This window comes from Mesocricetus auratus, unplaced genomic scaffold, assembly GCF_017639785.1.
Source record: "Mesocricetus auratus isolate SY011 unplaced genomic scaffold, BCM_Maur_2.0 Super-Scaffold_6731, whole genome shotgun sequence".
NCBI classification, from domain to species: Eukaryota; Metazoa; Chordata; class Mammalia; order Rodentia; family Cricetidae; genus Mesocricetus; species Mesocricetus auratus.
In genome coordinates, this window is record NW_024429185.1 from 2,846,136 (window position 1) to 2,984,357 (window position 138,222).

At 52.5% G+C, this 138,222-nt stretch overlaps 8 protein-coding genes across 13 annotated transcripts in view; 5 read left to right on the forward strand and 3 right to left on the reverse strand.

The window, feature by feature from the left end:
• Positions 1–20,079, reverse strand: part of Nwd1 (NACHT and WD repeat domain containing 1) — a 68,699-nt gene extending 48,620 nt beyond the window's left edge. The window contains 3 exon segments of the mRNA XM_040742155.1: positions 863–979; positions 13,539–13,624; positions 19,549–20,079. Of these exon segments, the coding sequence (XP_040598089.1) occupies positions 863–979; positions 13,539–13,622 (201 nt within the window). The 5' untranslated portion in view covers positions 13,623–13,624; positions 19,549–20,079.
• A 9,102-nt stretch (positions 20,080–29,181) lies between these two features.
• On the reverse strand, positions 29,182–48,165 carry Tmem38a (transmembrane protein 38A). The gene is made up of 6 exons (XM_005087092.4): positions 47,969–48,165; positions 35,966–36,122; positions 35,610–35,794; positions 34,399–34,486; positions 32,279–32,396; positions 29,182–30,464 (listed from the first exon to the last, which is right to left on the reverse strand). The coding sequence occupies exons 1-6, from the start codon at positions 48,090–48,092 to the stop codon at positions 30,240–30,242; spliced, it is 897 nt and encodes a 298-aa protein (XP_005087149.1). The 5' UTR covers positions 48,093–48,165; the 3' UTR covers positions 29,182–30,239.
• On the forward strand, positions 48,091–48,987 carry LOC121139156 (proline-rich protein 2-like). Its single transcript, XM_040742277.1, has 2 exons — positions 48,091–48,422; positions 48,651–48,987. Exons 1-2 carry the CDS (start codon positions 48,091–48,093, stop codon positions 48,985–48,987), a joined length of 669 nt encoding a protein of 222 aa, XP_040598211.1.
• On the forward strand, positions 48,906–55,206 carry Smim7 (small integral membrane protein 7). 2 transcript variants are annotated; one of them, XR_002381562.2, is made up of 5 exons: positions 48,906–49,096; positions 49,182–49,223; positions 49,820–49,872; positions 53,053–53,212; positions 54,542–55,206. XR_002381562.2 is itself a non-coding variant. In XM_005087103.4 (5 exons), the coding sequence occupies exons 1-5, from the start codon at positions 49,071–49,073 to the stop codon at positions 54,555–54,557; spliced, it is 228 nt and encodes a 75-aa protein (XP_005087160.2). In that variant the 5' UTR covers positions 48,959–49,070; the 3' UTR covers positions 54,558–55,206. The 2 variants fall into 2 exon arrangements, 1 of the variants encoding a protein (XP_005087160.2); XM_005087103.4 differs by having other exon boundaries at positions 48,959–49,096; positions 53,053–53,143.
• Positions 55,207–64,921: 9,715 nt separating this feature from the next.
• On the forward strand, positions 64,922–104,498 carry Med26 (mediator complex subunit 26). Its single transcript, XM_005087088.4, has 3 exons — positions 64,922–65,238; positions 101,324–101,398; positions 101,960–104,498. Exons 1-3 carry the CDS (start codon positions 65,167–65,169, stop codon positions 103,568–103,570), a joined length of 1,758 nt encoding a protein of 585 aa, XP_005087145.1. The 5' UTR covers positions 64,922–65,166; the 3' UTR covers positions 103,571–104,498.
• A 1,769-nt stretch (positions 104,499–106,267) lies between these two features.
• Slc35e1 (solute carrier family 35 member E1) lies at positions 106,268–118,578 on the forward strand. The gene is given in 7 exon segments (XM_040742157.1): positions 106,268–106,501; positions 106,503–106,710; positions 106,965–107,035; positions 108,983–109,120; positions 110,366–110,491; positions 114,343–114,588; positions 115,372–118,578. Coding segments are annotated over 7 exon segments (1,236 nt in total). The 5' UTR covers positions 106,268–106,282; the 3' UTR covers positions 115,600–118,578.
• A 4,287-nt stretch (positions 118,579–122,865) lies between these two features.
• LOC101833388 (calcium homeostasis endoplasmic reticulum protein) lies at positions 122,866–136,375 on the forward strand. 2 transcript variants are annotated; one of them, XM_005087089.3, is made up of 18 exons: positions 122,866–122,994; positions 123,268–123,441; positions 126,395–126,579; positions 127,323–127,460; positions 127,534–127,685; positions 129,004–129,148; positions 129,232–129,321; positions 129,440–129,698; positions 131,016–131,188; positions 132,459–132,894; positions 133,545–133,783; positions 133,915–134,048; positions 134,354–134,440; positions 134,519–134,662; positions 134,736–134,852; positions 135,018–135,112; positions 135,213–135,398; positions 135,474–136,375. In XM_005087089.3, exons 1-18 carry the CDS (start codon positions 122,970–122,972, stop codon positions 135,512–135,514), a joined length of 2,820 nt encoding a protein of 939 aa, XP_005087146.2. In that variant the 5' UTR covers positions 122,866–122,969; the 3' UTR covers positions 135,515–136,375. The 2 variants fall into 2 exon arrangements, with proteins under 2 accessions (XP_005087146.2, XP_005087147.1); XM_005087090.3 differs by having other exon boundaries at positions 129,037–129,148.
• CUNH19orf44 (chromosome unknown C19orf44 homolog) overlaps positions 136,316–138,222 on the reverse strand; it is a 12,850-nt gene continuing 10,943 nt past the window's right edge. For 3 of the 4 annotated variants that reach the window (XM_005087101.4, XM_013126012.3, XM_040742156.1), the window contains exons 7-9: positions 137,582–137,748; positions 136,742–136,823; positions 136,316–136,636 (exon numbers count right to left, since the gene is read on the reverse strand). In XM_005087101.4, coding sequence (XP_005087158.2) covers positions 136,587–136,636; positions 136,742–136,823; positions 137,582–137,748 — 299 coding nt within the window. In that variant the 3' untranslated portion in view covers positions 136,316–136,586. The remainder of the gene's footprint in view (positions 136,637–136,741; positions 136,824–137,581; positions 137,749–138,222) is intronic. The other variant, XM_021223611.2, reaches the window with a different exon arrangement.

Consider the following 138,222-nt stretch of genomic DNA (forward strand, 5'->3'; position numbering starts at 1 on the left):
GCACTTGAACGCAGTGCCCTCAGATGCCAGAGAGGACACCAGACCCCCACAGTTGTGAGCCGCCTGACGTGGGTGCTGGGATCTGAACTGGGGTTCTCTGCAAGAGCAGCACAGGCTCGTAACTGCTGCGTCTGAGGGCTGTTGGTTTGTTTGTTCCAAAACAGGGTCTCTTTATGTGTTTCTGGCCGTCCAGGACTCCCTCTGCAGACCAGGCTGGCCTCAGACTCACAGAGATCCACCTGCCTCTGCCTCCCGAGTGCTGGGTACTCCCAGCTTAGGTTTTTTGTTTTGTTTTTTTAATTTTCACTTTTTGTGACAGGGTCTGGAACTTGGTAGCCAAGGGTGACCTTGAGTTCCTGATCTTCCTGCCCCCACCTCCTGGAATACTGGCCTGCTCCGCCAACCAGAGAGTGGATTATTTTGGTGGCAGAGGAGGTAGAGGTGTATATTGCAGAGCAACAGAAACATGGGTATGGAGGCAGAAAAAGGATGTGAGTTTCTACTTTCTCTCTTGTTTTCCAGAATCCCAAACTTTCCACCTATAAAGTGGACCAGGTGGGAAGGGTGAAGGGAATTTCAGAACGGCCTGGAAGATTCCCTCCAAGTCAGCATTATGCCCTCCGGCTCACTTACTGCTGCCTTCGATTACCAATGCCTGACTCCCAGCTTCTTCTGAGGAGCTCTCCAGTACAGTTAGAGATTAGTCATGTCTGTCCTGACTGGTTCATGGGGACTGGATGCTAGCTAAAATGCCACCCACTTCTCTCTCTCTCTCTCTTCTGTTTGGGTAGCTGCCAGGGACCACACATTCCTGTGACAGAAGACAAAATAAGGGCAACGCCACCTACCCTGACACACTCACCACAAAAGCTGGTCCTATGGACGTTTTCTGGCAGCGCTCAAGTTCTTCTAAGCAGAGGTCTATGGTCAAGTGTTCAGTGGCTTGTGTGTTCGGGACACCCCACCTCAGATCAACCACCTGGGAACAAAAGGCTTCTGATGACTGGTTTGTTCTGCAGTTTCATTCGACTGAAGAAGTTTCTCTTGTAGGGGGTTCTAGATTACACAAACTGGAGGCTAGGGGTGTAGCTAAGTGGTGCCCAGAATCCCCCAGTGAGGGGCTGGGGGCGTGGTGTGGCAGATTGATGGGGGAAGTCCTATGTATATGTCAATAAAGCACTGTTGGGCCAATAGGGAACCAAGATAGGTGGGACTAGGAGTCCAGGAGAACTCTGGGAAGGAGAAACACAGAGAGTCAAGATGTAACGCCACGGGGTAGGAAGCTCGGAACTATTCTCCGGTAACAATTATGGAGTAATTACTTAACTCAGAGCTAGCCAGTAAGAAACAAGCAAGGCCAACAGCTTCATAATTAATATAGCCTCCTGTGTGTTTATTTGGGACTGATGTGGCACTAGAACCAGGCTGGCGGGAAGGTTTCTCTCAAGGAAAAGATTTCTCTTTACAGCAGATGGCTTACATAATGCACATGATTGATCCCTGGGTTCCATTCTGCACCAGAATAAAAGACAAAAGTGTCACTCCCACCAGTGTTTATCCCTAGTGCACAAATGGACTTTGGGAGCCCATTCCCCATGGAGGGATGCTCTCTCAGCCCAGATACACAGAGGAGGGCCTAGGCCCTTCCCCAAAGGATGTGACAGACTTTGTTGATCCCCTGTGGAAGGCCTCACTATCCTTGGGGAGTGGGTGGGGCTGGGTTGCAGGGGTTGGTGGGGGGCATGGGAGGATGGGGGCGAGGGAATGGGGGGATTGATATGTAATATAAGGTTGCTTCTAAAATAAAATTTTAAAAAAAAGTGTCACTCCTGCCGGACGGTGGTGGCGAGTGCCTTTAATCCCAGCACTCAGGAGGCAGAGGCAGGCGGATCTCTGTGAGTTCGAGGCCAGGCTGGACCGACAGCCTCCAAAACAATACAGAGAAACCCTGTCTCGTAAAAACCAAAAAAAAAAAAAAAGTGTCACTCCTTTAGTACCAGAACTCTGGAGGCAGAGGCAGGCAGATCTCTGTGAGTTCAAGGCCAGCCTGGTCTTCAGAGTGAGTTCCAGGATACCCAGAACTACACAGAGAAACCCTGTCTTTCCGGAGAGATGGCTCAGAGGTTAAAAACACTAGCTGCTCTTCCAGGGGACCCCAGTTCAATTCACAGCACCCACACGGCAGCTCACACGTGTCTATAACTCAAATTCCAGTGGACCTGACACCTTCAGACTGACATATGCACAGGTAAAACACCAATGCACATGTTTTTTACATTTTAAAGAGGAAAAAATGGTTCATCGGTGTAATTATGAGAAAAGAAACGGGTAGATCCCCACTAAGGGGATGTCTTTGTCCCTCTCTCAGGTCACGGTCATGAACTGCAAAGAAAGTCCCTTGGGCTCCTGATGCTTGAGTGGGGGGAGGATTTTGAGGTCAAGGTGCAACACACAAAAAATAAAAGGTCCAGAGACAGATATTGGGGTTCAAGCTGAAGATCAGAGAAGCAAAGCAGCCAAGCCAGTAGATGTTACCTCTACCCAGCTGGAATGGCACTCCTGTCCTCACGAATCCTCAGAGGCAAAAGCTCTCAGTTCCTGTGTCCTCCTTTTATTCCTTTCTCCCCCCAGCCATGTCCTCTGTCTCCACCTCCCTACTGCTGGGATTAAAGGCCAGTGAGTGCTGAGATCACCTTTGTGTGAGCAGTTTCTTTTAGGATTGGATCAGTTTTGTGTAGTCAGTGTGACCGTCTGCCTCTTAATCCTAAATCCTGGGATTACAGGTGTATATCACTACTGCCTGACAGTTTGAGGCTGGCTTTGCTGTCTGAATCATCAGGCAAGCTTTAAAAAATTGTAAATACTATATCACCACATCAAGGCCTGTTTGAGCTACATAGAGACCCCGTCTCGAGGGAGAAGGAAAGAGAAAAGAAAAGAAAGGTTTATTAAAAGCAAGTTTGTGGGGCTGGAGGGCCGCCCTGGTTTCAAGTACTTGCTGTTCCCCCAGAGATCTGAGTTCGATTCCCAGAACTGTACTGGGTATGGCACAACAGCCTGGAACTCCAGCTCTGGGAATCCAAAGTCCTCTCTGGCCCCCGGACACCTGCACACACACACACACACACACACACACACACACACACACACACACACACATTAATAAAATAATGCAGAGGCAGGCGGATCTCTGTGAGTTCGAGGCCAGCCTGGTCTACAGAGTGAGTTCTAGGACAGCCTCTAAAGCAATACAGAGAAACCCTGTCTTGAAATACAAAACAAAACACAAAAAGGGGCTTGGTAGGGCAGAGGCCAAGCCTGGGTTGGCAGAGTGCTTGCCTGGCTGCGCTAAGCCCTGGGCTGTCTAGCAGATGGGGCTGGGACGTGCCTTTCATCCCTGAACTTGGAAGCAGGGGTATCCAGAGTTTAAGACCATCCGTATTGAAGTCAGTGTCAGCCTGGATTTCACCAGACCCTGTCTGAGCAATTGAAAAATTCTGTAGGAAGCTGGGTGTTTCTGAAGGAGAGCATGTCCAAGCTCACTGGGAACAGGCTTTTGGAGGGAGGGCATTGAGACCAGAAGGACATGACCCAGTCAGTTCTCCTTAGCAACCACACGCAGGCCAGTTCCACCTTTGCCACTGGCTGGCAGGGGGCTGGGAGAGGTGGAGGAGGGGCTGGGAGGCTGCAGGGCTGTTCCAGTGAGGCTGGGATGACAGACAGAAGACAGGGTTCAGGGAGGGGCTCCACCTTTGTCGGTTCTGTAGCCAGAGAGAAAGAAATGCAAACCCTGAGCGACTGCAGCAACAGGAACAGAGGCTGAGAGGAGCGGGCAGGGGAGAGGCGGTGAGGGTGCAGCCTCCAGGGGTGCAGCCTGGTGCTTGTGCCACCTGACTGGGGCACCGGCAAGGGTGTTAAAGCGACAGGCACAGGGCTTTCATGAGCCCTCATTGTGTAAGATTCCCTTTCTGTCACTGTTTTGTTCTGGTGACCCGTGCGCATGGGAGCGTGTGTGCATGTGTGCGTGCGTGTGTGTTTGTGTGTGTGTGTGTGTGTACATGCAGAGCCTCGAGGTCGGCCATGTCTGGTGTCTTCCATTACTCCTCGACATCTTGGTTTTTGAGACAGGGTCTCTCAGGTTGGACTGCATGACCATGGAGCTCCGGGGCTGTTGGGCTCCTGACCCCCATGTCACATGCCACTGCACACAGTTTCTATGTGGGTGCTGGGGATCAGAACTCAGAGCTTCATTTATACTTGCAAGGTAATCCCTGTCCTTTCTCAGGAGTCTATCAAGAATGGAGTTGGGCTTTCTGCCTCCTCTGCCGCCATGGCTCCACCGGAAAGCCTGTGGAGAAGGGAGCTCAAAACAAGGCTGGCTTTGAAGTTCACCCTGACTGCACCCTGGAGAAGAAGGAGCCACGGGTGCTGCCAATTCCAAGCAGTTCCTCCTGTAGAGACTCAAAGAGACCTGGGAAGCTGGTGAAGGGGTGTGGCAGTCGAAGGGCAGGCCCCAGAGCAAGATCATTGTGGCTTCTCAGGTGTCTGTCCCCAAACCACAGTCTCTGAGACCACTGCTGAGAGCTGGGCGGTGGCGGCACAGCCTTTAATCCCTGAGGTAGACAGGGCTTGAGGCCAGCCTGGGCTACAGAGTGAGTTCCAGGCTACCCAGGGCTACACAGAGAAACCCTGTCTCAAAAAAAAAAAGAAAGAAAGAAAAGAAAAAGGAAGGAAGGAAGGAACAAGGAAAAAGAGAGCTCTGAGCTGCTTTACTGTAGGCTCAAGACACATTGGTCTAGAATGTTTTATGTGACTTCATTCACAAAATTTAGGCAAACAACAAGAATGGGGTGGCCTGTAGAAACCCCGACTTGCTTGGTGGTGGCTGGGTAATGGCAGATCTCTAAGATGATTTGAGGCTCTGCCTGCAAAAGCCAGGCCCGGTGATACATTCTGCACTCCTAGAGCTGAGGACCCCAGGGCTGGGTATGAGGCAGCCAGGTTGGCAAGCTCCAGGCAGTGAAAAATGCTGTCTCCAAAACCAAATGATGGCACCTGGGGAATGATACCCAACTGTGACACCTGGTCTACACACACACACACACACACACACACACACACACACACACACACACACGCGCGCGCGCGCGCGCGCGCACACACACTCACATGCACACACGCACACACACGGGAACGCTGATAAAGAGATGAGGAGAGCAATACAGAGCAAGAAGGTGGCCTCTTGTTAAAATATTATAAGGGCGCCGGGCGTTGGTGGCGCACGCCTTTAATCCCAGCACTCTTGAGGCAGAGGCAGGTGGATCTCTGTGAGTTCGAGGCCAGCCTGGTCTACAGAGCGAGTTCCAGGGCAGCCTCCAAAACAATACAGAGAAACCCTGTCTCGAAAAACCAAAAAAAAAAAAAATATATATATATATGTATACATATATATATATATATATATATATATATTACGAAGGGCTGGAGACGGCTCAGAGGTTGCGAGCACTGGCTGCTTCCACAGAGGACTCAGGTTCAGGCTCAATTCCCGGCTCCCACAGGCAGCTCACAACTGTCCGTAACTCCAGTTCCAGGGAATCTGACGGCCTCTCCTGGCCTCCAGAGTTACTACACACATAAGGTGCATAGACTTACATGCAGACAAGCACCCAATGGCATAAAATCATTAAGCAAACCTTGCTTAAAAACGACTAGGATGGCTGGCATGGTGTCACATAGGGGGCATGAGTATACACATATGTTGGGGACTGCTAGAACCTTGAACAAAATGGAGTCTGTCAACCGTTTCTTGGCCTTCCGCCTACGTGACTGTGAGCACACATGCCCTTGAGACAAAGGAAAAGGCTAACCATTAAAGTTAAATTTACACAGGGCAGCCCACCCGCCTAGCCAGAGGGAAGTACCCTTACAGAGTAATTGTCTTTGTTAACAAAAGATTAAAGTGTTCCATTGAATACTTCCTACCCCTCCCTAATTCCTGCACCTGACTTACGCTGACAAGCATTTGTGGAATGCAACTAATGACTGATGGAAAATTACAGCTTTGTCTTTACCGTATTTGGTGTATATTTGAATTGAGACTTGATTGACATGCTTGTACCACCCCCTGAGGTCCTTCCTCTATAAATTCCAGCGCCCCAAAAAATAAAGGCTCTTGATCAGCGAACGTTGTCTTGAGCCTGATTTCATTAACCTCTTGAAGTTCACTTTCCAGATCGGATCTGCTCGTGAAGGCCCACTAAATTAGTAGCGACCCTCATCACCTCACCCCCGCGGGTCGGGGGTCCCTTCCTGGGGGTCGCAACTGGCGCCCACGTGGGACACGAGTTACAGACCACCGATCGGACGGCAGAGGCGCGACGAGTCCGGAGCCCACTCATAAGGCGTCAGGTAAGCCCCATCCGGGTGGCGCAGAGTAGGGTTAGTCTAATGACCTAGGTTAACACCGCCGTCCCATCCGTCCCGCGAAAATGGGGACTAGTATCAGCACAGAAGCTAGATTTATTAAAGGAATTCAGAAAGAATTAAGAGATAGATACACTGAGGTTAAAAAAAAATAAGGAAGCCATATTTATTAAAGGAATTCAGGAAGAATTAAGAGATAGAAACATTGAGGTTAAGAAAAAAGATTTACTTAAGTTTTTGCTTTTTGTACATGAAGTTTGTCCCTGATTTGTCATTACCTGTCCAAAAATAGTTTGCAGTACTTGGGAACAAGTCGGGGCCGAATTAACTAATTATTTCGAAACCAAAGGCTCTGAAAGCGATAAAAAGATTATGCAGCAGTATTGGGATCTCTTAAAAAGTATCATTGTTAACTCGGAGGAAAGCCCCCAAAATGAACAAATTCTTAAAGATGCCCAACAACATCTAGAGGTCACTTCCCAAGGGTGTTCTAGTTCCAGCTCCAGGGCAAGTTCTGTTGCTGATCTTTCTAAAGATTGTTCCTCTTCTTCTGCTAACTCTGGCTTTGATAAACTTCCTACTTCTCCTTCTGATCAACCTACTTCATTTGCCCCTAAAGTTCGCTCTCTAGCCACCGGTATCTACCCCTCCCTACGGGCTCTCACCTCTGCTCCTCCTGAGGAACCTCTGGATCCTGGGGACGCCCAGGAGCTAGAGGAAGGGGCTGCCGCCTACCTTCGGGCACAAGGTCTCTCTGGCCACGAGACCTCCTGCCTACGATCCTTCCTAGCTCCCTGATCTTCCTCAACCTTTTGCTCCCAAATACTCCTCCACTGTTGATTCTCTTGTTTCCTCTCTCTCGTTCAAGCTCTCAGCGACAAGTTTTCACAGCTCCTCTCCTCGGCATCACGTAAACTCCAGTTCCCTCTTTTTGACCCTGAAGGGTAGGGAGCTGAACCGCCTCTCCCTGCTAGACCTCTTCCTGCGGCACAGGGGCAACCACGCACTAGACAGGCGGCTTGAGCTGAAGAAGCGGCTCGCCTGATCCCGATGATAGAGCGGGCCTTGGCTATAGCCCCCCTGCTCAAAATTTTCAGTAGTGGTTACTACCTCCCCTGTACCCCACCCCACCCCACCCCCGCCCCGGCAGATAAAATCACCTGGATAAATGATGATCCTGTCTGGGTAGGGCAATAGCCTCTGGTCAAAGAAAAATTAGAAGCAGCCCAGCAGCTTGTGCAGGAGCAATTCAATGCTGGCCATATAGAACTCTCCACATCTCCTTGGAATACCCCTATTTTCGTTATCAAAAAGAAATCAGGTTTGTGGATGCTTTATTTTTGGAAGCCACAGATGTAGTTTTTCTGGATGAATTGTTTTTCTTATAGATGTATCGGTGTGGTATGCTTTTGCATTGATCTACAGGGTGATTTAAATTTTATTTTTACAAGCAGTTTTTCAATCAAATTCTATATTTGATACAATGTGTTAAAGGTAGATCAGCCTAGAGTCATGCAGCTAACAGCTGGGACCCCTGAGTGTCTAGGAGTCCTTAGAGGCTAGGTGGCCTCTCTTGGTAGTCCCTGTGGTGGTAGCGCTGGCTGGTCACAGGAACGAACCTTCAGGGCCCTCAGCATGGCCCTGAACTCTTGGATTGTTACAAGGATTTTTCATGGGCATTTTGCTACACGGGCAGTGGACAATCCCAGTAGTCCCAGGCATGCCATAAGCAACCTTTCTGTGATCTCTCCCTAACTCATTTTTCACACCTATAAAAAAAGAAATGTGCCCTGAGTAGATGTTACACTCCCTTGGTGTTCATATGCCTCATTTGCAAATGCAAACATTTTGTTTATGTTTTAAACCCTTCCCCAAAGTAACTGTGCTGGCTGGCTCACCATAGACAGTACACATGTAGCTCTGTCGTGGGCATCCTGTGGCAGGCATGTTGATCCTGTAAATTGCACTGATCTTGTGCTGGGACATTGCCTTGCTTTTACGATCCCAACACATTTCAGTATTATATGCTAGAGTGTGCGGACTAGACTCTGCTCTCTCGAGCACTGTGGAATGGCCTCGTCTGGCTTTCCAACAAAAAGTTTTCCACCTCTGAACAGCATGCTCTTTAAGACCTAAAGAGAAGGCTTGAATGTAAACGTATTAGTTAGTAGTCTTTGTGACACTTTTGGTCTGTTTAGTTTTCTTATGATTGGCCAGACCCCCAAAAGTATGTCATTCTAGTTCCATGTGGCCTTTGTCAGGTTGGACAGCATCTAAATGGCCCAGCTAGTGTTACCAGGCCATTGCTGCATTTCTTTAGCCAGTCCTAAACTTAAAGCTGTGAGGTCACTGCTGTGTCACAGTGTCGTTTATGATACATCCATGGGTGGCAGGGGCACCTGAAGCCTTGTGACCCTGCTGGGTTCTAAGTCCATGCTCTATTCAGCCCCACACAAACTGTCTGTGGTCAGGGTACCCAGTGTCTGAAACTAAAGGAGCTTTTACACTCAAACCGCTGTGTATGTGTGTATGTATATGTGTGTGTATGTGCGTGTGTGTGTGGTCAGTGCCATTACAGAGCCTTCACTTTGTGTCTTTGGATTTGTTCTGCCATTTTATTGTCTCTCAAGTTGAATGTATCAGCTTAGCCAAATCACTACAGAAGGTGGTTTCTAAAAACCTTTCAGACAGATGCATAAAAGCTACCTCTGACTTCTCTTTGGTTTGTGTTTGATCAGTCTAACTCTTTACAGTTAGCACAACAGGCTCATAGATTACATCACCTTAATGCACAAACACTTAGGCTACAATATTCCATCACTCGTGAACAGGCTCGAGAGATAGTTAAATCGTGCAAAGCTTGCCTTTCCCTTTTGCCTGAGCCTCATACAGGAGTCAACCCCGTGGTCTTGTGCCTGGTGAGCTTTGACAATTGGATGTTACTCATTATTCTGCCTTTGGTAATCTTAAATATATTCATGTTACGGTGGATACCTTTAGTGGCTTTGTTTGTGCCTCTCTCCAAACAGGAGAGGCCACCAAAGACGTTATTGCCCATATTTTACATTGTTTTACTATTATTCCCGTCCCTATCGCCATTAAAACTGACAATGGCCCAGGGTACATTAGTTCTAAATTTAAGGATTTTTGTAAAAAATTTGGCATTACCCACAAAACAGGAATTCCCTTTAACCCTCAAGGACAGGGAGTTGTAGAGCGAGCTAATCAGACCTTAAAAAATATGCTCTTTAAGCTTTCTTCCGAAAGCGAAACCCTGTACGCTCGCAAAGGCATCGCCTACTTTTAAATCATGTACTTTTTGTGCTCAATTTTCTCTCTCTGGACAACAATGGCCGATCAGCTGCTGATTGGCTCTGGCACCCTTCCACCCGTGAAAACTTTCGACAGGTACTCTAGAAGGATGTGCACATGGGCCAATGGCTCGGTCCTCACCCAGTCCTTATCTGGGGAAAAGGACATGCTTGCGTTCATAACACCAGCAATGGAGAAACGCGCTGGCTTCCAGACAAACTGGTCAAGCTTTATAACCCTCCCAGGGAAAGAGCCCCTGAGGAATCTCCTGTTTTCTCTTTCAGATGCCGGTCCAGTCTCCACCGCGGACCTCATCCTTCAGATGGTCAACGCCTCAGCCCAGGCACTCGCCAACACCACCTATGAGCGCTGCTGGATTTGCTATTCGCCCATCCCTCCATTCTACGAAGGAATTGCAGCCTTCGGCTCACCCATCTACACCAACGACACCAATCTGCTTCGCTGGGGCACGCAGCCACAACCACGTGGCATGACCTTAGGACAGGTCGTTGGATCTGGACTCTGCCTTTTGGGACCACGTATGCTTCCCCCCACCCCGCTGTTAGAAGCATGTACTCAAACCATGCAAGTTGCTGCTCATGCTTCCTTTCTTATTGCCCCCAACCTCACCTTTTTTGCTTGCTCCACAGGGTTATCCCCGCATATTATTGTAGATGTTTTTCTTGCGCACAAGGACTACTGCGTCCTTGTTGTACTTGTGCCCAAATTGACTGTTCGCCCTGAATCTGATTTATTGCCCCAAAGTGATCCAACTGTAACTCTCTCTCGCCAAAAAAGAGAGCCGGTCACCGCCCTCACACTAGCCATATTGGTTGGTCTGGGTGCAACAGGTGCTGGCACAGGAATTTACTCCCTAATCCACACAAAGGACTCTATTAATGCTCTAACCCGCACTGTTATTAGAGACGTAGATGAGCTAAAAAGAGGTTTAGATTACTTGGAACAAACTGTTGGTTCCTTAGCTGAAGTGGTACAACAAAACCGCCGAGGTCTCGACCTCGCCTTTTTGCGGGAGGGAGGAGTTTGTGCCGCCCTTAAAGAGGAATGTTGCTTTTTCAAAGACAAATCAGGATTAGTTAGAGATAGTATCAGAAGAGTTGAACAGAGTCTGGAAGAAACAAAAAGAAATTTGGATCAAAGTGAATCTTGGTACAAAAATTGGTTTTCTACCTCTCCCTGGCTATCGACTTTGCTGCCTAGTTTGTTAGGACCTTTTATTGGCCTTATGTTACTTATTTCCTTTGGTCCTTGGGCATTTCGACGCCTTACTGGTTTTGTTAAAAATCAGGTTGATGAGGCTACCAAAAATTCAGTTCAGGTTCACTATCAGCAGCTCTCTCAACAAGACCCCGAAGAACCTGAGGCTGTAGACAAACCTACATTCCAGCCTTTGAGCTTTCAGGAGTTTGAGTACCTGGCCAACCGCCCGCGTTCACTCTGCTCCAGGCTGTGGAGATGCTTAAGACGGGGATAGCTTGGTGCCAGAATCTGGGAGCAAACATGGCTCTCTAAACATTGCCGGCAAAAACTTAATTCGTATCCTCTCTCGCCATGTCCAGAACTGGAAGCCCACCAGGTAACCTAAGACAGGCACTCCACCCAATTGCTCTCTTCTTTTACTATATAGAAAAGGGGGAGATGTTGGGGACTGCTAGAACCTTGAACAAAATGGAGTCTGTCAACCGTTTCTTGGCCTTCCGCCTACGTGACTGCGAGCACACATGCCCTTGAGACAAAGGAAAAGGCTAACCATTAAAGTTAAATTTACACAGGGCAGCCCACCCGCCTAGCCAGAGGGAAGTACCCTTACAGAGTAATTGTCTTTGTTAACAAAAGATTAAAGTGTTCCATTGAATACTTCCTACCCCTCCCTAATTCCTGCACCTGACTTACGCTGACAAGCATTTGTGGAATGCAACCAATGACTGATGGAAAATTACAGCTTTGTCTTTACCGTATTTGGTGTATATTTGAATTGAGACTTGATTGACATGCTTGTACCACCCCCTGAGGTCCTTCCTCTATAAATTCCAGCGCGCCCCAAAAAATAAAGGCTCTTGATCAGCGAACGTTGTCTTGAGCCTGATTTCATTAACCTCTTGAAGTTCACTTTCCAGATCGGATCTGCTCGTGAAGGCCCACTAAATTAGTAGCGACCCTCATCACCTCACCCCCGCGGGTCGGGGGTCCCTTCCCGGGGGTCGCACACATACGCACTGGAGAAAGCAGGAATGTCGATCGTACGGGCTGTCTCCTCAAAGGGGAATGACACCCGCTTCCCACTGAGAAGGCAGCGGGAGAGCTGCTACTCACCTGGGGACCAGATCCCAAAATGCTTGCCCCAGACTCTGCCTCTCTAGACCCTCATCCTTGTTTCTCAGTCACTAGTGCCTACCCTGAGGGAGACGCCACCAGTGCCCACCCTGAGAGAGACGTCACTAGTGCCCACCCTGAGGGAGACGTCACCAGTGCCCACCCTGAGGGAGACGTCACCAGTGCCCACCCTGAGGGAGACGCCACCAGTGCCCACCCTGAGGTAGATGTCACCAGTGCCCACCCTGAGGGAGACGTCACCAGTGCCCACCCTGAGGGAGACGCCACCAGTGCCCACCCTGAGGGAGACGTCACTAGTGCCCACCCTGAGGGAGACGCCACCAGTGCCCACCCTGAGGGAGACGTCACTAGTGCTGACCCTGAGGGAGATGTCACCAGTGCCCACCCTGAGGGAGATGTCACCAGTGCCCACCCTGAGGGAGATGTCACTAGTGCCCACCCTGAGGGAGACGTCACTAGTGCCCACCCTGAGGGAGATGTCACTAGTGCCCACCCTGAGGGAGATGTCACTAGTGCCCACCCTGAGGGAGATGTCACTAGTGCTGACCCTGAGGGAGACGCCGCATGGCCTTCACAGCCTGCTTGACTACACTGTGTTGGGCGGGCAGAGATCACAGCAGACTCTGGGCCCTTAGGCTGTGGGCCCCATCCTCACGGTGGAGGTCACATGTACTTCGCAAAGAGTTTCAATGTAGTCACACCTTCAGCTTTATTGTACCCATGGTTGGGACTATTGTCACCAGGAACTTTTTTCAAAGCTGTACTATACTTAAATATGCCTAAAGTAAGCAGCGCAGGACCGGACTCCAGAAGCCTGATCCAGCCCAGCCAAGTCTTGCTGAACTGGGCTTCCTAGTTGCCTCTCACAGGTTGTTTCTCTGCTGACTGTGGTGTTTGTAGGGACCCCACTGTGGCGCACGCCTTTAATCGCAGCGCCCGGGAGGCAGAGGAAGATGAAGCTCTTGGAGAGGTAGCTCAGTTGGTAGTGTTTGCAGGTCAGCTGGCAGAGTGCCTAACTAGCACACATGAACCCCAGGGGTCCATCTGCGTCACTGCAGAAATGGCTTGGTGGCACACTTCTGTCACCTGTCACCTGGGAGGAGGTGAAGGTAGGAGAATTATGAACTCAGGGTCATCCTCAGCTACACAGTTTGAGTCCAGCCTGGACTAAATGAGACCTCATCTCAAAAGACAAAACAGCCGGGCGGTGGTGGCACACACCTGTAATCCCAGCACTGGGGAGGCAGAGGCAGGCGGATCTCTGTGAGTTCGAGGCCGGGCTGGACCGACAGCCTCCAAAACAATATAGAGAAACCCTGTCTCGTAAAAACCAAAAAAAAAAAAAAAAGACAAAACAAAAAACATTTTGAGTTTTGAGACCCAAAGCTAAAGCGTCCAACAGATGACAAGGGGTGGTGTGACTCCCCAGTGACCACAGCGCTTACCTCAAATGTCAAGCCGTGCTTCTGGCAGAAGCTCTGCACCTCGGGGTAGGCGGTACACTGCAGAACTTCCCGCTCTGTGTCCATATCTGCAAGGCACAACCAGGAGCATGTTAGAGAGAAGATTCCAGAAGTCTGCCCCGCCCCTACTGAGCTCTGTGTCTCATCAGACCCCTGCAAGGTTGGAGTCGTCCTAAATATCAAAAAATATGGAAGAAGGCTGGGTGTTGGTGGCACATGCCTTTAATCCCAGCACTCGGGAGGCAGAGGCAGGTGGATCTCTGTGAGTTCGAGTCCAGCCTGGTCTACAGAGTAAGTGCCAGGACAGCCTCCAAAACAATACAGAGAAACCCTGTCTCGAAAACCCCCCAAAAAATATGGAAGAAGAGGAGGGGGGAGGAGGAAGAGGAGGAGGGAGGAAGAGGAGGGGAGGAGGGAGGAGGAAGAGGAGGGGGAGGAGGGAGGAGGAAGAGGAGGAGGAGAGGAGGAAGAGGGGGAGGAGGAAGGAGGAAGAGGAGAGGATGAGGGGGAGGAAGAGGAGGAAGAGGGAGGAGGGAAAGGAGGAGGAAGAGAAGGGGAGGAGGAGGCAGGAAGAGGAGGAAGGGAGGAGGGAAGAGGAAGAAGAAGAGGGGGAGGGAGGAGGGAGAGGAGGAGGGAGGAGGAAGCAGAAATATGGGGCCAGCAAGATGGCTCAGCAGTAAAGGCGCTTGCTGCCAAGCCTGCCCCACAGGACAGAAGGAAGGAGCTGACCTCTGACCTCTGACCTCCATGCACCTGTGCTGTCCTGGTGCACACATAACGCTCTCCCCAGGAAGACCACACACACAAAATTATTGAAACCTAAAAGTTACATGGAATCAAACCAAATAAACCAACCACCCTGGGTCACCTGGAGTCCCCTGTGTGAGCTCCATCAAAACCACAGCCCCAGACACTCTCAGGCCCAGCCCAGCAGGTTGAGCCCAGGCTAAGTTAGGGCGGCCAGATAAAATGTAAGCATGGCTGGGAACATCTGGCTCAGATGCTGTCGGACCCAGCACGATGGAGGCCCTGGACTTCACCCCTTGGACTGCAACAAAACAAGAGACCTTCCAAATGCAGACAGTACTCTCAACAAGCCAGGCAAGCAAGATCACGCGCAAGTGCAAGCTCTGCTTGTAACACACTGAAGGCTTGTTCCCAGTTCCCCCCTGAAATGCCGCCTGAGCCAGGTGGGTTTGCTGTGTTGACAGAGAACCCAGAGCTTCACTCCCCCAGACCCTCATGGGGCATTCTTGGCAGGGGCTCCACCCCCTGAGCCACACCCCCAGACACTCACTGAGGAATTCTAGGCAGGGGCTCTACCACAACCAAAAAATAAATGATTCAAAAATACCTATTCGGATTCTGACTTGGGAGCAGTGCAGAATGGGATGAGTCTGGGATCTGTCCCCCACACACTTGTTCCTTTCCCAATCTGTCTTATCAACTTTATAGACTATTTGAATGTGCTCATATAACCCTTATCATACAATAAATTCAGGCCCAGAGCCTTGCTGAGCAGGAGGGATACATCGAGAGGCAGTGAAGTCTGAAGTCAGGAGCTTGCACATAAGTTCACCATCTGAACTTTTCAGGCACGTGCAGAGCTCGGGAAAGCTGTCTAGCATGCATGTGTGGATCTGAACTTTTCAGAGCTCGGGAAAGCTGTCTAGCATGCATGTGTGGATCTGAACTTTTCAGAGCTCGGGAAAGCTGTCTAGCATGCATGTGTGGATCTGAACTTTTCAGAGCTCGGGAAAGCTGTCTAGCATGCATGTGTGGATCTGAACTTTTCAGAGCTCGGGAAAGCTGTCTAGCATGCATGTGTGGATCTGAACTTTTCAGAGCTCGGGAAAGCTGTCTAGCATGCATGTGTGGATCTGAACTTTTCAGAGGTCGGGAAAGCTGTCTAGCATGGAGACCCGAAGTTCAGTCCCCAGCACTAAGACACCAAAATATCAAAAGAAATGTGCAATCCATGTGGCAGACAATAATGGATTTTCAACAGTGTCCTCAGTCACTTGTCACACAGCCGGTACTGAAAAGATAAACAGGGCTGGTCACACTTTTAATCCCAGCACTCGGGAGGCAGAGGCAGGCGGATCTCAGTGAGTTTGAGGCCAGCCTGGTCTACAGCGTGGGTTCTAGGACAGTTAGGACTCACAGAAAAATCCTGCCTTGAAAAAATATATTTTAAAAAAAGTGAATAGATAAAATAAGGATTGACTGGTAAAATACACTGTACTTTGGAAGGGAAAATGGTAACACTCAGAGCGTGTGTCTTCCAGCAACTGGAGCAGATTTAAGGTAAGCTTTGCACTTGAAGACGCTCGTCTGGATCAAGCTGAGAAAATGGACCATTATTCATTGGTGTCCTATGGTGCACCATGCCTGGTGACTGGGTTGTGTGCTCGCTGACAGGGCTGTGTGCTCAGCGAATTCAGCCCGTATCATGGACATAACTGCTAAAGTAATTACATCACGGGAATAGGGAGCTACTGCAGATCAGGCATTTTCATGTGCAGTTTTATTTAATGTGAAGAACACACAGCTCTATGCAGCTGTGTGCAGCTGGCACTGGATCAGAGCGAGAACCAACATAAGCATGGGGCCATCAGGATGGCTCACTGGGACGGCTCATTGTGTGACGGGAGTTGCCACCAAGCCTGAAGACCCAAGTTCAATTCCTGGGACCCACCTGGTGGGAGGAGAGAGCCAGCCCCTGAAAGCTGTCCTCTGTGTGTGACTCCTGCACACGTCCCCCACATATAAATAAAGGTGTAAAGACCAGGGCGGACCCAGGAATGCAGCTCACTAGCAGAGTGCTTGCCTAACACAACTGGGTTTAATCCCCAAAACAGCATAAACAATGAATAAACAAAAAAGAAATCTTTTCTAAAAGAAATGCTTGGGCAGGGGGTTAGGGTGTGGCTCCAAGGGAGGACTTTTGTGGGTCACCAGCCTATGTCTATTCACACACGTCTCTTGGAGGACCCCATGAGGTAGAGCCACCATGGAGAGTGTCTGTCTGTCCCAAGCCCCCAGCGGCCCTTACCTGAGACGGCAGAGCTGATGAAGACGGCCACACTGCTGCTGGTAGAGGGTGCCGGGAGCGAGACCGCCTGACCCCGGAGAAGCCGCTGGCGAGTGCCAGGGCTGAGGGGGCCCACACTCATGCTTCCCACCCACCTGGATGATTCTTCCCCAGGACCTGAGACCCAAGGACCTCACACCAGCAGCTGAGGATGCCCCCTGGGAGGCCGGCCAGGCACGGCCACCGCAAGCAGGGGCATATCTCAGGCTCTGTGGCTGCGTTGGTCACTGCAGCGTTCCCTCGGGGATGCCAGGATGTGGGACCGCGGCTTTCCCAGTGTTGCTGGATGTTGTTGCCTTCTTCTGGCACCAGAGTCTTCTTCCAGTTTCTCATGGAAGCTTCAGTGGTCGCCATAGTAACCACAGTTCTGAGCACTGGGCATTGGAGCCCGGGGACCAGACAGTCTTTCCAACACCTGGCTCCCCTGGGGCCTCTGTGTAAGTTGAGCCTGAGCCCAGGTGTGCAGAGGGAGGCCAGGGGTTTCTGGGAGCCACGGGAAGCCCTGGCATTGGATAGACACTCCACTGCATGCCACCCTGTCTGTGCCTCTCATAAGCCAGTGTTCATGCACCGTGGAAGTTATGCAAGAAGGTTATCCCACCTGGAGCAGTACGCCATCCCAGAACGCGTCAATGTCTGCAGAATTTATGGTTGTCAGGAATAGATGTGCCAAGAACATCAAGTGAGCAGAAGGCTGGAGGCGTGGCTCGGGGGTAGACCCCCTCCCCTGAAGAATCCCCCAGTGAGGGGCTGGTGGTGTGGCTCAGTGATGGAGCCCTGCCTAGAATCCTCCAGTGACCATTGTGGGTGAGACTCAGACATAGTCTGTTTTTCTAGCCTGGATAAGATCCTAGACCAACTGTTCTCTATCTGTGGGTCATGACCCTCTTGAAAAACCCATCTCCAAAAATATTTACAGTGATGAAGCAGCAATGAAAGTAGTTGTGCAGTTGGGGTCACCACAGCACGAGGAGCTGGGAAGGGTGAGGACTATTAGGGGACTGGGAAGGGTGAGGACCACTGGGCCAGGCTGACTCTCAGCGGATGGGCGATGGGGAGGAGAACGGAGACAGGGCAGGCAAGGAAGGAAATCTCCCTGTCTGACTCTCGCTCCCATCTCCCAGCCTTACGGTCCCAGTGGCAGAGACTGAACCTGTGTGTTGTCTTCTTAGGGTGTGGAAGCATCAAGCCTCCTGGCCCGGGCAACCGCCCCATCTTCTGTGAATTGGGAGTAAACCCCTCATAAGCACTCTGTGGTCTGTGGGAGAGTGAATGTCAAGGCAGCCATCGTGACAGGCGTATGTGCTAGGCACTGAGAACACATGGATTCGCAAGGACCAAACAGAGTGAGCGCTTGATGGACAGATAGAGAGAGAGAGACAGAGACAGAGAGAGATAGAGACAGAGACCGAGATAGAGATAGAGATAGAGAGAGATAGAGATAGAGACAGAGACAGAGATAGAGAGAGATAGAGACAGAGAGAGATAGAGACAGAGACCGAGATAGAGAGAGAGAGAGAGACACAGAGATAGAGATAGAGAGAGAGACAGAGAGAGATAGGGATAGAGATAGAGACAGAGACCGAGATAGAGATAGAGAGAGATAGAGACAGAGACCGAGATAGAGAGAGATAGATAGAGACAGAGACCGAGATAGAGACAGAGACAGAGATAGAGATAGATAGAGATAGAGATAGGGATGTGCACTGTATTACTCTGTATGCTATTTACATGAGATACTAATATGTACTAAAGGAATGGCTTGGTGGTCACATGTATGATCCCAGCACTCTGGAGAGTGAGGCAGGAACGTCATAAGTCTCAGGCCAGCCTGGGTATATAGTGACATCAGTTCCCAGCACCCACGTAGTGCCTTCCACGTGGCACTGGTAACTGGTAATTCCAGTTCCAGGGGCTCTGACGCCCCTTCTGGCCGCTGAGGCCATCGCACACATACACAGGCAGGCAAAACATCCATACACATAAAATGAAATAAATAACTCTTCTTTTAAAAAGCAGAACTAAACAAAAACTACAGGGCTGGCAAGGGGGATCAGAGGTTAAAGGTGCTTACGTCTAAGTCTGGTGGCTTGAGTCTGGTCCCCGGGACCAATAGGACAAGGAGTCCACACACAGGCCATGAAAGGAGCCTACTCACACACACAAGACCAGATCACTCCAGCATGTGGCCGAGCGCCTTGGCTACCCCTGCATGTGTTTCCAGGAGGCTCTGAACTCTTTAGCCTTGGTCTTCACAGGAAGACCTGGGGTGTCCTCGTGTGCCCTCTCCCTGGCTGGCTCATTTCTTACGGCACTAAACCACTTCACGGGGGACCTGCCCCATCCGTCCCCACTGCCACCAAAGCACACAAGCAAAAGTGCGCCCAGACACGGTGCCTCCTTGGGGGCAGGGCTCCACTTGGTTCAGATGCCCTGGCCTGAGCAGAACATGGTGGTCCACGCCCGTGACCACAGCACACGGGGTGCTTGCCTGACCCTGCCTCTGTCTGTTATCCTGTGAGTCAGAAGGTAGAGGCAGGAGGATGAGGAGTTCAAAGCCATCCGCACAAACGTGGTGAATTCAAGGACAGTCCGGGCTACAGGAGACTCCATCTCAGAAACTCCAAGGGGTTGGGGGGTGGGGCAGTGCTCAGGGTGTGGATGCTGGAGAAGCAATAGCCCAGCACCAGCCTGGATAACAGGAGATCCTGCCTCAGAAAGGCGGGAGGGAGGGAGGGAGGGAGGGAGGGAGGGAGGGAGGGAGGGAGGGAGGGAGGGAGGGAGGGAGGGAGGGAGGGAGGGAGGGGGAGGAGAAGGGGGGCAAGGAAGAGGAGGAGGAGGATCCACTCCTAGTTTAACCTCAGAGCCTTTGCTCTAAACCAAATCTGTGCAACTCACATTCTTTCCCGTTTTCAAAGCAGAACTCCCATTCTCCTCTGAGATGGTCTCCTCCGGTCGGTCCTGGACTTGATGGGCCCTTTCAGCCATCCCCTGCGGAGTCCTCCCTGTATCAGTGCGGTCTCACCCTCGGCTCAACTCTCCATTTCCAGTGTCTGTTGCCCGGGGAATGCAGCTCTCACTGAGGCACTCCGTGAAGAATCTGCACCTCAGTGGGTCCTTGGGCAATCGTTCTGGCTCCCTGCCTTCCTGCAGACGCCTCAGCAAGAGTAGGGGGTGGGGTGGGGGTGGGGGGAGTCTTCCACAAGCTCAGTGCCCTTCGCAGCACCAGCTCTCCCGGGGATGCCAGCTTCCCTCTTACTGGCAGGCAGGGCGCCCACTCCAAAGACCCTGGGAGACAGAAGTTGCTCGGGCCCAGAGCCCCTGTGTAAACAAGGCTCTGCCTTTCCTGGTAACTTTTGTCTTAGGTTCTTTCTGGTCACCACACCAAGTTCTCCCAGCAACTGGGATAAAGGAAAGGAACCCGCTGAGAAGCGGCCTGGGCTGGGCACCTAGCCAGGCCGGGTGGTTAACTGTTGTGTGCCAGGCTTCACGGCTCTCAGCAGCATGTGCCCTCAATGGGGGCGGGGCGGGGCAGGCTGCTGCCTGGTTTGTACCAGTACCCCGAGGGGAGGTTTCGATCCTATCCCAGGGCCACAAGAAATATGCTCCACGGGCAGAGGGAGGGTCAAAGTTTAAGAGTGATTGCTGCTCACCCTGAGGACCCGAGTTTGGTATGATGCACCCACATCGGGTGTGGCTCATAGCCACCGTTACCTCCATCACCTTCTTCTGGTCTCTGGGCACCGCAGGAACCTGTGCAATGCAGGTCCTGGAGGCCTCAAACTCAAGCCATCCGGTCTGACTAGGCAGCCCCAATGGGGAAGGGTGACGTTTGGGGTTGGGATAGTCTTGGCTGAGTGATGCAGAACACGGAATAGTCACGGTTTCCATTGCCGTGATGCAGAACACGGAATAGTCACGGTTTCCATTGCTGTGATGCAGAACACGGAATAGTCACGGTTTCCATTGCCATGATGAAACACTGCGACCAAAAGCCACTCGGCAAGGCCAGCGTTTGTTTGAGCTTGTGTCCCAGTGACCTGATGCGGAGGCCATGGGGGGAGCTGCCTCTGGCTTGCTCCCCACGGCCTGCTTCCTTACCCATCCCAGGACCACACGCCCAGGGCTGGAGGCAGCCACAGTGAGCTGGGCCCTCCCCCATCCACCACTAACTAAGAAATCACAGTTGTGTGATTATACTTAAGGCCCACTCCCAGGAGGGAAATTGTCCTGCTACTGGAACCTAGCCAGTTTCTCAAGGCCAGTGAGGTCGGGAACGATTAGGGTCTGAATAGGAATGGCTGCCACAGACTGGTGCGTTTGAGTGCTTGGCCTGTAGAGGGTGGCACTGTCAGGAGGTGTGGCCTTGTTGGAGAAAGTGTGTCACTGTGGGGGTGGGCTTTGAGGTCACATATGTTCAAGCTCTGCCCAGGGTGACACACATGCTCCTGCTGCTGTCTGGAGACCAAGATGCAGGACTCTCAGCTACAGCACCAGGTCTGCCTGGACGCTGCCACGCCCCACCGTGATAACAGACTGGACCTCTGAACGGTGAGCCGCCCAATTGAATGTTTTCCTTGCTGTGGTCGTGGCGTCTCCTGACAGCAATAGAGACCTTAACTAAGACGGGCGTTAGAGAACAGTCTGTAGTGCCGCTGAGTAGATGAGCACCTTCCCTACTGAGCTCCACACCTCACCCTCAACACACGCGGGTGCAGCTCCCCCGTGACAGAGGCCTCTTCACGCCCAGTGGAGCCCGGCACAGCAAGCCACCGTGGGGAGACGGCACCTGTGGGAGCACAGCCCAGTGGGCACATTCTCATGACAGCTCCTGCACCTATGGCTCAAGGACATCTGCCTAGAGGGGACGGGAAGATTGCAGGAGCCAGAGCACCAGGAAGTCCACTGCAAAGCGTTGTCCCTAGGAACGACTGCACAATCAGGACAGGGACAGTGTCATGGACATGCCAGTCTGGAAGGAGGAAATCTCACGGGGCTCACCCCCAGACAAAGAACTACGGGCAACTAATGACTGCTGGGAGAGGCGTGAGGACCCTCACTGGTTGTGCAGCACAGAGTGGTCAGCTCGGAAACCAGAGGTACAGCCCACAAAACAGGCTCGGCAGGCGGTATTCATGTGTGCTTACACGTGCACATATGTAACAATAGTAATCAAGGGAAGGAGGCTGTCAACTGAGAGTTGGGGGACATCACAGGGACTCAGAAAGGGGACCGGGGAGTCTGGAGGGAGGAAAGGGAAGGGAAAATGATACAACTATATTTCAGTTTAAAATGTTTTTAAGCCAGGCATTGGTGGCAAACGACTTTAATCCCAGCACTCGAGAGACAGAGGCAGGCAGATCTCTGTGAGTTTGAGGCCAGCCTGGTCTGCAGAGTGAGCTCCAAAACAATACAGAGAAACCCTGTCTTGAAAAACCAAAATAAATAAATAAAAATAAAATAAATAAATAAATGTTTTTAAGAGAGAAATCGATCCTGCGAGCTTGCCCAGTGCAATCTTTTTTTTTTTTTTTTTTTCTTTTTGGTTTTTCGAGACAGGGTTTCTCTGTATTGTTTTGGAGGCTGTCCTGGAACTCACTCTGTAGACCAGGCTGGCCTCGAACTCACAGAAATCCGCCTGCCTCTGCCTCCCGAGTGCTGGGATTAAATGCGTGTGCCACCAACGCCCGGCTATGCCCAGTGCAATCTTACAGCGATGTCTTCTCTACTGGGATTTCTCTTCCCGCATAACAGTAGCTTGTGTCAATTTGACAAAGTAAATAAACAAAAACAGCAGAACCAACCAGGACAAGCAGTGTGCCTGGCATCTGCCTGGCAGACACCAGCGGCCCCTCCTGCCCTATGAGACAGCCACAACGAATTCTGACACTGCCATGGGGCCCTGCGGAGCACACTCCCTCCTCCCCCTCCGTTTCCCATCAGTTACGGTACAGCACAGCGTGTGCATGTGATTTTTAGTTGTGATTTTATTTTTCTTGGAAAGTGCTGGGGAGTAGAACACAGACACCATGAGGGCTCGGTAGGTGCTGACAAATGGACATCCCCTTATCCTAAGTGAGAATCATACGCAGACATATTCACATAGAATATATGACAGACGAGCACATGTAACACATGTAATATACACCATGTTCTGTATTGCATAGGTATGATGTAATATATTGTATACATATGGCTTCTAATGTATCCCACATACCTAATATATAATCTATGTTAAATACATATAACAGAAAATAATATATGATGTGTAAAGTAAGTTACACACATACAATGTATATGCATTGCACATGTGACATGTTATAGAAGCATTGTAGGCATATAACATAATATCTATGTTATGTGTATGCTATATGATAGACATATAATAAATACATACTACTTTGTGCAAATAGCTATATAATATATAGTATATTATATACATATAATAATGTGTTGTGTGTTATTTAGTACATGTATGTAATTTGCACTATGTATCATATGTGTGTAATGTAGGTTTTGCATATATAGTATTTATTACTCACTAGTTGTGTATATTATGTACATCATACATACAATACATAATACATAATATGCATGTAAAGACTTATGATGATACATATTATAGCCATGAAATATAACGTCAGTGTAATACAGTATATAACATATTTTATTTATTTGTTGTGAGACTTTTTTGGTGGTTTTTTTTTTTGACACAGGGTTTATGTAGCTCTGGCTATCCTGGAAATCATTTTGTAGACCAGGCTGGCCCTCGAATTCACAGAGATCTGTCTTCCTCTGCCTCCGGAGTGCTTGGATTGAAGGCATGTGTACATTTTAGTTGCATACACTGGAAACAGGGTCCCGAAGCAGGGCTGACCTTGAATTCCTCATCCCCCTGCCTCTGCCCGGCTGCTGGATGGCAGTGAGCCTGTGGGGAGCCATCAGTTTTTTGGTCTCACAGTGGCTTACCCCTACCTGGTCGGAGGGTGGGGGAAGGATCCCGGCTGAGTGACTTCAGGGCAGAGAAGGAAGCGTGCAGAGCAGGGCAGCAGCGCCCTCTAGGGGTCGGTCCGGGAAATGTGAGTGAATGGGTCCAACTCCCTGTCTCAGAGCCCACTGAAGAAATAGGCTACTGCAATGCTTGACGAGTTTCTGCTGCCCTCAGAAAACCCAAGGCAGAGCGTGCTAGTGCATGCCTTTAATCCCAGCACTCGGGAGGCAGAGGCAGGCGGATCTCTGTGAGTTCGAGGCCAGTCTGGTCTACGAGCGAGTTCCAGGACAGCCTCCAACGCCACAGAGAAACCCTGTCTCGAAAATCAAAAAAAAAAAAAAAAAAAAGACCAATAGCTTTCTTTCTTACTTTCTCTTCTTTTTTTCTGAGACAGGGTTTCTCTGTGTAACAGCCCTGGGTGTCCTAGAACTCACTCTGTAGACCAGGCTGGGCTCAAACTCAGACTCCCCTACCTCTGCCTTCTGAGTGCTGGGATTAAAGATGTGCGCCACCATGACCGAGGAGGATATGGTATTTTTTTTTCTTTCTTTCTTTTTTTTTTTTTCGAGACAGGGTTTCTCTGTGGCTTTGGAGGCTGTCCTGGAACTCGCTTGGTAGTCCAGGCTGGTCTCGAACTCACAGAGATTCGCCTGCCTCTGCCTCCTGAGTGCTGGGATTAAAGGCGTGCACCACCAACGCCCGGCTGGTATTTTTTTCTTATATTTTATTTTATCCCTTGAAGCCTGTTTGCTTTCTAAGGAAAAACGGAAAGGAAGTAAACCCAGACTGGAGAGGATGAAGATGGGGCCTGGGAGGAGAAGTGGAGGGAACCATATCAGGGTATACTGAGTAAGGGAAAATCCATTTTCAATAAAAGGGAAAAAGTAGGAGATTCTTCAAAATAGCGTGACCTCCTTGTCACACTGAGGGCATGTGGCAGTTCTCAAATGCCATCTCCTATTCAGTCCACATCAGTTCCCATCCTCCGCACTAGGGCAGCACGTGGAAGGAAGGGTTCCCTGGGCTCCCAGCCCCGTGTGCAGCTCCTCACGGTGGGGCCGCCGGTCGCTGTGCTCCAGTCAGGAAGTGAGTGGGAAGGACGCCCGGGACTTCAGTCTACTGACGCTGACAGACTCCCTTACGGGTGTGACCAGATGTTTGTTTCCATGGTGACTAAGTCCCATCAAGTAAACAGTCAAGACGGACTATCACACAGTCAGTATGAAGCTTCCTTAGAAAACTGCCTAGAATAATTCTACGGGCATTGTCTTGTCCCCTTTCACACACAGGACAGAATAAAGTAGGGTAAACTAACGGGAAAGCCGGCCGCGGTGCCGTTCGCCTCTAGCCCAGTGCTGTGTGGGGCAGACGGGAGGGTGCCTGAGGCGAGCCTGCTGGCAGCCCAGCTTCAGGCTCCGTGTTGTGGGGATACAACAGGAAGTGATAAAGGATGCTCACATCCTCCTCTGACCCCGCACACACAAGCGCACATACATGTGCTGTGCACTCCACAAACACAACTTTTTAAAGTAAAAAACAATTTTTAAAACAATTCAAAGCCAGCCTGGGCTAGTTAGCACGACCCTTCACCCAGACTAAAGGAAGAAGGTGGCATGTGGGTACAGGGTGCACCCACTCATCCTGTCTGGATTCCTAGGATCTATCCCCAAGAGTCCAAGAAGAGAGGGAGGGGGAGGAGGGAGGGAGGGAGGAAGGGTCTGGAGAGACGGCTCAGTGATTTTCTTTTCAGACAGGGTCTCACTGTTCTGGAGTTTGCTCTGTAGACCAGGCCAGCCTCTAACTCAAAGAGATCCTCCTGCCTCAGCCTCCTGAGTGTGCTGGGATTAAAGCTGCTGCCTTGCCTGGTATCTCAGTGACTAAGAACACAGTGGCTGCTCTTGTAGAGGACCTGGGTTCGATTCCCAGCATCTACATGGAGGTTCCCAACTGTCTGTAATTCCAGTTCCAGGGTATCCAATGCCTTCTTCTGGCCTCTGAGGCCACTTTATGCATGAGGTACACAGACACACATGTGGGCAAAATACCCATATACATATAAGATACCCATGTACATATAAGATACCCATATTCATATAAGATACCCATGTACATATAAGATACCCATATACATATAAGATACCCATGTACATATAAAATACCCATGTACATATAAAAATACTTTTTTTGGAAGCCGGGCGTTGGTGGCGCACGCCTTTAATCCCAGCACTCGGGAGGCAGAGGCAGGTGGATCTCTGTGAGTTCGAGGCCAGCCTGGTCTACAGAGCGAGTTCCAGGACAGCCTCCAAAGCTACAGAGAAACCCTGTCTTGAAAAACCAAAAAAAAAAAAAAATATATATATATATATATATATATATACTTTTTTTGGTGTTGTTTGTTTGGTTTTTTGTTTTTGTGTTTTTGTTTTGTTTGTTTTTGTTTTGTTTTTTAGACAGGGCTTCTCTGTGTAGCCCTGGCTATCCTGGAACTCACTTTGTAAACCAGGTTGACCTCAAACTTACAGAGATCTGCCTGCCTCTGCCTCCCAAGTGCTGGGATTAAAGGTGTGTGCACCACCACCACTTGGCAAATTTATTTATTTTTTTAAGAAAGAAAAAGGCACCACCCTCCACACACTTTCTGGGCAGGCCTTAGTAACCACAGGACAAAGTGTCTTTTAAAAAGACATCTGGTTGGGTGGTGGCAGTGCCACACACCTTCAATCCCAGCACTTGGGGACAGGCTATAGAGGCAAGTGGATCTCTAAATTCAAGGTAAGATTGGTATACAAAGCAAGTTCCAGAACAGCCAGGACTGTTATGCAGAGAAACCCTGCCTTGAAAAAAATGATAACCAGGATTTTATTTATTTTTATTTTATGTGTTGTTGCCTGCATCTGTGCTCCATATGCATGCAGTGCCTGAGACAGCCAGAAGAGGGCGTCGGATTCCTTAGAACCCGAGTTGTTATGGATGGATCTCTCCCTCTCTCCCTCTCTCTCTCTCTCTCTCTCCCTCTCCCTCTCCCTCTCCCTCTCCCTCCCTCTCCCTCTCCCTCTCCCTCTCCCTCTCCCTCTCTCTCTCTCTCTCTCTCTCTCTCTCTCTCTCTCTCTCTCTCTCTCTCTCTCTCTCTCTCTCACACACACACACACATACACACACACATCCGGTCCTCAGAGTTAGCAACTCTTTTCTAGAAAGGACCTCCCCCCAAAAAATTATATTTTCGACTGTTCATAAGATTGAAACGTCTTAACCCCGACATGACAATGAAGAGCAGCTAGAGATGTGGTTCAAACAGTCAGGGGCCACACACCAATAAAACTTTATTTAAAGACACAGTGAGAAGCCATGTTTGTTCGTTGCGGAGGTGAGGACAGAACCTGGGCTCTGCTGTGTTTGGATGGTGTTGGGCTGTCAGTGCTCAGCGGCCCTGATACAGGCGTGGGAGCCAGGCTGGGGCTGTGCTTTATGGCACCCTTCCCTGTTTCTGCAGTTCACCCAGTTCTGAGCAAAACTGATGCCTGTCAGGACCCACCTGGTTTCTGCCACCTCGATTAGAAGTTACTCTCCTTCGCTGACTGAGCTGGGTCTTTTCCCAGCTGCCCTAGGCGGACACCAGCAGAGAAACCCCACTGTAAACGCGGCCTGCCCGCGGTCTGCCCCCTGCGGTGGCTCTGCTCCCTGCGGTGGCTACTGGACGGAAGCCTGGGGAGCGGCCGGTGAGCCGCCAGTGTGGCCGGGCTGGCGCCCAACCCAGTCCTCCTGTGTCCCCTGCCGCTTAGAGAGAATCACAGTGCACACCTGTAGCTCCCACCCTTGGGGCTACAATGAGACCCACCTTAACAACAACAACAACATCAGATGAACTTGGAGGACATTCTGTGAGGTGAAACAGGACGGAGGAAAATTTATAGGCTCCTAGGACGTCCCTAGAGCCACCAAACACGGAAAGTAGAAAGTCGGTAAAGTCACGGAGCATGGGAGGGCGGGGCTCTGAAGCAGGACCCTAGCTGAGCATGCAGCATCCAGGGTTCCAACCCACACTGTAAAGGGAAGAGAGTTCTGGAAATCGAGATGGTGGAGACTGGACACGAGTGAGCTTAGTGAGTGGTCCTACCCATGCGACCAGCCTGTTCTACACAGAGTTCCAGACTAGCCAGGGCTTCACAGAGAGGTTCAGTCTTTAAAAAATAAAAATCGGAGGCTGGGCATGGTAGTGCACTCCTTTAACTCCAGCACTTGGAAGGCAGAGGCAGGGGGATCTCTGTGAGTTCAAGGCCAGCCTGGTCTACAGATCGAGTTCCAGGACAGCCCAGGTTACACAGAAAAACCACCAAAAAACAACAACAAATCAAATCAGTTTGTGCCTGTGCTTCACAGCATGAACTTAACATCTTTCGGCTTGTGTAAGATCATAGAGATGGAGCCCAGGGCCTTGGGCATGCTAGGCAAGTGATCTACCCTGAGTCACGCCCCCAGCCCCTCCCTGGGGGACCCTAGGCAGGGGCTCCACCATTAAGTTATTCCCCCAGTGCTATTAAACAGAGTCTTTTAAAAAGTGATATAAAGAACCCTGCTCTCAATATTAGACAACAGAAACTACCAAGCTTGAATCCTTCTGCTAAAATTAACTTGAACTTAAGACTCGGTGTCAGAGTTCTGGTGCCTATTCGTGGACACCGCAGCAGCTGGTGCTGGCAACGGTCCCTGACCACAGGCCAGCCAGTGGCTGTCACGCCTCCTTCCCAAAATAGGCTGGGAGGCTCTTTATTTCCATGCTATCCGTCCCGTCAGAATATGAGATCCCCATGCCTCGGGCTGGAGGGCAGGAAGGCCAATCCCCTGTAATCTCCAGCTCCTCTAGCCCAGCCAAGCCAGAGCCGCTGTGGTTTATACACAGGTTCTGCAATCCTGTTGGCAAGGGCTAAGTCCCTGCCCCCCCTCTGCATTTCAGCTGTGAAAAGCTGTGATGAACACAGGGCAACCAGGGTCACCAGGGTCACCAGGGTCACCAGGGCCCTTTGGGGCACACTCCTGGAAGCGGCAGTGCTGCTTGGCGATGCTAGCTCCCCTCCCCTCCCTCCCTTTCCCCCTCCCCTCCCTCCACTCCTTCCCCTCCCCTCCCCTCTCTGTTCCTCCCCTCCCTCCTCTTCCCCCTCCCCTCCCTCCCCTTCCCCCTTCCGTCCCTCCCCTCCACTCTCTGTCCCTCCCCTCCCTCCCCTTCCCCCTTCCCTTCCTCCCCTCCTTCCTCTCCCCTCTCTGTCCCTCCCCTCCCCTCCACTCTCTGTCCCTCCCTCCCCTCCCTCCGTTCCTCATTTCTTTTTTGGTGTTACTCTGGTAGTTCAGGCTGACTTGGAACTGGTGATCCTCCTGCCTCTGCTTCCTGCGTGCTGGGGTGACAGGTGTTGAGAAGTTGACATGCTTGACCCTCATGCCAAGCTTCAGCTACGACCCCCCCCCCCCCCGTCCCTGGAGGCGCAGCACCTCTAAGAGCAGACCCCACTGCCCCTACATTCTGAGGCTCAATAAAGCGAAAGGGCTTGGTTCACTTTTACATTTATTGGCTGATCACTCACTGAGCTTTGATTGACACCGGAGGATGGAACCCAGCAGCTTCCAGTCTCAGGTCCTCCCCTGCCTCCCAGCAGACGGGCATCGGGGGCATTCACAGAGGCCTGAGCCCAGCCGTGCCCCACGCGCACCCCTCAGAAGTCCTGGTGACTTTGGCTACCACGGCCCTGCCCCTCCCCAGCAGCAGCGCAGTGCTCCACGGAGCAGCTGTGGATCTGTGTTTGCTGGATGGCTGAATGAATGATGCTGGCCCAGCATGAAGGACACCCGATGTGCCCAGTGTCCCAGAGGCTGCACTCTCAGACACTCCGCACTGCATGCAGCTGGCTACACTTCTTTTGTCTGTGGGCAGCTGGAAACTCAAGCTCCGCTTCCTAGCCATCAGCCCTGGCTGGGTCTGCTTGGCTGAGAAACTGGTGAGACCTTCTGGGCCCAAACTCAAACGGCCTCACGTACAAAGCCGCCATCCTTTATCCGGCTCCCAGCTCCCCGGCCATAGCAAGCTGCTTAGGAAACTTCTGACATTATCTATCCTCTGTACACAGGAGGACCTGGCGTCTCCACACTACTGACAGGAAGCACGAGGCTCAGAGAATGAAGCCATTTGCTCCAAGATGCCCAGAAGGACAGGAACGGCGGGAAAGGATGTGGGAACCCCAGCACCTGGCTCTTGGGAGGAATTGGGTAACTGAGTCTCCATGTGGCCTTAAATTCTTTTGGTTACAAGATACAATTTGAAAGAACAAAGACAGAAAACCAAGAGTCTACTGGCCAGGGCTTCTGCTGAGGACTGGGTGACCCTGAAGGCTGTGATGTCATGAGGGGTCCTGCAGAAAGCAGGGCTTCTTACTCCTACAGAACTCCTCCCTCGAATCGCAGCCCCATCGCCCTGGGGGTGGCTGATGGCTCCAAACTGCAGATGGGGAAGTTGAGACCACAGAGGGGATTCTGAGCTCTGTGCGCCCCCAAGTTCTGAGGTTCCCAGTCCACATCCTTCTCCCCAGCACCCCCATGGGGAGTGCCTTCTCTAATCCGCCTTCTTGGTCTTCTTCTTCCTGGAGCCTTCGCTCAGCTCCTCCCTGGCCTTGGCAGGCAGGCCAGAGTGCTGGGTGCCCAGCCCGCTGCCATGTGGTGCTCCATGGTTGTCATGGTGATGATCACCTCCCCAAGCTGCCCCAAACAGCACTGGGCAGATGTAACCCTCCAGGACATCAAATGGAGAACTGTGCGAGTGTGTGGCCGTCAGGAACACCTGAAGGGGGCCCAGGAAACACACGTGGGTGAGAGGGCAGAGGGGCAGTGAGAAGGGGCGTGGGCCAGCCTCAGCTCTCTGGCTTCCCACACCTCCGAGTTCATGAGCCCCCATCCTGGAGAGACCCGACTTCTGGTGTCCAAGCCTGGATAGTTCAGGGATGCCATGACCGTGGACACCCACACAAACGGGACCTCCAACACCTTCACTTGGGTGCTATGTTTTGTTGCTGTTGTTGAGTCAGGGTACCATGTAGCCCAGGCTAACCCCCTACTCACTATATAGCCAAGTCTGACCACGAGAGATAGCTATCCCCTTCCATCATGTGGGAAGACAGAAGGTGTCAATCATCTCAAGCTGGGAAGAGCTGCTCGCCGTACAGCACCCCACAGCCACCATACCCCACCTGGACTGTCTTGGACGTCACACTCAGAGCTCTGAACAAACTTCCTCCCTCCCCTCCTCACCCCTCCCTGCTTTCTCTCCCATCCTCCCTCCCCTCCTCACCCCTCCCTGCTTTCTCTCCCATCCTCCCTCCCCTCCTCACCCCTCCCTGCTTTCTCCCCCCTCCTCTCCCCTCCCCTCTCCTCACTCCTCCCTGCTTTCTCTTCCATCCCCTCCCTCCCCTCCTCATCCCTCCCTGCTTTCTCTCCCCTCCTCTCCCCTCCTCACCCATCCCTGCTTTCTCTCCCATCCTCCCTCCCCTCCTCACCCCTCCCTGCTTTCTCTCCCCTCCTCTCCCCTCCCCTCCTCACCCCTCCCTGCTTTCTCTTCCATCCCCTCCCTCCCCTCCTCATCCCTCCCTGCTTTCTCTCCCCTCCTCTCCCCTCCCCTCCTCTCCCTGCTTTCTCTTCCATCCCCTCTCTCCCTCCCCTCCTCACCCCTCCCTGCTTTCTCTCCCATCCTCTCCCTCCCCTCCTCACCCCTCCCTGCTTTCTCTTCCATCCCCTCCCTCCCTCCCCTACTCACCTCTCCCTGCTTTCTCCCCCTCCTCTCCCCTCCCCTCCTCACCCCTCCCTGCTTTCTCTCCCATCCTCTCCCTCCCCTCCTCACCCCTCCCTGCTTTCTCTTCCATCCCCTCCTCACCCTCCCTGCTTTCTCTTCCATCCCCTCCTCACCCTCCCTGCTTTCTCTCCCCTCCTCTCCCCTCCCCTCCTCACCCCTCCTTGCTTTCTCTCCCATCTTCTACCTCCCTCATTTGCTTGTTTGCTTTTAGTTTGTGTTGTATTTTAAGGCGGGGTCTTATGTAGCCCAGACTGCCCCAAACTTGCTACGTAGTTGAAGATGACCTTGAACTCCTGACTCAGGGTCCACTTCCCTGCCACAGGGCCCAGGGGTGTTTGCTTTGTTTTTTTGAGACAGAATGTCATTATGTAATCCTAGCTGGCCTGAACTCACTATGTAGTCCAGGATGGCCTCAAACTCATGTTGATCCTCCTGCCTCAGCCTCAACAGCAGGGCTCACTCACTTTCCAAGGTTAGGGTCCTCTCTAGGGATGACCATCCCTAGACATGGCCTTCTATGCTCAGGAAGCTAGGGGCAGCATTCTCCAGTCCTGCGGCAGGACAGGGAAGACCCAAGCCCCTTCTGGGTGGTTTGATCAGTCACGCTGGAACCCACTGGTTACACTCACAGTAGCTTCCAGCTTCCCGTCTCCATGGTCTCCATACAGGGCACCGGCACCCCCAGCCTACACGCGCAAGGCCAATTCTCTTCATCCCCATCTCCCAATGGATTCCTCCTATCGTCTCTCGTGGACCATGTACCCCAGGTTTCTGCACCCGCCCCAGGGAACAGAAGGTCGCAGGCTTACCTTACACGACACCATGAACATGGTGAAAATGAAGATGAGGCTGGCCTTGGACACGGGCAGCCAGCGGGTCTGCTGCAGCGTGAACAGGATGGCTCCGTACAGGCTGGCCTTGGTGGGGCTGCGGGTGTAAGACAGGGGTCACCGTGGTCCACTGCCAGCCCAGGCTTCGCTAGCTCACCAGAATGGCAGAGGCCAGGAGGCACTGGACCGTCTTCCCTGTCTGGTGGCTGGTGCCTGCCTGATGGGGGGCATTTTAGTTTATGTTGGGTTGGGAAGTTACGGTCTGAGCTCATGTAGGAAAACAGCTGGGGGGTCTCAAGCCCATGGAAGATGGAGGAAGAGGCTATGCCGGGGTGAAGAACTAAACTGGTGAGGAATTCGCAAGGTGATGACACAGTCAGGGAAATAAAAAAATCTGTGACCAAATCAGGGTGCCAGCTACTAGCCTTTCCTCTATGCTGACCCCTGACTTCCCACGGTTGTAAAATAAAAGGATTCTCTCTCCTGAGTCTCCAGGGCTCTTATTATGAAGTGAGGGCCACTGCTTCTGATGGAGAGATCCGTATTGTCACCTACCACTGAGTTATGGTCCCTGGTCCCTCCTCGACATCACCCTTTGCCTGCTCCCACCACACTGTCTCTACCTGTGTCTCTCTATCTCTCACCCAGGTAAGTGACTTTAGAGAGTTGGTTTCTCCCTCCACCATGTAGGGCCTGGGGATTGAACTCGGGTCATCAGGCTTGGCAGCAAGCTCCTTTACCCACTGAGCCATCTCGTGGACCCTGCACCTTATATCTGAGGCAAAGTCAGGTTTGAATGAAAATGCCCCCATTCTGGTCCCAGGTGGTGGCGCTGTTTGGGGAGGTTGAGGAAGAGTGCCCTTGCTGGAGGCAGTGCTGGGGCAGACTGGGAACTAAGGGACTTGGGAGCCCTCAAGATGCGAGCCCTGAGCCCCTGCTCCTGCCACCATGCCACACCTGCTGCTGACTGCCAGGTCTCCCACCACGACAGACTCAGCCCCCTGGAGCCGAAGCGCAAATGAACAGCTTGGCATGGCGTTCTGTGCTGGCAACTGTAGGAGAGCTAAGACAGCAGCACCGGGGTGACAGGTGTGCTGCCTCCCCTGGCTTCTTCACCAGCACCAAGGTGACAGGTGGCCCCGAGTAAGTCTCCTGCCCTTGAATTGCTTCTGTCTGTCAGCTATGGGGTCTCAGCAATATGAAAAGCCGTCTTGGTGGCTCAGCAGGTACGGGAAGCTAAGGTCACCATGCAGATGGCTAAGGAGGCACACGTGACAATAAAACTCCTGGACAGCTGGGCGTTGGTGGTGCACGCCTTTAATCCCAGCACTCGGGAGGCAGAGGCAGGCGGATCTCTGTGAGTTCGAGGCCAGCCTGATCTACAGAGCGAGTTCCAGGACAGCCTCCAAAGCCACAGAGAAACCTTGTCTCGAAAAAAACCAAAAACAAAAACAAAAGCAAAAAAAAAAAAAAAAAAAACTCCTGGACGGTCAGTACAGGTGCTTGCATGGTGGGGACTCCTGCAGGCTTCCCTCCCAGCACGGATGGCTCCGGGTTAAAGCACTTGCCCAGAGCTGGCTGGGTCTCGAGCCTGGGCATATCGGGGACTTGGGGTTTGACAGAGAGACCCTGACTCAAAGAATGTGGTGGGAAAGAAATTGAGGACGCTCCCAGTATAACCCCAGGTCTCCACACGGACGCGCACACGCATTCACAACACACAGATACACAGGAAAATGGAGAAAAGAACAAAGGAATGAGAGAGAAAAGGGATGTGTCAGGCCCAATGCAGCGGTCCTGAAGGGTCATATGTTTTACGAGGCTCCACCCACCATTCCCTCGCCCCTCCCACTGCGCTGTCTGCCCGCGGCCCCACCCTCCCCACCCTGCGCTGTCTCCTTGCTCCCACGCCCACTCTGGTCCTGCCCTGTGAAGCGTGTCAACGGTGGTGATTCTAGGCTCTGCGGGGAGAGTCTATTGCCGTCCTACTCACTCTTTAAATCCCAGGCAAGTATCACCTTTTGCAGAAGTTCCTCCTGTCCTTACCCCAGCAGTATCTCCAGGCAAGGAGGACCAGTGGTCAGAGGTGGGGTACTCACAAGGACATGTGCAGGATCTCATTGGTCTCGGGCTTCCAGACTCCTCGAAGCAGCTGCTCCAAGTTGGACAGGAGGGCAACACCAGAGCCTGTGGGGCAGGGCACCGCTGAGCTGACTGGTCACCCCACACCCGGTTTCCTTCTCCAGCTTCGGTTCCCAAGGAAACAAAGGGCTGTCTCTGTGCCTGGGGAAGACCATCCACTACAGGTAGGGGAATGAGGCTCTCCACCTTCTTCCCCAGGTTCGCACAGCAGTCGGGGCAAACCGACAAGAAGCAGTTGGATGTGTTCCCACCTACGGGGGACTGACTAGAGTCTTACTGTGTTGCCATGCTGGCCCGGGATTCCTGATCCCTTCCCTGGCTCAGCGTGAAGAATGCTGGGATGACAGAAGCCCACCCCACCCCCCACCCCACCCCACCCCCAGCTAACTGCTAGGATTGTATTTATTGAAAAAAATCTAAGAATTCTTTTTTTGTAATTTTATTGTTTATTTTGTGTATGGGGGTGTTGGCACACCACAGCATTAATGCAGAGCTCAGAAGACAACGGTGGAGTGAGCTCTCTCTTTCCACACTGTGGGATCCAAGGATTGAATCCAACTCCTTGGGTGGCAATCACTTTTACCTACTGAGCCATCCTGTCAGCCCCTATAGATTTTTAAAAGTTACATTTGTCTAGGTATGGTGGCGCACACCTTTAATTCCAGATCTTGGGAGGCAGAGGCAGGGGGATCTCTGCCAGTTTGAGGCCAGCCTGGTCTACATAATGAGCTCTAAGCCAGCCAGGGCTACATAGAGAGACTCTGTCTGGAAAAAATATTGCTACATTTCATTTATACTTTTGGTAGCGGGAAGTATGTCCATGTGCATGCATCACCGTGACAATGTGTAGAGGTCCAAGGACAACTTGCAAGAGTTGGTTCTATCCTTGCACTATGTGGGTTCCGGGGACCAAACTCAGGACACCGGGTTTGGCCTCGAGGGCTCTTCCTCACTAGGCCACCTTGCTTGCCCCTCTCATTATTAGCTTCGTTGTTATTGTGTTTGGTGTGTGTGGGCACGTGGGCCATGGCGCTCATGTGGTGGCCAGGGAACAACTTGTGGTAGTGTCACAGGGATCAAACATAGGACACCGTCACCAGGCTTTTGCTGCAAGCTCCTTCACCCACTGAGCCATCTCACCGGACCTCCTCGTCGTCATTCCATTTACCTTTGACCCAGCCGGTGGCGATCATGACGAACCAGCCGTGGTGGTAGTGGTGGTGTGCGTGATGGATGCCCACGGCAATCTTTCGGACCCGCACCACCTCCTTCATAGCCACAAAGATGAGCTTCACGGGCAAGAAGCAGACGCACGTGTAGAAGAGGTCCAAGGGACAGAAGAAAATCAAGTACCTTTGAGGACAGGAGGCCTGGGGTCAGGGGGACCGCAGCGGAGCAGGAGATCCAGAGGAGGGCGCTGGTGCCCTGCAGATTGCGACTGGGGTCCTTCAACCTCCCTCCTCCCTGGTGCTGGGGCCACCCCTGGCCCCAGGCTCGGTCTTTCTGGGGCCTCCAGATGCTTACCACACTGCAGAGGCCAGCAGGATACTGGAGCTGTTGCTGAAGTAGTCAATGATGGGCTCCCCGAGGAGCAAGTCCGCCAGGATGTAACTCCCGAAGCAGTGCAACATGGCGCACAGCCAGGACGCCACCGGGTGGCGTCGGGCCAGCTCCACAGATCCTGCGAGGCACGTGAATTCCGGTGGTCATTGAAGAGGCAACCAGAGGGGCACGCCACACCTGCAGCATGCTGCCCTTTTAACCCTGGGTGCTGAAGGTTAAACCCAAGGCTTCCCATGTGGCCCTCGGGAGCTGGGATGGAAGCCAGCCGCACGCGGGGCCTGAGCTCTACCACCAAGGTCAGGAAGAGACAGCTGGATTCACCTGTGCCCACCGAGGAAGCCACCTTAGGCCTCAGGTGGGGTGAGGCATTTATAGGAAAAACTCACTAAATCTCATCAGGGGCCACTGAGCTGGTAAAGGTGCTCGCCACCAAGCCTATGTTCTGTCCCGGGACCTGCGCAGTGGAGGGAGACCTGACTCACTGTGCACGCATCCATGCACACACACACACACACACACACACACACACACACACACACACACACACACACGAAACAAAAGCAGCCCAGCATGGTGGCCCACAACTTAGGCAGATCTAAGTTCAAGGCCAGCCCAGTCTACACAGTGAGTTCCAGGGTTACACAGAGAAACCCTGTCTCAAGTAAATAAATGAATGAATGAATGAACGAATGAATAGTGACAGTATTTGTAAATCTCCACAGTCGCTGTTAATGGTTAGGCTCTATCTATGTTTACATTGTCCCCATCTCATAAAGACACACCCCGGATGATTGCTTATCCTGAGGAGTTCCTTCCTTTCTGGTCAGTTCTGAACAACCTTAGGACAAAGCTGCCACTCAGTATAACGATACTCTCACTCCTACAACTCAGGAGCTTGATGCTCCTCAAAGAGCAACCAGGGGGGAGATGCTGTGGAAGCGGGAGGGCTGGAATTCAGACCCTGAGACCCCGTGAGACCCAGAATCTGGTGCGGTGTCTCAACAGCAACAGGCCTACCCCTGCCACCCTCGGGACACAGAGGGAAGAATGAGCCGACTCCTGCACCTTGTTCTCTGGGCCATGTACGCAGCAAGTGTGCACATGCACACACACACGTGTCCTCTAAAGAGCACACGGAAGAATGGCCGGCTCATTGAGTGTGCATGCACACACACACACACACACACACACACACACGTGTCCTCTAAAGAGCACGCAGAAGAATGGCCGGCTCGTCAAGTGTCCTGGTAGGTACTTACAACTGCAGTACTTGGGACACACATCGAGGAGGAAGAGGGCAGGGAAGGGGAGGCGAGGGAGGCGGGGGAGGGGAGGGAAGGGAAAGAACGCCCCCTCCTGAATCTATTTAAGGCACTGCTTCCCCTGAGAAGTAATCCCTGGAGCAGCTGTTGAACGCACCCCCTGCCCTTCGGAAAAAGACACTCACATGTGCTTCTAAAAATAGCTGCCAGGGGCGGTCTTATTCCAGGGTGTTTCTTGTGCCCTTTGGGACCATCCTAGAGCCAGAGCTGAGATTTCAGTGACTGACACTGTGGCAAACAGACCACAGGCTTTGCTTCATGAGCACCTCCTATATAAAGTCCTATGTCCCCTTCTGACTCTGCCATTCGGGCCTAGGTAGCCCCGAGCAAGTGTCTGCCACCAGCATCCAGCTGGCCGTTTTCTTTGGTTGTCAAAAGGCAGAGGGATGAGTTTACACAGCTCTCAAGGTATAATGGTTCAACTCACTGTCTTTACTTTTGAAAGGCTTCTTTGTTTTATGTGTATGAGTGTTTGCCTACATGTGTGTCTGTGTATCATGACAGTGCAGTGCCTGCTGAGGCCTGAAGAGGGTGTCCTATCCCTTAGAGCTGAAGACACAGATGGTTGTGAGGGACCCTGGATCCTTTGCCAGAGCAGCCAGTACTCCTAGCTGCTGAGTTATTGCTCCAGCACAGTTTGTTGCATTTATCTATTTTGGCATGGCATCTGGCTCCAATCCAGGCTAGCCTTTAATCTGCCATTCTCCTGCCTCAGCCTTCCCACTGCTGAGATGACAGGCTGCAGTTACTCAGAGCCTGAAGAAGCCCAGGCTCCCTGGCTCTATCAAAGATTGCCTACCAGGACAAAAAAAAATTGCTTAACCCTTAGCAATTATGCCAGAGATACCCCAGGACCTAGAGTGAGATTGAAATAACGGGGGGGGGGCCCCCCGGGGTGGAGGGGGCGGGGTGGAAATTTGACACACTAGAGTGGTGATATTTTGTCTATGCTTTAATAAATAAAGCTGGCCTGAATTTCAGAGTGCAGAGCTAGACACACAAGCTAGCCATAGAGGCCAGGCAGTGATGGCACACACCTTTAATCCCAGCATTTGAGTGACAGAGACAGATGGATCTCTGTGAGTTCAAGGCCACCTTAGGCTACACGAAATTGGTCCACTCTAAAAGAGAAACAGAGCTCATGCAAAGGCGATCCCAGAACTTGGGATCCCAGCACTAGAGAGGTGGAGACAGAAGTGATATTGCTGGGCAGAGAGGCGGGAGGTGCCTGGAGCTCAAGGCAGTCTGAGGATTCACAGAGACGTCGAGACAGATGCGGTCTGGGCAGTCAGTCTGAGGACAGGACCGCTCCTTTCGTCTGAGCACTGGCAGAGGTAAGATCTCTAGTGGCTGCTCTGCTTCTCTGATCCTTCTTCAGCTTTCACCCCTGATAGCCGACTCCGAATTTTTATTATTAAGACCAATTAGAATTTGTGCTACCTCTGCTTTGGGTACAAATTCACAAAAAAAAGCCATTTGTCTGTGACTTTGCAGCCACCGGTGGAGGCCAGAGCTACACGCAGCTGGAGTCACTGCCCTACTGACTAGGGTTTCCTTTCCCTGGACCCCCTTCTTTGGGCCTCTGCCCAGCTGGGTCAGGCTTCTACTGTTCTACGCAGCAGCAGTCAGCCTTGTATCTTCATTCATCGGTATTTGATGAGAAAATCAGGAATTCCTTTTTTTTTTTTTTTTTGGTTTTTCGAGACAGGGTGTCTCTGTGGCTTTGATGGCTGTCCTGGAACTAGCTCTTGTAGACCAGGCTGGTCTTCAACTCACAGAGATCCGCCTGCCTCTTGCCTCCCAAGTGCTGGGATTAAAGGCAAGCGCCACCACGGCCTTTAATTCTTGGTTTATCTCTAAAAAAGTTTTTGATGAGTGCCAAGACACAGGCCTTAGAAAACCTTAATAAAACAGATCACAGAGATATTCAAACCCAGACAGGATTTAAAGGAGAACCAACTTCAGCTTTGCATTATAAGGTTAGAGATGAACAACCCAAGGTTTTCAAACAACCAACCTTAATATATCCAGTAACTTTACAGGAACTGCCAAATGACAGAGGCTCTGTAAGAGCTGACTGGACTCCTGTGCCAATGTTAGATTTAAGGAGATTCAAGGGAGCAATAGTCTCATATGGCATGCATTCGCCAGTTGTGAAGTAGATGTTAAACTTGTGGTCAACTTGTAATAAAATCATCCCTCAAGACTGAAGAGACTTGGCTAAAGGTGTTTCAGAGCCTGGTCCATGATTACAACAGAGGACCTGATAGATAGAAGAGGGTAAGACCATTGAAAACCAGAGTAGGGCTAGAGGCATGGAAATCTCCCAAGATCAACTTCTTTTTTTTTTCTTTTTTTTTTTTTTTTTTTTTCTTTTTGGTTTTTCGAGACAGGGTTTCTCTGTGGCTTTGGAGGCTGTCCTGGAACTCGCTCTGTAGACCAGGCTGGCCTCGAACTCACAGAGATCCGCCTGCCTCTGCCTCCCGAGTGCTGGGATTAAAGGCGTGCGCCACCAACGCCCGGCCAAGATCAACTTCTTGGAAGGGGATGATGCTACTATAGAAAGTCAACACCCATATGATGGCCACACCCTGGCTTTATGCCATGCAACAGCCTTGGATGCTTGGGACAGAATTAAAGAAATCAGAAAGATTAAGTCATTTGCTAAAGTCATACAGGGCCTGAAAGAAACTTTCAATGATTTCTTACAAAGATTGACATTAGCAGTAAATGATACTAAATTCAGAAGCTAGACAAATAATAATTGAATCTCTGGCTTTTGAAAAAGCTAATTTTCAATGCAAAAAGATAATTAGGCCTTTAAAGGCAAGATCAGCACCCTTGGAGGAATGGATTGGAGATACAACCAATATTGAATCTCATGACCATGAGGATGCTGAGATAGGAGAGGTGATTTCCAGAGGTTTGCAGAAAAATCGAAATGTCAAGTGAGGTGTGACAAAGGCAGACACTGGACAAATAAATGTAGATCAGTGAGGGACAATCAAAGTAACCATTTGCCATCGGGAAACTCCTTGAGGGGCCTCTCACAGGCCCCCATGCCAAATCTGGTTCATTCGTTTCCTGTAACTAAGGAAAAAACTCCTTCCCAAAGCAATTAAAGAACCTAATGTCTATTATAAGAACCCATACTGCCCTTGGTGATAGAAAAGCTATAAAAGAGAGAACAAAAAATTCAGAAACCATAAATCAAAACTGATAAAGATTAGATTTGAACAAGAGAGACCTCTTAATTAGAAGAGGTGATAGTTGGTCAAACAGCATGACCACTCAATCTAAACTAATTTTTTTTGGGTTTTTTGAGACAGGGTTTCTCTGTGGCTTTGGAGACTGTCCTGGAACTCTTGTAGACCAGGCTGGTCTCGAACTCACTGCCTCCCGAGTTCTGGGATTAAAGGCATGCACCACCACTGCCCGGCTAAACTAATTTATAAGACTAACAAATACTTTTCATTTGATCAGATAAAATTTGCCAAAAGAGAAACTCCCCAAAATTAGGACTGGAGGAGGGTTTGGGTTTTGTCTTTTCAGGAAAATAAAAACAACCATCTTGTCCTCAATACCTTTGGACAAATAAGCATCCAAAGAAGATGGGAGAGCTACTTGAAAAATCTGACCTAATGAGATCTAAAGTCTTCAAAAAGTTGATGAGGCCCCACAATGATGATTCCACCTGGACTATGATAACACCATGAAGCTGACAAACACTACCTAAAGATCAGTTTTGGACCAGAAACTGCTCAGAACAATTTTGAGGTAGCTAGCTGAGATGATCCAGCCTCACAGACTACTCTGGCCAGGACTTGAGACAAGCCCTGAATTTCCCATTACATAGAGACTGGACAGCAAATGCTACAGCTATCGCTCCAAAGACTTGACGATTAACCCAAAATGTTCTTTACAGAATCCCCTAAAGATACTGTCGCACCCAGACAGCAGGAAGTAAATTTAAGGACACCCACATTCCCAAGAGGTGAGGTGGGTGGTTTTTGGTCTTTCAATGGATTATGGGTAGTAGTAATTGTTTAGGAGGGTTGGTTACAAGTTGTTATTAGTAACAGTCAGGAAAAAAGCTAAACAAAGGAGATTAGATCAGGATTCTTGTTTTGAAAAAAAGGAGGGATACAGATATGATAAGATAAGAAGGTAGATTAATGAATCTACTTTTAAAAAGCAACTACTAGTTTCAAATATTTTACATTGGATTGTACTTCCATATATTGTATACAAATTTTGTATATTGATACAAATTTGAGATTAATTTTGCTAGAATATACTACACATACGTGTCTACTCTTGTTCTAGGTATTGTACCTATACAGCTCATTTAACAATGTAATGCAAATTTCTAGTCCTTGAAAGTTATTATTACCAACTATATAGGATAATAAGGATATGCAGGTTAGTAATTAGTCACCTATTACAATCGAACTTATACTCAAATTTTCAAGGTCAAACAGAGATATATTTTAGACAGGCCCTCTTCGAATACTTCACAGATCTACAGAATATTGCATTTAAGATGTTTCAATAACATAAGTATATTTTTATGACAATGAGACATGTCTGCTCCTGTCAGCACCAATCTACTTCAGAGAAGATAATGGACATTGAAGAAACTCCACATGGAGTTTACTTTCTTTGTGGTAAATTTAGCCACTGGGCAAGAAAATGCCCTTGCCTTGGCTGCTGACAATATGCTGTCCTAATTGGACAAGTAGGACACAAAAAGAGAGTGACTGCCACACCTTGCCAAGACAAGGTGTTACAGTCCTTCAAAAATCCTGCTTCATAGAAAAGTTTGTCAAGCCGGGCGTTGGTGGCACATGCCTTTAGTCCCAGCACTCGGGAGGCAGAGGCAGGCGGATCTCTGTGAGTTCAAGGCCAGGCTGATCTACAGAGCGAGTTCCAGGACAGCCTCCAAAGCTACAGAGAAACCCTGTCTCAAACAAACAAACAAACAAACAAACAAACAAAAAAGAAAGGAAGGAAGGAAGTAAATTGGGTACAACTTTTTGGACTTGTCAAGATAGGATAACATTGGAGTATTTTCTCTAAATTTGCCAAATGCAAATGGAAAATGGACTAGACATAATTGATGCATTTACTGCCTGTATAGATTATATATAGTTATTGTACTATTACATATCGCTTTTTCCTATATTAGTTATAATTGTTTTTTATTTTAGACAAAATAGGGAAACGTGGTGATATTTTATGATCTAACAAATAAAGCTTGCCTGAAGATCAGAGTGCAGAGCTAAACACACTAGCTAGCCATAGAGGCCAGGCAATGGTGGCACACACCTTTAATACAGCACTTGAGAGACAGAGACATATGGATCTCTGTGAGTTCAAAGCCACCCTGAGCTACACAAAATTGACCCATTCTAAAGGAGAAACAGAGCTCACACAAGGGTGATCCCACCACTAGAAAGGTGGTGACTGGGCAGAGAGAGGAATATAAGGGAGGAGGAGACAGGAGCTCAAGGCAGTCTGAGGATTTATAGGAACAGGATTACCCCTTTCATCTGAGCATTGTAAGAACTCTCTAGTGGCTGGCTGCTCTGCTTCTCTGACCCTTCAGCTCTTACCAGCTGCTAGCTGACTCCGGGTTTTATTATTAAGACGAGTTAGAATTCGTGTGACACACTAGTCTTAAACCCACCCACCGTGAGCTTGAGGAATAGCCCAGCAGTAGCACCCCTGCCTAGAATTCTCCAGTGAGGGGCTGGGGGTGTGGCTGAGGGGTGGATCCCTGCCTAGAATCCCTCAATAGGGGCTGAAGGTGTGGCTTGGCTGAAGAACCCTGTCCAGAATCCCCCGGGGTCTCCTTCTAGTGCTCCAGAGTATGAAGGGAGAGGTCAGTGGGAGTAAACAGAAATTTGCCCTTTTTTTTCCTTTGGTGCTATGCCTTGTACACACTTAGCACAGCATATCTTAGGAGCTACAACCAAGGTCCCAAAGTTCTGTGCTTTTCATCTTAATTTTCTTCTGAACCTAAAGCTGGTCTAAAAAAAACTCTGCCTGTTAATTGGTGCCATAGCTCAGGGGGCAGAGGACTGGTCTGGCATGCCTGAAGCCCTGGGTCCCATCACTGGCACAAGAACCATGCATGCTGCCATAGGCCTGGAATACAGCACTCAGGACTCAAGAGGATCGTGAGTTTGAGGCCAGCCTGGTCTACATGAGACCTAAAACTCCTGGAGTTGGGTATGTCTGTAGTCCCAGCACTTGAGATATGGAGACAGAAGAATAAGGAGTTCAAGGTAATCTTTAGCTGCATAGAAAGTTTGAGTTCAGCCTAAGCGACATAAGATCAGCCTGGAGAAAATAAGTGAAGATTGGCATCAAGGGCATAGCTCAGTTGGTAAAGTGCTTTCCTAACATGCCCACAGCCTTGGGTGCCACCCGGGGCGCAGTGGGTGTGGTGGGGGGCACCTGTCATTCCACCATGGCGGTGGGAATGAGTTCTCAGTTTAGCAAGCAGCCCTGACCTATCTTAGTTCCTCCCTCCTAGAAGCCGTTGCCTTGAGTGGTGTTTGGATCAAACTCTTCTGGGCAGTTCTGGTTTGGCCCAGTGTCCTGCATCTCTCTGAGCTTTCTTGCAAAAGAACTCCCTGGAAAGCCTAACCTAGAAAACACCAGTACCCCATACTCTTCTAGAGCCTTCTGAATGAGTGGAGCCACTTCTTATAGATGGCTCAGATGCTCCAACTCCACATTTCCACATCATCTGACTCCATGCCAGTAGCCAGCAGAGGGCCTAAGTCACAGACCAGCGTGGGGAAATGCGTGGGAACGAGGCCATGATGATCGACTTAGTGCCAGCAGACTGTCCCACCGCAGATGCCCTCAGCTGTCCCTTTTGTTTCATATGTATGTATGTGTATTGAGCAGGTGTGTTTGGATGGGGGAGACCACACGGGGCATAATGCAAGGGCTTTGTGCACGTGTGTGTCTGCCCACATGGAGCCAGCCTGCCCTAAGGATCTAGTCTCTGCCTCCAGAATACTTTACCATCTTTTTAAATTTATTGTTTCTTGGTGGGGTGGGGATTGTCAAGACAGGATCTCACTACATAGCTCTGGCTGTCCTGGAACTCACTATGTAGACTAGGATGGTCTCAAACTTAGAGATCTGCTTGCTTCTGTCTCCTGAGTGCTGGGATTAAAGGCATCTTTAGCTGAGAAAGAGGCTTGATATGTAGTCCAGGCTGGCCTACACTAAGGCTCTTTGGGTTAGTCTTGTTTGCTGAAATAAAAGTATGTGTTGCCTGGCAGCTCCCAGACACCTGGATTCCTCAAGAGAAGGGTGAAGAGAATAGTTCTTTCAGCCTAGTTCACTATTCTGGGAGTCACAGGAACTTGGGTATGAGAATCTAAGTCCCATGGGACTTTCAGGCTCATTGCATATTAATTTACTTCCTGTTCCCCAAATTTTGAAGGAGTCATCCCAGGCAGATGTCATGCAGCAAACACCAGGGGATGATGGATAGGAGGGAGGGTTCTGACTAAATTGGTCTGGGTTTGTTTTTGGAGTGTGGCGCTGGAATCCAGGGTCTCCTGTATGTTAACTAATCAAGAGCTCTACCAACAAGCCATCCTGAGTTCCACATTGGGGAAGTCCAGGCAGGGGCTCCACCCACACTGCTATTCCTTTAGAAATGCTTATTTTGGGCTGGGGTGATATCTCAGCAGGCAAGATGTCTATTGCCAATTCTGACACCTTGAGTTCAATTCCTGGGACCCACATGGTAGGAGAGAAACAGCTCCCTCAAGTTGACAGCTGTCCCCTCACCTCCACATATATGCTGGGTACGCACAAAATAAATAAAGGAAAATGAATTGTGCTGAGCAGTGGTGCCACACGCCTTTAATCTCAGCACTCAAGAGGCAGAGACAGGTGGATCTCTGAATTTGAGGTCAGCCTGGTCTACAGAGTGAGTGCCCAGATATCCAGGCTACATAGAGAAACCCTGACTCAAAACAAAACACCACACACACACACACACACACACACACACACACACACACACACACACACACACTTTTTTTCCCCTGAGGGCCAGAAAGATGGCTTATGGTGTAGCAGGTAACAATACTTGCAAGTTCAATCCCTGGGACCCACGTGGTCAAAGGAAAGATCTGAAACCTGAATTGTCCTCTGACCACCACATATGTGCAAGTAGCACTTCATACACACAATAAATAAACAAGACGTAATAGTGAAAACTTTAATACCATTTCATTTTGAGACAGGATCTGGCTAAGCTGTTCAAGCTGGCCTTGAACTTGCAATCCTTCTGCCTCTGCTTCTTGAGGAGGTGGGATAACAGGTGGGTACCACTGCACCAGGTTGAGGTTGAGATTTATAGTGGCTGGCTTCAAACTGAGAGCTTCACCTGCCCCTGCCTCCCAAGTGCTGGCATTAATTTTGTTTTTGTTTTTCGAGACAGGGTTTCTCTGTATTGTCTAGGGTTTCTCTGTATTGTTTTGGAGGCTGTCCACCTGCATCTGCCTCCTGAGTGCTGGGACTAAAGGCATGCGCCACCAATGCCCGGCTAATTTTTTTTAAGGTTTTTTTTTCGAGACAGGGTTTCTCTGTGGCTTTGGAGGCTGTCCTAGAACTAGCTCTTGTAGACCAGGCTGGTCTTGAACTCACAGAGATCCACCTGCCTCTGCCTTCCGAGTGCTGGGACTAAAGGTTGCGCCACCACCACCTGGCTGGAAATGAACTTTAAAAATGTAAGGCAAGGGCTGACTGCACAAAGTGGTCCTGTCTTGCACATGCTCTCTGTGGTATGTCTGTAGACATGCACTGATGATGATGATGACTGAAAATATTGTAAAACACAATAACATGAAGGGGGAAGTGAGTGACTTTGGGTAAAGATACTTGCTGTGCTGCCTTGAGTACAATCCCTACGACCCACACACTAGGAGGAGGATAGCTCTGTGAAGTTGTCCTCTGCACACACGGTGACACACACACAATGGAAAGTTAAACATTATAATACTGAATCCCCCCCCCATTTCAGCACACTTCTTACTAAGTCCATCCCAGGGGCTTCTGCCTCCTCTAGTAGATCTTGGGATCTGCTGGGTTCCACAGAAGCCACCAGGAATTCTTCCCCAGAGAAACCCCGTTTCTCCAAACAAAAGCACAAATGAGGACTTTGACTTGCAAAATCAAGGCTCTCCCGAGCAGCGTTTAGAGACAGATTCATTCTGTGCACAGGGAAGAAAACACAGCTCAGATGCCTGACAAGTCATGCCAGTCCCTTTGCATAAGAGCATGTATTTATGCTTGTAAAGACACGTGTACAAGCTCATTGAGAAAGCGCTGGAAATGGGTCTATGTGAAGCAAACAGGAACACTTTTTTTAAGCTTGATTTTTTTCCCCCTTCCACTTTGTGGGCCATCTTGAAGGCCTCCCATTTTTAAGTAAACATACCAGGCTATTTTTGTCACCTTAAAAAGAATTAATTCACATATCTACCCACGAAGGGTCCTACACTTTCTTGGAAGGAAAATCTCCTGTCCCTCAAACTCGCAGTTTCTGTAGGATAACTAAAACTACACGACACAATTGCTTATGCTGAACTTGTGTAAAAATAGAACACTCCAGGGAGACATTGTTTATTTATTTATTTTTGAGATAGTCTGTAGTCAAAGTGGCCAGGAACTCACCATGTATACAGCCCTGGCTGTCCTGGAATTAGTTTTGCTGTCCACCTGCCTCTATGTTCTGAGGTTATCGATGTGAGCTACATTTGTCCTCATTAAAACAGAACGGTTGGAGGAAGGGCGGGGGAGCATCGAGATGGCTCAGCTGCTAAAGGAGCTTGTCTACACCACAACTCTTGACTACCAGACTTCCATCGTGGATCCAGAGGAAGAACGCAGAAAAACGTCTCCTACAAATTCTCCTCTGACCTCCGCACATGGCCACAACACACAAATAAATAAAAGTAACTGGTTTTTTTTTTAATCAAAGAAGTCGGGTCTATCCTCCCGTGATTCTTGAGAGCAGGCTGACCCAAAGTTGCCCTGTCCTGGAACCGCTTCGTTCCCTAAGTGGAAAGGATCCCAGGCCATCTGACCGAGCCGACAAACGGGAAGGGGAGGGGAGAAGAGGATGCCAAAAGATGCCCTGCAGAGGGGACACCGGTGTCACTTTCCCCGAACCTGATCGCAGCCCCCAGCTCGGCCAGTCCTTATATAGTCACCGGGCAGTCACTCCAAGGGCGTGAAGGGAGGTCACGGCAGCCGACGTCCAGAATATCTGACCTCGCCCCGGCAGGGCCGACCCTTGCTTGCGACCTTCGCCACCATCAATGCCCCTTGCCGGAGTTCAAGTTCTAACGTGTCTCCTGGCCTTTCCCCACCTCCACGGCACCTGCCCTCCCTACAGTAAGCAAGCGCCCTCCTCTCCTTCCCTCCCACCCACGTGCAGCCCCCTTGCCACAGCTCCTCCGTCCCCGAGGTCCCTCCTCCACCTGCGCGCCGGGAGCACTCTGCCTCCTCCGCTCTCCAGACCCGGGATCAGACCTGCCTCCTCCTCTGCGTCTCCGTCGTCAAGGCTCCGGCGACCGCCGTGCTGGGAGCCCGTACTCACCTGGCTCATACTTCAGGTAGATGATGGAGACGATGAAGTAGCTGAGGTCGAAGACTGGGAAGAGCGGCACCCGCGAGAAGCTGAGCGCTAGCTCTCCCAGGCTCAAGGCAGACAGCAGGTCCATGGCGTCGGCGGGTGCGTCCCCAGCCCCTGGCCCCGAGCGTCCCGCCGCCCGCCACCGGGCGACTGCGCCCCGGCCCCTGAGCCCGCCCCGCTGCCAGGCACCGCCCCGGCCCGGCCCCGAGAGAGGAGGGGCGATGAGGCCGCCCACCCCACCGAGCGCGACGCACCGGGCACCGAGAACGTCCGAACCCGGCTACGCCGGCCCTACCCCACCGCCGGCCCACTCACGCGGGACTCGGGTCGTCTCCTCTGCGTGGGGCGAATCAGGGCTCCCCTTCCCCCGCACCCTCCCACCTGTCAATCAGGAGGATCCCCGCCCTAGCAGACCGCGGTCAGGAATTTCGTGTTTGTGTTTTGAGACAGGGTTTCCCCGTGCAGCCCTGGCTGTCCTGGAACCCGCCGTGTAGACCAGGCTGGCCCTGCCTCCCGAGTGCGGGGATTGAGGCGTGCGCCGCCACCGCCCGGCTTCGCGTTTTATTCCTGAGCTCGTGTCAGAACCCCGCCTCCCACAAGGCGGCTTCAACCCAAACCCTCATGTCCTCGGTGCCGTCTCTCCTAGAGGTCAGAGCCAGCCCCGACCCCGGCGCCCCGTGAGGCCCCCAGGTCAGGGCGTGCAACCCCGGCAGGGGGACCCCGGCCCCCGCGGCGCGCACTCGCAGCTGCCCGCAGCCCCATGCGGCCCGAGGAGCCGGGGCACCCGCATCCCGTCTCGGGGCGGCTCAGCGGCCAAGGGCGGGCAAACTTCCGCAGACGCGGGACCCGACGCCCGGCCAGCGGTACAGCAGACTCCGCAGCACGGAAAAGCCCCAGCACGCAGCACCGCGCAAGCGCGCACCCAAGCCCCGCCCCGTGGGGGCCACCACGCCACACCCTCCCTCCAGCCCTGTCAAGGTTGATTCAGTATTGGTCGCCTCGCGTGATTCTTCCCGCCCCCTCGCTGCTTCCGTTTCCGGTTCTGGCGCCCGCCACGGCTGTAAGGATGATCGGAGACATCCTGCTGTTTGGGTAATAAGTGAGGGGTGTCAGAGGCTGGAGAGTGGCAGCCAGGCGGGGGTGGGTGGCCTTAGTGACCGTACCCATCCCTCCACAGGACGCTGCTGATGAACGCCGGGGCTGTGCTCAACTTTAAACTGTGAGTAGGCCGCGCAGGGCGGCGTCCCCACGGCCAGGCCCCGCCCTGCCCCGAGCGTGGCCACGCCCCTCTAGCCCCCCAGCCCCGCCCCCGTGCCGCTTTCCCAGGCTTTGACAGTCTGCACCACTCCTGGACGGTAGTTAGGTCTGTGCGCTCTAGGCCCGGAGGTGGCTCATCGGGGAAGGGCGCTTGCCGCCAAGCCCGAGTTCGATTCCCGGAGCCCGCACCGTAGAAGATGAGAACCGAGTCCTGTGGGTTGTCCTTTGACCTCCGCACAAATGCTGTAGCATGGCACACTCCTCTCACGCACGAATTGTTATTATTAAACAAAAATCGGCACCCTCTGTTCCTGGGGTGTCCTGCTTGCATCTCCAAAGAGCCCCTGGCGTATCCCTCAAGAATGGTTTTTTGGTGTTTGGAGCCACCCTGATTACGCTGTCTGTGGCTGCACACCCCCCTGTGATGGGCTAGGCTGGCAGTGCCCCTGAGAGGGCTGTATTGCTGCCCGGGTCATGACCTCCAAGCTGGGTGTCAGGGTCAGGAGCCCCAGGGTGTTTATGTTCCACGGAGTGGGTGTCATGTGCTGTTGTTTATAGGAAAAAGAAGGACACGCAAGGCTTCGGGGAGGAGTCGCGGGAGCCCAGCACAGGTAAGCCCGGCTTCCTGCCGCCTGCACTTGCGGAGTCTGTCCCGCAGCCGTGCTTTCCCATCTCCTTCCGTTCACTGTTGAGACGTGCTCTCCTGAGCCCGGAACGACAGGAGTGCCATGCCCTGGGCATCGCGATATGTGTGCCCACCATGTGCGCTCTGACGGCGTGGGTGGAAGAGGGAGGCGCTACCCTGTGGGACTCACCACGGGGACTCCGAGGGTGCTGCCGGAAGCACGGGTGATGGGGCAGAGGCTCTTTTGGTGACCAGCGATAGAGCATTGCCTGAGGTTGGTAGGAGCAAGAGTCAGGACTGGAAACTGGGTTTTCTTTTGTCTTTTCTCTGATTTGGAGGCAGGGACTCATGGATCCTGGGCTGGTCTCAGTTTTACTTGTAGCCTAGAATAGCCTCAAGCCCCTGGGCCTGCTGCCTCTGTCCCTGAACGCTGGCTGGGGTTCCTGGTCCCTGTCACCGCTCCTGGTTTATCAGGTAGGTGCTGGCGATGGAACCCGGGGTTTATGCATTCTGGGCTCCCTTCCTTTCATCCATCCATCCATCCATGCACCCGTCCTCGTAGCTGTCCCTAAGGCTACAGTACCCTTTCCTCCGTGGGTGCACTGTCTCAGGCCCCGGGCGGTGCTCCGCTGATGTGACCTGTGGTGACTGGGAGTTGGGAGCTAGAGCTCACTGCTGTGGGTGACAGCCATGGGGCAAAGGGCACCTCTGCCCTCTCCCAGCATGCTTTGCTCCCAGTGGCCTCCTCCAGCTGTGCTCCTCCTGCTCTTCCCTGTCTGGCACCCATGCCCTGATGGCAGGATTTTAATTTTATGTATGTGTCAGGGAGTGCTTGTGGTGTCACGCAAAGGACATCTGCAGAAGTCCATTGTCTCTTTCTGTCTTGTGGGTCCTGGGCATCAAACTCAGGTCATCAGGCTTGGTGACAAGTACTCTTTCCCGCAAAGCCATCTTGCAGGCCCCCCGTGGTTGCGTGTTTGCTTGTCTGTCTGTGTGGCGAGTTCACGGTAGAGGTCAGGAGACACCGTGTGTGGGTCGTCTTTCTTCCATGGGGTGCTAGGGCTTGAACTCAGGTCCCAGGTTTGGTAGCACGTGCCTTCGCCCAAGGCGTCTCACCTTGGTGCTGCATTTCACAAACACACAAGCCAGGCCCTGGCCCATCGTTGCAGCCATCCATGCACACAGGAGGGTGTGTGCCCGCTGACAGTTCAGGGGCTAGCCCGAGCACCCTTGCAGAAGGGCGGGGCTGAGTTCATGCTGCAGTCAACCTTTGCAGCTCCTTGGTTCCCCAACACCTGAGGCTTCCTACCAGCCGCCCCGGGGGCTTGGTAGACATTGTCCCGGCTGCCCTGAAGCATCTCTGGGTGTGTGAGCATGTCTTGTTCTCCCTGTGTGTCTGAACAGAGGAACCATGGCCTGGTCCACTGTGAGCATCCTGTTTGGGAGGATTCTAAGTTTTTCTTTTTTATTAGAGAGTATGAGCATATGGGGCGGGGGGGGGGGGGACACACGGACGGAAGGACGGACGGACGGACGGTGCTGTGGCCCTGGGTGGAGCTCAGATGAAAACTGGAATCTCTCTCCTCTCTACCTTTATGTGAGTCCCAGGTTGACCTCTGGTCACCAGACTGGCACGTAAGTGTCTTGACCTACTGAGCCACCTGGCAGCCTGGCACAAGGGTTGGGCTCTGCTCATTGGCGCTTTCCAAACACTAGAGGTAGACCTCTCCTCGAATCCCTGTCCCTGTCGCCTTGGTGCAGCGCAAAGACTGCTGTTGACAGACGGGGCTGCTGGCTGCGAGGGGGGGCCATGGTGACGTCACACTTAGAGGAGCAGGTGAGGTCATGGTGACATCACACTTAGAGAGAGGAGCAGGTGGAGTCATGGTGATGTCACACTTAGAGAGAGAGGAACGGGCGAGGTCATGGTGACATCACACTTAGAGAGAGGAGCGGGTGAGGTCACCGTGACCTCACACTTAGAGGGAGGAGCGGGTGAGGTCACGGTGACATCACACTTAGAGAGAGGAGCGGGTGAGGTCACGGTGACGTCACACTTAGAGAGAGGAGCAGGTGGAGTCATGGTGATGTCACACTTAGAGAGGAGCAGGTGAGGTCATGGTGACCTCACAATTAGAGGAGCAGGTGAGGTCATGGTGACATCACACTTAGAGAGAGGAGCGGGTGAGGGGGGCCAAGTGGCTGCGGATGGTTCCAACCTTGGATGGCTTACCAGGTGCTCATGGGCAGCCCCCCACCCCACCCCCCTCACCCCCGCAGGTGCTGTGTGGTGATGTTTCGTTTATGAGCTAACAAATAAAGCTTGTCTGAAGATCAGAGAAGCAAAGTGGCCAGCCACTAGAGAGCTCTCACCTCTCGCAATGCCCAGAGAAAGGGGTGATCCACTGAACCTCAGACAGCTTCTGACTGCAGTCTCCTCACACTGCCCTGAGCTCCTGTCTCCTCCCTCCTTATACTCCTCTCTGGTGCTGGGATTAAAGGCATGGGACCCCAAGTGCTCAGATCACATTTGTGTGAGCTCTGTTTCTCTTTTAGACTGGATCAGTTTTATGTCACTCAGGGTGGCCTTGAACTCACAGAGATCCGCCTACCTCTGTCTCCTGAGTGCTGGGATTAAAGGTGTACGCCACCACTGCCTGTCCTTTATGAGTAACTAGTGTGGCTGCTGGGATTAAAGGTGTGAAGCACGCCTTTAATCCCAGCACTCGGGAGGCAGAGGCAGGCGGATCTCTATGAGTTTGAGACCAGTCTAGTGTACAGAGAGAGCTCCAGGACCACTTCTATTATACTGAGAAACCCTGTCTTGAAAACCATAAATAAACTTTTAAAAAGTCAACATTTTAAAAAGCAACAAAACAATCAGCTAACCAAACCAGAGTGATGCTGGGTTCTGGGGCTCATGCTGCTCTCTGGGCCCCGTCCCACAGTCCAGAGATTGCAAGTTCTTGGTTAGGAAGCCTGGGCTTGATAACTAGAGCCCATGTCCCAGGACAGACCCTTATTGCACAGATTTAAGTCACATGCCCTTTTCTGGCACCAGAGGCTCTGGGGATTGGTGGTCCCCAGTGATTGTTCAGGAACTGCCACAGTTGGGGTGGCAGTGGGCAGTGTGACAGCTTTCTGAACCAAGCTTTCTGCTTTACAGGAGACAACATCCGGGAGTTCTTACTGAGCCTGAGGTACTTCCGGATCTTCATCGCCCTGTGGAATGTGTTCATGATGCTCTGCATGATTGTGTGAGTCCCGCACCGCCCGTGCGCACATACCTCCACAGTGCTCCTGACCGTTTCACAGTGCGCTTGCCCGTATGTAGGTCAGAGGACAGCTTCGAGTCGGTTGGTTCTCTCTTTCCCTGATGTGGGTCTGGGGATCTGGCTCAGGTTGCCAAGCTTGGCGGCAGGCACCCACTGATGCCTCTTGCCAGCCCCTAGTTGACTCTCAAGGGCTACCTCTGCTTCCAAAATAAGAACTTTGGAGGTGAGGACATTGGCCTCTTCCAGGCTGGTTGTAACTACGGTTGGAGTGTGGTCCCAGGTCCCAGCTGGCCATGTTTCTCCTACCCCTGCTATTGGTGTTAGCCTATAGCGGTTGGTGGCTCCCAGCCGGCAGGCTTGTCAACACCTTTTTTGAAGGCCTTGGTAGAAGCCAGCAGGAACAATTCACAATTGGCTTCTGTTTTATGACCACTCTCTTTGATTTGATTCATGTTTTTGGTTTTTTGAGACAGCATCTCATGGTGTAGCCCTGGCTGTCCTGGAACTCTCTCTGTAGACCAGGCTGGTCTTGAACTCAGAGATCCAGTTCTGGCATGATTTTATTTTATTTTGGGGGACAGAATCTGACTGTGTAGACCAGACTGCCCTCAAACTCATAATACCTCTGCCTCAGACTTGTCGGTCCTGGGACACAGGTGAGTGTGGCCACTGGGATGGCTTTTATGGATAGTGAGGTAGGGATCTGAATTCATTGCCTAGCAGGCTGACCTTAGTGTCAGCAGGCTCCTGGGACTAAAGTCCTGTGCCTCAATGTGCAACCAACAGGTTGTGGGTTTTTTTTTGTAATATTATTATTATTTTAAGATTTATTTATTTATTATGTATATAGCATTCTGTCTGCATGTATGCCTACAGGCCAGAAGAGGGCACCAGATTTCATTACTGATGGTTGTGAGCCACCATGTGGTTGCTGGGAATTGAACTCAGGACCTCTGGAAGAACAGCCAGTGCTCTTAACCTCTGAGCCATCTCTCCAGCCCTGTAGTATTATATGTGTGTGGAATGGGGGGTGCCCACATGTTACACAGAGCGCTGTGGAGGTCAGAGGACAGCCTGCAGGAGTTGGTTCTCTCCCTCTGCCGTGTCGATCCTGTGGCTGGAACTCGGGCCATCAGGTTGGGCAGCAAGCACCCTTACCTTCTGAGTCCTCCTGAGGACTCTAGGTGATGCTCCTGGACTACAACCCAACAGTGTGTTGAGGTAGTGCCTTGCTGTGGAGCCCAGGCTGGTCTTGAGTGTGTAGTCCTGCTTGGCCCTCAGCGCGCGGGAGTGGCCAGCATCACCGCACCTGGCGGTGGGCTAGGGTTTTTACAGCAGCCGCTTCCCATCCTCATGGCATTTCCTCCCTGACTTTTCCAGACTGTTTGGCTCTTGAGAACCCAGAGCTCGCCTGCTGGATGTCGAGGCTCCGTTTCTGTTTTGATGACTTCACGAATGTTTCTCACCGGAAAACCAGGGACTTTCCCAGGGGGCTTGAGTTCATCTGGATGAAGAATATCCACTTCCAGCCAGCTGGCCCTCCTCAGCCACTGTCCTCCTATGCTCTGGGCTTTCAGGACAAGTCCTGATCCTGTAGGAGAAAGACACACCTAGTCTTTCACTTGTCCTGGCATCCCAACTCCCCCAGTGTCACAGGAGGCCTGTGGGCTGTTCAGTTGACTTGTTAGTGATTGCTGTGGTCTGACTTGACGGATTGTTCTTAGTCAGTGTGATCAGGCACCAGACACAGGGCTGGCTGTGACCGTGAGCGCCCTCTTCTGCACAGCGAGGTCTGGCTTCCCAAATGCTTCCCCTACCTTATGACAGGGACCACCTGGGGCAGCTGAACTCACATCAGGACTTGGAAGGAACAGGTCCCCACCCCCAGGACACCAGCCTCCTCTTTAGACCCTGAGCTGTTAGCCACAGAGGGCCTGGGTGCCATGTTTGGCTTCTCCGGAAGAGGCAGTAACAAGTCAGCAGACATCTTGTGCTTTCCTGCCTGGTATTAATAAAGTGGCTTTGGGGCCACCCCTCCTTCACTACAAGTGACCATGACTTTATTGCTTGTGATGTTGGCACTGTATTCCGAAGGCTCACGTTCCGGGTCTCTGTTTAAGGAGAGCTCAGTGCTGAGATGCATGAGGTCCAGAGGCAGCCTTGCTGTTGGATGACAAGATAAGGGATCTTTGTCAGCATTTGAAGACAGCAGCAGCTGGTTTGCTATGGGGTTTTTCATTTTGCTTTGGTTTTTCAAGACAGGGCTTCTTATGTAGCCCTGGCTGTCCTGGAACTCTCTCTGTAGACCAGGCTGGCCTTGAACTCACAGAGATCCACCTGCCTCTGCCTCCCAAGTGCTGGGATTAAAGGCTTGTGCCACCACAGCCCTGCTGTTCTAATTCATGTGTGTGGTATTCTGCCCGTGTGTGTCTGTGTATGTTCTAATTCATGTGTGTGGTGTTCTGCCCGTGTGTGTCTGCGTATGTTCTAATTCATGTGTGTGGTGTTCTGCCTGTGTGTGTCTGCGTATGTTCTAATTCATGTGTGTGGTATTCTGCCAGTGTACCATGTACATGCTGTGCCTTCAGAAGCCAGAAGGCATCCGATCTGCAACTGGAGTTACAGCCAGTTGTGAGCTGCCATGTGGGTGCTGGGCCTTTTGAGGGTGACCAGTGCCCTTAACCACTGAGCCCTCTCTCTAGCCCTTTTTTCTGTTTCTAGACAGGGTCTTGGGTACTCCAGACTGGCTCAGACTCATGTGTGGCTGAGGATGACCTTGAACTCCTTATCCTGGTGCTGAGATCCCAATTGTGTACCACCACATAAGGTTTTTGTTTTTTATCTTTGACATCATCTTGATGCAGTCTGATAGTTTAGAACCTGTCATCCCCCTGCCTTAACCTCGTTAGGGCTAGGATCACAAGTGTGTACCACCAAACGGAGCCAGAGTAGTAGTGCACCCCTGGCTGCTCCTGGTGCATGGAGAGGTGCTAGCCATTGTCATTGAACCAGGACACACTGAAGTTCAGGTGCACAGCTGCTGCAAGCTTCCACATTGCGTCTTTTATGCCCTTAGCGCGCTCTCATTAGAAGACGAAGGTACGTGTCACTGTTGACTGACTCCCAGCCTTGGGTAGTCTGGACACCTTGCCTTCCTCAGTTTAGGACTGTAGTTTCAGGGAAACAGACTTCTGTCCATTCTGGAGGGAAACTGCATTCAGAAAAGTGCTGCCATAGGGTTTCCTCAGAGAACTACTGCCTCATTGTTAACTTCTGGAAAGTGTTTCTGGACCCTGTTTGAAACACGTGGATCTGTCTCGTTTTTGTTCTGAGCCAGGGGCTCTTCTGACGCCATTGAGCCTTGTCCTCAGCCCCACAGATGTGTCTTTGGAAAGTTGTCTAGGAACGTCTTGTGCTAGAGGTGTGGTTCAGATAGTGACAGCCTCAGTGAAGGGCTTGGGGGCATGACTCAGGGATAGAGCCCCCTTCCTAGGAATCCCCCAGTGAGGAAGGAGCTAGAGGTGTCGGCTTTTGGTGGCTTATCTGGTGGTATGCATAGTGAGGGAGAGGTTCTGGGGTGCTTGGTCCTGCCCCAGCATTGAGCCTTCTGTTTGCTTTGTTAAGTGTCTTTCCACCTGGACATACTGATCCCCCGAATGGTTACAATATGGACTTGTTAGCGGCCAGCACCCCCACCCCTGCCTCAGTCACCCTGGGCAGAGGCTCCCTGGAGCAGAACTGTTAACATGTGGTACATGGAGTTTCTATATGCAGGATTACCTTAGTGTCTTACAGCTAATTTTTAAAAGATTAATATTTTTATGTGTCTAAGTGGTGTGCCTGGATGTGTCTCTGTACCATACCCATGCAGTACCCATAGCAGCCAGAAGGGGGTGCTGGATCCCCTGGAGCTGAAGTAAGGGATGTGAGCCACCATGTGGGTGCTGGGAATGGAATCCGGGTCCTGTGCTAGAGCAGCCAGTGCTGGGGAGGTGAGTGCCCTACCCACGGCTGCAGCCTCGGCTCAGGCCATCTTCAGATTTGCTAAGAGTCTGTCTCGCTGACCGGGGTCAGTAATGTGGGGAGCAGGCTGAAGGCCAGCTTCATTTTCTGGTGAGGGGTCTGTAGGGCCCCTGTCCAGGGTATGGGGACTCACTGGTCACAGCCAGGCTCTCCTCTGGAATGGCTGGACCTGAGCAAGGACCCAGCAGTGACAACCAGGCGTTTTCCTTCCTTCCAACCACTTCATTGTCTTCTCTTTTTTTTTGGTTTTTTGAGACAGGGTTTCTCTGTGGCTTTGGAGGCTGTCCTGGAACTCGCTCTGTAGACCAGGCTGGCCTCGAACTCACAGAGATCCGCCTGCCTCTGCCTCCCGAGTGCTGGGATTAAAGGCCTTCATTGTCTTCTTAATCCAATTCGCTTGAAGTATTAGGTACCTCACACTGTCCTAGCTGATGAGAGATGTGTGCGGAGTGTCTGAAGCAGAGCCATGCTTTAAAAAAACAAGACAAACCCAGGCTGTGGTGGTCCAGCACTCGGGAGGCAGAGGCAGGCAGAGCTCTGAGTTCGAGGCCAGCCTGGTCTACAGAGCAAGTTCCAGGACAGCCAGGGCTGCACAGAGAAACCCTGTCTGGAAAATAAAACACAAACAACAAAATAATTGCAGCAGGGCAGTGGTGGCTCACGCTTTAATCCCAGCACTTGTGAGGTAGAGGCAGGCGGATCTCTGTGTGTTTGAGGCCGGCCTGGTCTAAAAAATAAAAAATAAAAAATTGCAAAAAGAAAAAAAAAAAAAAAAGACAAAGTCAGGCCCAGTGATGCAAGTACACAGAACACAGGAAAGTGGACCTGAGGTGTAGGCCAGTCAGGGTGACAGTGACAACCTGTTTCAAACTGAACCTACATAAATAAACTGGATACAAAGGTGACATGGGCAGGTTTTCACACCCAGGGTTTTTCATTATGATGGAGAGGGTAAGCATCAACTGATGTACTCCCCAACTGATGTGCTCCCCAACTGAGGAGCTCCCCAACTGAGACACTCCCCAACTGAGGTGTTCCCCAGCACCAGCATCCTCCTGGGGAGGCCGAGGCTGCTGGCCACTGTGCTGAGCAGCCCAGGTCCTGGCTCCTCTTCAGGGTCCCTGCTATCTGTCTGGCCATAGTGTTAAATAAATCTGTAGCCTCAAGAACAGCCCGTCTGTCTCTGTCCCCCAAATATGTGAGGCAATTGGTGGGTTGCTTTTTTGAGTAAAGGACTATTGGTGGCGCACGCCTTTAATCCTAGCACTTGGGAGGCAGAGGCAGGCGGATCTCTGTGAGTTTGAGGCCAGCCTGGTCTACAGAGTGAGTTCCAGGATAGCCTCCAAAGCCACAGAGAAACCCTGTCTCGAAAAACCAAAAAAAAAAAAAAAAAAAAAAAAAAAGACTGCCTGAAACTGGGTGACATTAAACAATGACATTTCTTACAGTTTTGGAGCTGCAGAGAGGTCGCTTTGAGAGCTGTTAATATAGCAGTGGCCTCAAAAAGAACCCTAGCTGAGGAACAGAAAGTTTCCCACCTCTGGTGACAAAGACCTGGGCACCTGGTTTTGAGCTCCAGATGACTTTGGGCAGACCCAGGGATCCTCCCCTCTGCGCTAAGGTGGTAGCTTCTCCCTGGGGCTCCTATTTTTCACTTTCTCTGCATCTCACACCCTGGCCAGGCTCAGCTGGCACCCTGAGGACTATGGATTCCAGGGTTGCTGCCTGCAGAAGGGGGAGGTGCGGACGATGGCTTCAGGGTCTGGACCCACATACTGTCCACAAGACTCCTTACCTGCAGCTCACTGGGGACAGGCTTGGAGGCTCTGTCCAGGCAGAGAGCTCACGGAATCCAGCTTTCACTGCTAGACCAGAAGCTGCAGGCCTGGCGCTTGTCCCCACCTCACCCACCAAGTCTCCCCTGCAGCTGGGCTGTGGATGGCCATCTACTCCCAGCTGCCCCAAAGGCCTGTGGGGGCCTGTCCCTGCTGCTTCCATCGGTGGCCTCAGGTTAGCCTCACAAGGGACTCTGTGCAACCCAGAGCACTTCCTGGAGCTCGAAGGGCGGTCAGCCAGCATCCCGCTGCCACCAAAGGCACCAGTCATTCAATCCCAAGTGCAGTCCTTGTAAATGGTTTCACCCCACTTCAAGGTTGATAATCCCTAACTGATGATGAGGCACCCCCTGCTCCCACCCATTCCAGTTTAGGGAGGGCAAGCAGGGGCCCGGCTGGAGACAGGAAAGGATACCCACTCACTGTTTCACTAGGAAGTAGAAGTCGGGAGGAGTGAGCAGGTGTGGAAGGTGAGGAAAAAGAGGACCTTCCATGAGGAGCCCACCTCTGAAATCACCCAGGAGGCAAATGCCCTGCATTAGTCTGGGTTCTCTAGAATCCCAGAACTTACGGAACAAATCTCCATATACATATGAAGCATGTAAAGGGATTTGTTGGAATAACTTACAGGCTATTGTCCAACTAGTCCAACAATGGCAGGCTGTGAACAGAAAGTTTAAGAATCCAGTCGTTGCTCAGTCCATGACATCTCAACTGGTCTTCTGTATGTGCTGGAACCCATGCCAGTAGGCTGCAGTGCCAGATGTGCCAGCGAGGTGAGGCCAAGCAGGCCGAGCAAGAGCTCCCAGCAGCAGGTGCAGCCCTTGGGTGTCTCCCCTCCTGAAAGCTCTGGACTGAAAGTGGATTCCAGCCAGGCAGTGGTAGCGCACGCCTTTAGTTCCAGCACTCGGGAGGCAGAGGCAGGTGGATCTCTGTGAGTTCGAGGCCAGCCTGGTCTACAGAGCAAGTTCCAGGACAGCCTCCAAAACAATATAGAGAAACCCTGTCTCGAAAACAAAACAAAACAAATAAATTGGTAGTTGGGTGGTTATGCTTCATGAATTTAATCCCAGCACTTTGGGAGGCAGAGGCAGGTGGATCTCTGACTTCGAGACCAGTTTGGTCTGTAAGAGCTAGTTCTAGGACAGACTCCAAAGCTACACAGATACCCTGTCTCGAAAAACTAGAAGACAAAAGAGGCCTGGTAGGCCCTGCAACAGAGAACAGTGCCCTCAGAGCAAACCCTCCTCCAGTTAAGCTTCCTTTCACCAAGTCAAGGTAGCAAGTGTCAGGGGAATTCCTGCTTCAAGGTCTCAAGAGGCCACCTTGTCAAGCTGTGAAAGTGAAGCCTGGTTGCCCTGGAAACCCCAATGTACTGGAGATGCCAGATTTGTGGGGTGTCTGCCAAGGAGAGAGAGCTGCATACAGAAAGGGGAGCCTGCAGCCCTGTGACACCAGACGTGGCCCACGCCAGAGTTTGCTCTGCTGGGTTTCAGTCTTTTGATCCAGTATTTCTCACCATGCCCTATTCCTTTTTGAAATGGTAATGTGTATTCTGTGCCACTGGATGTAAAAGTCTGCAACTTGATTTTACAGAGGGCTACGATTAAGAGACTGCCTTAAGTCTCAGAAGATCATTTGGACTTCTTAAAAAATTTTATTATTTTATGTGCATTGGTGTTTTGCCTGCATGTATGTCTGTGTGAGGATGTCAAATACAGTTGTGAGCTGCCGTGTGGATGCTCTGGAACCCAGGTTCTCTGGAAGAGCAGCCAGTGGTCTTTAACCACTGAGCCATCTCTCCAGCCCGGAGTCTTTAGACTTTTAAGCAGTGTTGAAACTGAGAGAGACCATGAGGTTCACTGCATGCCCAGGGGGTCCTGTGTCAACACCCTGGTTCACTGCATGCCCAGGGGGTCCTGTTAACACCCTGGTTCACTGCATGCCCAGGGGGTCCTGTGTCAACACCCTGGTTCACTGCATGCACAGGCGGTCCTGTGTCAACACCCTGGTTCACTGCATGCACAGGTGGTCCTGTGTCAACACCCTGGTTCACTGCATGCACAGGCGGTCCTGTGTCAACACCCTGGTTCACTGCATGCCCAGGGGGTCCTGTGTCAACACCCTGGTTCACTGCATGCACAGGCGGTCCTGTGTCAACACCCTGGTTCACTGCATGCACAGGTGGTCCTGTGTCAACACCCTGGTTCACTGCATGCACAGGCGGTCCTGTGTCAACACCCTGGTTCACTGCATGCACAGGCGGTCCTGTCAACACTCTGGTCTTCCATCCACTGGCTGCTGCTCCCGCTGCACTCTGCTTTGGAAGCTATGTTGGTGTTCTTTGGAGATGTCCTTGATTTCTGAGACAGAGTCTCCCTGCTGCCGCCCTCCAGTGCTGGGATGGCATGTGTGTAACACACCTGGCTTACAGCCCTGAGTCAGGCAGTCTGAGTGCTTCCTTTCAAACCTGGATGCCGAAGCGTGTGGACACGAACACACGGAACTGTCTTACATGTCTGTGCTGCCTTCAAAGCTAATCAAGCTTTCGCTGCTCACTGAGCCACCTCTCCAGCCATGCCACCCCACCCTTGGAGGCAGTTTCCTGTACTCATAGTCCCGGCAGGTCAACTTCAACCTGCCGTCATGTTTGCATGAATCCCCGACCCTCTCCTGTCCACTTTCTGACCAATGGGACAATGGGATTACAGAACTGGGCCCCAGGCCCTGCTAGCGTCACTTTAAACATGGCTACACTTGAGTCTCAAGCAGGAGGGTTACAAGTTCATACCTAGGCTGGGGTACAGAGGGAGAGTCTGTCTCAAAAAGCAAACACAAGGCTGGCCAGGTGCTCATTAGGTACAGCCACTTGCCACTGAGCCTGAGATAATCCCCAGAATGGTAGGACAGAACTGACTCTTGTCACTCGATAACCCCCACGCGTGTAGTGACATGCATGTAACACACAAACACACATGTATATTAGATACAAACAACACGAAAACGAACAAGTAGAATAAAGTTGTGTGCACAGGACTTCCACAACATTTTAGTTTATTTTATCTGACTATTTGGGAGGCAGAGGCAGGTGGATCTCTGTTCCAGGGCAGCCAGTGCTACACAGAGAAATGGTCTCAAAAAACCAAATACACAAACAAAGTCAGAAAATGGCCTGGAGATGGCTCAGTGGCTAAGAACCTGAGTTCCGTTTCCATAACCACACGATGGCCCCCTTCTGGCTGCCTCAAGCATCTGAGCACACATGGCACGGCAGGGCACTGCGTACAAGCTAGCACACAGATGTACAAATAAAAATTAACCATTAAGAAAATAAATAAGAGCTGGCGTTGGTGGCGCACGCCTTTAATCCCAGCACTCTGTGAGTTCGAGGCCAGTCTGGTCTACAGAGTGAGTTCCAAGACAACCTCCAAAGCAATAAATACAGAGAAACCCTGTCTCGAAAAAGACCAAAAAGAAAATAAAACAAGAGCCAGGTATGGTGGTGTTTCTGGTGCTTTGGGAGTAGAGGCAGCATGTAGAGTTTAAGCCCAGGGTTGGAGATGGTGTAGAGAAGACCATGATTCAATTTCCAGCACCCATGGCAGCTCACAACTGTAGTTCCTAGAGTCTGACACCCTCTTCTGGCCTGTGGACACCAGGCATGCACATGGGTGCAATTAATTAAAAGAAAAACACTAACATCAAATGAAAAATATTTACTCACAGACAAGGTCTCCCAACATATTCCTGTCTGTCCTGAAACTCACTATGTAACATAGACTAGGTTGGATTTTGAGATCCTCCTTCCTCCTCAAGTGCTGGGATTAAAGGCATAAACCACCATGCCAGGCAAATTAAAAAAAAAAAAAAGGTTCAAGGCCAGGTTAGGCTACAAATGGTCTTAAAAACCTGGAGACCTGGAGAGAAGTCTCAAATAATCTTGCCAGCAGATAAATTGAATACTTTCCAATATTTTTGCTAACTTAACCCATGCAAAATCAACTGCCTGTGCTGTCTATAATACTTGTTTTGAACAAAGACATAGTATACCACTGAATGAACAATTTTTTTTTTTTTGGTTTTTATGAGACAGGGTTTCTCTGTATTGTTTTGGAGGCTGTCGGATCAGCCCGGCCTCGAACTCACAGAGATCCGCCTGCCTCTGCCTCCCGAGTGCTGGGATTAAAGGCTGTGCGCCACCACCGCCCGGCCTGAATGAACAATTAAGATAGCAGGTCTGCAGGGCATGGGGGTGCACTTTTAATAATCCTAGCTCTTGGATTTCTTCGGGTTTCAGGCCAGCCTGATCTACACAATGAGTTTCAGAACAGCCAGAACTGCATATTGAGACTCTGTGTAAGAGGGAGAAAAACCAATCAATTATTAATAAAAAGCAGCAGGTTGGCCGGGTGTTGGTGGCGCACGCCTTTAATCCCAGCACTCGGGGTATGAGGCCGGGCTGGACCAACAGCCTCCAAAACAACAGAGAAACCCTGTCTCGTAAAACCACAAAAAAAAAAAAAAAACCTAGGATCGGATGTTGGAGTAATTTGTTTATTTTGCTTATCTAGTGAGATAAACTGTACCTTCAAAATGGGCTGCTTTCCAGCTTGGACCCTGAGCTCCAAACGCGTGCCCGCGAGAGTATGTAAGAAATAGTTTTCGTTCTACTAGGGCAACGCAGGCTTCTGCCAGGTGCAGAATCAAACTACAAGTCATGATAAAGCTTTTGTTTTTTGTGGGGAGAAGGACAGGTTCTTACCACCTAGTCCTGGCCTCCGGAGCACTGGGATTAAAGGCCTGGCTCGCCCTAAAGCCCCGCCCCCATCCCGGCTAATCATTAGAAATGTAACAAATTCAAAATTAGCAGGTGTCGCCCAGCTCTCAGGAGCACATGTGGTTTCCATTACCTGTTTTCCTTCCGTTTCCAGTCTGGATCTTTAAGATAACGACATAAAGGGGAAGTTATTTCCCCCGAGGCCACTACAGCACAGCACGCTACACTGGGAGCCCGCCCTCCACCCCGTCGTCTGCAGCCGAGCTCCGCGTCACCGAGAGACACGGAAGCGGAGCCCTACACCTGACGTCTCCCGTTTCGCGGTTTGGCCTGAAACTCCAGGAGATGTCGACGCGTCCTCTCCTCCTCGGTGAGGCGTTCCCGTTTTCCTGCAGCCCCCGAGATGCAAAGCGAACGCGAAGGGGAGGACGCAGCTCCGCATCAGCCACCTCGGGCACGGCCGTGCCTCGGGCCGTCGGCGAGGGCGGCGCTTCCCAGCGCGCCCTTAGGTCCCCTCTGCGCGCGGGTCACATGGGGACACGGACTGCCCCGCAGACCCGCGCCTCCGGTTTCCGCGGCGGCGGCGGCTGCGCACAACTCTCCCGAGGGCGTCGCTCGCGGCTCGGCGCGGGTCTCCCTGCAGAAAACGGCTGCCCTCCTTAGCGTCGCTCCTCCGGCCGCCGCAGGCCCCTCGCTGCTGAACCGGGGGCCCTCACCCGAGGGCACGGTCCTCCGACCCGCGACCCCGAGGCAGCCCGGAGGAGTCGCCCAACTTCCAGGACCCAGCGGGTGCGCTTCCGTTAGGAAGCTCCGCCCACCGGTGTTCGGAGTGGGCGTGGCCCTTCGACTGCGTCCGTTGCCCCGCCCAACCGCCTCCCAACGGCTCTCTGGATCCGGCCACGGGGCGGGGCGACGCGACCTGATGAACGCGCGTGCGCGCGCACGCGCAGAATCAATAGGAGGGGCCCACGAGCCGGCCCCTCCCAAAGCCAGCGTCTCCGCCCGCCCCCATCTCCCAACCTCCTCAGCGTGGCGCCGACGCTGCGTGCGGCGCGGGTTACCCAGAGTGCTCAGCGCGGGGGCAGCTCACTGGAGTTTGGTTCTCGAGGCGGCGGCGGTGGCGGCGGCGGCTTCTCCGTCGGCTCCTCCTCCTCCTCGCTCGGCGGCGGCGGCGGCGGTCCGGGGCCCGAGCTCCGGTCCCCTCCGCTTCCCTCCGTCCTCCGCCATCTCCCCGAGCGCCCCGACCTCCTCCGGCGCCGCGGGGAACATGCGGCTCCGTTCCCGGAGGCTGGCGAGTGACTGACCCGCGTCCCCCCGCCCCAGCCCGCCCGCCCGCCGGCCCGGCCGCTCCCCCCCGCTTCGCCCAGGCAATGACAGCGGCTCCGGCGTCTCCGCAGCAGATGAGGGACCGGCTGCTGCAGGCCATCGATTCCCAGAGCAACGTAAGTGACTGCTTCGAGATCGGGGACCGAGGCCGCATGTGCCGGGACCCTCCCCCTCCGACGCGCCCCCAGCCTGGGGGCCTCTCCCGGCGGCGCCCTGCCCGCCACAGCCGTTGCCATCTCGGCCTCTCGTCCTCCCTGGTCCGGGGGCCGCCCTCAAGGCGGGCAGCCGGGCGGCTCAGGGTACCTGAGGCCGAGGCTTCACGCGGCCTGGACTGAGAGATCGCTCGGGGCTTTAATCAGAGCCGGTTCCCTAAGGTTGCCTCGGCCAGATTGTTCTTGGTGCTTTCCACCGTGCCCCTCTGCCTCTCCTCGACCCCGGGACTTGAGATCCCCCGGAAGGGTCTCCCTGCGGGGGGCAAGGTGGAAAGCAACTAGTGTCCCCTCGATGATTCGGGGAGCCCGCGTCTCCGGAGTCTTGCCCTTTACTCCCCTTCGGTCTTCTGCCTGAGATCGCCTTCTTGGACTCGGAAAGAACCCTAGGCCCTCCTTGTCCCCAGTCTTGCTAGTTGGGATCCCTGGAGAGTTTCCTCTATTCTGATACTGGACATACCCCAGTTAAAACCCTCCTAGGGTCGCTACCTAGGAAAGACGACGCTGCAGAAGGTGGGATCCTTCCTGTCACCTTTCTTGGTCTAAATGCCCCATTGTGTGTCTGATGAGTAGCCAGAGCCTGGGATTTAGGTACTGAATCACTGCCCATCACAGTCGGTTGTTCCTCCCTTCTGGTCCTCTTTCTGTCTCTTGCCCCACCTGAGGGACTCAGCCTGGTGTTTGGTCTCTAGGCTGTCAAGAGTTAACTGTAAGGGGTCACTTCGTGTCAGATTTCCCTCTGTTAAGCGTCCTGCGAGCAGAGGGACATCCTGTGTGAGCATAGACTAATCTCACCTGTTCTTGTGTTTTTTTCAAAGGTTGGTTGGCAATGTAGGCAGGGAGTGGGGGTCGTTGTTCCTGGCAACAGCAGGGCCATGGGAAGAAGCATAAGCATCCAGGTATGAAGTGTTTGCTGGGAGACCAGGAAGTGGCCTTTGAGATCACTTTTTAATATGCTCAGGATAGAAAAGAAATCATCTTGGGCTTGGCCAGGTAACTAAGGTTTGAGCAGGGAGCTTTTTTGGTTCCCTTATTTATGCTTGGCTTGTTGCTCTTAGCAATATGCTGTATTCTGGTGTGTTCAGAGGGATTCACACTAGTTTGTGCAGTCCTGGTAGAAATGGAGATGGCCTGATCTCTGTAAGAGTCTTCTTGCCAGATCCAGAGTAATTCTCTTCTTCCTGATCTTGAGGCCCAGTTAAAGATCATCTTCATACTGATTTAGCAGATATTTTAGACATTTTTGGGTGGTGTAGTAAGGACAGGCTAGATAAAATCTTCTAAAACAAAGTCTTTTTTAATTTTTTTTAACCAGTGACTTATTTTACTGCAATTACGTGATTGGGACATTAAAGATACAAACAAGTGATATACAAATGTAGCCTCAGTGGCTCTCCGAATGTTTTCTGAAGCCACAATGTACACAGTATATTTGTTTTTGTTTTTTGAGACATGGTTTCTCCACTCTGTAGACCAGGCTGGCCTCAAACTCACAGATATCTGCCTGCCTCTGTCTCCCAGTTACTGGAATTAAAGTTGTGAGCCACCACTGTCCAGCATCCACAGTGTAATTATTAAGTGCTGTATGTTCACTCCTGAGAAATTACCAGGAATCCTGATGCTGCCTGTGAGAGTGTTGGGATCAGCTAGTGCTTTTATAGGCAGTATGTTGCTGTAGATTGGGTGGGGCAGGGACGTTGGGGGTAAGGTTCTGAATATGCGGGTTCTTTTGGGGTAAAAGGAGGACATTAAAGGGCTCACATTTTAGCTTCTTTTTTTTGGCATGTGTGTGGATTAAGACAGAGTCTCTGGAACATATTATGTATGTAGACCAGGCTGGCTTCACAGAGGATATGTCTGCCTCTGCCTCCTGAGTGTTGGGGTTAAGGGCATGAGCCACAATGCCTGGTCTCAAACCTTAGTTTTTCAAATCTTACCTTGGGCCTAAGTGTTAATGTAATCCTTAGCCTGTGGGTAAGTTACTTAGAGTGGGGTGTATCTCTCAAAGGCTGTGGTGATGAGTGACCTCATTGTGATGGCTGCAGTTGAGAACTTGTCTCTTAGTGAGGAGAGAAGTAACCATCCATATGAACACTGTTAGGTGTATGTGACAGATGCTGGCCTTGCAGGACCCTTTTGTAGAACTCAGCCTGGAGGACTGCCCTTGATTTCTTTCTGAGGCATTGAAGGGTATGTTCTCCAGATTGTTCAGGGCCCCAGGAAGAGCTGTGAGCTGGCACAGGGCTCTGCTCTGCCCTGCTCAGCCATGAACTCCACCACTTGGTAACTGACATATATTTAAGATGTCCATGGGAAAAAATACAAAATGGGGACAGAGTTGAAGAGCTTACACTACAGTTAACCCTCGAGAGAAAGTGACAGAGATTGGTGTCATGTAGTGCTTACCTTTATGAGTGTGCAATCATGGCTAACAAATTTAGGTGTTGCTTGGAAAGTCAGTGCCAGGCAGCTGACCTACTGTCCACAGTCTCTGAAATTGGGAATGACATCTGACTGAGCAGCCCCTGACCAAAGAGCTCTCTAGAGGAAAGCCATGTCTGCTCTGTGTTCTAGTCTCTAAGCAGCATGCACTGTCCTTTGTGCCAGGCCTGTACTTCAGGAGGTCCCCTCTCCCTTCCAAAAGGCCACTAATAGACTTGCAGAGCTGTGGAAGCTTCAGTCACCTCCGTGTGTTAGTTCAGGGTGTTGATAGTCTCTAACAAAGTGCACTGTGCATCTGCTTGTAGTCTTGTGTTATGGATAAAGGTGAGGGCCAGTGACAGGGTTCTTAGCCAGTGGTGCCCTCCGTGTCTGAGGAGAGCCTGGGCTGTGGCTTCCTGGGACACTGGCTCCTCACGGATGTTGTATGTCTTGCCTCCTTTCCTGTGGAAGAGTCTTGCTCCCTTTCTCCATGCTGGTTCAAGTCTTGAACCTGTGACTGAGAATTTGCCTTAAAGCTCCCATTTTCTCAAGAAGCCCCGAGACGAGGGCCGACTGTGGAATGGCCTAACTGGAGCCTTTTGACAGAGAAAATCATCCGTGGCTTTAGATGTGTCTGTGGGGAATGTGGGTGTGACCTTGTGGCTCACAGATTTCACTTTTCACGACAGTGGAAGGACGGTGCAGCCTCAGGGAAAGAAAGTTAAATGGTCCGGGATGGGGCTTTCCAAAGCAGGTCTGTGGCCCTGGGTGCAGAGCAGAAGGAGCCTGAGAATGCTTGTGAAGGAGGGCTGGATCCAACCACTGCCAGGAGTCACTGCCTTCCTCTTATTCCTGAAGAAGCAAGCACCATGGCTGTCAGGTGGAGTCACTTGCCTCTGTCAGCCTGCAAATTCCTTGTAGCAAGGTGGGCAGTTCTGGAAGAGCTCTTCCACATCTAGGTTCAGATCTGGAAGGGTTGCAGTGGTCTACATGAGTTGTTCTGCAAGGCCTTCTTCTGTGTTCTTGCTTCAGGAATTCATGCAAGGTGGATTGTGTGAACCTTTTCAGCTGTTTAAGGAGGTAATGTGTATCCCTAGTTAATTTGTATGGTAAGCTGGTGGTGTGCTCTGTTCTTCCCAACAGCCCCATAAAGAAAGGGAGGTGGAATGAAGCCATTGCCTTTCTGACAGCATAGTGCTGTGGCCAGAAGACAAGATGCTTCTGTTTCTTACCAACTTCATGTAAGGCGACTGGCTCAGAGTTAGGGACTTACCCAGCTTTAAGTGACAGTGCTTTTGACACTGATAGTACTATGTGTGGTTGAGAAATGGAGACAAGACGTGAAGCAGGCAGGGGTGAGCTGGTGTGAAGAGCAGGGAGGCAGTGTGCTTTCATGATGGCCTCGCTCCTGTCATTGTCATTGCCAGGGTGTTGTTAGCTTGGTGGAAGGGTGTCCTGAGCTGATGCATTTCCTGACTAGGGAAGGCTGGCCTGCCAGCCCTATGTGATTGGAGCTCTGTGTGAGGAACCTGTTAGCATCACAGGGGCTCTTTCCCAATGCCAACAAGCATGAAACTTTTGCCTTGTCTGTGCTCCATCCAGCTTTGCTTTCTGCTGCAAAGTGACAACTCTTTTACACCAACTTAAAATGTCAGTGATCCTGCTGGAAAGAGGATACAGGAGCTGAGTGTGTTGACTCTGCCTGGTCCTGTATGGTGGTGGTGGTGTTAGGATTTAGGAGAAGAGCGGTGTGACACTTCCAGTGTCACTTTGAAATTGGGTTTTGTCTGACATTTTGTCTCTGAAGAAAGTAGACTTTGTCCTCAGATTTCTAGGTGGTCCTCACAGCTGGGGTCCTAGAGGCCTGGAAAACTACCCCAACACTAGCCTGGAGGAAGAGACTTTTGTCCTGGACACAGATCTAAAAGTTGTATTGTCTCTTGACTTAGGGTATTGCCATGTGTGTCAGGATCAGGGTTGGGTGAAGGGGCATCTGCTCCAGCAGTTTTCAGCACGACTTGACCCCAGACTGGCCCAAGCCTGAGTGCTGGGAGGCTGTCCTCTCGTAGCAGACTTCTGGAGCTGGGGCTGCTCCTTTTCATTTTCTGTGAGCCAGCGGTCCTGAAGCTGCCCGGTCCCATAGTAGCTGCTTGTGAGAGTAGGCAGTGAGTTTGGGGTTCAGAAGGTAGCAAGCAGGCCATGTGTTGTCTGGTGGCCTTACCTGTGTCTAAGCTCAGTCTCACCAAGGGGCCTGTGGTTTATAGAGAATTGTGGTACATCTAGTACTTGGGGTAGTTGGCAGACTTTAGTGCACCCCCTGCCTTTGGGGACCTGGAGCCTGGCAAGGAGGAGGAAGCCAAAACGGTGTCTGAGGTGCAGTGTCTGGCCTTAGGGCTGTGACTCTTGAGCCCAAACAGAAGTTTCCCTGTGTCTTACTTGCAAGTAGGATTCTTTTTGGTTTTGTTTGTTTGTTGTAGAGTGTGTGTACATGGTTGTGGGTGTGCTTGTGTGCCTGATGGGGGAGAATTTCAAGTCCATCTATGAAGGTCAGAGAACAATTTTGTGGAGAACAATTTTTTTTCTCCCTCCATGTTTATGTGGGTTACAGAGGGCTGAACTCTGGTTGCTAGACTCGTGCCACACTGCCTCTACTGAGACAGGTCTCTCTGTGTAGTCACCCTAGATGGCCTGGAATTCGCTCTGTAGACCAGGCTGGCCTCTGCCTCCTGAGTGCTGGGGCTAAAGGTGTGCACTACCACCGTCCAGCCAAAGGTAGAATTCTTAAAAAAAAAAAAAAGTGTGTGTAGGTGTCTGGGGAACCAGAAGAGGGCATTAGGTCCCCTGGAATGGTTGTGAGTATCCTGATGTGTTTGCTGGTCTTCTTGGATCCTTTGTTAACTGTTGAGCCATCTACCCAGCCTCCAAAAGAATTTTTTTGCGACAGGGTCTGTCTGCCTCCTGAGTGCTGGGATTAAAAACATGTACCACCACCATCCAATTAGATGTTTAAAAAAAAAGGCTTAATTTGTGTGGATGTTTTGTCTGCAAATGTGTATGTGCACCATAAATGTGCTTATGGAGAGTTGTGAGACACCATGTGGGCACCAAGAACTGAACCCAGGTCCTGTGCAGCAAGGGCTCTTAAGCTCTATACCATCTGTACAAGTTCCTGTGTAGCTTTGGCTATCCTGTAACTCTGTAGACCAGACTGGCCTCGAACTCACAGAGATCCACCTGCCTCTGCCTCCCGAGCACCACCACTGCCTGGCCCAAGATAGAGTTCTTAAGAGCGTGAACTTGGCTCTCTGGGACACACTGTCATCTGGGAGTTGAGAATTAGATGCTTTATAGCAGGTGAAGGCAGTTAGCTTTTGGTTTTCTCTGGTGTGCAGGGAACAGACTTGAGAGGAGTAGTCCAGTTGGCCAATCACTGAGCAGTTTGTTCTGTGGATGCCAAGAGGGGCTGTGTACATTTCAAGATGTCTTAGAGAACTCCTGGAGGACTTGGACATGGGCTGAAGCTAAAATTTCATTTTCTTTTTCATTTTGGTTGGCATTTTGCTCTTCTGCCTCAGGCTAGTCTTGCCTCAGCCTTCCAGGTAACTGGTACTGTAGGTGAGCACCGTATCTCTAGTGGTGTGGTGCTGTGTGAGTGTAGACCAAGGACTAAAGGCAGGAATCTTGGGAGACAGCCCGCTGCCCTAAGGGCTCTCTTGGATTGTCTGCCTGCTACAAAGTCTAGGACCACAGGACCCTTGGGCTGTGTGGTGGCCATCTAATCCCCAAGCTTCTGTGGTACTAGTCTATGGATTGTTGAAGAGAGAGGGTCACTTCAGATGATGTGATGTGATGTGCCCTGCCCACTGAATCCAGCACGATCCTGGATTCAGCCAGGGAGCCGGGGAAGCCCGGAGCCATCAGAATAGAAGGTTCTGGCAGGCAGTGGTGGTGTGCTCCTTTAATCCCAGCACTTGGGAGGCAGAGGCAGGAGGATCTCTGAGTTCCAGGCCAGCCTTGTCTATATAGTGAATTCCAGGCCAGCCAGGGTTATACCCAAACCTTGTCTCAAGATAAATACATTGTTTTAGCAAGGTTTCCCCTATCTATGCTCAGAGGTAGGCATAGTTGGTGGCTTGTGTTGGTAGGAGTTGTAATAACCAGTGTCGCTAGATAAGCACGCTGGTTTCCAGGCATGGAGGAGAGCATTTTTATCCTGAAGGCAGGGCTTGTCTTCAGCTAGGAGAGACTAAGCAAACTGTGTCTCTGTCTAGTGCTGAGACCCTGCCTGTGTCCCTGTGGCAGTGCTCTTGAGTTGAGCTCCAGCTCAGAGGCTCCCTATAGTGGTGTGTAGTGATTTGTTTGCATGTTTATTCACTTCTGAGTCCTGCAACTTTCACCTTTTACTTAAAAAAAAAGAAACAAAAGAAAAAAACCTTTAAAAAGAAAATTGATTTTTATTTGTGTCTGAATGTTGTGTATGCCATATTGCTGCAGGTGCCTGAAGAGGCCAGAAGAGGGCATCCTATCCCCTGGAGCTATCAGAGAGGTGTGAGCTGTACTGGAGCCTACTTGGGACCTGGGAATTGCTGACTGACTCTCTAGCACATCCCTTTCACTTAATTTTAAACTTTGGGCTCCAGATGGTTTTAAAGGCAAGAACCCCTTTTCCTTTCAGCTTTCTGGTCTTCTATCCTCTCTTGGTGTGCTTTGTGTAGCTGTTTTTTTAACTTCTCAAATTTGGGTGTGACTCTGAAGTGGCTTTTTTAGCTGGGAATCATCTTAGATGAGAATGATCATCTCACTTGTATTTGATGCCTGGGAATCAACTTTTGTACTCCCTCTGGTGGGGGTCCCCTTTACCCCCATAGTTCCCTTTTTTTGGAAATCATTCTTTTTGCAATCCACATTTCTTCCTGTGTAACATTCATTGTTTAAAATCCTACCAAGCTCATGGCATGGGTTCCCTCCCCCCCCTTATTTTAGAGGCACAGTCTCACTGTGTAGCTCTGGATGTCCTGGAGCTCATGTAGACCAGGTTGGCCTCTGCATCCATAATGCTGGGACTAAAGACGTGCACCACTGTGATGGGCTGCTGTGTGTCTGTGTGTAAGAGAACCAGATTTTTTTGGATCTGGAGTTTAGGTAGTTGTGAGTCATCTAACATAGGTGCTGGTCCCTGCTCAGAACCATTGTGAGATCAGCGAGTGCTCCTAACTAGTGACTACTGAGCTGTCTTCCTTGCTCCCCTGGTTGTGTCTGGGTTGGCTTTGAATGTCTGAGCTCAAGGGATCCTCCCCAGCCTTACGGTTCTCTAACTAGTGGCCTGCCTCACACCCACCTTTGATTAAGGCTCTTGTCTTCTGCCCTTTCTAGGGCTCACAAGCTCCTCCCAGTGCCGGCTGGCTTGTCTCTCGGCTCTCATTTGAGCAAGTGGATGTCAGGTGCTGACGGCTTCATGTGCACTCAAAGCGCATGCACGGGGGCCCTGTGAGGCATACGTCTGCTGTGGGGACTGAGGCTAGGCGGCCACGTGGTTAGATGGAGTCAGGCTGATGCTGGAGCGGGTGGGCTATGGGCATACAGAGTGCCTGTCTGTCTCCTGTTGGTGTCCCGGCTTTTTCGGTTGTTTTTTGAGACAGGTCTTGCTGTAGCTTTGGCTGGTCAGAAATTTGCTATGTAGACCACACTGGCCTCGAATCCATAGAGATTCTCCCCCCCCCCCCCCAGCTCCTGAGTGCAAGGACTAAAGGCATGTGCCACCATGCCTAGCTTCAGGTTCCAGTCTTTAGGCCAGGCCCCAGTCACTTCTGAGGTAAGCTGAGAAGAGAGTCAAACGGACCAAGTGTCCCTTACCTAAAATGCTTGGGCATAGAAGTGCTTTAGCCCCAGAGGGGAGTTTTTGGATTTTACCACGTTTCCACAGACTTCCCCTAGTGTCTCTTCTTAGGGAAGGCAGAAAGAGAGGTCTAGCTGCTGCAGTGACCTGTGGCCTTCTGCCTTGTGCGGTGTGATTTGTTGGTGGTTGACTGGTCTGTCTTGACTCTGGTCAGGAACTCTGGTGCACACGCATCAGTGGCTGGTGACTTGCTGAGAGAGGACTGGCTGGTGACGGTGGCTCCACTGCCCCTTTCCTGTGTCAGCCACTGTACTCTGTGGGTAGCCATGTGCTGAGTTCTGTGTGGGGGACAAAGTAGTAGCCACTCCAGCCTGAGCTAGGTGGACCCAATATTTGGGGTATGTGTGACAACAAAACAAGCCATTGAAGAACTGTGTATATATATCAGTAAGACACAGCCTCTTTGGCTGGGTGGAGTTTGTCTCCTGGATGGCTTATTATGCCTCATTTCCTTCATTAAGTCCTGGCCTGACTCCGGTGGGGTGGTGTGAACTCTAGTTACCATGGTGATGGGTGACCTGTCTTGTTTTGCATGCTTTTCTTTTTTTCTTTTTTTGGTTCTTCGAGACAGGGTTTCTCTGTATAGCCCTGACTGTCTGGCACGCACTCTGTAGACCAGGCTGGCCTCAAACTCAAAAGATCCGCCTGCCTCTGCCTCCTGAGTGCTGGGATTAAAGGTGCACACCACCTTACCTGGCATTTTCTTTTTAATTAAATTTTTTTTTATTGGGTGTAGAGGTATACTGTGGCACCTGTGTGGAGGTCTCCTATCTTTTTTTTTTTTTTTTTTTTTTACAGACAGAGTTTCTCTGTGGCTTTTGGAGGCTATCCTGGAACTAGCTCTTGTAGACCAGGCTGGTCTCAAACTCATAGAGATCCGACTGCCTTTGCCTCCTGAGTTCTGGGATTAAAGGCGTGCGCCACCACCGCCCGGCAAGAGGTCTCCTATCTTTGTGTAGGTTTGGAGGCTCAAACTCAAGTTGTCAGGCTTGGATGGGGCAGGCAGCAAGCACCTCTACTGGCTAAGCCGCCTCCCCCTGGCCTGCCTGTTTTCAGGACGAGCCATCCTGGAGTCCACTTAGGGTAAGTGCTGCCTGGCCTTCCATGCAGTGTCTGTCGTGGGGCCTGCTGTTAGGTGGGAAAGTGGCCTTTGCCGTCTCCTCCAGCATTCACTTAGCTGGCTGGTAGCTGACACCCATCCTTACATCCCTGGCTAACTCAGCCGTGCCGTCTGTTGCTTTAACTTTAGGGGCTCCCTTAGCATAGCACTTGGATTGCTTTAACCTGAATGAAATCTGAGGTGATAGCAGATTAGCTGGGCCCATGGCTGAGGCTGGAGAGCTGCCCCTGGAGGCTAGTGAGACCAGCTAAGATGGGAAGTCCAGAGTGAGTGGAGGCTGGTTTGAAAGGAGAGAGGTCTAAGTACCTGTTAGGGTTTTACTGTAAGCTCTGACTTTCTGTGATCACTCCCAGGTGCCGAGCTGTTAGCTTGTCCTGATGCAGGTGTGGTGGATTGCCACTTTGGCTCTCACTGTGGATGAGTGTCCTTTGGTGCTGAAGTCATCTCCCCTGGTGCTTGAGGAACTGCAGAGCTCAGACCTACCACCCACACAAGGGGCCCAGACCAGAGCCTACAGCCTGGGTGGATTGAGTGACCCCAGGCTTGGGTACAGGAGGTCTGTTTTGGTCTGATTGCCCTGCCTGTCCTCTTGTCTGTCCCATTCCCATGAGTTGACCAGTCAGGCCCAAGGGATGCTTGTTGCATGGCCTATGATGCCTTTTCCTTTGCTCTGGGTGCTCTAGGTAGCTTGAGAGGCACCACTATTGTTAACTGCTGGGAGCTGGAGCTAACTGGTACCACTGCTGTCACTGGTTTTAAAAAGGAGATGAGTTCCCACTGACAACTGGTGGCCGCCTGGGAAGAACCTAGAGCTGACTTGTCAGGAATGGGGTGTTGAGTATCCCGTCCAGGTGGCAAAGCCTGGGTCAAACTTTCCCTCCTTCCAAGGCTGAGTCATCATTGTAGTTTGCATTAAAGTTAAGGCAGGAGGAGGGGAGGGAATTGCATTTTATGTTGCCCTCAGGGTCGCTCTCTCTCTCTCTCTCTCTCTCTCTCTCTCTCTCTCTCTCTCTCTCTCTCTCTCTCTCTCTCTGTCTCTCTCTGTCTCTCTGTCTCTCTCTCTGTCTCTCTCTCTCTCTCTCTCGTGTGTGTGTGTGTGTGTGTGTGTGTGTGTGTGTGTGTGTGTGTGTGAGTGTGTGTGTGTTGCCCAAGCATGGTCAGATACCATTCATGTGGTAGCAAGAACAGCAGCTTCTCCTGGACCAGGCCAGGCAGTTGTGTGGACTGTTTTGTCTCCAGTGTGGGGGAGCTTCTGAAGGAGCATCTGCCCTGGCATGGGGGGGGTGTGTAAGAAAGTGCCAGTGCCCACAAGAAGTTTCCAGAAGAAACAGGGCAGTAGGTGCCCCAGGGGAATCATGAAGGTGGAGAGTGCAGGACCAACAGGTTGGCCACCCTACCCTGGTCGGGGCTGGGATTAGGAAACCACACCCTGGTGCATTTGGCTGGTTATGCTTACATGGGTTGTTGCTGTGGAGGGTGGGGGCTCACATTGTACTAGTCCTTCCAGGAATTAGGGACATGGCCTGGTGCCTGTCTCAGATGTGGTTTCTATCCCACCAGACAGGGAATGTCAAGTGGCGTTGTCTGCTTTGTAGAATGAGCCATCCGTGGGCACTGGAGTTCCTGCTGCATTTGTCACTTGGTAATGCCTTCCCGGATTGCTGCATTGTGTCTGTCTGTCCATCATGGTGCATGCATGCAGCCTTCTTACTACGCTGGCATCCCCTCTGTGTGCATTCCCTTCTGGGGTACCCACTGTCCCTTACCCACTATTTTGGCTTTACCAGCACCATTTGAGCCCTCACCTGACTTCAGAGTTCTCCTCTTGTGCTGTTGGTGTTCTTCCTGGACACCCCATATCCAAGCAGTCAAGTAGGTGCTCCTTCACCTCAGCCATGGGTGTGCTGAGCTGCGTTCTTTGGTGCTGTGATTTACCATTCTAGGCCACCTGAAATGATCCTGGACTCCTGTATTCCAGAAGGCTGGATCTTGGGACTTCTAGAATAGCCAGTCACAAGACCCTGTATCTCTCCTTTTGGTTAGTCTCAGAGCCAGTTACTACAAACCCGGATTGGGACGTTTACTTGGGAACCCTCTGCTGACTGCAGAGGCTGCTTAGCTCCTTGGGTGGCATATGATGAAAACAGTCTATCTCTGGTGACTTGACCACACTGTTTGCCTTCCACCTGGGAAGCTTAGGTCCTCAGCCTTGTCTTCTCAGGGATGTAGGCACCACTGCCTATGGAGGCCGTTACACTGGAATGCAGTGTCCTTTGCCTTGGGTGCTAACATGCTAATAGATCACAGGTGACAAGGCAGTGGCCATCCAGCTCCACTGCCATCCAGTCCAGCATCTTGATCTAGCCAGTCCTAGGACTCCATCTTCCTGGCATAAGGCCCTGTGCAAAATGCAGCTCTCTGTTGGTGGCGTTGGCGTACGTAGGTAGGGGGGGCATAAGATGCTTGCTGCTGGGTCAGGCTGCTCAGTGAGCTGTCTGCTCCCCCTTGGAGCTGGCTTTTCAGACCCTCAACAATGGAGTCAGGGCAGAATTGGTGAGTGCTCTGGGTCCTTGGCTCTGACTCAGGCCTCAGCTGGTAGATCAGCTCCTGCGCACTGTGACTGAAGCTGACGGGAGTGGGCTAGGTTTGGGGTGGGAATTAAGATTTCATGCGGCCTGGGCACGGCACGTACTTGGCAGTGTGGGGGTTGCAGTGGCATGACTTGGCAGGCCCTTTGAAGGATCCACCACCTTGGTTCCTCCTACAGCTGGTTCATCTGACCTGTGTGTGTCACCCACTCTCACTCAGTGTTGAGGTTGTGCACGCTGCTGGGCAGAGCCTGATATGTTAAACTCTTCGGAAGTACATGAGTACAGGTTCTCGGTCATCTCAGTTGCTTTCTAGAGATCTTGGGGTGAGTGTCTTAATGCTTCCAACCTGTGTGCTATGGGACTAGTGTCACCCTGTGGGGTCTGAGGTGTGATGGTGTGACAGTGCCTGGCTTCTGTTTAGTCATCCTGCTAGTGACAGATGTACTGTCTCCCCCCGTCCCATGAGGGAAGGGGGTCAGAGACTTGTTTGCAGAGGTCAGGCAGCTAGAAGGAGTCAAGGCAGGACCCTGACCGTGTCTGTGCCAGTAGACTTGCAGAATGGACTTCTATTCCCAAGTCTCCCACATCCATCCTGTAACTGCTCTCATTTTCTTAGGCAGGCCTGCAGGATGTAGACCATGCTGGCCTGGAGGTGGTGTCACTGCTGTCTCAGCCTTCTGAGTGCCGGGAGGGAGAGTGGGAAGTGTTAGCAGACACCACACTCTGCTTTGTGCTGAGAAGCTGCTTAAGGGTGGGCTCCCTCCATGTGCTCACTTGTGCTAGGCAGGCCACCTTCAGATAAGACTAAGGCTGCTGAGACTCTGCAGCTGACTGCCTTGGGGCTGGGAGCCTGCTCTCGTCAGGAGGCACAGCTGCCCACACAGAGAGGCACCCAGGACATCAGTGCCCCAGCTGCATAGATACTTCTGCGGCCTTGAGCACTTAGGCTTCTGTGGTGCAGAGAGAGAGTCTGCTGTCCCCTTTAGCCAAATGTGGTTTCTTTGGTGTCACAGGAGCTCCTGAGTTGGTCACCTGCAGCCTGTGGGGTCTTGTGAAGAGAATCTTAGTCTTTAAATATGTGATGATGATGGAGTTTGATGAAATCCTCCGAGACTGTCCCTGTACCCCACCCTGATAAAGGAAGATGCATAGGAAGAAAGAACATTTAGTATGCAAGAAATAGTTGGTTCAGCCTGGGTTGGATCTCTCCAACCCTTAGAGCTGTGCCCTTTGGCCAAATTACGTCAGATGTGTGTGCATCACCAGGTCTATGTAAAAGGAAGGGCAGGCTTGTCCTGTCAGTAGTTCCCTAGATAGGAGCTGAAGCAGGGACAGGATCACTCCCCAGGAAGAAGAGAGTAGGCAGCTGGCTAGTTCCCACAGGTGCTCTGCTGGCTTGCTTAAAGACAGTCTTTAGGAGTGCCAATGACCATGCCCAGCTCCACACACTGAAGACACCAGGGAGGAGGGAAGACACTGACTTCCAGAAGGAAGAGGTGACTCTTCATCACTGTCTTTTTTTGTTTTCACACAGAGTAGCCCGTGATGGCCTAAAACCCATGATCCTCCTGCCTGAGCCTCCTGCTTGTGCTACTGCACCAGGCAAGGCACGTTGCTTTGGAAAATGGGCACATTCAGGTTGCAGACAGCAGATCAAAACAGAAATGTGGGGCGGAAGGTTTTAGGAAGTAGTACCCTCCCTGTGTGGAGAAGGTATTAAGAGTCAGCAATTGAAGAAGCCAAGGACAGAGAAACGTTGGCATCATTGATACCCAGAAAGCATACTCTTCAGACACATGGGAAGAATGGGGTTGGCAGGCAGGCTAAGACTGGACTGTCCATGCTGTTTAGCATTTCCTAGACACCCTGCCTGTGGCAGAGCCACTGTCATTCTTTTGAAAATGTAGGCAACAAGAGCCATCCCTATGCTTTGGCCCTTTGATCCCATAGTTTTACTTGTGGAAATGTATTCACTGTAGTAGCAGTGTTAGTAGGGCAGCAGGATAATGATGCTGTGGCTGTGTTCATTGGTGTGTGGGAGAAGCTGGAGCAGTGAGGCCTAGCGTAGGGCTTCCAATCCCAGCGCACATGTTTGAGTGACAGAGCAAGGACAGTCAGTGCTTAGCCTCCACAGCAGTGCTTCTCAGCCGCCACGGACTCAAGGTGACCTCTCACAGGAGCTGCATAGCGATATTTACATTATGATTCCTAACAGTAGCAACAGAATACCTTTGTGGTTGGTGGTCACCACAGCATGAGGAACCACCCAGATTAAAGGATTGCAGCATTAGAAAGGTCCTCAAACTGCTGTATTGGGGACTGACCAGAGAGTGCAGTGAGCAGTATTGACAATTTTTTTGGTTATTGTTTTGTATTTTTAGACACAGTTTTGCTAGTTTTATATCAGTTTGACACAAATTGAAGTCATCTGAAAGGAGGAAACTTCACTTAAGAAAATGTTTGCATGGGTGGTGGCGGCAGTGGCGTACGCCTTTAGTCCCAGCACTCGGGAGGCAGAGGCGGGCGATCTCTTGAGTTCGAAGACAGCTTAGGCTACACAGAGGAGTGGAGGAGTGGGGAGCTTCCACAAGATATGTCTGTAGGCAAGCATTTAAAGCATTTCTTTTTTTTTTATTTTTTTTTAAAGATTTTATTTATTTATTACATACACAGTGCTCCGCCCACATCCCCACAGAGGGCACCAGATTGAATTATAGATGGTTGTGAGCCACCATGTGGTTGCCGGGAATTGAACTCAGGACCTCTGGAAGAGCAGCCAGTGCTCTCAACCTCTGAGCCATCTCCCCCGCCCTTAAAGCATTTCTTAATTAGTGATTGATGGGGGAGGCCCAGCCCATTGTGGTCCTGGGTCCTGTAAGAAAGCAGGCTGAGCCAGCCAGTAGGCAACACTGCTCCGTGGACTCTGCATCAGCTTCTGCCTACAGGTTCTGCTCTGTGTGAGCTCCTGTCCCGACTGCCTTCCATGATGGACGACAATGGAAGTGCAAAACAGTAAACCCTTTCATCTTCTACTTGCTTTTGGTAACTGTGTTTCCTCATCACAACAGAAACCCTAACTAGGACATGGTCTCTGTGGCTCAGGCTGTCCTGGAACTTACTGTATAGACCAGTGGGCCTCTCTCTCCTGAGTGCTGGGATTGAAGGCATGCCCCATCACCCTGGCTGAGGTTTTGTTTTCTGTTTTAAAGAAGATTGTGTCCATAAAGAGTACTTTTTTGTGTGTATTAAGATGTGGCTTTGGGAGGCAGAGGCAGGTGGATCTTTGTGCGTTCAAGGCCAACCTGGTCTACAGAGCTAATACCGGGACAGCTAGAGCTGTTTACACAGAGAAACTGTGTCTCGAAAACCCAAAAGAGAAAAAAATAAAGAAAAAGAAAATGTGGCTTTGATGATGCTGTAGAAAATATTACTCAAACAAGAATAAGATTTAGAAACTTCTTAGTTAACATTGGAAATTTTGTTGGAGCTGGGCATGGTAGTGCACACCTTAATCCCAGAGGTGGGCTGGATCTGAGCTCCAGGTCAGCCTAGTCTATGTAGTGAGACCCTGTTCCTCAGAGTGAGTGAGTGAGTGAGTGAGTGAGTGAGTGAGTGAGTGAGTGAGTGAGAGAGAGAGAGAGAGAGACAGAGAGACAGAGAGAGACAGAGACAGAGAGAGACAGAGAGAGACAGAGAGAGACAGAGAGAGTTGGCATGTAGATCTAGATCCTTCTGTCTTCATTTGTATGAATTTGAAATATAATTGTGCAAATGGATTTTAATTTCATTCTGACTTATTTGAAGTATTTCAAAACAAGCACTCATTCATGCATTGTGGTGTCAGCATAGCAGTAGTAAATTCTTCAGAGAAACCCACTGGACAAAGTGTGTCATGTCTGTGCCTGGTCATCTCCTGTTGATTCCAGAGCTGTGGGTACCAAATAGAGGGACACTGAAGTTTCTTACATAAAATTCCTAGTCTGCACATAACTACAAATACCCACATTTAATTGATTTATTTAAGTATGTATTTGGAGCTTTGAAACAGGCTGGCCTTGAACTTCTGATACTCCTTCCTTAGCCCCCAAGTGCTGTGGTAACTTAGGTATTTGTCACTGTGGCTAGCCATATATGTTCTGAATCATCTCAGAGTGACTTGTATGTAGTACAGGCTCAACAATATGTGCTTGGTTGCTGTGCTGTTTTGTGGGGAAATGGTTGGCAAGGTGCCCATCTAACTTCTCCCTAGACACACAGTGCAAGAGAGAACTGATCTGCAAGTTGTTCTCTGACTGACACACATGCATACATGCACATAGAGTATACACATACACGCTCAGACATGTACATACATGTGAAGGAACAGGCACCCAGCTTCATTCACAAGTACAGTGTTAGGGCTTTTACAGACTCCAGAGCTCATAGGTGTAGCCCCTGTTAACCCTGTGTCCGCTTGTGTCCTGGATTCCCACCAGTGCCTGGCTTCAAGTCCTAAGTGAGTCTAGGAAGAGCTGCCTGCTCCACACGATTTGCTCCAAATGTATGCGTAAGAGCCCACAGAAACCACGATGGGATAAATGAAACTGACAAGAAGTGGTGTTTAGAGTTTCATTTTAAGTTTGTGCAAGTTAGTTGATAGAAATTCCCAAGGTTCTTGAGCAGCGAGCATCCTTCCTGGCTTGGGTGTCTGAGGGTCCTCACCATGCTGAAGAGCACGAGCTTAGTGTGTGCAGGTGGAGAGCTGGCTGCCCTGCTGCTGCCCTGGCTCTCTAGCTGGGTGCAGGGTGCAGGACAGTGCCTGCTCTCGCAGCTGGCTTCTGGAATGTTTCTCTCCTTGGTCCTTCACTGCATTCATTGTAGACTGAGTTGGGGCACAGGGTTGTTCTCAACCTCAACACGAATGGTATGTTTTGGTTTTCATCATTGTCGCTGAACACTCAGGTCTGTGCCCACCTGTTAGCACTGTGCCGGGTAAAACCCGGGTGGCTTTGGACTTGTACCTACAGATGGCTTTCCTCCATGTTGAGCAGGTACCTCCCGTTGGGAAGCCAGTAGCTTATCTCCTGGCCACTTCACCAGGTGACTGACCTCACCACTGGGCTACTCAGGGTTAACTGGGCCTCAGAATGCCATGTGTTCCCTTGCTCTCCGAGTGAGGAAACCCTGCATCGCTAGGTTGCTTTGTGCCAACAACATGGGTTTCTTTTTCTGGTTAGTCAAGTGCCCGGCAACCATGCTCCTTCCTGACCTTGCCCATCTGAAGGTGGCCCAGACCAGTGGCTCTGAATCCACCTGCCTCTGCCTCAGAGTGCTGGGATTAAAGGCGTGCACCATTGCCTGGGCCAGTCTGGTGTATGGAGTCTCAGGACTTTGTCTCAAAAACAAACAAACAAACTACAGAACTAATTCCAAGCTAGGGTTGTGTTTTAGTTTGATTTTCTTTGTTGTAATGAAGACAGTGACCAAAAGCAGTTTGGGGAGGAGGTGATTATTTGTCACCAGGAGAAGCCAAGATAGAACCTGCTGCTTACTGGCATATGTGTTCCTCCTGGCCTGCTCAGTTTGCTTTCTTACATAGCCCATCCATCTGTCCAGGGGTGTTGCTGCCCACAGTGGGCTAGACCCACCCACATCAATCACCAATCAAGGAAATAACCTGTAGACTTGCCCACAGGTCAGTCTGATGGGGGCTTTTTTTTTTTTTGAGGTTCCCTCTAGCTTGTTATGTCAAGTTTATTAAAAAACTTAACATAGACTGGGTCAGGCAGTGGTGGTGCACACCTTAAATCCCAGCGCTAGGGAGGCAGAGGCAGAGGGATCTCTGTGAGTTCCAGACCAGCCTGGTTTACAGAGTGAATTCCAGCACAGCCAAGGCTACACAGACAAGCCCTGTCTCAAAACCATACCAAACAAAAAACTATCATACTCAGCCTGTATCCAACACTGAAGCTGCTAGGGCTAGAAGGTTACTTGAACCCAGGAGTTTAGTGCCAGCCTGGCCAACACCGTGAGTCCCTGCCCAGAGCATACATTCTGGCATTCAGGACAGTCATTCTCCAGCTAGCTCACGTCCCATGGCGTGTCAAACTCATGGGTCTTGTGGCTTCCTCCTATAGATACTCTGATAGGCACAAGGGCCACTCTCCTGGAATAGTTTCGTGGGGCTTACTGACAGCTGGGTCTCCTGTGTACTAAAAATGCCTGGGAGAGGATTCCACAGTAACAGATTTGCAGGGGAAGCTATTGTGAGTGTCCCTTGCAGGCAGGGTGGGTGGCCTTCACAGCTCTACTTAGAGCTGTGCCTGCAGGATGTGCACTGGGAACTTTGGGTTCTCAATATCACTGGGTCAGAGATCCTCTGTGCCTTAGTCAGGCAGCCACTCTCAGGTATGGGAAGGAACTCAGAGGCTGAGCTGTTGTGGCTCCAGGCCTGCCAGACCAAGACTGGGGACCTGGAGAGAATGCCTGCCCAAGTCCCCAGACATCAAGGCAACTGCCATTAGGTGATTGTTGTATATGTGTGTGGAGAATTGTGACTAGGTCACAATAGGCTGAGGTCTACTGCCTAGGAACTTGTACAGCTCCTCCTGGGTTCTGGAGTGCTTACACGCCACTGTTAGACTGGCCCTGAGCTGATGTTTCCATGACTTTCCAGGTCAATGGATGGGGCAACCCACACGCTCTCAGGAAAGTGACTTGCTCAGGAGGTAGTGCTTTGTGTCAGGGTTCAGGGCCTAGCACCCTTTTCTTTTGATTGCCTCCTGTTTGTGGGCCATGTGAACCCATCACATGTAGTTCCCTGTGCAAAAGAGCAAAGAGCCTAGAAATGACTTGGGGGACCACTCAAGGTATAAAGGTTAGGACCCTTTACAAGCTCAGGCACTGATGCTTAAGTAGGATCTCATACCTGGCTAACTTTGTGTGTCTAACTTGGGATAAAATATACATGCCACGTATGAAACCATTGCAGGTGTGTTTACTTATTGAGTTGATTCCACTGTCTGGGCTGACCATGTTCTGTCCATCAGTGTATATAGATGCTGGCCACATCTGTATGTTGGCAATTGTGGATAGTCCACTGTGAGTGGAGATGTGATTGTGTTGTTTGATCCAGGTTCTTACTTCCAGTTCTGTAGGCAGCATGTTAGTTACTTCTCTATTGCTAAGATAAAAACAAGGCTAAGGCAACTTCTCCAAACCAGATGGTTAAGAGTCTGACCCCCAATGATCTGGGTGTGGTGGCGTACACCTTTATACCCAGTACTTGGGGATGCAGAGGCAGGTGGATCTCTGTGAGTTTGAGGAGGCTAGCCTGGTCTACAGTTCCAAGTTTTAGGACAGCCAGGGCTACACAGAAGAAACCCTGCATCAGAAAACCAGGGGGAAGGGACTGGAGAGACAGCTCAGCAGTTAAGAGCACTGGCTGGCTGGTCTTCCAGGGGACCTGGATTCAAGTCCCAGCACCCACTTGGTGGCTCACAACTGTCTGTAACTCCAGTTCAAGGGGATCCCATAGCTTTACACAGACATACTTTCAGGCACAGAATGATCAGACCTGTCACAATAGCCTGCTTGTCACTTTTCTGTTGCTGTGATTAAACACGGTGACCAAGGCAACTTACAAAAGGAAGCTTATTCAGGCTTATGGTTTCAGAGGATTAGCGTCCATGATAGTAGAGCAGAGGGAGCAGCTGTGGCTGGAGAGGTTGAAGGCTCACATTTTAAACTATACGCAAGGCCAAGCGGGGTGTCCTGGCTGCCCTGGAACTCCTACGATAGACCAGGCTAGCTAGCATCGAACTCACAGATCTGCTAGACTCAGCAAAGTCACTTTTAAACTTACCCAAAAAGTGCCACCAATTGGGGGCCAAGTATTCAAATGCCGGAAACTGTAGGGAACAACTCATTCAGATCGGTATAGACTGTGTGCCCAGAAATGGCTTGTTGCTTTTGACTTGCATCTTGGAAAGATCTTAGGGAGATGGAGGATGTTGGACAGGGGGAGTGTGGCATCTCAGGGAGAGGGCACACTAGAGAGTGCCCACCTGAGGCCCTGTTCAGTGGTGGCCAATGGGGGAAGTTCCAAGCAGCATACTTTATTACTGGAAGCGGCCTGAACACAGGCAAGTAGGAGGGCTCTGCCCGTTTGGTGGCATTTCTGTGCCTTGTAAAGACTGTGCAGTCTTTGTTGGTCAATAATACTCTGGTGTCCCTCATTCTCTGAGCAGCTTGGATTCAGCCTCATTTAGTGAGAGACCAAATACACCATCAGAAACAGCTGGCATGTACTGACATGGGGTCCCTCAGTTGGGGGTGGCGGTGACCAAGTCACCCTGCTCCATTCGTATATTTGCAGCCTCTTAGCAGCCTGTGTGGTATGTGTTCTGTGACCTGTGCTTGAACCTCCCTCCTGCTTACCCCCTGGCCCCTTCCTGCCCCTATCATCCTTCCCCAAAGCTAGCTGTGCTGTCTGTCTGGCATTCTCTGCTAGGCAGCCAGAGTGAGCTATTTAAAACTGCAGACTTAACCTGTCACTTCTCAGGCACAGCATAGCCCTGGGTTTCTCCCTAGACCCTGAATCCCACCTACCATGGTGCTCTTGCCTGCCCTGCCACCCTCGCTGAGCGCGACTCCCCTTCCTGATCAGCCTGTAAACTCCTACTTTGGCTTCAGCTCTCAGACTCCCTTTGTTGCCCCTCATGGGAGGCCCCCAAACACCCCACGCCTCCCATCCCTGCCTCCCATCCCTGCCTCCCATCCCTGCCTCCCATCCCTGCCTCCCATCCCTGCCTCCCATCCCTGCCTCCCATCCCTGCCTCCCATCCCTGCCTCCCATCCCTGCCGTGCCTGTCTGTAATGTTTGAAGTGCTTTTAATCAGGCGTCTCACCCTTTGAGGTCAGCAGTGAGCTGTGCTTCAAGACCATAGGCTGTGTTGCTGAGAACGGGAGCTGAGCAGTCAAACAAGAGTCAGTGCCTGGCCACCAGACCGCCTGTGCCCCAACCCCAGCTGTGTGTGCCCAGCCAGATAGGTCAGGTGACCTCTCAGTCCCTGGTTGGCTATTTGTAAGTTCATGGAGGAAATACTTAATAGTAAAGTAGTGCCTGCTTCCACAGGACCCCAGAGGCCTCTCAGCGCATGCTTGGACAGTGTAGAGGTGTTAGACAAGGTAGTGTTGGAGCCATTGGCAAGAGGCAGGGACCTGGGGAGTTAGGTTAGAAAGAAGTTTCTGGGGTTGGTGATGTGGCTTGAACAGAAGGTGTGGGGCCACTGTGCGTTTTAAGGAACCTGGAGGATAGCTGTTAACTCTGAGAGAGAGGCCAGGCTTCTTTGCACCAGCTGTGTGTCGTCTGGGTAGAGGTGCATCTGACCAGACGCAGGGTCATGGCTGGAGGCAGGATGGGTTGCTACTGAAGACGCACGGGAGCGAGGTCCCAAGGTGCCAGGGAGGGGAAGGCTCTTGTTGTCTTGGGCTGGCTGCTCTAAGGGCTGCTGTGCTCGCTGCTGTAAGTGTCAGCATACAGAGTGCGCTTCTCTGTATTGGGCAGCTGAGGGCAGGAAGAAGTTAGTTGCTGTGTTGGGTGATTTAGTCTTGTGCTTTGATGGGGGAATGTGTGCTCCAGGGCAGAGTGACACTATCTCTGTGGTCCTCAGATTCCTCCAGCTAGGGAAGAGAATAGTCCAGTAGGGCTTTGTTTAACCAGCCTGGTGATGCGGTAAAGAGCCTTTGAGGGGCATTGCTGGGTTCGACTGGGGGAGCCAGGGAAATTGCATGTTCTTGGACTGCTTCTCAGAGAGGACGGGAGTTGCAGCCTGGCTCACCACATCTGCCCTACTGTGAATTCTTGAGGGACCCAGCTTCCTCAGGATCAGATGAATTCTGGTCCTCTGTCACATGCACTGGCACACCACAGGCTCTGTGTCCCTCTTATTCTTTACTTCAGCTCTGTCTTCTACCTTCCTCCTTACTTATGTCTCTGTGTGCCCTGGAGCACTCTGCTTGTCCCCACCAGCAAGCAGCAAGGGACACTGTGAGGCAGGGCTGTTCCTCTCTGTGGGAAGTCCCCAAGAAACCATGGAGCAGTTAAATGAGAACTCAGAGGACAGGAAGGCAGCAGGACCTCAGGGTGCCAGCCTGGGCTACTTATACTTGCAAGACACTGACAGTGTCATGAAGCAGGGGTTGTGTGGGTGTCTAACCAGAGGGAGGCAAGGCCTGCACTGCCACCCTCCTGTACTCGAGGTTAGTTAGATTCAGAACCTGGTTTCTGGTCTCCTAGTGAATTATTACATTATTTCCCTTTTTACATTATGGAGGGGGGGAGAACGAGAGAGCGTGTGCGTGTGTGTATTGGCAACTTTTGGGAGTTCGTTTGTTTACCGTCTGGGTGTGGAATTCAGATCCTCAGGCATGCGTGGTAAATGCTGTATCTGCTGGCTTTTAGTGACTGAGTTTCTCTGTGTAGTCCTGGCAGTCCTAGAACTTGCTTTCTAGACCAGGCTGGTCTCCAACTCAGAGATCTGTCTGCCTCTCCCTCTTGAGTGCTGGGATTAAAAGTGTGCACCTTGTTGGTTGAGTCTTATCTTCAGTATTACCTGTTGTGGAGGACAGTGGTGGTGTCTGCTCCCTTCCAGGAGGAGGTGCCAAACAGCTGACTTTGTTGGACATGTGCCACATGGCTCATGCTAGGCAGAGTGGGAAGTGGGGGACCCAGCCATGCTTTCCAGTGGCAATCACAGTTCTCAGTCATCAGGCCGCGGTTTCCATACAGATTCCTGAAATCACCCACCTGTCCTGGAGAAGGGTCCAGGCCCTTCCATCATCTTAGTTGTTTGGCAGACTCACCTGGTCTTGCTGTTAGCTCTGCTGCCTTGACTTTGTGATGAGGAAGGCCAGGCTCTCCAGAGCAAGGTGTAGGGCAGGTCTGAACAACCTTTGGGTTAGTCTGCCTCATGACTTGTTTGCAGATTTGGGGCTGTAGCATAGAGTGCCACGGATGAGGGCCACAGGCAAAGGAGGGTAAGCAGATGGGAAGGGACAGCGAGCTATGGAGTCCCATTCCAGGCCTCCTTTAACAAGCACAAAGGAGACTCATTTAGGCCTTGTTATCCCCTTTCCTTTAAGAGAGAGCCTGCTAGTCTGCCCCAGACTCTGGGACATCTCCACACTGCGCCATCATGTCCCTGAAGGACATAGCAATGGCACACAAGGCCCCAAGTTTGGGCAGGTGGCAAAGCCTCACTTTCCTTTCTGACTCTGTAGAGGAAGGGCCCCTGGGTCTGTCCTAAGGGAAAACTGAGGGAAAGAAGGAAGCGTGAAGGCTCGCTTTTCAGTACTGGCTGAGGGCTGTGGTGAAACAGTACTGGCTGAGGGCTGTGGTGAAACGGGCCAAACGCTGGAGCAGGAGACACACTGAGGGTTGGTTATCTCCCTGCAGGGGAGGGGGAGGGAGAGTCAGTGTGTACGGTGAAAGTGAGATGCTTAGGACACATGGTGAGAAATGATTACAGCGCCTGTACCAGAACACAGGTGACTTGGTTCCCTACCCAGCATGGCCTTTGAAGTTAGGCCTGATACTGGTCTCTGCATAGACGATACTTTATACTAACACACCCAAGTTATTGCAGGGTATCTTGTCTTGGGCATTTGATGACAAGGACCCCATCACCACAGGGCTTTTTGGCCGTGGCGGGTTCTTGGGTTAGTTGTGCAGCCCTAACCATGCTGGGCATGTAATTGGCTCTGCAGAACAGAGCGCTAGTGTGACCCCTTAGTCCAGCAGGGGCTGGAGCACCCAGCCCGGTCCTCGTTCACCAAAGGCTGCTCAGTGCCATTGGACTCACAGTGCCACGTGGCCTGCTGGTGTGTCCTCACTCTAACCCCTGGGTGGCACAGGTTTCTCTGTTCATTGCCTTGAGCCCTTTCTGTCACCAAGTTCCCACAGTGACTGTGATGTTCAGTCTGCCCATGCTCCAATGCCCGGCTTTGTGCTTCCCTCCTTATATAATGCTTTGGAATCAGCTCACGGTTTCCAAGAAGGTAGACTGAAGAGCACTTTTGTGGTTCTAGCACCTTCCAGGACCACTGCTTTGAAAATGAAGACTCCCAAAAGCCAGTCGGTCTTGCTGAGAAAGTGTGGCTTGAAAGAGTAATAACCATACACCACTAGCCAGGGTCGTCCCTGCCACCCCTCATGAGCAGCATTGTACAAGACAAAGTGTGCTGTTAGACACGGACTTGATGTATGCAGGGTTCAGCCTGTCCTAGAAAGAGAGACCCCAAACATTTGTAGTCTTGGAGTAAACATGACACCCAGTAGAATCTCTACCGCTGGGACCCTGCTGTGTGTCATTGTGACTGGCACATTTTGAAGTGGAAGTAAGAAAACCTAGGTCCCTGCACTCCATGGGTGTGTGTGTGTGTGTGTGTGTGTGTGTGTGTGTGTGTGTGTGTGTGTGTGTGTGTGTGTGTGTGTTCATCCCTGAAGGCTCTGTGTGTCCTCTTCCTGGAATGAGGAGGTAGTGTGCTGGCTTTGCCATGGGCCCAACCTGGGGGATCTGCTACTGTTAAAACGACCATGACTTCATCCTGTTGGCATCTGACAGAGGTCACTGGGGGGCCAGTGTTGGGGAATTTGTTTTCTTCTTGATGCTTATGAGCAGTGGCTCTGTACCATGCCTCATGCTGGTTTGTGATGGACATCACAGGTCAGTGACCCACCCTGAGACTTGACAGAAGTGCAGCAGGCTGCGTGTGGCATGTCTGTGCCATTGTTTGAGCCTGTGTCATCTTAAAGTTGGGGTATGTAGTGATGTTGCAAGGCAGTGGTTGGTGAGGCCATTGGCTGGATGTTAGGAAATGCCCTCATCTTGTGTTACGGCCTATGGTGCCACCCACAGGAACTACCGGCATCCCTGCTGGAACCTAGGCAAATGCTCTTAGAAGTGCTGGGAGGAGGGCAGGGGGCTAGGTAGGAGAAGGGGGGCACCCTTTTGGCCTAGGGCTTTGGAACTGAGTTGATGAGGCTGTGGGTGTGCTACAGTTGTGAGCAATACTAGGAGATAAGCAGCTCCCTGCCACATGGGAGTGAGTGAGTTTGGCTGCCAAGTATGCAGGCTTGAGTGAGGGCCTGTGTTTGCAAGGAGCCATAGTTTCTGACTGGGCACTACTAGCTGGTGATGGCCCCTCTCCTGTCACACCCTGCCTCCTCTGGTGGACTCAGACTGACTTGACCAGAGCAGTCTCTTGTGGAGGGCTTGTGAACTTGAGCTCTGTACCCTCCCTGTGAGTTTAGGGTTGTCATGGAGATACTGTGAGGTTGAAACAGGAGCCCTCAACCTACTGTTGAGCACAGGCTGGTGCTGGGTCTGGGACCTTTCTCAGAGCTCGTGTTCCTGCCCTTGGGGGCATGTGAACCCCTAGAGGGCCCTATTAAACAAGTCTCCAAATGACGCTTGGAGATGCAGACTGCACCCAGGGTGGGGCAGTGTGCCAGGCTCTCCCGCTTCTCTGTCTCGGTGCTGCAACACTTGCTGCAGGTGCTGTGAGGGGAGTCACTGATGTTTGTCTGGAGTTAGAGCTGCTCTGCCTTTTCTGGAATGTGGAGACACCACAGACAGGCTAGAAAGTAGGTCTCCTGGCTGTGACACTCCTGCCCTCCTGAGGACCAAGCCCTACCTGACCCAGGGTCGTCCTTTCCCATTCTGCTGTGGACATATGTCTGTGGATGTGCTAGGTTCCAGAGAGAGGAGTTGGTGCTGATCTGTGCCTGATGGGCTCTGATGTGAAAGTGGGTGTTATTCTGTGTCTTTGTGTCAATCCTTAGGAGTCACCTGGGGTTCTAGGCTCAGCTGTTGTCCTCATTTCACTGGAGAGACAGAGCAGAGCCAGGGGACCATTTCTTCTGGCATCAGGTATGCTTCCTCCTGCTTTGGCCTCACTGCTCCTAGTTTTTATGCACTTTGCGATACCTTACCCCCAGTTTTTCACTCTATTAAACTATAATTAATATACAATAAGCTATGCATTTGAAGTCTATAACGTTTAATAAATTTGACCGTATTGCGTGCGTGCGTGTTTGGTGGCCCCTGGGTTGATCTTCCAAGGTGATTTTTACCACTATATTCTGACCAGGAGTGTAGGAAAGGCCCTAACCCCCGGGGTGTGGTGGCGCCTGTCAGTGCTCCCAGGTGTGGAGCAAACAAGATCAGGAGTTTGAGGTCATCTAGATGAGTGAAAGAAAAGAAAGGGCGGTGGTGGCGCACACCTTTAATCCCAGGACTCAGGAGGCACCTGAGGCAGAGGCAGGGGGATCTCTGTGAGGCCAGCCTGGTCTGCAGAGTCAGTTCTTGGACAGGTTCCAGAGCCACAGAGAAACCCTATCTTAAAAAAACAAACAAACAAAAGAAAGGTTGGACCTTTTAATTTTAGTTGTTCAAGGAATATGTAGTGATTTCTCATGGGAAATTTCCTTTGCATTTCCTAATGACTGAAGTTGCTCTCCTCTGCGTCTGCTCTTTGTGTCTTCCGGGGTGAAAGTCTGAAGGGGCTTATCATCTGTCAGCTGGCCACCCACCTCATTTAATTGTCTGATTATTGAATTAGAGGGTTCTTGGTACTGTTTTCGTTGGTTTCTGTGGTATGTACATGTGTGCATGTGCATATGTGTGCATGCAACTCAGCGTGTTCGTGTGTTTAAGTCAGAATCAGTAGTAGTGGGTCTTGTACTGTGTGTGTTCTAGGGACTGACAGCAGGTTGTCAGACTGGGGGTCAGGGAGTCTCTGAAACTGCATGTGAGCTTCAGAACCAGCTTGCTGATTTCTTCAGAAATCTGCTTAAATTGGCATTGACCTTGAGTTGACTGTCCGATTACTTTTTGGAGAGCAGAGTTTTGTGATGCAGAGGTGTCAGCACTGACTGATGTCTGCTTTATTTTCTCAGCTGTGTTTACAAGCTTTCAGTGGTGAGGTTTTTACATGTAGTGAAATCCATCTGTATGTATTTATCTTGATAATTCTTAAAGAATTAAATTGAACGTTTATTTTGTGCATGTGTGTGGAGACTCCAGGACACCTGGAGGAGTCTGTTCTCTCCTGGATGTGGGGATTCAACTGTCAGGCTTACTCATCTCTTGGACCCTTCATATTCATTTGCTGTTGTCAGTAGGGATTGGCCTGTGGCCCTGCTGATATGCCCCAAGACCTTCCCAAAGACTAACATGTACTCGGGGTGTGACATTCTCCCCTCCTTCCTGTTTGGAAGGCCTCTTCTGTCTTTTTCTTGCCTAATTGCACTGGCCACGACCTCCTGTCAGAGCTGAGCAGAAGTGACCACCCATTTCTTGTACTGCTGTCAGGTAGGAGACAAGTGTAGTCTTGCTGTAGCAAGGCAGGGTCTCTATTGCCGGTAGCTGCTTTGCTGCCCATGCTGTCTGCCGTGGTTTGGCCTTTCCCTTTGGCCTGACTCTCCCCGCTCACCCTGCTTTTCAGATGATGACCACCTGCCCCGTCGCCTCCCCTCTGCTCTCCCTTTCCTTGCTTGTTCACACAAGTGCCCTGACCTTACTGGTGAGACACTTGATAGCGCGGAGGCAGGAACGTGCCAACTATACAGGGCTAGGAGGAGAGGTTGGTCATCCTATCCTGGTGTATGGAGACGCATGTCCTGCTGGATGTAGCTGCGGGTGCTTGGTCCCTGAGCACTGCCTGCCTGTCCCCAAGTAATACAGCTTATTTCTAGGAGGTGACAGAGGGAGCTGCCAAGAGAGCTCCTTGTGTGGTATCTTTAAAGTGCTTTTGTGTCACTTCCTGCTCTGACCCCAGCAGGTGTGGGTGGACATGTGAACTGTGTAGTGTACTCTGTGTTCAGGTAGACAGGGTTTTGTTGACAATGTTCAGACCTCAGTACATGGGGTGGAGGCTGCACCCTTCCATCTTCATAAGATATGTGGCCATCTAGACTGCAGGGTTCACACAGAATAGCTTACCTTCAGTTTTTGTTTGTTTATTTTTGAGACAAGGCCTCATTGTAGCATTGGGTAACCTGGAACTTGCTATGTAGACCAGGCTGGCCTCAAAGTCATAGCGATCCACCTGCCTCTGCCTCCCTTGGGAATTATTTAATGTGTATAAATGTTTTGCTCACACGTGTCTGTGTACCGTGTACATAGTTGTCCTCCGAGGTCAGAAGACGGCATTGGAGCCTCTTGAATGCTTATGGATGGTTGTGAGCCACCATGTGGGTGCTGGAAAACAGAGCCCTGGGCTTCTGCAAGAACACTGCTCTTAACTGCTGAGCCATCTCTCCAGTTGGTGATGTATTTTTGTTTGTTTTTTAGCACTCCTCACCTCCATAATTTAGAGATGGGTCTTTCTGTAGTCTCTTGAGTGTGGGATGACAGGCATGTCACACCTCAGTAAGCTAACAAGCTGTGTTGGGGTTTGTGCATGTCAGGCCAATGTGTACACAATGCATGTGGGGATGAGAGAGAGCCACCTTTATTATGATTATTATGATTATTCTCATTTTTGAGGCAGTGTGTCTCTTTAGCCTGGAACTTGCCAAGTAGACTTGACTGGCTGGCCAGTGAGCCCCAGGGACCTGCTGTATCCCACCTCTATCGCTGGTATCGCAAGCACACACCTCACACACAAGTCATGAATTCTCTCCCTGACGCCCAAGTAGGCTATTTGGAACAACTTTTTGTTTTTTTGAGACCAGCTTTCTGTGTAACAGCCCTGGCTATCCTGGAACTCACTCTGTAGACCAGGCTGGCCTAGAACTCACAGAGATCTGCCTGACTCTGCCTCCTGAGTGCTGGAATTAAAGGTGTGTGCCATCACCTGTCTCGAAGCAAAACTTTTTTTTCTTTATTGGCTGCCTCCACCTCCTCCAGCAAATCGTATCAGCATGTGCCACCACAACCAGCGAAGCAAGTTTTTAAGGTACAAACCTGTCAAAAAAAAAAGTACAAGCTGTAAAAGTCATTTACATAACTAATACTTATTTATGTGTATGATGTGTGAGCTGCCCTGGAGGCCAGGCCTGGTTCCTGTGGGTACAGCAGCCCAAGTAAATACACAGCATGTTGTCTGTGGTTTCCTAGGCTCGTGGGAGAGGAACTGGCCTCAGGTGGGTGCTTTGTCCGGCTTTGGGCTGGTGCAGGATGCCAGGTGACTTCTACCATCTGCTCCTTATCAGCCAGGTGTATTGACAGCCTCAGTGCCTGTGCTTGGCCAGCTCTGGAGCCTGCTTCCTAACAATTCCTGGAAAGTTGACTCGCTCTTGTTTGAGATCTGCCTTCTGTACAAGGTGCGGACCAAGTACTGTGCTCCCTCCACTGCTCTTGGGCCATTTCCAAGCTCCTGGAGCTGGTGTTCTTAGCAGAGAGAGAGGCCAGGTAGAGGAGCCCCACCCAGCCTGCTTTCCTCAGACGCTTGGTCACCAGGACCCTTCTGGGAGGATTGATGGCAGAGACAGAAAGCTCTGTCTGGCTTGCAAGCTTTCCAGGTGCATGGGTGGCGCAGTGGCAAACTCATAGATGGCATTTGCAGCAGCTCAGTGTCTGGAGAGTGTGCTTCTCTGTTCCTGACCAAGGCCAAAGGGGAGGGACAGTTTGTAGGCACCATGAAGACAGATCTGCCTCCCTTGATAGCTTCTGTTGCTGAAGAAGTTAGCTCTGCATGCAGATAGCAGCATATGCCACTGTTCCAAGCTCTGGACTTCCTCTTCCTGGAGTGCTTGATGGCCTCCAATGAGTGGTCTGCATGCTGCCTGCACTTCCTTGTCTCCTGGGTTAAGTTGTGGCATGTGGTGGCATGCTCTGTCAGTGCTCTTGCTTGCTTCAGGGCATGCAGGGCCACTTAGACGGTGACTGGCTACTTAGGTGCTGGCTATTACTTGGAGAGCAGATGGGAAAGGCTTTTATAACTGCTGGCAGCATTTGTGGGGCTCTGCCCCGGCATCCTTTTTCTGAGAAGCTGTGAGTGGGAAACCTGGTCTCTATGAGTTTGAGGCACCCACTAGGTCCTAATGGAGAAAGCTGCCCTAACTAGGCACCCAGGAGCTCACATGATGCGGCACTGGGGACGTGCACCCCTACAGTAGGCTCCCTGGCTTACCCAGGTATAGGCCAAGGAAGAGCATGTCCTGCGGCACCCCCCTCTTCTCGGTGTCCTTAGTGTTAGCTGGGGGACACCGTGCCAGGCTCAGCAGGGACTGCACACTGAAGGCTCACAGATTGCCTACTTCTGGGTGCCATCTGTGGTGTGTTTAGTTTGGAAGGCGCAGCTCACTTGCTGATCAACACTTTCGGAGTTCAGTGGGCTTTAAATTTTGTCTAGACAATTCTTCATTAAAAGACAAAGGAAAACAAAGCCACCTAAAAAGCACAGACACGGTGTATTAGTTTTCAAGGGATGTTGGACCTGCCAAGGCTACTGGGCAGGTCCTGAGGCATTTGCTATACAGATGTGACTGTTAGGGGCTGCTGGCAGGCGGTGCCTAGGGGCACTGGCCAGATGGTGAGGCACTAGGCCACCAGCAGGTTCTTATGCTATCACTGTATACGTCAGCTTAGGGATGCCATTGGCCATGAACGGTACTGGGATCTACCTGGTCCTAGCTAGTTCTTGAATAGCCCTTGAGAAAAGGCTAATGAATGACACAGCACTGAGATTGAGACCATCTGGAGGGTTTTCACGCGGCTTCTGTGCTTGTGCAGGTTGGAGTGAGTACATCTCAGGGTGCTAGCACACTAGCTGGATGTACCCTACCCCACTCAGGAAAGCAGGTTGTGCATGGTGTGCAGAACCTATGCCAGGTCAGTAGGAAGTCAGAGTTTTCTGCCTTCTGTGGTCCATGTGGATTCCCTGCCTCTCATGGAGTCTGTTTCCTCACTGTAAAATGAAGCGGTACAATTCTTGGGTCCCATTAGTGTCAGTGCCTCTGGGGTATAATGGCAGCTGCCAGCATTGAGGATTTTGGGAGAGAGAAGGAGTGGTGCGCTGACCCGTGGGGACACTGGAACCCTCAGTCTTGGTGTCTCAGTTCCCTGTTGCAGCTTGTGGCTGGTAATTCCCCATGGGTAGTCTCTTCTCAGGTCCAAGGGTTTACCAGCACAGTCCTGGAGTAGGAATTGATGGTACTGTTCTACTCACAGAATCAAGACTCACCATGAGGCCCAGTTTCTCCTGCTGGGCTTCATTTTAACAAGGACTCCAAGCCTTTGCTTGGGATGGAGTTTGAGAAGATGGTCTGGTCTTCTGGAGAGGCCGGAGTGTGACCACAGAATGGCCTTCCACTTTCTGCTGCTCTCCTGAGGACGGAGGGGAGCAACTGGCAGGAGGCGGAGCTGGGCAGGCAGCACTCTCCAGGACAAGGTGGCTTGCACACCCCTCCATAGTGTTGCTCCCCCACCGCCAACCTTGGCGTCCTCCACCTGCCTCATGTACTACATGACAGTAATATTTGCAATCCCTTTGCCTTTGGGTCATAAATGAAGGCTTATTTCGTGCTGGCCAGCAGCCCAAGGCTGTACAGGTACCCTTACTACACTTGCCCTGCAGGCCTCTCCCTGCACACAGAAGGAAGTTCTTGAGTTGGTTGCCACCCCCCTTGGGACTCTTGTGTGGGTCCTGCTAGAGAGATGAAGGAGAGCCGCCTGGAGTTGAGCCCTGGTGAACTGTCAGAGTACTTAACTCCTGGGAATACAGTACTTTGTGGCTCAGGTCTGTTCTTGAGTAGCGCAGGAGCTTCAGGGTTCTATGAAGTGCTCTTGGGAGTCTCCACAGATGGATGGCCTTGTAGCCCGAGTTCACTTAGCCTGGAGGCCTTGGCAGGTAAACACTCATTGTACCTCCACCTCCCGGAGTTTACTAGAGTCAGAGAGACTAGCATTAAAGTAGAGGGAGTGCTCACTGCTTCTGATGGGTGCCCCTTGCTGTTTCTGGTGCTCAGCAGTGCAGGACCCGGGGTTTTCTGCCTGGCTGGCTTCTCTTTCTCAGACTCACACATAAGGTGACCTCTAGGTGTAATGGGTTTGCCTAGCAGAAATAATGAGTCAGCGTAGGCTGTAGTCTCATGGGGAATGAAGGTGAGGGCCTTTCTTCATCCTTGTTCTTGTGGCTTAGGTTCCTGCCTGATATACTAAGTATATGCCCCTTCCTGTTATCATGACAAAATGCCTAATACAATCAGTTTAACAGGAGGAAAGTGTTTTGTTGCATGGACAACACAGGGTTACCACCTGCTTACCTGGTGCCCCTACAGACCACTGCAAATGATGGGAAGGGAGGAGGAGGCAGGCTTGGGCACACTGCCTGCTAAGGAAATACAGATTGGTCTGTGTCTATCCATCTGATGAGCAAGTGCATGGGTTAAGGCCTGGTGCCTGCTCTCCTGATTTGGCAAGGAGCTTGGGAGTATTTGGGCACTGGGAATGAGTCCCAAAGGGAGAAAGAACAAGGGTATTCCTGACAGCAGCTGTAAATGACCCTCAGCTCTGTGGGCTCTGTGGGTTACGGGCTCTGTGGGCTACGGGCTCTGTGGGCTACGGGCTCTGTGGGCTACGGGCTCTGTGGGCTACGGGCTCTGTGGGCTACGGGCTCTGTGGGCTCTACGGGCTCTGTGGGCTCTACGGGCTCTGTGGGCTCTACGGGCTCTGTGGGCTCTACGGGCTCTGTGGGCTCTGCGGGCTCTGTGGGCTCTGCGGGCTCTGTGGGCTCTACGGGCTCTGTGGGCTCTACGGGCTCTGTGGGCTACGGGCTCTGTGGGCTCTGTGGGCTACGGGCTCTGTGGGCTACGGGCTCTGTGGGCTACGGGCTCTGTGGGCTCTGTGGGCTCTGTGGGCTACGGGCTCTGTGGGCTCTACGGGCTCTGTGGGCTCTGTGGGCTACGGGCTCTGTGGGCTACATACCTACCTGAAGCTGTCCTTCAGAGCACTGCCAGGGGCTCCCCAGGCAGTATCAGAACATTATCCGTGAGGTGACTGGATGAGTGTTGACACACAGGTACAGGGGACAACCAAGGAAACCCAGGTGGTCTTTTATGGTGGCTGTCAGTGGATTAGCCCTGACAGCCCTGTCCTAGTAGAGAGCACCTGAGCCACCTGCCAGCCCACATCACTCCTCCCTCCCTGGCATGTTAGCCCACTCTGGTCACTGCTGTGATACCTGGTCCACTTGTGCTGGCTCCAGAGTGTCACCCCCGTGAGAACCTTGTAAGTATGGCAAGCAGTTCCTCAGTTGAGTGGCCTACAGCTGCAGGTGGACATAGAGGACAAGGCATTTTCTTCAGGACCTCCTGGAAACTCACACTGGTAAGGAGGCCCCCTCAGGCAGGGCAGAGCCATGGGACACTGAGCACTTAGGCAGCCCCTTAGTCTCGATTCGTGCAGCCCCAGTAGGCACAGCTCAGCATTTCTTGGTACTTTCTGATACACCAGCCCAACACCTGGTTCCCCTAGGTGTTCTGTCCCCTCCTCTATCTGGGAGCAAGATGGTATCTGTCCAAGGACAAGGACGCTCTGTGCTGCCAGGCTAGTGAGGCTTAGGCAGATTCCTCTGTGCAAGGACTGCTGATCAGGAGTGTGGAGGGACCTAGGGCTCTAAATATACCGGGGTGAGGTCACTGGGTGCAGATGAAGCGAGCAGGCACAAGAGCCCAGTGGTACGGAGATCCCAAGACCATGCAACTCTTGCATGGGACCCCAACCTATCCATGTCAAAGGTGAGCACAGGAGCCATCTCTAGGCCACCCACCCCTGGAGCAACAGAGCTGATGTTGTAACAGCCATCTGGATGTTTACAGACCTAGCCACATATGAAATACCACAAGTAGAGGCCTTTGTTCTCCAAGGAGGGGACTGGCTTGTCAACAGAGGAAGACCTTGTGAAAGGTGGGGGAGAGTGTAAGGGCTGCTGCCCTCTCTGTGGTCCCTACAGCTTCTCTCCCAGGAGTCAGAGCCCTTAGGAAAGGAGGCATGGTGGCTACCTCCTGATCTGAGAACCAGCCTGGGCCCCTAGTAACTCACCTGGCAGACAGGTGTGGACTGGAGACAGGAGCGATTCTGGGTTTCCCATGTGAGCCAGGGAACTGATGTGTTTGGGATTCTAGGGCTGCCATTGAAGGTGGAGGGAGGACTGGAAGCCCAGGGACATGGTGTCCCTGAAGCTAGGAACAGTATTAAGGTGACAGCAGGTAATAAATAGGGATCTGGACCTGTATGATGAGTAGGGAATGGATCTTCCCCAAGAGTCTGCAGCATGGAGGCAGTTGACTGGCCCCAGGCTGTGGGTGGACAAGGTAGTCAAAGCATGCTAGGGCTCAGCCAGCAACCAGGGCAGGCAGCAGAGACTGATACTACAGCCCTGCAGGTTGCTCTTCTGCTCTCTGGGTTGCTTGTGGTGTGCCACGTGGAGCAGCCTCCTGGGGCTAGCTGACACTCCTCCACTAAGTAGCAGAGCCGCTGCTAGGCACCCAGAAACGGTCTATAGGTGTGAACTGCAGCCTCATTGTGATGACAAGAGGACCAAGTCACCCTCAGCATCGATAGGAGGCCATGTAGAGAGACTTCAGGGGTTCTGGCCTGGCCTGATGAGTGTGCGCACCTGGATCTACCTGGGATGTGCTTTTTCCTTGTGATCCAGGTGATGTCATGCTGCCAGTGTGTGGCACAGGAAGGATGGAGGGGCTTGGGACTGTGGCCAGCCAGTGTGCCTACCATGGCACTACCACCCATGGAGTTATTCAGTCTGCAGGTGGGTTACCCACCAGGTAGGATTGTATGTGTCCTGATAAGTGTTTAAGCACACAGAAGCTCTTCTTTTTCATAGGGAAGTTTGTCACTAGTTTTCTTTGACAGTTGGTGCTCTGGACTCGTCAGGAGCCCCATAGTTGCAGATGCTCTCCTGCATCTTTTTGGAGCTTGATTTTACCTTGCTATTTAGGTCTGGGGTTCACTGAAGTTGTTTTCCATGCGCACGAGTGTGTGGAGCACTTGTGCACACGTGCATAAGGAGGTTGATGCTGGGATCATCACTCACTCCTCCACCTGCTCACTGAGATGAGGCATGTTCTCTGAATCGAGCCTGGAGCTCACCAGCACAGCTAGTCTTACTATCCACAGCTGGAATTACAGATGGGCTGCCCTGCCACCTGGCAGGCCCATGGGTTCAGTCCTTATGTGTCACAGAAGTCTTCCCACTGACCATCTCCTTAGCCCCTCTGAGGAAGCTCCATGTTTGTCACGTTAGCTGGTGTCTGCTTTCTGGGTACACTGAGACTGTCTGACCTCTCTCCATCTCCTCTCCCCGTGCTGTGTGACGATGTCCAGTCCCATCGGTCACAGCCTTTTGGTTCTACCATCTCTGGAATGATAGTCACGGCACCTGCCCTGTGAGCCTGTGGTGACTAAACAAGTCATTGGTGGATGCAGGGCTGGCTCAGAGTGTGATCCCAAACAGGAACCTGTGGATTGTTAGGCTCCCGTCGCCATGGCCACGAAGCTCGGAGCTAGTGCTGCCCTTGCCTCTAGTGCACAGAGCCTCCCAGTGCCGCCTTTCACGTCCTTGGGGCTGCACTGCTGCTCAGGCGTGGTGCCAGGGACCCTCATTGTGGCCATGTGACAAACGTCTTATGTTTGTGACACCCTGCTTCATCAGGTTGACTGCTTTATTGTGCCATCTTGTTTCCTGTGGGGCTTTGTGTGTTATATATGGTATCTTCTCCAGCCCCTGCTCAGGGGCTTTTCAGTAAAGATGTCTGTCAGACCAGGGGCAGCTCTCTTCCTGACACCTGATGGCAGTGGGTGGCTGAGTGTGTGCATATGGGCAATGGTAAACCCTTGGGAGATGGTGATAATGGGGGCTTTGGTGGTGCCCAGTGCTGGCACCTTAAAAGGCCCTGCGCTGCTGGGCTTTCTGTGGGAGCCCTAAGCTGATGGTAACGTGGTTCTTTTTCTTCAGATCCGGAACATGGTTACAGTATTGGAAGTGATCTCCAGTCTGGAGAGATACCCCATCACCAAAGAGGCACTAGAGGTAAGAGCTCAACTTTGGCAGAACGGGAGGTGAGGTAGCCCCCAGCCAGCTTCTTCCTGTGGCTTAGGCTTTTGGAGTCCTTCAGGGGACCCAGTGGGCAGTGTGTCCAGGATGTTGTCTTCGCACAGGACTCTCCAAGAATGAAGGCTTCTAATCTCACAGTTGGATTCATTCCTTCCCATACCCTGCACACCTCATAGCATTTTGGAACATGGCCTGTGCTGAGCTTTAGACAATTGGTTAGTGGCCCTGTCCTTATTTTGGAGACCAGGTCTTAGGCTGTGAAATGTGTTCACCCAGGCACCCTGGTGGAGCAGCGGTGTGGCCTTGATGGCATAGACTCTCCAGATCCCAGGAACCAGTGGACCTACTTTTGAGGAAGCCCCTGGGTCCCAAACCTAAGGATTCATGATGCCACATAGTACTGGACACCCCCAGGATGTATCCAATAAGCTGGCAGTTTGGGGGCTGGTAGGGAAGAGGTAAGCCAGAAAGGGTGAGCTTCCTGGCTCAGCTCCCTGTCCTGCACGTTGTGTAAGCATGCCATTCTCTTGGTTGTAGGAGACACGACTCGGGAAGCTCATCAATGACGTCCGCAAGAAAACCAAGAACGAGGAGCTGGCCAAGCGCGCCAAGAGGCTTCTGCGGAGCTGGCAGAAGCTCATCGAGCCAGTGCACCAGAATGAGGTGGCACTACGGGCACTGGCGGGAGCTGCAGGCTCTGCCAATGGGGGTGCACACAACTGCCGGCCGGAGGTGGGAGTGGCCAGTACACCCAAGAGCATCCATGACCTGAAGAATCGCAATGACATCCAGAGGCTCCCTGGGCAGCGGCTGGACAGGCTGGGCAGCCGTAAGCGTAGAGGGGACCAGCGTGACTTGGGCCACCCGGGACCACCCCACAAAGTTCCCAAAGCCAGTCCTGACCCCCTAGTCCCCAATGCATCCCCTCTCCCCACTAATGGGATCAGTGGGAGCCCACAAAGTTTACCTAGCCCCCTGGATGGCAGTGGGCACTTGGGCCCTGATAGCAGCCGCCTGGAACCCAGTGACAACGAGAAGCACAGTACCAAGATCCCTGTGAACGCCGTGCGGCCGCGCCCCAGCTCCCCTGGCCTGGGCAAGCCCCCCGGGCCCTGCCTGCAGACCAAGGCTGCACATCTGGACAGGGCGGATGAGCCACCAGGCCCTCCCCATCCCAGGGGCACCTCTCGCTGCTCCTTCAGCCCCCGGAACTCACGGCATGAAGGCTCCTTTGCCCGGCAGCGGAGCTCATACATACCCAAGGGCCCTGTGGCCAGCCCCTCCCCACGCCCCCAGCCACTGGACACCACACAGGTGCCATCCCCACTCCCGCCAGCCCAGCCGTCCACACCCCCTGTGCGGCGGATGGAGCTGCTGTCTAGTGCTGAGAGCCCTGTACACTGGCCAGAGCAGCCGGAGGGTCACCCGCGGCTAACAGGGCCAGCCTGCAGGGTTGGGTTGTCACCAGATTCCTCCAAGGCGGACAGTGATGCTGCCTCTTCAGGTGGCTCGGACAGCAAAAAGAAAAAGAGGTACCGACCTCGAGACTACACGGTGAACTTGGATGGGCAGGTGACTGAGGCTGGCGTCAAGCCTGTGCGGTTAAAAGAGCGGAAGCTCACCTTTGACCCCATGACGAGACAGATCAAACCTCTGACCCAGAAAGAGCCCGTGCGGGTCGACAGCCCCGTACCCACAGAGCAGCCACCTAGGACAGAGCAGGACCAGCAGGAGGCCAAGGCCAGCCTCCAGAGTCCTTTTGAGCAGACGAACTGGAAGGAGCTGTCACGCAACGAGATCATCCAGTCCTACCTGAGCCGCCAGAGCAGCTTGCTGTCGTCATCTGGCGCACAGACCCCAGGCGCGCACCACTTTATGGCCGAGTATCTAAAACAGGAGGAGAGCAGTAGGCGAGGGGCCCGGCAGCCCCACGTGCTGCTGCCGCTGCCCACGCCCACTGACCTCCCGGGGCTCACTCGGGAGATCACACAGGACGATCTGGACAGAATCCAGGCCCAGCGGTGGCCAGGGGTGAACGGGTGTGAGGACACACAGGGTAATTGGTATGACTGGACGCAGTGCATATCCCTCGACCCGCACGGTGACGATGGGCGCTTGAACATTCTGCCTTATGTCTGCTTGGACTGAAAACCTGGCCTGGCCATCAAGTGCATTCCCACCTTGCAGGGGGTAGGCTGGCCAGCCAGGAGGGCGGGCAGAGGCTCGCTCTCCACCCTCCTTTTGTGAAATGCTGCTACCAGTTTACTAACGATTGCAAAGGAAGGGCCGCTCGGAGGGCAGATGGCAGAGGGAGTCCAGAACTCTATAGCAAGCCAGGTATAAAGCGTTAGGTCCCCCACCCCAGAAGAGGTGCAGAGCCCCTCTAGCACCGAAGGTGGGGACCTCAGAGGCAGGCAGGTAGGCACAGGAACCCTGTGGGAGAGGTTACCTTAACAGCAACAGACGCACATCTCATCTCTGAGTCTCCTACTCTTTGGCTCTGGCCAGTCTCTGGCCTCTGCCAAGCCAGTGTTTTCTTTTCCCTCGTGTTGTGTGCTAGAAGCTTCTCTGCTGTGGTGACCCTGGTATTGGGAGGTGGGCCAGCCTCACCCACACTGACAGGTGTCCACCCCTTTGTATATGGTTTCAGTTCAACCCCAGTTCTTAAAGAAATGCTGCAGAAACTTCAGTTTTCTTGTTTATTCCATCCTCTCTTCCACCTGACCACCAGCCAAATGACTTTTCCTTTCTTCCCCTTTTCCTCACCACATCTCTAGAAAATGGCATCTTTCTAGAGCCCTCAACCTCACAAAGTTCCCGAGGGTGCTACTGGCGTGAGTTGCCCTGCTGGGCAAGGAGAGCCGTCTGTTAGCTGGAAACACTCATAACCATTCCTTTAGATTCGTTTGCCTTATGGTTGTCATAAACGCAGTTTGCAAAAACAAGGAGCCTTAGTGAATGTACAGTACCTAGACTTCTGCGTCTTCGCAGAAGGGAGCAACTTTGCTATTTGGTCCAGTAAGTGGACACCTTGTGATATAAATGTGGAAATAAAAAAACAAAACATTTGCACAAACCAGTTTTGGAATCATTTTTCATTTGCACTTGCACTTGGCCGTTCCTGGATCCCCCCATGGTGAAGTCCCTGGAGCCCACAGCCACACTCACTGGGCAGCCTTGGTGGCATCCTATTAGCTTGCTTCTGTGGCAACAGTGTCTCTTCTACCTGTCTTTCATTCATTTAAGGCCACCACATCACCTTGGTCACCCACCCAGAGAAGCTCCCTTCTCCAGGCAGTGTAGCTGATGCCACCTTCCCTGGCCACCAGCACTTTCTGACAAGTGTTACCTGGCCCCGGCCCTGGGCTAGCAGCTGCAGGCAGGCCTAAGGTTGCTGCCCTACCTGGCAGTTACCTGCCAGGGTTTCTCCATTACAAAGTAGTGGTGTGGTTTTCTCTCCTTGCCAAAGTCAGCAATTTGAGTTTCCAGTTTTGTTTTTCACTCTTGAGATAGGTCACCTCATCTAAAGCAGCTTAGTTTGAAAGATGAGCAGTTACCCATAAGAGCAGCTGTATGGGGTCAAGTCCTAGAACATTTCCTTCAGGGTTTTAGGACCACAGCCAACCCAGAATCACACTGAGAACCAGTAAGGATTTCCGAGGTTTGGTGCAGGATGGTCCCTCTCCCACTAAAGGGCCATTTGAGGAGGTGGAACCCAACCGTGTGGACCTGAGTCATGTCTTGTGAGATGAAAAGGCTTCCACAAAGTTGCCAGGGCCCAATCCAGTGTGAGAAAGCAACCGGAACGTGTCGGTGTGGCCACTTGACGCTGCTCTGTCCAAAGTCCCAGTAGCTACTTTGCTAATTCCACTGGGAACCAGTGCTGACGAAGCGTTGTGCACCCAGCTGGAGGGCATTAGGTACAGAGGTTGACATTTTTTCAGACGGGGCTTTCGGACAGGCCTCTTACCACTCAGACCCCACTCAGCCAGCCCCAGGAGTTTACACATGATCTACCCACCCCCGGCATTCAGGTGCTCGAGTTAGGCTGACATTTTCTACACTGCTAATAAAGACACTGCAAAGGAGAATGTTAAGATCGGCGAGATGGCTCAGTGGATATACGCTTGTTGCGAAGCCACAGGACATGAGTTTGGTCCCCTGAACCCACACGGTGAAGGCGACAACCCCGCCCCTGCCCCGCCTCCACAAGTGAATACAAGTTTTAAAGGGACCGGAAAACGCTTTCCCACAAGCACTTGAAAGCACACGATCTTCGGAGTCCAGTTCTGTAGTTAGGATCATGGTGCTGAAGTCTTGTCCTGCCTCAGGGCTCCCGCCAGCAGCCTTCAGCGCGGCAGACAAGTGTCCCGGCCCTGGGCTGTGAGGGGAAGGTGACACCTACCGCACAGCTTCCGAGGATCCGGCGTCGTCCAGAGGGTTTGCCACCATCGGCTTCTTTCCCTCTAGAAGATCTTCTGTGAATCCTGTCGGTGCTCCAGCACCCCGCTTCCTCAGCCACAAGTGGGCGGGCCCGCGTCACCCCACACCGCTCACGGAGCCCCGGCCACCGGGGAGCGCGGAAGCCGCTTCGCGCACGCGCCGGGTCCATGGCACGCCTTCCGGGCTCGGCCCCGCCCCCCCTCCGGAAACCTTTCAAGTGGGGTGGGGCTCTTGCCGGAGACGTGGTTGCGGGCACGCGGTGATGACGCAAGGAAGACGGCCAATGGCGAGCGGCGATGACGCGCAGGGCCAGCGACCAATGGTGACCCGCGCCTGCCGGCGCGCCTGCCCGGGTTGTCCCGCCCCCGGCCCGCGTCGGGCGGTCGTCCGGCGGGAAGGGGCGGCCGCTCGGGCAGGATGGCGGCGGCGGCAGCCGCGGGGCCCGGCGCGGGCGCGGGGGTCCCGGGCTCGGGGGGCGGCGGCGGGGCGCGCGAGGGCGCGCGGGTGGCGGCGCTGTGTCTACTGTGGTACGCGCTGAGCGCGGGCGGCAACGTGGTCAACAAGGTGATCCTGAGCGCCTTCCCGTTCCCGGTCACCGTGTCGCTGTGCCACATCCTGGCGCTGTGCGCCGGGCTGCCCCCCTCTGCTGCGCGCCTGGCACGTACCGCCCGCGCCGCCCGTGTCGGGCCCCGGCCCCGGCCCCGGCCCGCACCCGGCATCCGGCCCGCTGCTGCCGCCGCGCTTCTACCCGCGCTACGTGCTGCCGCTCGCCTTCGGCAAGTACTTCGCGTCGGTGTCGGCGCACGTCAGCATCTGGAAGGTGCCGGTGTCCTACGCGCACACCGGTAGGTGCGGGTCCGGGCCGGAGCGCGCCCGCCTGGGGCGTGCTTCCAAGTATGGGTGCGAGGACGGGGCCGTCAGACCGAGGCGCCGCCAGGGCGCGGCGGATTCTCAGGTTGGAAATGTCTGAACGACCGAGCGCCGAGCAGATCTGGCCCCAGCTATCGGGGTCGGGAGGAAGCCTTACAGAAGAGAAGGTCTGGCGCCGGGTGTGCAGGCTGCCGGGACTGCCTGATGAGTGCCTTTCCTCTCTTTGCAGTCAAGGCCACCATGCCCATCTGGGTGGTCCTCCTGTCCCGGATCATCATGAAGGAAAAACAGAGCACAAAGGTAACCCTGGCAGAAGCCCTGGGCAGGGCGGGATTCCCGGTAGTTGGCTGGGTTGATGACGTGGTTGGACCGTGGCATTCCTCTGGCTTCCTGTCAAATAAGGAAGTCAAGGTGTCGGCCTCCTGGGCCTTTCCTGCTGTCCCGCGCTCACCTTTCAGCCAGCAGGTGTGTGTGAAGGGGAGATGTTCCCAGATCATCTCTTGCTTGTTGTCCCCGAGCGCCACAGTCCCCCTGGGTCCACTCTTCCTTTCTGTTTTGATTTCCTCCCCTTTGGTTTGCTGGTAGGTGATGTCTGTTTGGCATCGTTTTGGCAAGTCACCAAGAAACAAATTAAGTTGGGACAGGTTTTCCTTCTCTTCCCCTCCTGCTGCCTCTCTTCCCTGAGTTTGAGGGCAGCCTGGTTCCAGAGCCAGACTGTATAGAGAACCTGTCTCAAAAAAAGAAGAAAAAGGTTGTAGTTCGGCATGGAGCCCTTGCTGGGAACTCAAAGGCCCAGGTTTGACGCCTGTTTTAAACCAAGATTGTGATTATCTGCATGTGGATCACAGACAGCACCCAAGGCTCAGGACTGCCTGGGAAGATGCCAGGCCAGGATGTTTTCCTGGCCCGAGGCTAGGGAGCAAGAACTGGGCTCACTGTGTTCTTCCGTGTGGTGGGGATGCCAGTGTCCCAGCGGGAAAGCATCTCACCCTGTTTTATGAGTGTTTATTTTTTATTATGTCCTATAATTGCTTAGCTCAGAGTGGCTTCCCCCTGGGTCACTGTATAAACAGGGACACCTCTGGCTGTGTGCAGTCGTCCTGGTGTGCCTCCCTTCAGTGTCATGTCAGATGGGACTGACCTCCTGGGGGTCAGGGTTGCTGGGGAGGCAGCCAGGTGTGTCACCTGATAGCACACCTTGTGTTTATCAGTTTTCCTTGTGTGTGTGGGGGGGGTTGTACCTGGCTCAGCAAGATGCTGAGATCCTCACAAGCGCAGTGCCTGGAAATTGGCCCCCTTGGGCAGCTCCCTGCCCTGCAAGGCAGATAACCCTGGATCCCGTTCTCAAGGGAAGATGTGGGGTGCTGAGGGAAATCGGGCCATGGCCAGGAGTGCAGGGGCAGGCATTCCTGTCTCAGTGGCCACTTCCCCTGGGTACAGAACCTTCTTGCACCTTGATTTGTTTTTGGTGTTTTGTTTTGCTTGGGGACGTGAGTACATACAAGTTGAGAGGGTAACTGGAAGGAGTCCTGAAGACCAAACTGAGATCTGGGCACCTTTACCTATTGAGCCAACATCTGGGCTCCTGATTTTTTTTGATACAAAATCTCTCTGGAAATCCACCTGCTTTTTCTTTTCTTTCTTTTTTTTTTCTGGATTTTTTTGTTTTTCAAGACAGGGTTTCTCCAAGTAGTTTTGAAGACCAGCCGGGCCTTGAACTCACAGAGATCTGCCTGCCTCTGCATCCCGAGTGCTGGGATTAAAGGCTGCGCCACCACTGTCCGGCTTCCACCTGGTTTTCTACCTTGTTGGGTTTGTTTGTTTTTTTGAGACAGGATTTGAAAGTAGCCAGGACTAGCCTCAGACTTTTTTCATTTACTCATGTATTTGCCTGTCTGTGTCTATGTCTGTGTCTGTGTGGGGGTCAGGGGTAGCATTTGGGAGAGTCAGTTCCCTTCTTCTACCATGTGATCCTGGGCGTCTGGCTCAGGCTGTCAGGCTCAGTGGCAGGTGCCTTTCTCTTTCAGCCATCTCACCAGCCCCAGACCTGAGACTCATGGTGATCCTCCTGCCTCAGCTTTCTGAGTGCCAGGATGCTGGACATGGCAGCACCATGTGAGGTGCGGGTGGCATTTTCCAGGGTGTAAGATGGCGTCCCCCAGGTGAGGGACAGGGCCACTTGAGGTTTCCTGCAGTTCTGGGTGGTGGGTAGCCCTGGCCCACCTGAGCCCCTCTGCCCTCCTGCAGGTGTACCTGTCGCTGGTCCCCATCATCAGCGGAGTCTTGCTGGCCACTGTCACAGAACTGTCCTTTGACGTGTGGGGGCTGGTCAGCGCCCTGGCAGCCACGCTGTGCTTCTCCCTTCAGAACATCTTCTCTAAAAAGGTGTGTGGGCCTGCCCCTGCTGCTGCCTGAGGGGGCTGGCGTCAAGTAGACTGGGGAGAGCAGACCCTCCTGTGCCTTGTCTGCCCAAGTACCTGTCCCTTCCTTGTTTTGTTTGAAAGCCAACCCTAGCTCTCACCTACCCTGCTAGTGTGTCTTGTTCCTTTTCCCCAAAAGCTGTCTTTATGTACTTGGTGTACGTGCCCAAGGACACCACAGCCGTCAGTCCTCCCTCTGCGTGGCCTGGCATTGAACGCAGGCCACTAGGTTGGTGGCAAGCCTTTACCCACTTACCCATCATGCCAACCCCTCTATATTATTTCCCACTAAATTTGCCATGCCCTGCCCCACCCCATTTTGTTCCACGAGTCCCTGGGAGTTAACTGAAGTTTTCTCCACCAAGTGCTTGCTTAACATACACTTGACACCACAGCCAGCTTCTGTGTGGGTTTGAACTTGGGTCCTCATGCCTGAGCCATCTCCCCAGCCCCTGCTTTTCTTTCAGAGTACTTCGTATGCACAGCATGCTCTTCCTGAGTCGTGTCCACTGGCCCATCTTGAGTGGCAGTGCTCATCCACTGTTACTGTGTGGTGTCACCCTGCTGCAGCGCTCAGGAGTGACTAAGGCTCAGGGCTGCTAGGTGCCACCTTCAGCACAGTGAGCCTCCTTGTGAGGAATGTGGCTTGTTTCCAACTTGTCATAAGAAATACATCTGTGAACCGCTGCAGAGCATGCTGCTAGCCCTTGGGGTGGGCATCCCCCTGTGATAGACTTGAGGTCCATGGTCTGGAGTAGGACCTGTGTCTAGCTTTTGCCTGGCAGTGCTCAACAGGCTAAAGCATCTGGATTCAGTTCAGAGGCTCATCAGCCAGGCATGGTGGTGCTACCTGCCTGTTAAGAGCATTTGTGAGATGAAGGCAGGATTGCCTGAATGCTGGGCCAGCCTAGGCTACAGCTCAAGACAAGAGACGCAGATAAAAACAGTGGGGTGGAGGGGCTTCAGAGTGCCTGCCTGCTTCACCACATCCTGTCTGATGTGCACTGAGCTGGTTCTGTTATTCCTGTGTCAGCCCCTTCTCCACATGACAGAGCACTTTGTTCAGGCATGACCATGTTCCTTCATTAACAAGTAAGCCGCTCTGATACCCAGGGTTGGATGTCGGATTCCAGTCTCATGTTGGGGACTGGAGCCCAGGCCTTGTCGCTGGTCGATTGCCAGTGGCTCTGATGAGGCTCTCTCCCCTCAGGTGTTGAGGGACTCGAGGATTCACCACCTGCGGCTGCTCAACATCCTGGGCTGCCACGCCGTGTTCTTCATGATCCCCACGTGGGTTCTGGTGGACCTCTCCACTTTCCTGGTCAGCAGTGACCTGGTGAGTTGGGGCTGCTGAGAGTGTGTCTTCACTTGCTCGCTAAGCGCGTGCTTTGTTGGGTGCTGTGGCCGCGTGTTGGTCCTGGGACATTTGTTGGGCATCTATCTGCTGGTCTGTTTTTTGTTCCTGTCACAATACCTGAGGCAATCTAGCTTATAGGAATCTTTAGCTCTCAGGTCTGGAGACTGAAGGTCCAAAATGGATTTGGGTTCTTCCACGGGCTCCTGCCACATCCTGTGACTCTGCATGGGAGTGACAGGAGCCTCTGGGAGGGAGCCTGAGAGCCAGGGCTTCACTGACAGACAGAGCGCCTGAGATGATTGATTGGTGTGAGGAGAAGAAGTTTGGCTCAAAGTTTCAGGGTTTCTGTCTGCATGGTTGACCTTGGTGCTGGGGGCCTGTCCTGAGAGACCACAGATGATGTCACTCTGTGAAGACTGCTGGAGCGGCCATCCACAAGGGGTTTGCACTTATATTTGTAGTATTTAAGTGTCCTTAATTCAAAAACCTAAATCCAAATGAACTAAAACTGAAAACCCTGTGAGCAGCTATAGGAACTGGGAAGGAGAGGCTGGCCCTGTTGCAGTCTTAGACACAGCCAAGAGTACACGTTCAAGCACATGCAAGCACACACACTTGTGCATGTGAATACCCACGCACATCTACACTCATGTACTCACGATCTTTCTGACCAGCTGGCAAGGATCCCTGCTGAACGCAGTTAGGTGCGGGGCCTGGTGGAGGCAGTGAGGAACTGGGACATGTCCTTAGTGGGGCCTCTCTTCCTCTCCGCTCTGCTTCCTCAGAGAAGTCACCCCTGCTTCAGGAATCTTGCAAAAGCCAACAGGTTCTGAACTGTATGTCCAGGACTGTGACTCAGGGCTGGCTATGGCCAGAGCAGCGCTTGCCCTGACCCTCTCAAGGCCCAGGCTCCACCCAGCACTACACACAAGACAAGAGGACAATTTCCTCTCATCTCAGCACTCAGGAGATAGAGACAGGAGGGGCAGAAATTCAGAGTCATCCTTGGCTACACAGCAAGTTTGAGGACAGCCTGGGCTATGTGAGACTGTCTCGAGGAAAGAGAGAGTTCTGGATCCTCTGGGCTGAGCCACCTTTCCTGGATGAGTGCAGCTCCCCCGTGACAGATGGCAGAGGCCTCTTACACCCAGTGGAGCCTGTCACAGCAAGCCACCATGGGGAGACGACACCTGTGGGAGCACAGCCCAGTGGGCACATTCTCATGACAGCTCCTGCACCTATGGCTCAAGGACATCTGCCTAGAGGGGACGGGAAGATTGCAGGAGCCAGAGCACCAGGAAGTCCACTGCAAAGCGTTGTCCCTAGGAACGACTGCACAATCAGGACAGGGACAGTGTCATGGACATGCCAGTCTGGAAGGAGGAAATCTCACGGGGCTCACCCCCAGTCAAAGAACTACGGGCAACTAATGACTGCTGGGAGAGGCGTGAGGACCCTCACTGGTTGTGCAGCACAGAGTGGTCAGCTCGGAAACCAGACGTACAGCCCACAAAACAGGCTCGGCAGGCGGTTTCTGTGTGTGTTCACATGTATGTAACAATCATAAATCGAAGGACCGTCAACTTGGGGTGTGAGAGGGGCTGGTGGGAGGAGAGGGATAGGAGAAGAGAAGCAGTTGTATTCCAATTAAGAAGGAAAAGAGAAAAATCGAATGGAAATCTTAGACTGGGAACAACAAAGCCTCCAAGGGAGACTGCCAGACTATGGGATGAGTGTGGGAACAGTTCATAACTTGAAGATGAGTCAGTAGAAATTGTAGTGGCAGGGCCTATAATCCCATCACTGGGTAATGATGCAGCAAGATTGAGAGAGTGTGAGAGCAGCCTAGGCTACATAGTGACATTCTGTATGAGACTATATGTGAATGTTTATATCAACTCTATTTTTACTTGCTACTGGAAACAGCCTTCAACAGATGAAGAAAAGCTGCTATGTTCACAAAATGGAACATTATCTAGCAGTGAAAAATGCCCTCTTGCCTCACAGTCTAGACCAATGGCAGGCTGAATGGAAGAGGCATGGTCTGTTGTGAGTCTGTTTATTACGTGACAGTCTGCTAAAGACACACTACCACTGCGGTTGCCAGGCTGACGGAGGGTGAGTGCTGAGTGGCTGTCTGCCAAGGAGCTGCGCGTCTTCTCGCCTCAGACTGTCCACTATGACCCCAGCACAGAGGTCTATGAAGCTGAAGTCCTTCCTGCCAGGACAGCCCCCACCTACTTCTGCCCAGCCAGTGCCGTGGCGCTCTTGACTTGGGTGTGGCAATTCCCATGCTAGAGGAAGCTTTGTTACTGGAAGAGAAAGTGTATCCAATTTATGTTCCTTGCAGTTTTCCTTCTCTTCCCTTTCGGGGCGTGTGTTTGTGTGTGCGTGTACACGTGTGTCTTCAGTGAAGAACAGTCACCCCTGCATCTCCCTCAGTAGCTCTCCTCGTCTTTTTGAGGTAGGACCTTACTGACTGGCTGCCTGCCAAGCCTCAGGATCCACCCCTTCTGGCCCCGAGCTTCCTGCCTCTAGCAGTGGGCTCTGCATGTGTGCAGCTGTGTGTTCTGTGTTTACATGGGTGAGCTCTGAACTTGAGCACTGACCTGACTGAGCTGTCTGTCTCCCAACCCACCTTTGTTGTGTTTTGGGGCAGAATCTATGTCCTATATTATGTGGGCCAGCATGACTTCAAACTCCTGATCTCCCTGTGTCTAGAGTAGAAAATGTGCCCACCATGCCTGGATTGGAAGCTCATTGTGGTTTGGTTGACTCTGAGGATCACTCTTGTGAGTCTTCCTTCCCTTGGTGGCCAGCTAGCATGCCTGGGGCTGCATCAGTGTCCTAGCTGGACTATTGTGTTCTCCAGTCACCTGTCTGAGGATGGGTGGTGGAGTCTGGGGCTCGGTCACCCATCTCCTTGGGTTTGTCTGGTTTGATGATGCTGAAACCCATGACTTCATACATGCTCTGCCACCAAGCTGTATCTGTGCTCCAACTTTACGGAATGTCTTGAAGGCGGGGGAGCTGTGAAGACCGCTCAGTGGGGAAAGTGCTTGTTGTGTAGGGGTAAGGGCGGAGTTTAGGGGCCAGGAGGCAGGGGTGGGATTCCTGGAGCAAGCTGCACCCTGACACACACACATTTTTGGTGGCCTTGTAGAGAAAAATTTTTTTCTTCTGTTTTTTCTTTTTTGAGATAGGGTTTCTCTGTAGCTTTGTAGCCTATCCTGAAACTCACTCAGCCTGGCCTTGAACTCACAAGATCTGTCTGTCTCTGGGATTAAAGGCGTGTGCCACCAGCTAAGAAAAAGTAAATGTCGTGTGTATGGGTGTTTTGTCTGCACGTATGTCCACCTATAGCATACGTGCCTGGTGCCCTCGGAGGCCAAAAGAGGGCATGCTAATCTCCTCACAGACCATTTCCATATTCTCCTGACTGGTATTGTGACCCTCTGTGTGGGTGCTGGGAATCTAATCTGGATGCTCTGAGAGAGCAGCCAGTGTACTCTTAACTGATGAAGCATCTCTGCAGTGTTATGGTGGCTATTTTTGCATCTCTGACTAGAGATCACCCTCAACCACTGCACCACACAGTGTGGGGGTCAGGAGGGTCAGAGGTCATGTGTGTAAAGCATCATCTAAACTGGTGAAATGGCTCTGTGGGTAAAGGCACTTGTTGTCAGACCTGTCACCCACCAGTCTGAGGCCAACCTGGGCCATGTGAGATTGTTTCAGAAAAAACCTAACCACCAGCTGCCCCTGGGTGACAGCCTGCCTGAGTACATATGTGCCCCTCCCCCACTGATACTCCCTGCCTGTCTCCACAGGCCTATGTGTCCCAGTGGCCCTGGACACTGCTGCTCTTAGTGGTCAGCGGATTCTGCAACTTTGCACAGAATGTCATCGCTTTTAGCATCCTCAATCTCATCAGTCCACTCAGCTACTCGGTGGCTAACGCCACCAAGAGGATCATGGTCATCACCGTGTCCCTCATCATGCTGCGCAATCCAGTGACCAGCACCAATGTGCTGGGCATGATGACTGCTATCCTTGGCGTCTTTCTGTACAACAAGGTGAGCTCCCCCCCAAGCCAGGCACAGCCTAGGGGAGGGACAAGGAGCCGAAGGCGGGTGGGGTGGGTGGGGCGGGTGGTTCTGGCTCTGGTGGGTTCTGTGTGCCGAGCAGAATGTGGCAGCAGGGTTGTGTGCACAAGCTACCCCAGAGCTCACTTCTCCTGCCCCTGTCCCTGAGCTGAGGTCGCACCTACTGAGCCTTCCTCTGTCTTCTTTGTTTTAATGTAGTTACTCTTATTTTATGTACATTAGTGTTTTGCCTGCATATGTGTCTGTGTGAGGGTGTCAAATCTTGGAGTTACAGACAGTTGTGAGCTGCCATGTGGGTGCCGGGAATTGAACCCTGGTCCTCTGGAAGAGCTCCTAATGGCTGAGCCATCTCCCAGCCCCTTTTGCGTCTTATTATTTGTTTTGGAGCAGTGGCTTGTGTAGCCCAGAAAGGCTTCTGACCCCCCCTGCCTGCACCTCCTGAGGGAGTGGAGTGACGGCTTCTGCCTGGCTTATGCAGTGCTGGGAATGGACGCAGGGCTTTGCATGCTGGACAAGCACCTACCACAGAAGCATCCCTAGTCCTTGGCTTTGGGGTGGCCTCTTTTTTTGTTTTGTTTCAGTTTGATTTTTTTGAAACAGAACATCATGTGGCTCAAATTAGGCTCAGACTCACTATGTAGCATACGCTGGCCTAGCATTCCTGCCTTCCTGCCTCTGCGTCCTTAGTGCTGGGCTGACATGCCTTCACACACACCCAAAGTTCCCTCGTGCCTCTTCGCTCTCTTCACACAGACCAAGTATGATGCAAACCAGCAGGCTCGGCGCCACCTCCTCCCTGTGTCTACATCAGACCTGAGCAGCAGAGAGCACCTGCGGAGCCCAATGGAGAAGCCCCACAATGGTGCATTGTTTCCCCAGCAAGGTGACTTCCAGTACCGCAACATTCTCCTCACAGACCATTTCCAGTATGGCCGCCAGAGCCATCTGAACTCCTATGCCCTCAGCCGCCATGATGTGTAGGGGCCCACCAGGCCAGGCTTCCTGCACCACCTCCCCAAGCCCAGCAGCTGAGCACATGGCAAGCCAGCAGGGGAGCCCTGGATCCTGATGGACTGTGGCATGTGACCACAGCATGGACAGCCACAGGCACTGGGCAGAGGGAGAGCCACAGAGAAATCCTGGTTCACGCTTCTGCTCAGAGGCCACACTCTGCATTGGTACACAGGGGTGCCCCCAGTACACTGCAGAGGCCTGATCTGAACTTCTGATGACAACAGGGACCCACTCTGCAGAACTGGCATCGCTGTGGCTGCAGTCCTGGAAGCCAGCAGGAGGTGGGATCTGGGCCGTCAAGGAGAGGACAGCAGGGCTGTAGCCCAGAGGTATGGAGAGGGCTGACACAGGTACCATTACCTGTCCCCAGCAAGAGCTCCAGGATGCTCCAAGGCAGTTTGCTACTTGCAGCTAGTGCTGACCTGGGGCAAGCCTACAGTGACCATCGGTTCATCAGCCACTGGTGTGACTTTCTTCTGCCTTGTGGGTACCAGAGCAGGCCACACCCCTCCACTCCAAACCTGGCTAGTGTTAACCTTGGTTGTAGCTCTACCTTTCTGATGCCACAGAAGGCCCAGTAATGGTGATGGCAGTATCCCCAGGACCTCGAGTTTCTCTGGGGAGCATCTTATTGGCTGGGGGAGCTTTGGAGTCTAGGTACTAACAAGTACTGCACCAGGGCTAGCCAGTGGGTGGAAACCATCTTGACTTGTTTCCAAAATACAAGACATTTGTTGCTAGAGCAGTCCCTTGTAGGCAATGCTGAAGGGTCCTGAAGCCGCAGCCAGAATAGCAGAAGGTGGAATTCACACTCCAAATACAGCGTTGCTTGTCAGTGAGGAGATGGCATGTGGGTCAGCATCTGGACTGTGTCCCAGTGATGGGACAGCAGGCAAGTCTTAGTTTTTTAGTTAAGGGTTGGTAGAGTGCCTGTGTCACTGTCAGTGGCTTCTGTCCCCAGCATCACAGAAAGTAACATAGTGGTGCGTCCTGCTCCAAGCACTTTGGAAGCAAGGTCAGGTCCTCAGCTTTATTGTGTGTAGCCCAGACCAACCTGGGCTACATGAGAACCTATCTCAAGAGAAAGATCAGTTTTACAAACCTGACATCATGGTACACATCCAGGGGCTGAGCCAGGAGAATGGCCATGAGTCTGAAACCAATCTGGGCTACATAATGAGGCTGTCTCAAAAACAAAAGTTTGGGGGCGCATCCTCCTGGCCTACACCTATGGTCCTAGCTACACAGGAAGCCAAAGCAAGAGACGCTCCCAAGCCTGTGAGTTCAAGGCCAATGTGGCAACACAAGGAGAACCTGTTGGTAAGCAGAAGTGTGGGTTCTGGTGTGGCACGGCAAGTAAATGGTAGGACCCAAGGGTTATGACATGTCTTCTTGGCAGTCAGGGGCATTAGCTTGGGTTATCTATGATTTGAGGGTTTGTTTGTTTGTTTGTTTGTTTGTTTGTTCTTGAGACAGGGTCTCAACAATATAGACCATGCTGGTCTCAAATTCATAAATCTACCTGTCCCTGCCTTCTGTGTGCTGGGATTAAAAACATGTACTGCCACGCCAACCTGGAAACATCGTCACTAAGGCCCCCAGAGTGAACTTGAGCTCTTAGTATTCCTCGTGTCTCTGTCTCCATCTCCAAGCACTGAGCTTACAAGTGTGTCATGGCGCTCCAGTTCTTAACTCCTCGTTTGCTGGGTCCCTCTGCTTTGATTAATTGGAATTTTGTGTCTAAGGTTAAGTTCAGTGGCAATGCCAGCCTTGGGCTGCTTGCCGGTTTGCAGATGTTCAGAGCCCACCGTGGCAGCAGGAAGGAGCACCTCGGTAAGGTGGTCTGCTGGGTTTTCTTCACGGGGGAAGACACTGAGACACCTGGCACTACAGAGGTCTCTGCGTGTCCCTAGCTGTGCTGAACTCAGAATGAATTATGTCTTTTTGGATTTCTATGATGTTGCTGTAATATGTATATTAATGCATTTTTCCTTTTCCAATGTGAGGTTTGCCAGGGAGGGAAAGGCCCACTTTTCTTACGGTTTATAAATTAATAAATGGGATATTTAATTCTGTTCATAGGCTCGCAGCAGGTGCGAACCCTGAAATGGATGAGACAATCAGGTAGACCAGATGGCTGCTGCACAAAGCCCTGGGCTTCATCCTCAGCGCCACGTAAACAGGTGGTGGTACCCAGCAATCAGAAGGCTGAGGCAGCAAAGAGCAGGAGTTTATGGTCATCTCTAGCTACTCAGAGTTTGAGATCAGCCTGGGCTACATGAGACAAAACAGACTTGATGGTCCAGTTTACCTTGTCCCACTTAAAGTCTTATTAGCCCTCTGTCTCGCCCCCCCACCATGTTCACCTCTCCAGTTCTGCCTCACCCCACTTCTCTCTTGGGGTTCACATTAGAGAGTTTAGGTTGCTGTCTCCATATACCCTTTGAAATGGCCTGGCTAAGACACTTATGCTGACCCACCCAACTCCAACTCCTTCGTTTTGCAGAAGGGGAAATGGGCTTAGAATAGTTTAGAATGTCTGTTCACTATTAGAATTCTTGGGGTGGGGCTTTAGTTATTTACATTTCTTTGAGATGGTATCTGCCTGTGTAGCCCAGGCTGGCTGGGGATAGGAGGCGGCCCTCCAGCCTTGGTGCAGAGGTGAAGGACTGCCACACCAGCACCTTGTTTTATACCATTTATCCTGGGCAGGGGGTGAGCCAGAGGTAGTGATGTACTTGAGACTCAGTCTCCCTGTGTGGGAAGACTCTGGGCAGTTAGCTTCTCAAAGCCAGCCTCCTCGCTCCAAAACAAACCCAGGGTCTGAAATGGGAAACTCATGCTCGTTTTCCATTGTCATCATCCTGAGGCTCTCGTCAGACTGTTCTGTGGGAATAGCTGTGTTCTTGGTTGGCATTCACCAAAAATAAACGATGGTCTCCAGGGTTTGAGATTTGCTCTGGTTTGTCAGGGAGGTCTCTCCTTTTGCTCCCAGCAGCACAACGTGCAAGGAGACTGAAAAGCTAAGGCAGGGAGATGGCTTGAGCAACCCTTGCCTGGCGGGTATGGAAACCAGAATTGGGACTGCAGCCCCAGCTGCCATCGAAGTGCAGGGAGGTGGAGCGGGGATGGCAGGAGCAAGCTGGCTGCGCCAGAGGAGAGGTCCTGCCTCATACATGGGGTGGAGGGACCAGTGAGACGGCTAAGTGAAGGTGACTGCTGCCAAACCTTGGCAAGAAGTTCCATTTCTGGGACCCACATGGTAGGAGAGAACGGATTCCTTCGAGCTGCCTGACTCCCTCCCACACCCACACAGAAATATTCTGAATACTTTAAAATTTACGAGTGTGTATAGAGCAGTTACCGAAAACACCTGATGTCAACTTCCAGCCTTAGCATGCAAATGCATATGCAGACCCCTATATACAGGGGCACCTATACACGCAAGCACATACACAAACATATGTAAGGCAAAAAAAATTCTGCCTGTCTTTCATGCCTGGATGTCCAACAAGTCATGAGTGTTCGTGCATGTATGCATGTGTGTGTAAACTTACCATGACTGAGACTGGCTTAAATGTTCAATTTTCTCACCAAGGCTCCCTGAGAACCTCTATGGCTTCAACCAGCTGATGATGCTTCAGGATTCAGTTCCTGCAGGAACCCAGGTCCAGCCACACTCCTTAAGGAGTCAGGGACTTGTTTCCTTAGCTATTCTCCTTTGGTTGTTTTGAGACAGGGTCTCACTCTGCAGCCCAGGTTGACCCCAAATTCCTCAGCCTCAGGGTGAGTGGCAAATGTACTGTATACTTGCCACCTGGGCCAGCAAGCCCCATGGTTCCTGCCTCTACCTCCCCAGCATGAGGACTATAAATGCACCTGCCACCCCCCATGGCTTTTTATGTGGGTGCTGGTTTGAACTCGGGTCTCCATGTCTTTGTAGCAAGCACTCTACCCACTGAGCCAGCCCCATAGATACAAACAGTGGGGGGATGGCTACCTGTATGTGAGTGTAGAGGCCAGATGTCCTTTATCCTCAGGTGTCCTTTATCAGTCTCCATCTTATCTATGGGGCAGGGCCATTTACTGAACTTGGCACTCACTAATTGGCTAGACTGGTTAGGCAGCAAGCATCAGGGACCCTCCTGTCTCTGGTGATGGGATTCCAGCTATGTGCCACCACACCCAGCTGTTGCCAGGGATCACTCCAGGCTAAATGCTTGTGCAGCAACACTTCACTGACGCTGCCATCTCCTGGGCCTATTTTTAAGTTTGAAAAGAAGTTTTTAAAAACAACTAGCTGGGGTCGGTGGTGTGTGTGTGCATGCCTTTGATCCCAGCAATCTGGAGGCAGAGGCAGGCGGATCTCTGAGTTTGAAGCCAGCCTGGTCTATAGAGTGAGTTCCAGGCCAGATAGAACTGTTTTACAGAGAAACCCTGTCTTGAAAATAACTAAGTAAATAAAAATGAGGTAGACCCCTGCACACAGCAGACAGTTTCCGGTCCATCAGGAAGCTCAAGGTTATCCCTGGCTAATTTGAGGCCAGAACTTCATGAGGCCATGTCTTAACTCTCATGAGAACATAGTTTTGTGACTTGTTTCTTTTGAAAGTAATAATCCAAAGATAGTGTATTACTAAATATCCTCCCTCAGTTCTATCTATGTGCAGTGCTTTGTAGTTTTCCAAGAGACAGACATCCCATTGGTCACCAGCTGGGCTGCTGGCTCTTAGAGTCCAGAATTCTTGGCGTATGGTTAGTGTAGCCAGTGCTCAAGCTGAGGATAGTCCCTGTACCAGTGTGTGTAGTTTCAGTTTCCTGGCCCAATCTGGTTTCTGTTGCTGTAACAGATTACCCAACACCGGGAGGTTGGTAAATCATGGTTTGGCTCATGTGCTGGGACTAGGGAGCCCCGGGGTGAAGTTCTGTGTTCATAGCTTCCTGCAGCAAGCACCATGAGAGAGACTTCCCCACAGGTCTCTCTTCCCCAGCCTGCCTGGGATTCGCAGCAGTCCTCCTGCCTCAGCCTGGGATGACAGGTGTGGTTTGTCATGCTTGGTGCTCTTCTCTTCTGTTTGAGGCATCTGGAATCCAGGCTAGCCTCAATCTCCTGCCTCCACCCTCGAGTGTTGGATTTTTTTCTCCTGCAGAGCACACACAACTCTTCCCTCAAAATATAGGGATAGGTTGTTTCCAACCTATGAAATGAGGGGTAGCCTGTTTGCACCATAACTGGATGGTGGGGCTCCCCTCATTGAGGGATGCTTTGAGAGACAGGAATGTGGGGTCCAGCTTGCTTCTCTTCAGTTGAGGCAACGATGCAGCCACAGTGGGCACGGTTTCCTAGCCAGTTGTCCATGAAGACCATCCTCAGTTTCATCCTAGGCATCCTGGGCCCATCCCAGCTCATTCTAGATGCACAAGAGCTCACAGCAGCTACCAGACCACTACATCCATCCATTCAGGATAGGCTCTCATAGTGTCCAGGCTAGCTCTTGGTAATCCTCGTTTCTTTACAGCATGTAACAGGGCAATAGTGGTTTAGATTGACATCTTGTTAACAGTAAGAAATACAACCTCTGCTGGGTTGTCAGCAAAGTAACACTCACAGGGACAGAGTGAGCTGACTCAAGGCGTGGTGGACAGGGATGAATGTGCTCACCCAGAGGGTATGGGGCGGGGCTAGTTGTTGCTCCATAGGGTTCTGTGATAACGTCTGTGCACACTACGTCCACAAACACATGAAGAGGATACAGGATGTTAGGGTCCTGATGTGACCCAGGAGAGTGGACAATGTCACTGCCCTGAACCATCAGTTCCCTTGCAGGTCAAGACAATAAGATGAGGGTTAGGGCAGCCTGTGTGCTGGAAGCCCCGACATGACTATCATGTTCTTTGAGGATTACAGGCCTGTGCTTTTGTCTAGCTTTTACCATTATAATATTTTTATGTATTATTATTGGTATTTTGCATGTATGTATGTCTGTGTGAGGCTGCTGGATCCTGGAGTTACAGACAGTTGTGAGGTGCCATGTAGGTACTGGAAATTGAACCCAAGTCTTCTACAAGTGCTTGTAACGGCTGAGCTATCTCTTCAGCCCATTGTCTGGCTTTTACACTGAGTTTTTGGACCTTAACCCAGGTCATCTTGCTCCAGAGTCAAGCACATTACCACCAAGTGATCTCTACAGCTCCAAGATCAGGACATCATAAGGGTTTTCACAGCAGACAAGACAGATTCTTCTAGAAGGGCACAGGGAATCTCAGAACTTTCAGGACCCCTGGCACACTCAACTGCATCTTTCCTCCTCTTATAAAATCTTGGCGTGAGCCGGGCGTTGGTAGCGCACGCCTTTAATCCCAGCACGCGGGAGGCAGAGGCAGGCGGATCTCTGTGAGTTCGAGACCAGGCTCTGTAGACCAGGCGACTTGAACTGCCTGCCTCGACTCTGCCTCGTAAGTGGCGTGGCAAACTAAGATACATTTTTTTCTTTTTTAAAGCCATTAATATAGCTCAGTGCTTGCCAACACCCCATAACCCCGATGCACGCCTGTGATCGTAGCACTCAAGCTACAAGATCACGCCAACTTCCTGAGACCCAATCTCCAAAAAGCAGAAGTAAATAACAAAATATGGCCGCACACCTTTAATCCCAGCACTCGGAGGCGGAGGCAGGTGGATCTCTGTGGGTTCGAGGCCAGCCTGGTCTACAGAGCGAGTTCCAGGACAAGCTCCAAAGCCGCAGAGAAACCCTGTCTCGAAAAAAGAAATAAAAAAATAAAATACGTAAACAAAGGGGCTGGCTGTCCACGGCTGCTTCCAGTTCTGTTTCCCTGGGTCACACGAGTCTGCAGTCGCCAGGACACACGTCGTTGCTCTACTTCTGAGGCTGATACTGGGGAGCTGGGCGCCCCCAAGTGCAAAACTCTTACCCGAAAGACACAGATCGGAACGGAAGGACCCGAGCCGGGTCGTGTGATCCGCCAAGTCTGCACCACGCAGGAGGCTGCGAAGGACGCAGAGGCTCGGACGCTCCCGCAAGGACGCAGGAGAACAAACGACAGCCGGCGCCGCTCCACCGCGTCGCGCCTGCGCCAAGAAGCTCCCACGCATGCGCCTCGCTAGCCCTCCCGCGCGTGATCCCTCACGCAGCCTCTTCCCGCCCTCCTCCAGTCCTCACTTCCGGGGTTTCCTAGCGACGGCCGTAAGTGGCGCGCTGCAGCGGCCCGCGAGGTCGTCGTAAACGTCTCCCTTCGCGCCACTTCCGGCCGGCTTCTGCGGCCGGTGCTGGTGGGCGATCGTGAGGCTCCGGAGGACGTTCCCAGCGGCTGCAGCCATGGAGATGCCGCTGCCGCCAGACGGTGAGGCCCATACCTGAGCGGAGGTCGTTAGGTTCTCCCCGCGTGCCCCCGCCGGCCGGCCGTGCCTCTCCGAGTTCCCGGGCCAGAGACGAAGCGCGCCGCGGCCTCGCCGCTCCTCCCGCGGCCTCCCCCGTGGGTCCCCGCATTCCAGCGCGCGCTTGGCCCCACTCAGGACCCGTACACCGCCGCCTCGCCGCGGCCCGCCCCAGAGGACCCCGGCCCGGTCCCCGGGCTCGGGCTGCTCCCATTGACGCCTTTTCCTCCGTCCTGCAGACCAGGAGCTTCGAAATGTCATCGACAAGCTCGCTCAGTTCGTGGCTCGCAACGGGCCCGAGTTCGAGAAAATGACGATGGAGAAGCAGAAAGACAACCCGAAATTCTCGTTTCTGTTCGGAGGCGAGTTCTACAGTTACTACAAGTGCAAGCTGGCTCTGGAACAGCAGCAGCGTGAGTCTCCCCCGCCCCCGGCCGCCCTGGATCCAGTGTGGCCCCGCCGCAGCCTCTTTCTTTGGGGTCGCGTGTTGTGTCCTCTGCGAAGCCTGTTCTTTCTGTCGTCCCCGGGGCCCTGCACCGAGATAGATTGTTGAGTCTGTGTGTCATAAGGAGTCTTGGAAGTGTCATAGATTGACTTCCCGGACGCCGGGTCGAGAGTTCCTGGATTGCCTTTGATGACGGTTTCTGCAGGAAGGCGGGAAGCAGAGGCTGGGCAGCCCGTTCTGCGGGCTGAGGCCGGAGGTTTCTGTACATTTCAGATACATAGATCAAGAAGTTTCTCCTTTAGTTTTTGCAACGTTGTTTTCTTTTTTTAATGGTTTCGACACAGAGTTTCTTTGAATGTCCTGGAGCTAGTTTGTATGCTAGGCATCCCTTAAACTCTACCCCTCCTGACTCAACTGTATCTTAAATGCCCAACTAGGTGGTCATAAAGAAAAGCATAGTTTAGAGCCGGGCGGTAGTGGTGCACGCCTTTAATCCCAGCCCTCGGGAGGCAGAGGCAGGTGGAACTCTGTGAGTTCGAGACCAAGCCTGGTCTACCGAGCGAGTTCCGGGACAGGCTCCAAAACAATACAGAGAAACTCTGTCTCCAAAAACCAAAAGAAAAAAGAAAAAAAAGCATAATTTAAAAAATAATAAAAATAAAAATTTTAGAGCCAGGTGTAGTAGGCCAACCCTTTAATCCCAGCACTCAGAAGGCAGAGGCAGGTGGATCTCTCTGAGTTTAAGGCCAGCCTGGTCTACATGTCAAATTCCAGTACAGGCAGGACAGTATAGACCCTGTCTCAAAACACTGGAAAGAAAAGAAAGAGTTAGGAAGCATAACTGGTCTTTGAGGGTCTGACACTGTAGCCCAAGTTGCTCTGGCTCATGTTACCCAGGCTGATTTCCAGCTCAGAGCAAACCTGTTACCAGCTTTTCGGGTGGCAGGGTTACAAGTGTAAGGTGGCATACCCCAGTTTTGAATGATAACATGTCAGCATCTGTCATACCCTGGGAACTCTCCGGCCTCTGGATAAGCTGTTGAAATGAGTGCCTGCCCTCGCAAACCATGGGTATTCAGGGGTCATAGCTGCTGAGCCTCAGTCAGACTTGAGCCCACGGAGCACAGAGGCTTGAACAAGCCGTGTGTTCAGAGAGGAGCCACCGATGGCCATAAGTGGGAACAGAGTTATGGAGAGTTTTGATAGACCAAGGTGGGCTGGAGTCTGTCAGTCATTAGGTTTTGTTTCCTGTTTAGTTTAATGTCACCAGTAGGGTGTCTGATTGTTCCTTAGTCCCAGAGCACCAAGCTCATAACCATCCTAAGGCAGCAGAGAGCCACAAGGGAGCTCCAACACAGCAGGCTGGGGCTGGGGAGGAATGATTGCTAGTCACCCTTATGAAGGGGTTCAGCATGCCATGGAGGCAGGCGGGGTCACGGGTAGACCCCTTGGGGATGGGGGAGGGGCGGCAAAGTGGGAGGAAGTTTTGACAGCTACACAGTCACTTGTTGAGGCATAGACTTAGTACTGTAGCCGAGGAAGGAAAGTGTATGGAAACCATGGCAGATTGGGAGCTGGGGACAGGAAGACAAATCCGAGAGCCAGCCAGGGGCAAACCGGAGGTTGGAGGGGACACAGTGGGGAAGGTTGGAAGTCCAGAAGAGGGTTTGCGTTTGGTTACAAGGGAGACATGGGGTAGGGAGGACCTGCTTGCTGAGGAGCTGTGAGTGCCACCTGGAAGTTAGGCTGAGAAGGGGCTGCAGCGAACTCAGGATTGTGTCACTAACCTTGGGCTGGTCTAGAATGACGCTCTGGTAAAGGACTGGTGTTGAGTTTGTTTCTTAAAACTTCAGGTCCACCACCGCCATGGCAAGTTCAATAAAAAATAGGAGCTGTGGGGTGTTGCCTGTGTCAGATTATCACTCAAGGCAAGACTGGTCCACAGGCCACTGTCTGCTATGTGCAGAGGGGTCACTCTGCTACAGGACACGGTGGGCGACACTGCTGCTGCTTAGTGTGAGGGGTGTGTACACCCTCATCTGGATGCACTGCTCTACCAGCTAGAGTGAAGGAACAAGACCCAGACTTGGTCTGGGAGGCGGTGCAGTGAGCCTGGGAAAGCCCAGTGGTGCCATGAGCGGAGGCCTAGGCCATCATTGGCTCTTCCAAAGTGGAACTTCCTTCCTAAAAGAGTGTGGGATTTACAGCTTAAGCCAGGCAGACTTGTGGGTGCCACTAAGGTCCAAATGACACCTACTTGCTTTGGTTTTGTTCAAAAACCATTTCCTTTGAGTGAGCCTCAGAGATGTCCAGAGTGTGGCCATGTTGTTGGGACCAGGCAGGGCCCAGAAGTGGAGGGTAAGCAGGCTGTTTTGTTGAAGTCCTATTTGCAAGCAGGGACTCTTCTCCAGATACACTGATGCCTGGTCTGGCCAGCACTGGGGACCAGACACTTACTGTCATACCAGTGTGTTATTGCTGGGTCAAGCTAGATGGACCCCAGATGCTGGTCCGAGGGCTTCAGATTGGAAGAATCACCCCAGGAGGTAGGGCCGGTCTTGGGGGCACTCCAGCCCTGTGCATGTGTCTTGAGTGAAGGAGGAGATTAGGGACCGGCTGCATGGGACAGACACATCCCTGGGAGAAGAGCCACATCTACAGCAGTGGCCCCGGCCTGCAGTCCATAGGAGCTGAGGCTTGATAAGAAGGGGTGATGGGCAGGCTCGGCCTGTGTGGAGAGTTGGTGAAAAGGCAGCTCTGATGGGCTCCAGTGAGGCCAGGCACAACAGGAAAGCACGGCAGGTTGGTCCTATGAGGTGGAGAGTAGACCTTCTTCCATCAAGCCCTTTGTGGAGGCCAAACCTCATGCATCAGGGAGCCTGGGCTGACATAGGCTCATGGGCCCCTCTCTCTCTCACTAGTCATCTGCAAGCAGCAGGCCCCAGAGCTGGAGCCAGCCGCAGCCATGCCCCCCCTGCCACAACCTCCGCTGGCTCCCACGGCGCCCCTCACGCCGGCCCAGGGGACCCCGTCAATGGACGAGCTCATCCAGCAGAGCCAGTGGAGTCTCCAGCAGCAGGAGCAGCATCTGCTGGCCCTGCGCCAGGTACAGCTATTTCTCGGGCCAGCGACCAGGGGTTACCTTCCAGTAGGACTGTGGGTCATTCACAGGTGTTTCTGGGTGGAGTTGTACCCACCGTGGGGGCCACCACTTGGTGGTGGCCCGGTGCCTGCCAGCCTCAGTGAGTAGGGCGGGCCCTTATTGGGCCCGTCTGTTAGGCTGGTCTTGTTGCCAAATTGTTTAGGGATAAGAACCAGAAATGAAAGCAGTGACCCAAGGTCCTGAGTGCCAGCGCCACTTGGTGTTTCCTTGCTCGCCCCTCACACAGCATGCATGGGTGCTCGCCCCTCACTCAGCATGCATGCATGGGTGCTCGCCCCTAGTTGTAGACTGGACGGTGAGGTCTTGGGCACCAGAACTGGCTTCTACGTCTTAACCAGCTTGGTTGCCAGTGCTTAACCATTTGTTGCTTTGGGTTTCGTTTGGTTTGATTTTGAGACAGCGTCTCAAGCCGTCCTGGAGTCAGTCTTCCTGCGTCGGCCTTCCGTGGGCTAGAATCCCAGGCGCCGACCCCATCCGTTGACCTCACTCCTGCCTTGCTCTGCCTGCTTGGCTCCCAAGCACCCTGCCTCCTCGGCTTCTCCTCCTGTTAGCGGAAACCAGCTCTGTCCCCTGCCTGTCCCCCCTGCTGTGGTGGTGTGCTGTCACTGGTTATGTGTATACTAAAGACACACACCAGTGTGTCTGCGCGGGCCCCTGCTCACACCTGTCCCTCGTGGCCTTCCCAGGAGCAAGTGACTGCAGCCGTGGCCCATGCAGTGGAGCAGCAAATGCAGAAGCTTCTGGAAGAGACACAGCTGGACATGAGCGAGTTTGACAATCTGCTCCAGCCCATCATTGACACCTGCACTAAGGACGCCATCTCGGTGAGGCTTGGTGTAGGGTGGGGGTGTCATCACCTGCCTGGGCGAACACTCGCTCACCTGGCCTGACTCCCAGGCTGGGAAGAACTGGATGTTCAGCAATGCCAAGTCCCCACCGCACTGCGAGCTGATGGCGGGCCACCTGCGCAACCGCATCACCGCCGATGGAGCGCACTTCGAGCTACGGCTGCACCTCATCTATCTGATCAACGATGTGCTGCACCATTGGTGAGTACGTGATCACTTGGGCTGTAGCCCACACGTAGGGCCTCCCCTCACCAGACCACCCCCTGCCAAACAAACCCACAGCACTGGGCCACCGCTTGCCCTCCCAGGACCGTGGCTGGCACCTCCACAAGGCAGGCCTTGGGCTCTGCTGCCTCCTCTCTGCCTCTGCAGCCATCACGTGTCTGCTTCCGTCTGCACAGCCAGACACCTGGCCACTACATTGTGGGGACCCTCCCCTCTCCTCCGATGTGTCCTGGGGCTCCTTTTGCTGACTCTCTGCCTATCAGAATTCTCCTGTGCACTATGGCCCCAGCCTCCTGGGGCCTGGTAGGTGCATCTCTGCATGACTACCGGGTGAAGTTGATGGAGGAACCCAGAACTCTGGCCAGAGGCAGGTGCAGGAGTGCCATGTAGTGACACATGCTGACAGTCAACCAGGCTGGCTGCCTCCTGCCTTTCAGCACGGAGTGGGCATGGCTCCTGAGAGCAGGAGAAGCTGACCTGCTCTCTCCCTCCCTGCCTCATCTGCCCTGCCTGGAAGTGAGCAGCGGCTCCACCTCCTCCGCCCTCCTGCTCTGTACCCTTTCCTCTCACAGTGGCTGCTGCTGCCTCAGGGGATAGGGCCCCTGCTCAGACGGCCTCTCCCCCACTCCCTGCTCCTCTCTACACCTGGGCTCGCACAAAGCTCTGGCCTGCACTGCCTTTTGTTACCCCGCTCCTGGCCGGCCCTTCCTGCCCTCTGCCCTCAGCTGTGGGAGCTGAAGCTGCTAGCCTCTGTGCACCTCTCCTGGGTCCACATACGGGCCATCTGCTGAGTCACTGCAGTGCCAGAGGCCTGGACCCACCCTACTGCATAGCTGGAGGCCCTTCCTGGGTTGTTTCTACGCTTTGTCCTCCCTCGGTGGCACTGGGCAGGAAACCCAGGGCCTTGCACATGGCAGGCAGATGGGCAGGCCCTGGGCTGACCATAACCCTCATGGGTGGTTAGGCTCCCAGAAGCCTCAGTGGCCCTATGGGGCCAGGGAATGCCTGCTGAGCAGGTTGTTGGATCTGCTTTTGCACAGTGGTGACCAGGTCCTGACCACAGCAGCCCCGTTTCCCACTTTACGTGCATGCATGCCTTCTGGGGCTCTTCTGATGGTGGAGGCCTGGTTCTGCATAGCCAGCCCTGGGGTGCACACTTTCCTCCACCTGCTTCCCAAGACAAGGCGCCTGCATTGTAGGTAGTCCTGCCTGGTTGGGGGGAGCCATTTCCTGAGGAGAGGGTGCTGTGGCTGCAGCCGCATGGTAACGGGTGCGTGGCCGGGTCCCGCCTCAGGGCCCTGACGCGCGGAAAGTCTCTCCCTCACAGCCAGCGCAAGCAGGCCCGGGAGCTGCTGGCTGCCCTGCAGAAGGTGGTGGTGCCTATCTACTGCACCAGCTTCCTGGCTGTGGAGGAGGACAAGCAGCAGAAGATTGCCCGGGTACGGTGCTGCTGGGGTTGGGTAGGTGAGCGGCTGGGGCTGGGTGACGTGGCTTTTACCTCATGACTCTCCCTCTGCACCAGCTGCTGCAGCTCTGGGAGAAGAATGGCTACTTTGATGACTCCATCATTCAGCAGCTGCAGAGCCCTGCCCTGGGCCTTGGCCAGTACCAGGTGAGTGCCTCACAGCAGGGCTGCTCACCAGCACACGGAGGCTGTGGCTGCGTCTGGCACACTCTTTGGCTATTGGGCCCCAGCCTGGCACCCTGAGTGGTGGTGTTGTTTCCACTAGGCCACTCTGATCAACGAGTACTCCTCAGTGGTGCAGCCTGTGCAGCTGGCTTTCCAGCAGCAGATCCAGAGCCTCAAGACACAGCATGAAGAATTTGTCAGCAGCCTGGCCCAGCAGCAGCAGCAGCAGCAACAACAGCAGCCGCAGCCACAGATTCAGCTGCCTCAGATGGAAGCAGAAGTGAAGGCCACACCCCCGCCAGCAGCACCTCCCCCAGCCCCAACACCTGCCCCCACCATCCCACCAACCACCCAGCCAGGTATGAGGTTCCCTCCACCTCCTCAAACTGAACCCCCTGAATGTCAGGGAGCGCTGTTCCCTGGATACCTGCTCCATAGTCCACCCACTGCTGGCTCGAGTGATCCGCTCAGGTGTGCCCGGGCGGCAAACACTCCCAGCAGGTCTGCTCTGCATGGTCCCACGAGTAGAGAGGAGGAGGCAGGCTAGAGCCTTCACCCACACTTGGTGTGTAGTTAAAAAGGTGTGGTCCAGGGCTGAGTGAGCTCAGCGTGTACAGCCCAGTCCTAAAAATACACATGTTTACATGTCTGTATCTCATGTTTGTGGTGTGCATGTGTATGTGCAAAGGACCACTTGTGAAGGAACCTGGATAAGGTCTGAAATGCGCACGAGGAAACTGAGGCAAGAGGACTCCGAGTTTTAGAGCAGCAAGTGCTTGCCATGCACGCATAAGAACCTCATTTAAAGTCAGGTGCACGTCCTTAGTCCAGCACTTGGGAGGCAGATGAAGGCGGATCTCTGTGAGTTCAAGGCCAGCCTGGTCTACAGAGCGAGTTCCAGGACAGCCAGGGCTACACAGAGAAACCTGTCTCAGAAACCCAAAAGAGAGAAAAGGCTGGGTGCAGTGGTGTGTGTCGGCTCAGTGCTGGAAAGGCAGCCATAAGCAGATACCTGGAGCTCACTGGCCAAGCAGCCTCGCTCAGTCACTGAACCCTAGATCCAGTGAGACATTGTGTCTCTAAAAGTGAGGTGGGGACCGGCAGGTGGCTCTGTGGGTAGAAGCACTTACGGGCTCTGATGACCTCAGTTTGGTTCCTAGGGTCCATAGGGTGGCAGGAAAGTTGACTTCTTTTTTTTTTTTTTTTTTTTTTTAAGATTTATTTAGCGCATGCAGTGTTCTGCCTGCACACCAGAAGAGGGCACCAGATTGAATTATAGATGGTTGTGAGCTACCATGTGGTTGCTGGGAATTGAACTCAGGACCTCTGGAAGAGCAGTCAGTGCTCTTAACCTCTGAGCCATCTCTCCAGCCTGATAGTTGACTTCTGATTGCCACACGTGTGCTGTGTGCACACCTGTAAACATACAGATGAGGTCATTAACAAAAGGAACGTGATAACTGTGTAAATTGTAGACAAGACAGGGACATGTCGTGAGCATTGAGTGTCCACTCATATTCCTAGAGGATGATGGTTGCAGCTTTGGCAGTGATGGTTTTCAGTGACCTTAGGAACACAGTTCAGCCCTGTTCTGGGCTGGGTTGGGGGTTCTAGAAACCCAACAGTCTCTCCTCCTACTGACTGGCTACCTCTCCCTGACTGTCACCTGTGTTTAGATGACAAGCCTCCCACCCAGATGCCTGGCTCTTCAGAGTATGATGCCTCGGCAGGTGTCCAGGACCCTGCAGCTGCTGGCCCTCGCGGTCCTGGCCCCCATGAGCAGATCCCGCCAAACAAGCCCCCTTGGTTTGACCAGCCTCATCCTGTTGCTCCTTGGGGTCAACAGCAGGTATCTGTTTGGGGCGTGTGCGTGGCTGATGAAAAGGCCTGCTCTGTGTGCACCTGTGGGGTCCTATGGGGCAATAGGCAGGGGTCGTTATGATAGCTCAGGTCCTCCTTGGCCTGTCCTCACTACTGCACGGAGGGGTGGAAGGGAGACCAGAGGTGCTGAGCTGCTCCCAGAGGTGCTGAGCTGCTGGCTGCAGTGCCAGGACTCTGGTGGCTCAGGATGGAGGCTTCCAGACCAGGGCAGAGGGGACATGGTGCATGACCAGAACTGCGCTGGACTTTGCCCTCCATGGGGCCTGGCCTGGGACTCTGACTATAGAGGACACTCACAGTGCCAAGGATGTGACTCTGGGCTGAGAGCTGCAGGTCTCAGATCTGAACCCCACACCCCTTGCTGTCAGGGTTACTTGACAAGAGATGTAGACAGGACCCATGTCTCAGTGCTGTCTGTGAGCCCACTGGATAGGCACATACATGGCAAGTCTTGAGACAGGTGGTGACAGGCTTCGTCTGTGTAGGCTTCCCAACCAGGGCGGCAGTCCACCACCAAAACTTGAGGCTAGGGGTGAGTGATCAGTCCGTGTAGATGGTGAGGTACTGGATTCCGCCCCTAGACGTGGGTTAGAGAGCCCAGTCTTTGGAAGGCTGAGGCAGGAGGATTGAGTTCCAGGCTATCCTGGAGCTGGAGTGGCATGTCGCCCACACTTCCCTTCCCCCAATGAAAAAAGACCTTGAGCTGACCTGGCTTCTTATCCTGCCTTCATGGTACCTTAGACATCATTCCTGTTATTGGGAACCCAGCTTTCTGCTTCTCTTGGAAGCTAGAGGAAAGAGCTCCCTACCAGCCTGGTGTGGATCGCCACGCAGCTGCCAGGCCTTGCAGTGGTGGAGGACCTGTTAGCCTCTCTTGTGCCAACCTAAGAAAGTCTGCCATCCATGTTACAAGAGGTCAGGGCAGTAGCTGGGAACATCTTGAGCCACGGGCAGCTGTTCTGTTTAAAGAAACAAGAACAGGTGTCCCAGGCTGATTTCAGACAATGTTCTGGGCGAGAGGGCTCTCAGGTACAGAGTGGGGTGCTTTAAGGCATATGGCCCAATTTGCTGGGGTATTTTGAGGCAGATGTGTCCCACTAGGGATCTGGTACCTGTCAGGCCTGGGGAAGAACACACTGGGCCCTGCTTACATGGCCTGAGGCAGCGGATTGTTGACTGGGACCTGGGAGAGGGAGGCAGCTGGAAGCCTGGGCTCACGTCTGTGCTTTGCCTTGCAGCCCCCAGAGCAGCCCCCATACCCGCACCACCAAGGTGGACCACCCCACTGCCCGCCTTGGAACAACAGCCATGAGGGCATGTGGGGCGAGCAGCGCGGGGACCCTGGCTGGAATGGGCAGAGAGACGCCCCCTGGAACAACCAGCCGGACCCCAATTGGAATAACCAGTTTGAAGGACCATGGAACAGTCAGCATGAGCCACCACCCTGGGGTGGCGCCCAGCGTGAACCGCCTTTCCGGATGCAGCGGCCCCCTCACTTCCGTGGGCCCTTCCCCCCCCACCAGCAGCACCCACAGTTCAACCAGCCTCCACACCCCCACAACTTCAACCGCTTCCCACCCCGCTTCATGCAGGACGACTTCCCCCCTCGTCATCCTTTTGAGCGGCCGCCCTATCCTCACCGCTTTGACTATCCCCAAGGAGACTTCCCCGCAGGTGAGAGGGTAGGGTGACGTAGGAAAGTCTGTCGGGTACCCAGGTGTGCCTGGCTGTGGGTGTCGAGGAAGTCCTGGGCATGAGATGGGTGTGGAATAGGCAGACAAGGGCGGCTTTCACCCTGTCCCCCACTTAAGGGCCGGCCCCCCACCCTGCCCCCACTCAGGGGCGGCCGTCCTTTGCCTGCGGGTACTTCTGGCACTGCTCTCCCGCCCTCACTCGCCTTGCCGTCCTTCCCTGGCTGCTCACTCATCTGAGGCTGTACCTGTGTCTCTTTGGTTGTCGTGTCAACCTGAACTGCACACAGAAGCCACAGACAAGGGTGTGCCTCAGTGGTAGAGATCCACACCCTACCACACGGTCCTCAGGGCAGTTGGGTTGGAGTCCACCAGAGACCTGGTAGCCATAACCTCGTGTTTTGAGGGCAGCTGCTAGCTTGCCTGTGCTTGGGTGCTGGCAGAGAAGGGTCTCAGCACATTCCCGTTGAGGAGGTAGACATTGAGCTCGCTGCCCCTGGGTGCAGTGGTAGCCCTCCAGTGTCGTCACTGAGTCCCCTAGCTGCACCCGTATCTGAGGGTCCCAGACCTCCCTTGACCCTCTCACCTCGTTTGACCACCCCAGCAAGCTGGAGACAATGTTTTGTTTTGCAGAGATGGGACCCCCTCATCACCACCCCGGCCACCGCATGCCGCACCCTGGCATCAATGAGCACCCGCCCTGGGCTGGGCCCCAGCACCCTGACTTTGGTCCTCCTCCCCACGGCTTCAACGGCCAGCCCCCCCACATGCGGCGACAGGGCCCACCTCACATCAACCACGATGACCCCAGCCTGGTCCCCAACGTGCCCTACTTCGATCTTCCAGCGGGGTTAATGGCTCCCCTTGTGAAGGTGACACTGGGCACGGGTAAGGGCGGGAGGAAGGGAGACTGGCGTCAGGCCCCGCCTCTGCCTTGCTGCTGGCTCCCGCTGGGTGGCCAGGGGGCTCTGCAAGGCACAGGCAGCAGCTTCTTCTCCTATAGCTGGAGGACCACGAGTACAAGCCTCTGGACCCCAAAGATATCCGCCTGCCGCCACCCATGCCACCCAGCGAGAGGCTGCTGGCAGCTGTGGAGGCCTTCTACAGCCCACCCTCGCACGACAGGCCGAGGAACAGGTAGGGAGGCTGGGCCCCAGGCCTGACTGGGTCCCCATCCTATGTGAGGGCTGCTTCCTCCGAACACTTTTACCCTCAGGTGCTGGGCATGAACACTGGCCTTGTGCCATCCAGCCTTGACCCAGCAGCCACTAAGAACAGCAGTGGGCATGTTTATGAGGTCACCTGGGATTTGGCTGCCCACCAGGTCCTCCAGTGGGAAGGTCTGGACGCGAGAGCCCCAGCAGCCTCCTGGTTAGCTTCCTCCCTGTCCATTATGGCCCGTGGGGACCGTCCTGGGTCTCAATGGGGACCTTGTCTTACAGTGAGGGCTGGGAGCAGAACGGCCTCTACGAGTTCTTCCGAGCCAAGATGCGGGCTCGGCGGCGCAAGGGCCAGGAGAAGAGGAACAGGTGAGCTGGGGGCCAGGGGACAGCCGTGTGGTGCGCTGGACCCAACTGCGGCCGTCCTCACTGGCATTTCCCCTGCAGCGGCCCCTCCAGGTCACGCAGCAGGTCCAAGAGCCGCGGCCGCTCATCGTCGCGCTCCAGCTCGCGCTCCTCCAAGTCTTCGCGCTCCTCCTCCCGCTCCCGCTCGCGCTCCCGGTCCCGCTCCTCCTCCCGCTCCAGGTCCAGGTAGGCATGTGAGGGCGTGGGGACGCCCACGCTGGCAGCTCCTGCAGGCCCCCACTGTCCCATGTCCCCACAGAAGCCGCAGCCGATCACGCTCCTCCAGAAGCCGCTCGCGCTCCAGGTCCAGATCCAGGTCCAAGTCTTACTCCCCGGGGAGGCGGCGCCGCTCCAGGTCTAGGAGCCCCACCCCACCGTAAGCCACTGGTGTGGGGCGTTCAGAGGCACCCCTGTTCTAAAGGGCACTCAAGACCACCTGGGCCAGCCCACGGGCCTTCCCACTCGCTTAACCGGCTGCGCACGGTGCTCTAGGGCCCATTGCAGGGGTCACTGGCTTACCACATGGCTCCCTTGATTCCAGCTCCGCAGCCGGCCTGGGTTCTAACTCAGCGCCTCCCATACCAGACTCAAGGCTCGGAGAAGAGAACAAAGGCCACCAAATGCTGGTGAAGATGGGTGAGTCCTGGGGTCAGTGCCGGTTCCCAGAACGCTTGACCGTGATGGGATCCTGTGGGCGTGGTCACCTTGCCATGCACATGTTCTTTACTCCCTGAAGGCTGGAGTGGGTCTGGTGGCCTCGGTGCGAAGGAACAAGGCATCCAAGACCCCATTAAGGGCGGCGACGTCCGGGATAAGTGGGACCAGTACAAGGGCGTGGGCGTGGCCCTGGACGACCCTTACGAGAATTACCGCCGCAACAAGAGCTACTCCTTCATTGCCCGAATGAAGGCCCGCGATGAGTGTGAGTAATGGTGTCGGTGGGCGGTGTGGACACGGCTTCGTGCTGGAAAGGTGGGTGACGGCCTTGTTCTCACAGTCTCCACGTTTGGGGCACGAAAGGAAGAGAAGGAAGACTAACGGAGGCCTTGGGCAGCGCTGCTCAGTGTGGAAGGGGCTCTGGCTCACGCGTGCCCTGGAGGAGGTGCTGCAGATATCTCCGCCTCTCAGTGCGGTGACAAAGCTCAAAACCAAGGCAACCCACACCCAGAACCCCAGCCCCACCCACGGTGCTGCACAGCCCGGAGCCAGGGAGTGCGGAAAGCCACCACACTGCCATGATGGCCGGAAAAGCTCAGAAGCCCAGCCTGTGTGCAGAGGCCAGAAGCAATTTCATTTTGGTTCCACCTGGTTTTGTTAGAAAAAATGGAGGCTGACCCCAGGGGTGCAGGGGTTGAGAGACCCCTGACTCCTCAGTTCACGGTTTAGGTTTATTTTTATCCCTTTCCTCAAAGGTCAGCTGTTTGCTGTTACCTGGACACAGCATTTAAGGGGACAGGGTTGAGCCTCTCGGGTCAGGAAAAGATGGCCTCCAGAGCCCTCCACCCAGCACAGCGCCTCAGCTTGCAGCTCCCGCCTGGGGAGCCCAACGCCAGGGAGGAGCACCCCAGAACATGGAGGACAGGGTGGGGCACCAGCCAGCACCTCCTGGGCTCTCGTTTGATTTGCATACCCCAGCCATTCCGGCAGGGAGGGAGCCGGGAGCATCTGGGGCTGTGGCAGTCTGATGCCAGTTGCTTGTAGAGACTGATGAAACGTTCTTTTCCATAAAATGCAGAGCCCTCTACAACCCCTCAGCACCACCTAAGACTTTTGTTTTAGATTCCCATAGCTGTGACGTGTGCAGATGCGTCAGACGTCAGATAAACAAGCAGACACATATGCTGTTAACTGATTGTGGATTTTACTGTTTTGCCTTCAAATAAAGCCTTTTGTAAAAGATCACTTTGTCCAGCTGTGGGTGAGGTGCACATGCCGTGGCGCAGGCTGTGTCCAACACCATGCTCAAAAGACCTGTCTCAGCGCCTGGCACAGAACACTCCCCCGTGGGCTGCTGGCTCCCTCTTGGATGATGCAGGCGCCCAGCATGCACGCACTGTCTGTTGCACTGACTCAGGGCTCCGTCCTGCTGTGAGTGGCCTGTAGCAGGTCCTCAGCTGTCCTCACGAGGTGTCTGCATGGTGGCCACTGTGCAGATGGGGGCTTAGAACCCATACGTGGTTGTTACTGAGCAGGGATGACCTGGGAGATCCCCAGCCTTGCCTGCCCCGCATGAATGAGGTAGACGGGTGCCCAGGTAAGCCTCACCTGCTGGGACTTGAAGCTCCTCCTTCACCTCCTCGAGGGCAGCCTCCATGGTCAGGGGTGCGGGCCTGTGACACCTAATGTACTGTAGAACACAGGATGGTAAATAAAATGATGCGTGCAGGCAACCAGGAAAGTGGTGTCCTGCAGTGAAGAGCACGGTCAGATTGGGAAGTATCAGTCCTAGGTAGGAGAGACGCCACATCAGACATCCCATTGTGACTGGGCGGGTGGGACACGTTTGGGAGGCTGAGGCTGGGGAATATAAAGTTCTGGGTCAGCCTGGGCTATACAGCAAGCACACAGTACCGGAGCCTGCAGGATGGCTGAGTGGGGCCCGATGACCTGACCTCAGTCCCCAGGACCACATGGGAGGGCACATTCCTGTCAGCTGCCCCTGACCAAATGAAACGGGAACTGGATATGCTGGCGTATGCCTGCACTTTGGAGGGAGGCTGAGGCAGGGGGCTTGCCATCTGTCAGAGGCTACAAGAGTGAGCCAGGTGGTGATGGCACACACCTTTAATCCCAGCACTCAGGAGGGGGATCTCTGAGTTCTAAGACCAGCCTGGTCTACAAAGGGAGTTCCAGGATGGGCAGGGCAACACAGAAACCATTTCCCCTAGAGAAGGGCAGGAAAGAAAGTAGGGAGGGTGCTCTCCTGAGTGACCCAAGAAACAAGCAGCTGTAGCCAGTCTGGTCTGGAAGGGCACAGGAGCCATCCCCGCCATGGTGTCCAGAGAGATGTCTGAGAGTACGGGCACCCCAGGCCCATTGCCAGCCTCAGGCCATCTCTGATGACCCCTCTTCCCAGAGCCGGAAGGTGAGTTGTGCCCCAGTTACCTCCTTGGTTTCCTCCAGGGTGTGATAGTGAAATGAGTCCCCATCCAGCGACTGCAGAAGGGACACGTGCAGATGGCGGCTGGCCTCGATGAACTGCCGTGTCAGGCTCAGCTGCTGCTTCAGCATGTCATTCAGTGCCAGCACCGCAGGGCTGTAGGCTGTCAGGGCTGCACCCACCCCGTCACTCAGTGGCTCTCTAGACACACGGGCCTGCAGGGGCACCCCTGAGGGCCACACCTCCCCCGAGTCCAGACTCCTGCAGACCTGCTGCTTTCTGGTCAATCTGCCCCTCCCAGCAATGAGACTTCCTGGGACCATTCTATGTTAGCCACACGACAATCATACATTAGCTCCACGAAAGGTCAAGAAAAGTCTTTCTTTAGTGGGGTGGGCATGGTGTCACATGTCTGTCATTGAAGAAGAGTATGAGGCACCAGGATCTGGGGCTTCAAGCCAGCCTGAGCTACGTGCTGAAACGCTCCACCCTCAAATACATAAAATGTTTGGTGTTTTTAAGAGACAGGGTTTCACTATAATCTCCTGCATTCAAGTGATCCCCCTGCCTCAGCTGCCCAAGTAGTTTTGATTACGGACTTTGGATTGCCAAGTTCCCTTAAAAGGGAACAAACCATGGTGAGGGC

What these genes read in the sequence shown, in the direction of transcription:
- LOC121139156 (XM_040742277.1), top strand. Translation starts at nt 48,091, where the DNA reads ATGGCGTCGGCGGGTGCGTCCCCAGCCCCTGGCCCCGAGCGTCCCGCC. An exon ending in CCCCGCCCTAGCAGACCGCG is followed by an intron (nt 48,423 to 48,650) that starts GTCAGGAATTTC and finishes CGTCTCTCCTAG; the next exon opens with AGGTCAGAGCCAGCCCCGAC.
- Tmem38a (XM_005087092.4), bottom strand. Translation starts at nt 48,092, where the DNA reads ATGGACCTGCTGTCTGCCTTGAGCCTGGGAGAGCTAGCGCTCAGCTTC. An exon ending in CGCCACCGGCTGGGTCAAAG is followed by an intron (nt 34,487 to 35,609) that starts GTAAATGGAATG and finishes CCTGCCCCACAG; the next exon opens with GCTCTGGTGTTGCCCTCCTG. An exon ending in TGTTCATGGTGTCGTGTAAG is followed by an intron (nt 30,465 to 32,278) that starts GTAAGCCTGCGA and finishes GGCCCCCTTCAG; the next exon opens with GTGTTCCTGACGGCCACACA.
- Smim7 (XM_005087103.4), top strand. Translation starts at nt 49,071, where the DNA reads ATGATCGGAGACATCCTGCTGTTTGG. An exon ending in GGAGACATCCTGCTGTTTGG is followed by an intron (nt 49,097 to 49,181) that starts GTAATAAGTGAG and finishes ATCCCTCCACAG; the next exon opens with GACGCTGCTGATGAACGCCG. An exon ending in GTCGCGGGAGCCCAGCACAG is followed by an intron (nt 49,873 to 53,052) that starts GTAAGCCCGGCT and finishes TCTGCTTTACAG; the next exon opens with GAGACAACATCCGGGAGTTC.
- Med26 (XM_005087088.4), top strand. Translation starts at nt 65,167, where the DNA reads ATGACAGCGGCTCCGGCGTCTCCGCAGCAGATGAGGGACCGGCTGCTG. An exon ending in CCATCGATTCCCAGAGCAAC is followed by an intron (nt 65,239 to 101,323) that starts GTAAGTGACTGC and finishes CTTTTTCTTCAG; the next exon opens with ATCCGGAACATGGTTACAGT. An exon ending in TCACCAAAGAGGCACTAGAG is followed by an intron (nt 101,399 to 101,959) that starts GTAAGAGCTCAA and finishes TCTTGGTTGTAG; the next exon opens with GAGACACGACTCGGGAAGCT.
- LOC101833388 (XM_005087089.3), top strand. Translation starts at nt 122,970, where the DNA reads ATGGAGATGCCGCTGCCGCCAGACG. An exon ending in CCCACCAACCACCCAGCCAG is followed by an intron (nt 129,699 to 131,015) that starts GTATGAGGTTCC and finishes ACCTGTGTTTAG; the next exon opens with ATGACAAGCCTCCCACCCAG. An exon ending in GGCCAGGAGAAGAGGAACAG is followed by an intron (nt 134,441 to 134,518) that starts GTGAGCTGGGGG and finishes TTTCCCCTGCAG; the next exon opens with CGGCCCCTCCAGGTCACGCA.